The sequence below is a fragment of the Typopeltis vanoorti genome, chromosome 24 (assembly GCF_054136105.1).
Source record: "Typopeltis vanoorti isolate ZY-2024b chromosome 24, IOZ_Tvanoo_1.0, whole genome shotgun sequence".
Taxonomy (NCBI): Eukaryota; Metazoa; Arthropoda; class Arachnida; order Uropygi; family Thelyphonidae; genus Typopeltis; species Typopeltis vanoorti.
In genome coordinates this window covers 24,664,612-24,773,935 of record NC_143572.1, presented here as the reverse complement: position 1 = coordinate 24,773,935, position 109,324 = coordinate 24,664,612, and the positions used below count along the sequence as shown (strand labels likewise).

The window sequence follows — 109,324 nt, the reverse complement described above, 5'->3', positions numbered from 1 at the left end:
TGTGTGTGTGTGTGTGTGTGTGTGTGGTCTTCCCTCCCTCTCGACGGAAGTTGTTATATAATTTCCCAGGTTTACTGTCGGACAGCGACTCATTCGTAATAAATGCGAAAGTGTGACCTTAAATGAAAGAAAGGATGCATGTGTTTAGTATTTCGGCGAACGGCGAATGTCATTCTCCAGTTAATCGGACTGAGTGAAGAGGTGAAATGTCCGATTTTCATTTAGAGGTCAAGGGCTGAGTTAACCGTAAGAAAATACTGAGGAATGAATATACTTTAAAAAATAATAATAAATGAAGATAGAAAATAAAATAAGTATTTAATACAGAAAATAGTTTTTTTCTTATGCATATAAACAGGAAAATATAAGATGAAAAGGGGATATGTATTATTGTTATTTTATTTTTTTTTATTATGTGGAACCCACCCTCGAATGGTTGCAAACCCAATGTTGAGTGTCGTGGGTGGGCAAGGGTTGGATAATCCAGTTCTCTTGCAATGGAGACCAAACACGGAACTTTTTAATTCCAATTCAGGTCTCCATTAAGCAGACGATTTTCTCAACGATCGTTCCTCCTCCCCTTATTTATGACTTTCGTTTATCCATCTCTTCAATGTAATTCGCACTACCACTTGTTGGTTAGACAGCACACTATCATCTCGGCAAACCTAGATGGCAGAAACTAATTAAAAGAAACAATTAATTTTAAAAATAAAAATAAAAAATAAAAAAAACACAAAAACGCGTTACAAAATCGCCACATGAAATACTAACTAATACTGATCAAAGATTACTTCTCTCTCTTGTATACGTATAGCATGTAGTATATATTTCGTTTGTATACACACACACGCACACACACCTAGAGTTGAGGACGCTCTGGTATTCGCTCTAGTCGGCTGATTAGAAATAAAATACAGTTCACTGCAGTCTATTTCGTATTCCTTTTGTTTACTTCCGCCTATTAATAAGTCAATAACATTAAATAATATTGGTTAAGTTTTTCTATAAATGGAACAAAGGCAAATAAATTTCATGTTTTGGCTCTGTATTTAGTTTGTAAATGACGTGACTTTTTGGGATTAAAAATATACTACTTGGAATGACACTGTTTTATAAACCATTAACAGATAATAGCAGTACTATTAAATTTGCCACGAGAGGGAGTCTTTCTGTTTTAATTACCCGGTAGCTTTTATTCGATCAAGGAAATATATTGGATCAAGAATCTGACAGGATATCGAAAGAGGTTGATGACTACATTTATGACAGAAAAAAAAAAAAAACACTTCCGTGTGTATCTTAGAACTTAAAAATCAATATATCAGTTTTCTTTTAAACACCGAATCGTTTTAAAATTTTCTATAATATACGAGTTGCCTTTCGCGATTGCGTCCAAGCACTCCATGGAAGCGTCAGTTATTAATAATAAGAACACAAATCAGTGACAGAATTCATATACCAAACTAATCAAAGAAATTCATGAAACTTGATAAAAATGAAGTTGTCAAAAAAAGGGGGGGAAGCTGTTTGAAGGGAAGCAATCAATTAAAATATTTCTTACTAGCGTTTGTCTTATTATAGAATGTTAATAATGAACATTCAAAATTTTGATTATTTAGTAGTTTAAAAATATCCATTCTTCTCAACCAAAACGGTTGAGAAGAATTGTGGAAGAAAAGCTTGGTGAAGAACAAGCTGGATTCAGGTCAAATAAAGGCTGTCAGGATCAGATCTTCACTTTACGACAAATAGTGGAGAAATCATGGGAATATAAGAAAGATCTGTATTTAAGTTTTGTCGATTTGTAAAAGACATATGACAAGGTGCCAAGAGAGAAGCTATTCAATACGCTACAATTATATGCTGTCAATGGGGCATTATATCAAACAATACTTAGTCTTTATTTGAGTTGTAAGTCAGCAGTTAGAATTGAAGGAAGTACAGGAAGATGGTTTAATTTAAATCTGGTGTGAGACAAGGATGTACATTATCCCCTTTGTTATTCATTATCTATATGGATCACATTATGAAGGAAAGTGGTATTAAACATGATATCAGAATTGGAGATGTTAATGTCAGCTCTTTACTTTATGCGGATCATGTTATACTTCTAAATAAATCTGCTATAAGTCTGCAAGATTCTCTGACTCAATTGAATAACTGTTATAATAGATATGGTATGACAGTCAGCAATAAAAAGACAAAGACAATGAAAATAGGTAGAATCATTGAAAATGTCAACTGTGTTGTGAATGGAGAATCTGTGGAACAAGTGAAACATTTCGGCTACTTAGGCACGATTTTTAGTGAAGATGGTAAATTAAATATGGAAATAGACAACAGAATCAACAAAGCTGGTATGATAGGAAGTCAATTGAATAAATTCATATGGAATTAGAGAGAAATTAGTCGGAGCACTAAATTAACTGTATACAAGACAGTGTTCAAACCAGTTTTAACTTATGGATCTGAGAGCTGAGTCAGAAGTAAAACACTTGACCAAAGACTAGAGACCGCAGATATGAGAGTCCTGAGAAAGATTAGAGGCGTCAACAGATGGCATCAATGTCAATATCATACTAAAAATGAGAATATTAGGAAAGAACTTGACATTGTCGGCATCCAGGAATGCGTTAGCAGAGCTAATCTCAGGTGGTATGGTCACTTAATCAGAATGGGCGAGGAAAGATTAGCAAAACAAGTATTCTCTGCCAAGTTGACAGGAAAACGACCCAGAGGAAGATATAGATATAGGTGGATTGATATGGTAAAAAGTGCTTTAAAAGATAGAAATATAAGATCTGATAATGTTGGATTCTTGACAGGTAACAGATTGGTTTGGAGGAAAATTGTAGATAGGAAGTTAGTAATGATGTAAATTTTTCATGTAGTACTATCATATCCTGTACACCCCTTGAGGGTACATCAGGAATTTGATGATGATGGTGATGATGAAAAATATCCATTTAAATGCATTTTTAAATTACTGAATAAATAAATAAAGTAAATTAATCATGTAATTTTTTTTCCTTTTTAATTTTATAACATTAACGTTCATGTGAACTGTAGACATTCACATTTGATTAATGATTAATTTATTGGAAGTGAACCGATTCTTTTACACGAATACAAACTATTCGCAATTAACAGTGGCTATGAATTTGCATACTATTTCTCCCTTATTTTATGATATGATATTATTTGCTTTAAAAAAAAATACGTTAAGAAAAGAATGTAATAAAAAGAAAATATTTTTCTAAAACTCTAGAAATATCTTCATAATGAAACACTCCTCAATCAAAGAGGAGAGATGGGACATCTAATTTTGGATTCTCTCTCTCTCTCTCTCACCTTCTCCTGCTTCCTTGAAAAGAACGTAGTAAGAAAATACTGCAATGATCAGAATGCTCGACAGATATTCAAAAAAAAAATTGACCTAAAATCCATCAGGCCAAATTTTATCACGTCCTCTATTCAACCAGGCTTCATTGTTGTGGACTATTCTCTTGATCGAAATGCCATCCTATTCCTAACTGTATGGGAGGGCATTTAGTTGAAGTATTATAGAATCCAAAACCTGCGTTCACACGCACAGGATATTATTTCATCCACACCTCTTTCGATGACCGTGACCTCAAGTACTGGTTGCCGTGGAAACATCAAACGTCGGCAAAATAAAACTTCCACAATAGTTCGACATGGATAAGCAAGCATCCGGAGTTCCATCCCTCCACCGTCGGTTGTAATTCTATAAAATTTACAGCTTCAATCGTTTAATGGGAGTGTTATGTATTTATGTGGTGTTCAGGAACTATCGTGGATAAATGAACTGTGCGATGAACGATGTCTGAAAACTGTTCGTTCTTTCTTTTCTGGATATTGCCTTTCCTGGAGAAACCGCTCTTACAAAAATAGGCAACTACTGCTGGGGGTGGGGAAATACACATTCCTTACAAAGAAAACGTTCCGTCATTACCCTCAAAAATTTAGTTGCTATTCTGAATATTTCACTTGCGAATATTACTGGTTATAATTAAATAGAGAAACAAATACTTCTTGTTAAAAATGCACCCATTGTTCGATGTTAACTTAAATTACGCTTATTCATTTTAATTTATTTATTCCCCCCCCCTCACATTTACGATTGGGACCTACTCTGCTTTGTTTGAATTTCCATTATCAAAAATATCTCGATTGCTCAATTTATTCTCGTTCATAACAACAAACCCATCATCACTGTCATTTACTCTATCCTTCCTCTCGATTCAAGCTACACTTCTGCAGCCAGATAAAAAATTTTTAAAAAAATAAAAATCCTACGTCTCAGATATTTCAATAATGACAAATGGAATTAAATTTAATATACGTTCAAACTCATGTGATTTGTTACATTTAAGCCATATCGATGAAAATAAACATCATATCACTATATCTTGTTTACATTTAACATGACGGGTTAATAACTTACAATACTTGCTATTCGTTTTAAATTACATGTTGTTATGTTGCTTTCTCCCTTTTACTGTTATTATTATTATTCTCCCATCTACATGTTAGGCCTACTGACCTGTTACAGAGCTATCTTAAGCCCTTATAAGTCGTATCCACCTCGAGGATAAGGTGACTAGCCCCATGCATCCCGGTATGTGAGCGTGTTCAGGGGAAGCCTATTTGCGGCAAGAAGAAAACCCAGATAAACTGAGGAGAAAAACCCTGCTGTCCAGCCCAATACATATTTCTCAGACATAGCAAACTTGGCTATGTCTGAGAAAGATCCTTAAGCTCCTCAATGTCAGGAATCGAACCCAGGACACTCCTTTCCCAGGGATATGGTTGCGAAGCGCATAGCCGTTAGGCTAACCGCGCGGATATTATTATTTGATGTTTACTGAATAAATAAAATAATGTATATAACGATGGATAATAACGCTTCCTGGATGATTTTTTTTTTTTTTTTTTGGTTAATACATTTTGGTGAATTATATTATTCGAATCATTATCTTGTTGTATTATATATAAATTCCCTGTCGTAGTCGGCTGAAAAGAGAGCGTCTTCGCTCTCTTTTCAGCGAAGACCAAGCGGACTGTGAGTTCGAATCAACCCACTTTGAGCAAAGGTTCTTTGCGAATCTTTAGGTGGAGTGTGGATTTCATCGTCTGGTGTACGACTACCATCCTGCTTACTGGAGACTTGAAAATTTTCATGTTAGAAATTCTGCGTAATCTTTATTCCATCCAAGATGCTAGTGCACTATGGACAGAACAACCTTTCGTATATGGTATCACAACAACAGCAATAATAATACGATTAATGATCTATATATTTACTACCTTTAGCGGGTGAGATTTACATGTATTTGTGATTTCAGGCCGTTTATACATGCGATCTTCACATCTCTATATCTGAATTATAAAAAGATAGTCCATATATCCAGTTTCAAATATTTTGCTAAAATATTTGGATAACTAAAATAAATAGACAAAAATAAAAAACTGCATATTTTTTCCCGATTTATTTTAAACACAACATGGATATTTTATAGATCAAACGAATTCAGGGATCTGCTCTTATATTTTCTAGATCAATATTTACACAAGTTACCTCTTGAAATGAAAACTTTATTTGGATTATATTAAACAAAGGCATACTTGGATAGAAAAGTTCTTGAATTAAAGAGAAAGTACATTAAAGTGTAATGTACGTTGCCCAGCTTCGAGTTTAGAGTAGCTTGTCTAAACACGATAAATACATTTCCACTAAAACGTCCTCCGGAAATTAACCCTAGATGTCAGAGCCTACTGCCGTCATAAAAAAACAAGCCATCTTTCTTTCTTTCTTTTTTTTTTTTTTTTACGATTTCATACGTGTTTAGACCGACTCCTCTGACTTCTAGCTTCCAGACATTATTATCTGAAATGAATCTGTAGCGCCATCTATTGAACATTCAAAAAAAAAATAAACAATGGCACCTTGCATTACTAATTTACTTTAATAATAATAATAATAATAATAATAATAATAATAATAATAATAATAATAATAATAATAATAATAATAATAATAATAATAATAAGTAAATGGTTTTTAAATTAATCAACAATACCATTTCTTGTTCAACTTTCTTTTGATGCATGAAATATTTATAAAATTTGTGATCCGAATGCTTATAATAAATTGTACTATATTTATTGAAATTCAAAAATAAAATACGTATAGCGACAACACCCTCTGATGGTTTCTACGAAATCAAGTTTTGGCACAGAGCGACAGCATTCAAGTACTGTACTTCTTAATTCAAGACATTTACGTGCTACTTCATAGTTTTATATATAAATAAAATGCTATGGCTTTGAATTGTGAGATGGATGTTTGTGAAAGTTTAGGTGACAGATTTTCAATATCCAGTGTGACACAACTACCACCATTCTTAATGGAAGCCTCAAGTAGTTTGAAAAGGAACAATGTTTGATCCCTAATGTGAGATACAGGATTATCTGGCCTATTGCCCACCTGCATAACAAAATGCACGTCAGGTTTAAAATTTTGGGGTGCGTTCATTTGAAAATAATAAAACCAATTAGAAATAAATAAAATATGCTTTCTTGTTTTTACTTTAAAATTTATATCTAGGAATTATCAACGTTTATTATTATTCGACATCCGTCCTCTATATACGAAGCACCAATATTATAAAACTACAACAATCACAAAAGTCGATATAATACTTCAAACTTCACTTCGATGTTCATCTTAACTGGAATAGCCATATAAACTATATGCAGAACAAACTCCGGATAATGGCAAGCAAAACTGTATAGATTAAATGACAATAGTTTCCACATACATAGAAACACTAAACTATAAAACATTATGCGAAACTTTCTTCAGATTCGCAATTACAACATACGCATTCTGCGCAGACTACAAACTAAACACATCACAGTCATTGCAATATAAAATACTAAAACTAATTCACTGGCAACAAAGAGAAGACATCACATTCATATTCACAAAGACAGAACACCAAACATTTAAGATAAAAGCAGGGCCATCGCAAACATACTAAGCAACATCAGCCTGTTTGGGCGGTGGATAGCATACCCGCTCCCCAAAATTGTATCTTAGCCATAAATACACCGCTTATTTTATTTTATTTTATTTTATTTTATTTTATTGTACATATTTTCTTAGATTTAGACGCGGCAAAATGGAGCTTGCCTGGAACAGTATATGCCCTAATAACGGTCCTGGGTATACACCATTTATGCTACTATACAGTCGTGAAACACTACTTTAATCCTAAGTATAGAATAACCAGACCAGCATATCAGATAGTAAGAATGCAATCAATAAATTCCATAACGCATGTATGTTATTATTTTATTTTATTTTTTTATACAGGTAACTCCACGCAGTCAGAAGACTTATTGCGGAAGACCCATTATTCAAAATACTTATCATACCTCTCCTTAAACTCATTCGCTAACGAAGCATTTACCATCACTTCTTTTAACCTATTCCACCCATTCACCACCCTCCAAGCAAAAAATCTAGTCCTAACATCCTTGCTGACCACATTCTTATACCTTTTCCACGGGTGAGCCCACGTTCACTCTCTTCCTACCATGAAAAGTTTCCAGTTTCAATCCTATAATACTTCTATAATAACTTATGTTTCTATGGTCACTTATTTTTCTCCCATCAGCTAGTTTTTGAAGCCCCCACAGACCTTCAATCTATTCACACAGGACGCATTCCATAGACCTGCCACAATCGTTGTCACTCTGGATCCTCTCCACCACCTCTTCATACCGGGGAATCCAGGTGAACATATCGGTGTGCAGTAGTCCAGATGTGGCCTTATTAAAGCCTTATAAAGTGTAACAGTAACCTCCCTATCCATGCTCATCAGTAGATTCTTCAACAACCACGTAATCTGATGTGCTACTTTGGATAGCTTTGCAATATGCCCTCTAAACTTCAACTTCATCCCCCCAGCCACCCCTCATCAGTTTCCTGCAGCTCAGTTCTATCAGTTTAATAAACATATGGTAATATTTTCTTCCCAAAGTGCTTCACCTCACACTCGACCATGTTAAACTGACAGCTTGCCTTTGCCCATAATGCCAGTCTATTTAAGTCATCTGGCAGGATCTCTACTTCAACTTTATTTACTGTCTCTCCTTCTAGTTTTGCATAATAATCAAGCAACATTATTTCTCGTCAAATTATTCCTGTATCACTGATATACACATTAAACAACAGAGGACCAAGTATTGAACCCTGTGGTACATTATTAGTCGCTGGCCTTAATTCCTAAACTACTCTTTGATATCTGCCCATCGCCATCTTGGAAACCAAATCACCAGATATCTGGAGCAGATTTCTATGTGGATCCTGTCAAATGCCTTTGCTAATCCAAACAGTATCATCGACTAGACATTTTCTTTATGCAACTCCATTTTCACTTTATTATAAAAAGTAAGCAGACTACCAAGGCAAGACCCCTTCACAAAACCATGTTGTCCCTTATTAAGTATCACATTCCTATCCATTCATTTCTGAATTCTGTCTTTCAGCAATTTTTCCAAGATCTTAACAACCACTCCTGAGGCAATGATTAGTTTATAATTTGCTACCTCTCTCTCTTGAGAACTCTTTTATGCAGTGGGGCTATTTTGTCCTTTTCCCCACTCCATCGGTACCTTCCCAGAACCAAGACTAAATTGAACACTTTGGCCTCGGGCATTACGCATTCTCGTAATACCCGAGCCGATACGCAGCTAATAGCATGGCTGTGTTCGCATTAAGATTCTGCAACATCCTAAGCACCTTCAATTCTTCAGTCTGTTCTCCCATCAGTCAGTGTCACATCTGACATTACAATATCATCACCTCGATGGTACACCCTTGCGATCACTCAGCAACTCAACTATTTAGTTTGCTTCTGTTACCTCCCTACCATCAGCATTTTTAAAGTCATTCTTCCACATTCATTCCTCCTCTTACTGCCACACCTTACGATTTCTTTTGGCCTCATCAGCTAGCTTTCTCTCAAAATTAGCTTGGGCCTTCGTTACCATAGAGGTCATGCTTTTTGCCTGTGCCTTGTACTGCTCATGGACATGCTGATCACCTTTTCCTTTACATTTTTTTCACAACTTTTTATTTTTCTGAAACTCCTGCTTAATGATGCTATGCATCCATTTAACTCCTACCCGATCTTTCCTTCTGACTCTGGATATACAGTCTAATACTGTTTTCGTCAAATGTATTTATTGACTTCGGACTTCTCCTTCTTGAAATGGTTCTGGCACAAAAGATTGTTTCTCCAAACGATACAGCGCCTCCACTAATATGGTGGTGTTGTACCGTTCATGGAATTTGGTGGAACTCCTTGGAACTTATTGAGACATATTATTAAAAAAAAATTGGGAGAAGGGAGGCCTTGGGCGACTGGAGGTTTTGAGTACATTTTTGTCGTGACGAGTAGGATTTTGCATGATTTGTCGAGCCCTGGTCACAATACACTAGCTTCCTAGACTCAGTTGCTTCGGTCATAATTCTGAAATTGCCCAACTTTAAATTTATTCTTAACGAAGGAATAATAAGCTTGACGTGTGCCATAGGTAGTTATTTACATTAACATCTTTATTTATATTCCTCATCAGGAATGTCGGGTAACAGACGATAAGGATGTTATCGTTGGTTTGTTTTTTCTCTCTGTAAATTTGGCTCATAGAGAAAAAAATAGTGGAAAACAGATTTCTAAATACAGGTTATATAAATTCTTTTATAGAAAAAATATATGAAAAGTTGAATCTTTCACACTTTCTGTCTTTAAACTGTATAGAAATATTTTCCATGCATAACTTTATCTCCAGGCGTATTTATTTATGAGTAGTTCATTTAATAGTGATAATAACAGAATTACGTTCAGAGCTACAATTATATAATAGTATCCCTTCCATATGACTTCGCATCTAATAAGTTATTATTCTCAACTGTGTTTTATAAAATGCCTAATACGTGATATACATTGCAAGATATGATATACTTATTTCTTGTATAAGGTCTGCAAAAAAGAGAGAGAGAAAAAAGAGCAAGAAAATTATCCAAATATGATCCTAATAAACGTTACTGAAATTATGATTTGTGTTGTTGAAAAATACCACGCACTGTAGTTTAATTGTGTATTTTTCTCTGAGTTCCAAATAAAATTGAAAATTTGAATCTCTGAAAATTCAATCTATGAAAATTGCATCTGAAATCATTAATTTAGGATCTTCACCTTTTAGCCAACTTGAGTAACCTAGTGGATGGTATTTCTACTTTGCAAACCAATTTACTGTGGGTTTGAAAACAACTTTGGTATGGATGTTCTTGACAGTTTTTAGGTAGTAGATGATTATCATTGCTCAGTGAAAGATTATCACACTACTAAAGGTCTAAGAGGCTTAGGGAAAAAAATAGCATCTGATGCTAATTTATGTGATCCTTAGCTCACCCCAAGACTTATAGAATAAAAAAATTGAAAACTAGAATTTTAAACACAAGTCGATCTAAATTCGTTTATATAGAAAATTATGTAAAAACTGAAGAAAATATTTCACAACTTTCTGTCTTAAAACTACACAAAAATATTTTCGTGTATGATTTTATATATCTCCAAAGAGACATCAGGAGGTTGATGACTTAATCGTAGTGAAATATATTGAAAGATCAATATATTTCCATGTTTTTCATGTGCTTTGTGGCGTCAGTGCTCGACTTCGTTTTCGATAAATTTATTAGTGAAACAGAAAGAATCTGATGAATATTTAATGCAACATTTCTATTGCATCATATCATAGTATTAATAAATGAAGGAGGCGGGGGGGGGAAATATTTAACCAAAAAAGGTGCATTAGTTGTTAAATATTAATGGATGCAGTTTTAAATTGTAGAATTGGAATCTACGCCAGCGAAGTTAACAGATTTTAACCGTTATACGAAAACAGTTATAATTGTGCCAAATCGTTTGTGTCAGAACAAATGAATCGGATGTACTGGGAGGAAAGAGAAATTACAATTTTATTATATTAATAAAAGGCGCTCTCAAAGGTTGAAATGTTTTGATAACTTAACGGAGGATTGAAGTGTTGTCTCCAATTTTGGATAAGGCTGAAATTAAAATAGCTTCGCCTGTTCCCTATAGGAAATAAAAGGCGTTAGCTGATTTATTATTTATAACAGAAAATTGGGGTTTGCTATAAGATGATACGATATTTTGTTCTACAACGAAGATACAGAGTATGGAAATTACGTTAAATGTCAAATCAAATAAGCAAACTGGGATTCTCTTGCATTTTCAACTGACCTTGATAATTTGAAGGTCTGTCACCTTCGAAAGATTCGTTGGCATCGTTTATTCACAGTGCACTTTTCTGTCATCATTTCATTCAAAAGATTTTGACAGTCCTATTGGCATTCACTCTGTGAAGGTCACTATTTCTATGAGTTTCCCCCGGATATTCCCAATGGGATACTTAGTAACTAGGGTAACTGCAGTGGTTTCAAAATGCCATGCATCACTTCCATTATAAACCTAATTAGGGCTAGCTTCAAAAGTGACTTACTCAGCAAAGCAAGCAAATTGAAACATTGGAAAGGATACGCAAAGTCGTTCAGGTTATTTACTCTGCGCGACACTGCCAACGCCGCATATTGTATTTTAGTATGATCATATGCGCTCACTGGCACATATATCCGCCCACTCTCGCTTTGAAGTTATTGCTCCAGTTACGACTGGAGAAATGCAGTCAGTTTTAACGGAAATCGTTTCTTCAGTAAGTGGAAATTTCTATTCGCAGACAGGCAGATAGTTACGTGCCTGAACTTAACTGATAAAAGAATTATATTCCCGAAATTGTTAGCTTTTTTTTTCTTTGTTTGGTACAACGAATATTCATAATAAAATCATCATAATATTACTGATTACGTAAAATAAATTAACAATCATTTTAATTAAAAGATTGAAATAATAATAATACAAAGGTAAATTCTTTGTCTTCGGGTTGGCATAAAAATTAAACATACATTTTTTAAAATTATTTATATGAACTCAAATTAGAAGAGAAAAGTTAATAAGACTAAGAATTTACACAGATGAAACTAATTACTTTTGCTCTACATTACTATTTGGAACAGAAGAATATTAAACAAACTAGATGGCGCGTAGAACAACAATCTGTCAGACGACATTACTTCCTTCGCTAGGTGAAAATGATGTAAATATGTTTTTTCTCTATGAAAAAAAGATATTTAAGTTGACAAATATCTTTATCCTTGATTTTCCAAACTAAAAATGTACAGATTAAAGCAACATAAACAAACATAATTATTTTGGGCAGATTTTATAAAACACAATTAATGGAAATTATTGTTTTATAAATTCATCCGCTTGCACTCAGGTAGATAATATTTAATGCTTTAGATATTTAATAAAACAACGGTAATACATTGCTCTTTTCAACATTATTAAAATGTATTAATTTATTAATACATTTGGATAAGAATTCCCAAAAATGTTTAGCAAAAAAAGAGAGCACAATGGAAAATGTTTCTAAGCCTATATATAACTACCTCATATCAGAAACGTACCGCCTTTCATGAATCTAACAGTATTTGTTTCATCGATATACGTCTGCTTGCATCGATTCCGTAGACCTCGATCTACGTGTTCACGTGAAAAATTCACTAGTTTTCCACTTTTAGGTCCGCCACGAAAGGTAAACGCCGAAAAATGGGCTAAACTGTTCCTGCTAGTTCTAATTCTCATCAACGAATCCAACATTTACCTGAATTTAATTTCTTTATAAAACAACTTAATTTAAATGAAAGAGCCCGAAAGGCATATTTGGCACTTATAATTAAGTGTTATTTTAGAAAAATAATTTTATGTCGTGAATTTATATTTGAAATACAAAAGCGCCACCTTGTTTTTAACTATATAACTACAAACAAACACCGAATGATAGGAAGAACTATTTAAATACGCTTCACATAATAAAAACTGTTCACATAACAAAAACTGTTTTTCAAAAGTTTTTCAAACTATACTTTATATAAGACATGAAATTATTTTCTTATTTTAATCATCATTTATCAAACAAATTTATCAAATAAATTTTTGTTTCCTCGTGAATTATCTTCAAGACTAGACTACTTATATGAAGAATCTGTTTACATCACATCCATTGCCTCAGTATCATATAATGCACAACACACGTCCTTTCGGATGTTCAATCTTGCTATAAATTATGGAAAAGGACCACTATTTGCAGTGACATTTATTATGATCTCATAAGTGGGAGCTAAACTTTAATCGTAACCAGTGGTGGCTCGTGGCTTGAAATTGTGGGGGTGCTGCAACTTTCGAAATATACAGTACATACACACTACAGTGTAGAGTGTATATGTGTTTGGATAAAATATTAAAATTATGGTAAAAATTAAACATGAAAAATATTGTTTATTATCGATAAAACGTTTTGAATTATACAGTTTGGTATAACTCAAGATTACTTAAAAATAAAATATATTCTTCTCGTTTTGTTTCATGAAAATATATTGTTTATTATCAATTTAGATAAGGCTGAAAAAAATGGCGCAAACTGCATATAAACAACAGTGGAACTGCGCGACGGACAGTGTCGCATTACACCAATAGCTCGTATCTCACTATGACGTGCATATGCTTGCGAACGTAGCAATATGACTCTGTGGTAAACACAGTGCTGCTAGCGTCCTTCGTCCTCTTAAGTGCTACAAGATGAATTTTTATTATTTTTTATACAAAATAAGAGAATTGTATAGGATTGTTCATGATAAAATTAAATATTACAAGCAAATATAAATAAATTAATAAATATATTTATATATCGAGAAAAATTGGAGGTGCTGCAGTTCCGCAATGCCTATGCACGAGCCGCCCCCGATCGTAACAGGTATGTATTATGTCTAAAGTATTGTGAAATACTGGCGACTAAAAGCGAACTTATTAGTCTTTCTTCGGGATGGCTAGCGATATAGAAACAAACGTCATTTCCACAGAGCTACTGTTGGCATTTCCAAGTTTAAATATAAATAATTTTCTTATAAGAATAAAGAAAATGAAATGGGAAAAAATGGAGAGAACACTTTGAATAGAATATCATTCTATCACGTCTGATATTCTATTCAGATGTGAATAGAATCATCCTTACCATTCTTTCAAAACTCTTGGTATTTGTTGAACCAGTTCTCCTTCCAAGGAAAACTGGTTAAACAAAGGTCAAGTATATCATAGATGGCAGATATCATAGTTTGAGATAACTCAAACCACGACATTGTCCACATTTCATTTCTACAGAACACCCTTCCATCAACTACTCCTGGTTCGCGTTTTCTGATATTACAATAGTGACAAACATGTTCACATCCATAATACCCTCGTCCTTTCATGGTCTGACTATTATTTTAATTCTCCTGATTTAAACACGTCCTTTGATTAACTGTAATAATTCTTGATGAAAACGAACACTATCTTTTTGTGTTCTACTAAAAATCCCTGTCCGGTGTTCAGTTGTTGGTTTTCCAACAAGTATGGTAACCGAAATCTAAACGAAAGGTTGAAGAGAGAAATTCCAGCTTCGCATTCTGCTTTCCCAACAGCGTTAAACTAAAAATAATCATTAACAAATCCACATCCGACTTTTAAGATGAAAAAATACAGAAAATTTTTCCGCCTGTTCAAATGGCATCCGTGCCTTTTAGTCACTAATCGAAAGTGTAATGGATGTAACTTCCACCCTTCTGTTTCTCACATCCACACGATATCATCGTAATATCACTCAAAGGCAAAACTGACTTCCTGTCATCATTGTCCAACTCCTGCATAAATCAATGAGTCTAATGACGTCCCACTGTTTCAGAAACAGTTAAATTTCTTGTGGTCTTTCTCTATACTTAAACTTACAATGTTTCAGACATTAACATGAATTAGGATCACGAGATAGCAGTGGTTATCTGTGGTACTCTCGTTACAACAAAAAAAAAAAAAAAAAAAAAAAAGTACAGATCGCCGTTAGCCATGAATTGCTAGAGACCTTCCTACATTTCTTTTTTCTACCCGACCTTCTAGAAAAAAAAAAAAAAATCTAGAAAAGGATTATTTTAGAATTCCATACACTCCTTTTCACATTTTATATTTTATTCTTTTGAAGATATATCAATATACAGTATAGACAATTATGCAAAATCCTACTCTCCACTAAATATATGTACTCTCCAAGATCATTCACCCCCCCCCCCCATTTCTTTAACGCTATGTCCAATGAGTCAATAAGAATTCCTGTTGAGAGAGTATTTGGATTATGTGAGAATCATTCCAACAAGAAGTCAATAAATAAATGCCACTTTATATTACGCATATTCTTCGGTATTTTCTTAAAGTTAAAAAAAATGTTTACATGTTATTATTTTTTTTTTATTAAATAAAGTGTATTCGGTTTTGTTTAATGTGCAGCTATTCGCCAGGTGGCAAAATCTAGTTGCCTCGGAGTGTAGGTGAACGTATTTGTCGACCTCTGTTAATGTAATTAGCAGCTATTGCAGTGATAGAGACCTCAAAGGAGCTCATCGAGGGGGCGCAACATTCTGCACTCGCAACCAGTGGCACACCCGGGGGGAGGGGAGGGAAAAGGCCCATCCTCCCCAAAAGAAAAAGGAAAAAACATAAAGACATATTCTGCGTAGATATATATACTTATTTTAATAAAATATACTTATTTTTCAACCTTTTAACTTTTTAATTGGATTCATAATTTCAGTGTACTTCTTGGATTAAGTCTTACAATGGGCTGGTTGGTCAGTTAGGTATTATATGTTATCTCTCATATCTTTTGCTACCCTTACGTATTCCATTACGGGTGATGAGACAGAATAACTCCGGTTAGAAACGCATCATCTAATGCAACATAATTTCATCATCATTATCAAACAATAAAAAATATTTCTTTATAATGCATTTCTCTGATGAAGTACTTTAACTTGCTATAATTTTAAAAGTGTTTTAAAAATAAATTAAACCATTTGGAAACACTTCTCCCAAACCGAAGAATGTTAGAAACTCTAAATTAAAAATCTTAAAACAAAAAATTACGAAAACATAAAACTAACATTCAAACTTAGTTTCATGCAGGACAAGCGCATTTGATTTAAATATACATAAAACTGTGCACTAGCTTTATTTTTGAAAATATCACAAGTATATTTTGTTGTTCGTTTGTTTGAAAATTGTTTTAAGCTTTTAACTTGATCCTGTACTTATTTTTTTATGTAGAAAGATGAAATTTGATGTCCACAGAAATTTTGTGAAGTCCGTGACTCAGACTCCCCACGCCCATACAATTATCGATTATTACTGTTGTACGCTGCATGCTATTCTGCGAATGAGTCATATGTGAATTACAAGAAATGCGTAATGGGGAAATCCCACTAAAAGTATTCATTTGTGTTCTAAGTAGATTCAACTGTACTTTTCAGTAGAGATTGCAATATCGGTAAACCGGTTTACTAATAAATGGAGCAAAAATTTACCGGTAATTCGGTATTTTCTACCAATATTTCAATAAATCTTAAACATTTTTATGAATGTTGTAATAGTTTCAATGATGACTAATTTTGTAAAGTATAATTTCTTGTTTGAATAAACTGCTCGGAACTTAATGAGTCCCATTACTGTATAGCTAGAAGCCTATGTTAGCAGTTGGATGCTTGAGTTATTATCTCATATATTTGGTGATTAATTTAACTTGAGTACTAGTAACTCGATAAGTTAACACGTTCACTTCAGACTGTCTTGCATGAGTTGCATGTCACGCTAGAACTCGCTTGACCGTACATCATATCCCTACGTCATCTGGCGGGTACATTTTTACCAATTATTAAATATATATGGATGCCAGTTTCAATTCAGTAGACTTATTTCTAAAAATAGTATTTGGGAACCATCTTAATAGTACAGAACATCCCAAGACGTAAATCTATTTTCTGTATTTAGTGAAATATATATTGAATGAAAAATTGCCGTTGTCAATTACTTTGAAATAGGTTGTTAGGACATTGTACTTAATTGAGTGCTACAATAAAACTGCTTTGTTTGGCTTGCGTCCGTGTAATATGGCGACTGTGAGGGAAGGATAATTTTCGACTATGCAGGGCCATAAATGTCTGTTACCTCTAATTACATTAAATATAGAAATAAACCAATTATAGAAAAAAGAATAGAGTTTAACCTGCCAACATATATGGCCCTCCTAGATTATGAGAAAGCATATGATCAAATCAACAGGACAAAATTAATCAATATACTGCATGAATTGAAAGATCCACCTCAAACCACAAAAGCAATAGCAAATATAATGGAAGAAAGCTATATTAAAATTAAAATTAATAATGAAACAACCGAAAAAAAAAATTAAAACCAATAGAGGTCTCATTCAGTGAAGTGGATTATCACCAGTACTCTTCAATATATGTATATGGCAAACATTTCAAGAGAATGAAGGAAAAACAAAATCATAGGAATTAAAATAGAAAATAAAGAATTAACCAGACTTTTGTATGCTGACGATCAAGTTATTTTTGCTGAAAATGAAGACCAATTACAGAAATAACTACACGTATTGAACAAAATAATAGAACAGTGTGACGTGAAAAACTCAATAAATAAAACGAAATCAACAGCATTTCAAGGTAAAGAAGTTAAAAGATGCAAAGTGGTCATCCACAGCAAAGTAATAGAACAAGTGAACAAATTTAAATATGTAGGAAATTACATAATCCCCAATGGAGAAATCGACATTGCATATAAAAAGCAAAAATTCCTAGCAGTCACTGGAACTTTGAATAGACACTTCAATAAACAGATGTCTAGAACAACCCAAATAAAACTAATATAAAATAATAGCTAAACCAATTCTGAAATATGGCAGTGAAACATGGACTTGGGGAGAACGAGAAAAAAGACAAGTGGAAGTTGCAGAAATGAAGATCCTAAGATCGCTCGGGCTATAAAAGAATAGACAAGATAAGAAATGAAGAAATAAGAAAACAGTTATCCATAATTAGCATAACAGAAGACATCACAAACTATAGAAAGAACTGGAAAAACCACCTAGAAAGAATGAATAAGGACAGATGGGCAAATATTGCTTGGACATATAAACTAAAGGGAGACCGATCAAGAGGAAGACCCAAGAGGAGATGGGCAGAAGACTTTTTAAACGTTAAAGGCAAACAATTGCCTAATATGGGAAGCCAAGGAGAAGAAGTATTAGCGACAAAACTATATAGCTTCTGAGAGTTTTTGCTCTCTTAGGTTTCTACCTAGTCTCTAACGAAAACCAATGCGTTTGAAACAGCTGTCAGACTAGTGAAACCTTATACAATGAACCAATAGGAGGCGAATATACGGGTGCTCTGAGCGTTCGTCACCTCTTATAAGGTTCGGCTAGGGCAACTCGTAGTATGGCGGCGGTATATTCCCGCAAGTTCTCTGGTCAATTTTCGCACGAAACTTTTATAGTTTCTTTATTCGGCTTTGAAATGATGTTGGATTTAATATCCACTTAATTTATATAATTTTGCATCGACGAAATGAAGCCTTTTGGCTCTTTATTTTAGTAAATGATATAGATTCTGTGTTCTGATTAACCGATGAGAGAGAGAGAGAGAGAGCAATGAGTAGTGTCGATTGTTTACATATTGTGTTTCAGTTCTCAAGAAGAAGGGAAAAAAAATAACAGAAAAATATTTTAAAATGGCTTTTGATTGCCTGATGCCAGTCGATCAACAACTGTAAAATATGAGAGAGTCCCTTTTCCACTGTTGGATTAATTTGTACAAAAAGAGGACCACATCCATGATAAGTTATATTTTTATCAGATCATCTTAATAAAAAGGAGAAATTTAAAAAAAAAAAAACTTGATGAAAAAACTGGTCTTAACTTGATGAAATGCCTGTTAGGAACTCACGTTTGACTAATAAATTTGCCTACCACAGTTTCAGTTACAAACATCTTATTGAATCACTTTCAGCTACCAAAACATCTCCGATGTTTGTGCAGTCTTGATTTATTATCAGGGCGTCAGTAAAATTTAAACAGTCCAGAGAGCTGTGTGAATAAACAATTAAATTTGTTTGTTTGCTCGCCTGCTTGCTTAATCCAGTTCAATTCCTTTTGGGAAAACCCAGAAATAGGAAGTCCGGATTAAGATACTTGCCTATTTTAATACATTTTGATATTTAAATTCTTAAGTATAATGTTCGATTTTTAGCATCCACTTCGTGACTAAAAAGCGGAATTGTGCAACAGGAAAAAGATCAAGAGATTATGTCGTTTCGTAACTGGATTACCAGTATGTATTGTAGATAACGATTTGAAATGTGAAAATTTTTTCTATGTTCAGATTAAAGTCTTTGTGAATGACAATAGCAGAGAACTTCCGCATTTTCAACCGGAAGCATTGACCTCTAAGTACACCAAATTCACTTTTGCTATCTTTTAGATATTCAATGATTCATTTGGAAATACAATGTTACATTTTATTTACCATTTATATATTTTTATTGATCTAATCCGCATGTGCTGTTTACATTAGAATTACTTTGTTGCATTCTTTTCAATATGCGTAAAAAAATAAAATAAAATATAAAAAGTTTGTACACAGAAGAGTATTCAAGTATTTTTTTTTTTTTTTAACAGAGGCTTAATTACTTAAGGCAATTCCTAAATAATGTTTACTAAACCCTTTGCAGAAATAACGAAATATAAAATATGTTACATTTTTATATTTGTTTTAAAATTGTTGTGCAACAATTTTTCATTCCCGATAATAAACAAAAAAAAGTGAAAATCCCTCCATGGAGAACGAGTACCGAAGATTTAATTCGGTATGAATAAAAGAAAAGAGTATTATTAAAATGGAGGATATTATGGATCCAGGCATATTTTATAACTAAATATAAAAATAAACTTAAGATAAGTTTCGAAAATTTATCCAAGAGCTTATGAGCAGATAATCTTCGACGTTGTTGAAGTTGCCTTTGTTTGCACTACTTCAAAAAGTCACAAGCTCCGCCTAGGATCTCGTATGTTCAACTTTTATTAGTGCTTAAAATTAGGTTTCATTGACCTGACAGCTGTTTCGAATTGTTGGTTCACACCAGAAACCAGGAAGAACTTAGATAGCAAACTCTTTCAATATACGAGGGACGTCCAGAAAGTAAGTTCCGTTTTTAAATATTTTCACTGCAGCGCTGCGACAGCAATGGTGTGCAGGCGTGCTGAATTTGTTGAATCGTTAGCAAGGCGTTGGTGCCATTTTAAGATATTCTCGCAATGCGTACGCTTCTTGGTGTGTGTTTATAATGTCTGAGAAAATTGAATCGAATGAAGAAAGGACAGGTATGCACGATGATGAATGGAGCGGTCGACCATCTTTAGTAAATGACGATTTGGTGCGTTCAGTTGAAGAGAAGATTCGACAGAACAGGGGATGACAACAACAACTTCTCGCCACCTTCGGCTGGGAACAATTCCATCCCCCCCGTATAGTCCTCACCTCGCACCAAGCGACTTTCACCTGTTCAAACATCTGAAATCTTGCCGAAATAATGCTCTCGTTTCGCTACAACAGAACTTAAAGTACCATAGAAAAGGAAACGTTAAAATTGACTTCCTTCTCGTTATAGACAGTCCTCGTTACATTCTTTTCGGCCATTGTTGGTCCCTTCCCTCCCTCCCCCTACTTTGTTAATACAGTATTTCTCGTAAGTTTTTTTTTTTTTTTTTTTTTTGTATGTGTGTGTGTGCCACATTTTCCCTCACTCCCTAGGATTGTGACATCATTTAACGTCAAAAATTTAGTAACTCCATCTCGTTCTGTATTTCTTAAGATTAAAAAAAAAATTAATAAATAAATAAAATAAAAAATCATTTGTTTAAAGGAGAACATGACATTTAATAATCCTATTTAATAATTAATAATCCTATCCCTTATATTTCGAAAAGTGGCATTACGTTTATAAATGTATTAAGTATAAAGGTATTAAAATTCTAATTTATTTCTTATATAATTATTATTTTCTAATTCACCTGAGATTATGTAATGTTCACAGAATTCTACGATAAATATATTACACGTAAACACGCGCGAGCGCGCGAAGGTGATTCTTCTGAACAAATATTTTACAGTTATTTTACTATTATGATATTGTACGTTTAAATACAGCTGCAAGTGGGAGGGGAAAAAATCAATCTTTATGATCAAATAAATATCAATGCAAATATTCTTTTGTGATGTTGGTCGGCTAATAAGATGACGTCACAAAATTTGTTTTGTTGTTGTCAAAGGTTTTTCTCTAGCATTACAATTTTAAAATATTAAAATTTTATCGCTTTAGTTTCCAGTTATGATCGATGTAGGATTTTTATTTATTGAATAAAAACAATATAAATCGAAATAAGTGAATTGACTTCCAATATGATTAATAATATTTTTCTCAAAAACATGCGAATTAACCTTTCGCCCTATCTTCTGCTTTAGTTAAATATAATTCTCATTTCACTGCAGAATGTTACAGCACAGAATTTTATGACTCCCCCCCCCTCTCTCTCTCTCTCTCTCTCTCTCTCTCTCACACACACACACACACACACACACACACAAAAAAAAACCTAGCCATTCATTGACAGTTATTGCATGAATATTTTCGTGTTCAAACGGTTTGTCATTTATCCTCAGGCTAACCGTAAACCAATTCAAAAAATAAATAAGTAAATAAATAATAAAAAAAAAAAAATCTTTGTAATGTCACTCTTTCCGTTGTAGCTACGAAGTTCAAACTTCCATTTGGTCTAAATACCAGAGTGTTTGATTATTGTAATACTCTGAGTCACCACACCATTTATCAAAACCTTGCTCTAGAACCGGTATTCACACACAGGAGAGATACGGTCTTCTCCGGTTTTGTCTGATTCAACAAAATTGCTTCCTCTTCGTCCGTGAGTGCCAACCTTGCTTGGAAAGCAACCATTTCCGGTCTTTACGATTTGTTTTTTACGGGGGCATCGCACTTCCTCTCTCTCAGGTTACTGAGTTTGCAGGTGTGATTTAGAAAAACAATAATTTTAGTAATAAATATAATAATGAATAGGAATATCTGTCATGCAGATTAGACATTAAAAATAGTCTTTCTATATTTCTGTGTTTTCATAATAGAATTTATGTTAAGGAACTTTATAAGGATATGTTGACTAGAACCTTTAGTATTGCTTTAATGAAGTGATAACAGCAATTTAGCTGATGAATGAAGCTATTGCACTTTAAAGAATGAATTTTATGAAAAGGATACGTGTAACATGCACAATTTCTTTGGATATCCGTCCGGGGTTGACTGCGTCATATATTACACATGAAAACAAAACGTCAAGCTAGTACTGGAGAGATTGCACTGAAAAATCGATGACATCTCTTTCAGGAACAAATATATATACTTGTTGGCACCTGTACTGTTGCTCGGCGTTGCGATGTATTTTGAATAGTGCTTGATACAAATTGATCGTTTGGTATTTCCACAGTCAAGTTCCTAGTCTGTTCCTTCTCTTTCAATTGCAATACTGTATATACCGAAGAACTACTTTCACGAAAATACTTTCTGTTTGAATAACAAACAATCTCTTAAAAAAACGTGTGTATATATATATATATATATATTTTATGAAAAAAATTGAATGACTAGAACCGAGATTTAATTAAAAAGGTTTTAATATAAACACACTACTAGCTTCGGCCTGTAACAGCCTTCTTCAAATGACATTATAAAAGAAAAAACACTAAACATTGACGGTTAAAAGACTATGAACAACATAGACAGTTCTTTATACATAATCAGCATTAAAACGTTGTAGTTGTATTTGAAGCTGTTCTTTCATTGTTGCATTGTTGGGAGAGTGCGTGCTTGCTGCATCACGTGAACGCCAGTACATGATTACAGCTGAATGACTATCCGGGAGGTTGTAGCTTAAGTTGTTATTTAGATGAACAGGATTGAAGATGATTTCTCTCGATTCCACAATTTTTCTCTCTATTTCGTCACTGCAACGGAAGATGTTTGTAGATTTTTCCCAGCAGACTTTGTGACTTTGGTTATCATCATTAGGATTAGCCGAGAAGAGGATATGACTTGATAATGCACTTGCTCGCTGTCTCTTGTAAGTAATGTCTCTCATGTGTTCTTCCATACGCATTTCGACAGATTTGTCTGTCTGCCCGAAATAAGGAATATCGCAGTCACATAATATTTTATATACGCCAGGGTATTTGAGTTGATGATGACAAGGTTTTGGGTGGCTAATTAAGGAACGGATCTTTGGAAGTGGAGTGAATAAGGTTCTGATATTGTATTTTTTTGAATTTAATTAAAAAGGTTTTAATATAAACACACTACTAGTTTCGGCCTGTAACAGCCTTCTTCAGGTGACATTATAAAAGAAAAAACACTAAACAGTGAATGACTAACCTTGTTCACTCCACTTCCAAAGATCTGTTCCTTAATTAGCCACCCAAAACCTTGTCATCATCAATTCAAATACCCTGGCGTATATAAAATATTATGTGACTGCGATATTCCTTATTTCGGGCAGACAGACAAATCTGTCGAATTGCGTATGGAAGAACACATGAGGGACATTACTTACAAGAGACAGCGAGCCAGTGCATTATCAAGTCATATCCTCTTCTCGGCTAATCCTAATGATGATAACCAAAGTCACAAAGTCTGCTGGGAAAAATCTACAAACATCTTCCGTTGCAGTGACGAAATAGAGAGAAAAATTGTGGAATCGAGAGAAATCATCTTCAATCCTGTTCATCTAAATAACTACTTAAGCTACAACCTCCTGGATAGTCATTCAGCTGTAATCACGTACTGGCGTTCACGTGATGCAGCAAGCACGCACTCTCCCAACAATGCAACAAATGAAAGAACAGCTTCAAATACAACTACAACGTTTTAATGCTAATTATGTATAAAGACTGTCTATGTTGTTCATAGTCTTTTAACCCTCAATGTTTAGTGTTTTTTCTTTTATAATGTCACCTGAAGAAGGCTGTTACAGGCCGAAACTAGTAGTGTGTTTATATTAAAACCTTTTTAATTAAATCTGGGTTCTAGTCATTCAATTTTTTTCATAAAACTATGTATGTTAACCGAGTCAATAATCATTCTGTCATATATATATATATATGTAGGCTAGGCTATATATGTATATGTATATGTATATGTATATATATATATATATATATATATGTATATATATGTATATATATATATATATGTGTATATATATATATATATATATATATATATATATATATATGTGTGTGTGTGTGTGTGTGTGTGTGTGTGTGTGTGTGTGCAAATTTTTTTATCTTTGCAGGTTGTCTGCAAAGATAAAAAAATCAGAACTCCCTGGTGGACATAGGAAGTTAAAAAGGCAGTGAAGGAAAAGAAGAAAGCATATCAAAAGTTCCTGGCAAATAAGTCAGCTTTTGCTCTTAGAAAATACAGGCACAAATATAAGAAAGCTAAACACTGTGTAAAACTAGCTAAACAAACGTTATGGCAGGACTTTGGCAAGAACATAGAAAATAAATATCAAGAAGGTGGAAAGATATTCTGGAGGTTGTTGAAGAAGCTTAGAAATGAAGGAAAGAGTGCTGTAAAAGGAATTAGAGATGATAAAGGTGACATGAAATCGGGAGAAAAAGATATCTTTGAAGTATGGAATAATTACTTCGAAAAATTGCTAAATGAAACAACCAGTGATAGCATAGTGGTAAAAAACACTCAACAAGCATACAGTCAGGAATACATATCCATACTTGAAGTAGAAAAAGCCATCAAAGATTTGAAATATGGAAAGGCAGCAGGAATAGATGATATTCGACCTGAAATGCTGAAGTATGGTGGTATAAAAGTCTTACAGTGGCTGCACTGCATAGTTCAGAGAGCCTGGACAGAGGGACAAATTTCCGATGATTGGAGTAGAACTCTAATAGTAACCATATATAAAAAGGGAAATAAAATTGAACGTGAGAATTACAGAGGTATTTCTCTACTGAGTGTTCCTGGCAAGATCTATGCATGTATACTTGAGAAATGGTTGAGAAGAATTTTGGAAGAAAAGCTTGGTGAAAAACAAGCTGGATTCAGGCCAATAGCGGCTGATCTTCACTTTATGACAAATAGTCCAGAAAGCATGGGAATATAACAGAGATTTGGATCTGGATCTGAATCTGGATAACAGGACCACGAGATGGCGGCACTTGTTGAGCCGTCTCTCTTTGCTGTGTGCTGCTTAATTAGTGATAGCCTTGGGCCAGCTATCTCTGATTGGTACCAGTGGAGATTGAACTGCCCACTCAGTCTCCAAAAGTTAGATAGGGCTAAACGGCCTCGCCTACTCCCTATATACGGGAATAAAAAGGCGTTAGCTGATTTTTATATATATATACACAAATAAAATACAAATAAAAATACATTTGGGATTACTGATGAAGGTGAACAAGTATGTTTTATTGTTTTATCGTTCTGTTGCCTGCATATCTATTTTTGTTTTATTGTGTAATACGTTTTGTCATTGTTTAGCCATATTTTAATTATTATTTATTTTACCTGTAAGAATGTTTAATAGAACCTCTGAATTTAAATTATCTGGAAGCCATTATTAGAGATGCAATTAAAAACATCAGCCAAGAAATCTTGCTGTGGTGTTAGCGTGCCTTTTAAAACAGGCATGCTAAAGCCAGATCCTATACTACAACGGATTATTTTCAGATTTCGTGCATTATCCGTAACATTCTTGTGATATGCAGGGGGAAAGAAGAAATTCAACCTTTAAACCATTTTGCTCACTTGCATAACCTCTCTCTCTCTCTCTCTCTCTCTCACACACACACAAATTATCAAAAAAAAAAAAATTAGCTAACGCCTTTTTGTTCCCTTCATAGGGAGTAGGCGAGGCCGTTTACTCTATCTAATTTTGGAGCCTGAGTGGACAGTTCAATCTCCACTGGCAGCTAATTAGAGATAGCTGGTCCAAGCTATCACTAATTAAGTGGCGCGCAGTGAAGAGAGACGGCACAAGTGCCGCCATCTCGTGGTCCCTAACCATAACACAATATATTTAATGTCTGAAATAATGTGGGTTCTACGGTCGATTTTCTTGAGTTTACGGGACGAAAAACCCGAGTTTCTGGGAGAAAAAACCCGCTTGCTCATGCCAGAGATCGGCTAACTCGGGAACCGGTCGAAAAAAGCTTAGAAAAATTTCCTCAATTGTCGACTAGACTCGAAACAGTCTTTCTTCGTGCGATTAAGCGCCGTGGTGTGCAAATGCCACATCCACTGAGCTACACAGGCTATTACACACAAATTATTTGAAATATAAAAGGAATTAATTTTATACGAGAGTATCTGAAAAGTTCTCAATCTCGACCATAGATGGCAACACTATCGACAAGATGTTTTGTTTCTAAGTTGGTACATCTGTCATAAACATCCATGTGAAACTGCAAGTCATGCTATCAAGTAGTTTGTATTATACAGCTGTCTGGATCAAAAGTGTTGTCTGTATCCCTTGAAATGGATAAAATTGAGTATCGTGTGGTTATAAAATGCTTTGTAAAAGAAGGTTTAACGCCAAAAGAAATTTATTCGAAGTTGATAAAAGTTTATGGCACTCTTCTCCTTCGTTTTCGACAATTAAGAAATGGGTTGCCGAGTTTAAACTTGGTCGTACCAGCCTTGATGATGATCCATGTGAAGGACTTCCAAAAAGTGTAACAACGTCAGATATCATTGGTCAAGTGCAATATATGGTATTGGATGACCGGCAAGTCAAAGTGCGTGAAATTGCTGGGACTGTGTAGTCATTTTGCATGAAGAATTGCAAATGAAAAAGCTTTGCACAAGATGGGTGTCGCGCTGATCAAAAACTCAGGTGCATGAAAATCTCTGAACAGTGCTTAGTGCGTTTTAACAAGAATAAAACTGATTTTGTGCATCGATTTATTACTATGGATGAGACTTGGATTCACCATTACACACCAGAATCCAAACAGCAGTCAAAACAGTGGGCGCAAGCCGGTTGTTCCACGTCAAAGAAGAAAAGGTCATGGCATCGGTGTTTTGGGATGCTAAAGGTATTTTGTTTATTAATTATCTTGAAAAGGGTAAAATAATACCTGAGGAATATTATTCCGATCTTTAACCAGACTCTTTTGTCACGAATTTTTTTGTCACAAAAAAATTAGTGACAAAAGACCCAGTTTGCAGAAGAAAAAAAATCATCTTCCATCAGAACTTTGTGCAACTATCCACAAAGGTGCTTTGCCAAAGGGAAATTAAGGGATCTGCACTATGAATTGTTGGAACATCCACCCTATTCTCCAGATTTGGCTCCCTCTGACTTCTATCTATTCACTAAAACTCTTTCTCGCTAGTCAGCGTTTTTCTTCGAATCAAGAGGTGATTGCAGCTGTAGAGGGGTATTTTGCTGATCTTACTGAGAACCACTATAGGTACGGGATAATGGCGCTGGAGCATCGCTGGAATAATCTCCCTTAAGATTTAGTCTTAAGGGAGATTATGTTGAAAAATAAAAATATTTTTGAAATTATAGATTTGTTTTTTCATTGTTAGGCCGAGAACTTTTCAGACCACATTCATACATTACTGTTATATTTTAAATTTTATGCATTAATCTCATATTTATATTTTTTTCATAAAACATTAGTCCTAAAACGTATTAATTTATTCAAAGAAAGGAGAAAGTGACCGAATTTTTACGAGAATACTGCTTTCGAAGTGATGATTTCGAAGTGACAATCTTGGTATTGTATTACTTAAAAGATAATGAATTGACTCTCCGAATTTGTATATCTTGACTTTGGATAAATTTTCCTTGCCTGACAATTATTCCCCCCTTTTCCCCACCCATGAAAGGTTATTTGCAAACCTTTTTTTTTTTTTTCATTTATATTCAGCTTTATATATTTTCTTGTATTTTAAATTTATTTTTACATGGTCTGGACACCCTGCTCTAGAGACCAAACATGGAACTTTTTCAAGCCACTTCTGGCCTCCAATAAGCTGGACGGTGGTCACATACCAGGTGATGAAATTCATCTCCACCTAAAGAAACATCAATACCTATGGCGTGATTCAAACAGCAGCCTGTTGGTTGGAGAATGGGAATGCTAACCCTCTGCCAACCAGTCAGAAAAACCAGACCATTGTTGATTTTCTGAACTGTTTTGAACATAAGACTAAGTTACAGGAATGTTTCTTGCTTAATAAACCAGACAAATAGAAATATGAGTTGTAACAACAATCAGTTGTCAAAAGCATCTAGTAAATCACTAAAATATTTTTTTGTACTGTATAAACTTTGAAAACGAAAAACTCTGTGACTGTACTTTCTCTGAGCAAATGGGATTGGAAGATCGGCTCCAGAACAGTTCAGATTTATTCTCAAGACATTCAAAAAAATAAAATAAAAATTCATCGTTGCATTAAATAAGGACTTTATCACGATTGGTATATTCTATTAGAATCATTCTGCAATTTTCTTACGAACGTACTATAAATGGTATTTTATCTCATTACTTAACAAAACATACGACCTATGTCTCTAGAACGAAATGGGATAAATTGTCGTATAAAACTTCATGTAAAGTTTAAAGAAGAAAGAAGAAATGTTCAACTGTTTCCATGCAGTTGCGTGCACACTGCACAATGGTAGATTATCCATTTGCACACAGAAAAATCCGTACAGGGCCCCTTAAGCTATGTTACTTAAAATTAAATCTTCTAACACCTTTTCATCCCCCAAAAGGAGTAGTCAGAACTCCTTTAGTCTGAATTTATGGAAATCGATTGTCATTAGGAATTATGGCCAAAGTACACAAGACTATGAGGCCATTTACTTATTGTATTTGTTCTCTGGCCTGATTATTTTTATTGTAATTTTATTTTAATATTTACCTGAATAATGAAACAGGAGTTTTTGATGGAGGAGAACCTATCACTCCACACGAGATCAGCCAACTCACCTTCAACTGAAATTCCGTTACAAAGGTTCTTCGTGTTCTGGAGAGGATAAAAATTCTGTCCTTTCCAACCAAAGTGCATTACCAATAATGACTTGTTAACTGAGGCTCATTGGAAATTTGTAGACACCGTGTGCGTTCATCGTCATCATTAATTGAGTTCATTTATAGGGTTGATTTGTACACTTATGAGTGATGAGAATAAGTGAAACACAGCTCCCACTCCCACTCCCACTCCCATGTTACTGCCATTAGTGTATATGAAGTGTGTTCATATACACTAATTCAGTTTTTTCTGAGTTGCAGGGATTAAAACCAGAGTCATTATTAGGAAAAACCCTTCTTACATGTGACAAAAATCAGCTAACCTGTTGAAAAAGACTAGGAAAAAAAGTTTCATTATTTGATGACCAAAATAGAACTCATAATAGTCTGTTTCTGCCCATCTACTGTCGTAGACGTTCCACAAGGCTACAATGGCGCTACTTTTGCTTTCATCTGAATTTGTAAAGAGTATCAATCTCTGTTCCTTCCTAATGCTGGAAATCTGTGGTTAAAAATCTTGTGGATAATATTCCTTCAATATCCTTTTAAGGGCGAACTAATGAAGAAAAGACTGACGTTCATGCCCCTTTTATCTTCCCTTCATCTTTTTAAAGAGAAATTGCTTGTTCTTTGGTTGTGAATTATGCCTGTTTTAGAAGGGAAGGTCAAGAGATGAAACACCAAGACTCTGGTATGGTGGGCTTAAAGGAAAATTTTGAGATTAGAACACCAAAAAAATGTAGATTGCCAGCACCTCTAAAATTCTAATGTAAATCGAATTTTTTATACGAATCAAGAGAATAAAGAATGTTGTTTGAACTTAAATATAACGTTTCCAAACTACAAAGATATCGTCAGCATATTTCTTGATACTTCCGAGTCCAAGGATTTATTGTGGGAGAACACACCACTCTACTATGAGCAACTTACCATCTTTGCTGCTTAATCGTCCAACCTACATAGACACTACTACCATGAACACACAACTCAATCTACTGCCTACCATCACAAATAGTATTTTGCCTGTAAATTGTATATTCTCTTGTCCGATTTACCTTTATGTGGGATGAAAACTAAGTTTGAAGGAGAAAAAACCCTGTTGCCGCCATTATGAATTCTATTCTGGTCATCGAATAATGAAATCTTTTCCTAGACTTTTGTAAAAGGTTAGCTGATTTTTATCACATGTAAGAAGGATTTTTCCTAATAATGACTAGGATTTTAATCCCCACAACTCAGAAAACAATTGACTTAGAATAGGCCATTTCAAGACATTTCAGACCATTTCAGGAAAAATGGCCCGAAAATAAATCCTACAAAAACTCGCTCTAGTGGGGGAATGACACAGACTAAACTTTTCTACAGGAATTAACATTCTATGTTGAATCATCAAAATTCTGCGTGTTTGCTTTCTAGTGGCACTTTCCAAAGAATATAAGAAGGTTAATGAGAATACAGTTGCCAGAAAAGAAACAAGAACAGCTGACGCTCAGAACAAAAAACATCACATCACAATTGATGTATATAATAACAGTAATTTCAAAGAGAGATGTGGAAAAAGTCTCTGTACCTCAGCCGGTAGAAGCCTTTGGTTGTAAAGACGAATGTTCGAATCCTGTCTAGGATGCAAAGTTAGCCGGTCTCATCCGAAGTGAGTTTTTCTTCCAGAAACTCGTGATTTTCGTTCCCAAAACAGGAATACCAGCTACAAGAACATATAATTTACAGCTATACTAAACTAAAATTATGATAGGGTAGTTAACAAATAAGTTAACTACCCTATCATAAGCAGTCTCAGGTTTTAAGAAGACAAATTACTTATCCATGATTGCCAGGCCATTGAGCAGGAAACTGGAACAGGAAACCTTGAACAGGAAACTGGGAAATGGGATGAGATGAAAATAAAATATATTACTTTCAATTGATATGGATATAGGATATGCATAAGGTAAAACAGCCTGGAGCCTGTGTAGCTCAGTGGATGTGGCGTTTCCACACCTTAGCACTTGATTGCACGAAGGAAGACTTTGTTTCGAATCTAGTCGACGACTAGAAGAAATTTTACTAAGCCTTTTTTCGACAGGTTCCTGAGTTAGTCGATCTCTGGCACGGGAAAGCGGATTTTTTCTCCCGGAAACTCGGGTTTTCCTTAAACTGAAGAAAATTGACCGTAGAACCCACACTAATTTCAGACATTAAATATATTGTGTTAGAGTTAGGGACCACGAGATGGCGGCACTCGTTGAGTCGTCTCTCTCACACTGCGTGCCACTAAATTAGTGATAACCTTGGACCAGCTTTCTGATTGGGTACCAGTGGCGATTGAACTGCCCACTCAGTCTCCAAAAGTTAGATATGACTAAACGGCCTGGGCTACTCCGTATACGGGAATAAAAGGCGTTAGCTGCTGATTTTTTAAGATAAAACAAAGAGATGTATCTTCTTAAGGAGGGGTCATGGCATCCTTAATTAATTAATTGATTAATGAATACTAGCAATAATAATTGTGTTATGATTATTGTTGTTATTTAGAGACGACATAATAAGGTGCCTGTGTAGCACCTTATTATGGTGCTGTTGATAGGGGAGAACTCCATTATTTCGTATGGAGTTCTCTATCCTTTAGGATGGGTTGAGCCCTCCTAATGAGGGATGACGTATGTATTTTATGACTGCAGATCCGTGTGTATTCAAGGGGAAGTTTTCCTGTTCTGAGGGACGAAAAACCCGAGTTTCCAGGTGAAAAAACCCTCAACCTCGATATGACACAGCTAACTAATCTTTAGTCTGAAGATACCCGATAAAGGTTCCTCACGTCATGGACGAGAATCGAACGCAGGTTTTTCTGACCAAAGGCTTTGTCTATACCGACTGAGCTATGGAGGCTCGTGTAGCTCAGTGTAAGTGGCTTATGCTGCCCAGAGCACAAGACCACATAAAGAAAGAGAGTCGTAAGTTCAAGTCGCTGACTAAAGGAACTTTTACTAAGTCTTTTATTCGACAGTTTCCCGAGTTAGTTGATCTCTGGCACAGAAAAGCAGAGTTTTATCCTGGAAACTTGGGATTTTCGTCCGGTAAACTCTAGAAAATCGACTGTAGAACCCACATTATTTTCACACTGTAAACATGGTGTTAGGATTAAGAACTACGAGATGGCGACACTTGTCAGCTGCCTCACTTCACCGGATGCCATGTATAATTAGTGAATAGTCTTGGGCCAGCTATCTCTGGAAACTGAATTGATCCCTTATTCTTCAAAAGTTAGATATGAGCAAAACGGCATCGCCTACTCCTATAAGGGAATAAAAGGCTGATTATCTGATTTTTTGATAATAATAATAATAATAATAATAATAATAATAATAATCCTCTAACTCCTTTTATTCCCGAAAGAGAGGTAGACTACTCTACTTTAGTCCGGACTAACATTTTAAAAAACTGGTTAACAGTTAATCTCCATCCTACCATTCATTGATAGCAATTCCGAACTATCAATAAATCAAATTATATATATATATATGTGGAAGATATTGGCAAGCAGGGTTCTATCATTAGTTATCATTGATAGATAACTCCAAGGCCACAGATGACTTTATAGGCATCACAGGAAAGAATACGGCAGACAACTGCCATCACATCCTGGTCTTAAATCCTAATAAGTATGCATTATTGTTCAATATAGGGTGTGCATTCTACGGGTGGAATTTTTTTTTTTATTTTGCAAGGTGAAAAACTAAAGTTTTTGGGAGAAAAAAAACCTTCCTTTACCATGCCAAAGATCGACTAACCCAGGAATAACTAAAAAACATCCGGATAATTTCTCTAGTTTGTGACTTCAATCCAGTGCGCACCCAAAGGGGGAGGGACAGGGGTACGGGCATCCCCAAAGAAAAAGAGGAAAAAAAGAAACACTAGAAAATTTTCCAAAAATCTTATCCAAATTAAAATTCATTTTTTTATTTATGTTGTATCGTGTCTTCTATTTCTATACTACTTATGAATTACCGGTCACATAAGGTGGGAATACTCTATAGTTCTCGGGAATCACGGCTGCTGTGAACAGAAGGCGAACGAAGTGCTCAGGCGGACCTAGCGCTACTCCGTTTGCTCGAGCCGGACCAGAGGTGATCACGGGTATCATGTATTGGGGATCATTGCAGATGCTCAGTCATAGGTCGTATGCGATGCGTAGTAGTATGTGTATTCTCAAATCGTCTACTCAACTCGTCCCCCCTTCCCCAAGATTAAATCCTGAGTGCACCACTGCTTCAATCAAACCTGTAACAGCTTTTTTTTTCTTGCGGTCTAGCACTATAATGGATTATCCTAGAAAATACAAAAACAGGCATTCAAATTCAAAAGAAGCTCAGTAAAAGAAATCGATTAATGCGCCTCCAATTAGTACGTTTTCGATTAGCGCATAATTTTTTTTCTATACCCAAATTCGATTAGTGCGTCTATATTCATCTTAAAAATAAATGTTACAGATTTTAAAATTTTTCTATCTGTACAATTTTATGGCTATTTTAAAAAATCACTCACCCAGGAATAAAATAATTTGGTTACCGATTTAAAACATTTTACAAAGTTAATTTTTAATGGCATACTACACTATATCCATGTACACTATGTTTCAAATTTACTGCCAAAATTTATGTCGTCTGCTGAAGAAGCATTCGAAAAAAGTTTAGCTTCCAAGAAGCAAAAGAAAATCAGTGACTTTTTCACAAAGAAATAAAAACACTTTTTTTGTGTGTTTTGTACAAGAAAGTGATATTTTTTACGCAAATTAAATTATGTACTGAAGTATGCAATTTTTTAAGTCAGAATCCTAAACAATACAGGTACATACAAACTAATTTTTTTACTAAAATAAACTCTGAACTATATTATTTTTTGAGTTTTACATTTATTTACAGAATTAAATTGATGTACCATCAGAATCAGATTAGTTTTATCTTAAAGGCTAGTTATTATTGTCTCTTGTGGGAAAATTCTCAAATCCGAACAAGCATGATTTTTATTAGTTCGGATTAGCGAGATACCACTGTATTATAATGATTGAATTAGAGAGACTTCTTTCTACGTGGATCGAAGATTGTAACCAAAAACGGATCCCGCTAAGTACTGACCTTATTAATTCAAAAGCATTAAGTCTCTTTGCAACCTTGAAAGAAAGAGCTATCAATGGTGAAAAAAAAAGAAAGAAAAGAAAAAGAAGTCCAAGTGCAGGATGGTTTGCGCATTTCAAAAAAGAGAAATAGCCTACATAATGTTGTAAGGCGAAGCTGCAAGTGCAGATAAGGAGGTGGCCGCAAATTATCCAGAGATTTTAAAGAAAATTGTGTAAGAAGGGCGCTATTGTGACCAACAAATTTTCAATGTCGATGAAACCGGTCTTTTTTGAAAGCGAACGCCTTCCAAGACTTTACTGGCCAAATCAGAGAAATCTCAGCCTGGTTATAAAGTCGCAAAGTCGAATGAAATTACTGCTAGCAATATGCAAGCCGTTTGGAAGCAGATTCTTCCACATTGTGCAAATGATTTTAAAGGCTTTTCAAATTAATCTAAGTTAATTAAATCTCATTCTGAGAAATTGAGTGATTCCGACCTGCTAAATTTAGATGCACAGTCGGAAGACCCTGAAGAATATGAAGAAAATTTAATCACTAACAAACCCAAAGAGAATTCACAGAAACAATTTTTCCAACAATCGAAGTTTTTAAGCAGCAATGCTTAGAGGCTGACCCTGATGAAGAGAGAAGCAGTAAAATATGCAGAAGTATTAGAAGAGGCAATAGGGCCATACCCTGCCAAACTACTTTAGCTCAATTGTTTGTTAAGAAGACATAGAATAATAAATTTATATTCTGAATATATTTTATTGTCTTTCAGCTTCATGGCTTTCCTTTAACTAGGCCATGAGATATACCCTAATTCTTTTATAAAATAATTAAGGGGCAAAAAAGAAAATTAAAGATACCAAGAAATTTTATAAACTTGGTTTTAATCCTTTTTCCCCCAAGTAAACAAACTAAGATTGCACCTGAAGGATTTTCGGGTCTGAGGCAACTCGTGGTAAAGGTGGCATAAGCTCTGATCGCTTGCCTAAGTCTCCCATAATACATAGCATATATCCTTACGGACATGTATCATGCTAAGTATTAAGGGAAGGGTAACTACCCAGAGCGGTTTCGACTTTTATTGAGGTTCGTCAGTGGGAGCCAGATCCAGAGGTGGTGATACCAAGGTTGAAGTAATGCAGAACTTATATTTACCTATACGAGTTGCCAGAAGGTGCCTTTACCTTATTAAATAAAAATCTTCGGATGAGAGAAAGATGTAGAAGGTCAAAGCACCTTGTGGCAACTTGTATAGGTAAATATAAGTCTACATTACTTCAACCTTGGTATCACCACCTCTGGGTCTGTCACCCATTGACGAGACCTCGATAAAGGTTGAAACCACTCTGGGTAATTACCCTTTCCATAATACATAGCATGATACATGTTTGTAAGGATATGTGCTTTGTATTATGTGAGACTTAGGCAAGCGATCACAGCTTAAGCCACCTTTACCACGAGTTCCCTCAGACCTGAAAATACTTCAGGAGCAAACTTAGTTTGCTTACTCAGGAGAAAAGGATTAAAACCAACTTTAAAAATTTTCTTGGTATCTTTAACGTATAGCACACTAGAGATAAAAAACTTTCTAGGTCAAAAAAGAAATTTGATGAACCAATTATCCTTTTTCCCATAGGTTATTATATTCGTTTAGTGCGTTTTCGATTAATTCGATTAAAGAATGCATTAGGCGCACTAATCGAGGGATTGCTGTACTATGAGTTTCTTTATGTAAATTTTACTCATAAATAGCTGGAACCCTACTATATTAACATCATGTTTGGATTAAAGGTCAGATCATCCAGGAATCCAGCAATTGTTTCACGTCCTCGACTGAATTCGAACTGAAGGCTTTCTGACCAAAGAGCCTCAGACTGAGCAACAGTGGCTTCTAAGGCTATTAGATGGAAATAAAGGTCACTGAAAATTTCCTCATCTGGAAAACATTTCTTTTGTGTAAAAAAAGTGTTTTCCAAATTTCTTGCCGCGTGATTCCTCTTCTTCAGGAACCTTTCCTGCATGCTCCTTTATTTCCATAATTAATAATTTTTACAAATGCCAGGTATTGGAATTATTTGAGCAGTAGGCTATATAGCCATAAAAATAATAATTAGTATTTGAGCAGTATTTTATCACATTCTCGACAACAAAATTCCAATAATTATTTTATTTATATTTTGTATACAATAACACTAGAGGGCAGTACTAGTTGAGTACTGTTGTCGAAAGTGTTAGAAAACATTAGTCTTGTTTTTGTTTTTTTTTCGCAATTCAGTGCAGAATGACAGTAATGGAATTTTTTGGTTGTAGTATGATTGCTTTTGGTCCACCAATAGCCATGTTTTTAATTACGGTTGCTAGGGACCCAATCAGAATAATTATACTCATTTCAGCGTAAGTGTAATGTTGTAATCATTATTACCACGTAGGTGTTATATTTCGATAAATGATACTTGAATAACCATTAAAGCCTAACAGTAAGTGTATGTGTCTGTTTACTTGATGTAATTATTCTTGTCCACAATGATGAGCAGTAGTTCGGGGGACTATTCGCGTTGTTTTATTGGTGTCAGTAATAAGCATGTGTTATGGTAGAACACTTATCTTAGTTGGTCTGTATAAACATGGTAGTTTGCTTTTTGGATATGTTATCTGAAGCTCACCATTTTCTTTTTAACTTTGGGTTACTTTAGTTGCTCAACTGGTAAGGGATGTAGTATAGTATTATTACACGACTCATTGTTTCAAGTTCACACTGTGCTCTATAGATTCATTCGTCGTCCATATGCTGAATGTCATCTTTGGGCAACATTACGCTTGCAAGTCGTTAAATCTCGATAAATGTAGGAGTATTTCCAAAAATGTAAAGAGAAGGTTCAACAAATATATGTGTTCGATAAATATGATTGTCTCCTGTATGATTGCCTGCCTCTTTATAAGTCTGCCCTCAAAACACTGTAAGACAAATTAATACATCATCATATGCTTATAAAGGGTCCGTTAACTTACCTTTCATAAACGTATTTTATTTTTCCATAAGTAGAGTGATTTAATGCTATTCCCCGCCCCGCCTGTGTTACGTTCGCTGGAAAGATCTTAGTTGAAATCAGGGCTCAACAAATACGCTCACCTATGTGGAGGAAATTTTGTCAGCTGATGAGTGAGTAGCTGCAGACGGGAGAGAATGTAATATTTTTTTATTTAATAAAAAATAATTTTCTAAACAATTTTTTTAACTTTAAGAAAACAGAAGGATATGTGTAACATAAAATTATATTTTCTAAAAGATCAATGTTGATTTTACTATTCGTCCTATTATTATTTATTAACATTCTCCTTCTTGGAATGTTTCTTACATAATGGAAATGTTCTCCAAACAACAATATAGCACCACTCTTGACTTGTGTGGGATATATCATTTAAAAAAAGGAGTGTGTGGGTGGGGTCTTGGATGAGTACATTTTTTTTCCTTGTGGTGAGTAAGATTTTGTATAATTTGTACAGCCCTAAGTTGTAATCCTGTCTATTGTTCAAAGAACTTATAAGAGCTTTTCAACTAAAAAGTTACCTGTTGCTGTAATGAGGTGGCAAGGTTTTTCATCCTACAAAAAAATTAGCTGGCCCACTGAAAAACACACGTTTAACAGATATAGTGCAGTTGGCTATGTGGCCTTAGTTTGTCCATAATCCACACCAAACAAGCAAGTTTTCTTTCATGTCATCTCAGCCTAAGGCCATTGAACTTAGTCTGTTCTTGCAGCACTTGTAGAAAGGTAAATGGTGCCTAATTTCTATAGAAATATACATAAATGTTTTTAAAAACAGTGAATAGAATTTTTTTTTTGCAAACAAATTAAAACATTTTTAAAATTTTAGATCTTGCAAAAATTAGCTGGCCTGGTTGGCTGAGTGGTAAATGTATCCACTCTCCAGCCAAAAGACTGCGAATCCCATGGATGTTTGTGAATGTCTGTGAAAACAGTGATGGTGTAGATGATGCAGTTTGCTGTAGTTGGTGGATTTGAGTGGTGGAGACAGAGTTGTAGAGTAGGTACCCTCCCTTGATGAGTCTTTGGACTCCTTGGAGGTGTCACATAATGATATGAAATGATTCAGGTATATTTAACTTTTCGTAGAGGTGATATGAATAATACTAGTGTACTGTATTACTGGATTTTAAACTTGGGCAGAGTTGCCATATGACAGCAAAATTTGTTGTAAGGCATTATATTCATTTGTCATCCATATGCTGAACGTCATTTTTGGGCTACATTATGCCCATTGGTGAAATAGCTGTTTTATATGTTGGCAGTTCCCCCTTATAAGTTAAATACCATATAATATTTATATTAGATATCTTATAAATTATTCTCGACTTAACTATATTTTATCTAAAAGTTCTGTGTCATTTTTGGTTTCTTTGGATTCTTTGGCCTACTAAACTAGAATTGCTTTTTTTATTATAGCTTGTAAGCAATAAAATAGATACAAAGTAAAAAATTTGATAAAATGTGGCTAATTTTTTAAAATATTTATCTCATACATAAGAGGCAGAAGACCCTTTAACATATCCCTACTTGTGTGTGGCATGCAGGTGAGGATTGAGAAAGAAGAAATCTGTTGACATTTTTCTTAAAGAGTGGAGTTGATAATTGTTGGGTAGCACCTCGTGAGGAAGGCTGCTCCAGTGGACAAAGGTAGATGGAATAAATGAGAGGCACGTTTGGTATTTTGCAGCTGCACTGAAAAGGATGCTAGGTAATAACTGCTGCCTTTGTTTTAAAAGTCCTAGCATAAAGTGAAGGAATAATAGTTGTTACTTCATGGGAACAGTGACCATAGAAAGTACCTTTTTTTATATTTATCCCATACACACAAGAGGTACACGAACCCATAGCACATCAGTGCCGTGTTTGAAGTGTAAATGGGGGTTGAGAAAGAAGAGACTTATTGGCATTCTTCTTAAAGAGCTGTAGGTTGAAATTGTTTGGAAACACATGAGGAAGGCTGTTCTAAAGGACAGAGATGGATGGAATAAATGAGGAAGAAGAAAAATAAGTTCAGTGAGTTTGCAGTTGTATTGTAAAGTGATGTTGAACAGCAGCCGCTCTTGTTTTAACAGGCCTAACAGCAAGTGGAGGAATGATGTTTGCCAATTCACTGGAGCAGTGACCAAGAAAGTGATCACTGCTCTAGTGGTCACTTTAGGACAGAGCTGAAACATTGCATCTGTGAGATAGAGGAAGTGAGCCTGTGAGGGAAGGGTCATCTATGAGCCAAATTACTCTCCTTTGGACAGTATGAAGAATTTTTAAGGAGGTTTTTAGGTGCATTACCCCAAATATGTGTACAGTATTCTAAGTATGGGTGGATTTGGGATTTATATAGGATTAGTAGCTGGGTAAAATAGCTTCTTGAGCAGAAAAGAATGGCTAGTTTTTTAGAAGCTCAGGAAGCTATTGATGTGATGTGGTGTGATGTATTTGTGCCAAGAGTTGAAGGTAAATGTCAGGCCAGAGAAAGTTCATCCTGTTTGATGATGATGAAAAGGGAAGGTGAGCTGAGATCCCTTTTGCGAGAGAAAAGTCAGGACTGCATTTTTGAGGCATTGAAGGTGATTAAGTTATCCATATCCCACTGAAGGATGGTATGGTGATCAGCGTTTAAGGCATTGGTTACAGATGATCTTGATGTATGGGATGCCTGAGAACTAAAGGTTTAACAGGAGGATAAGTGAAGAATGCTATTGTTAGCAAAGTTATAGATAGGATTTGTAGTGATTGAGAATAGATCATTTATGTATAAGAGAAAGAGAGGTGAGAGAACAAAGCCCTGTGGTACTCCTGCATTGGTGGCAAAGCTCGATGAGAGGGTGCTGTTCGCCATGACATGCAGTGAACAATCAGAGAGAAAGTTGGTTATCCAGTTACAGAGGATGCCAGTACTTATGGAAGACAGTTTGCAAAGCAGGCCTTGATGGCAAACACGTTTGAGAGCCCTAAAAATGTCAAGGGCAACAGCACATATTTATCTGAACCTTTCCATGGCATGCGTCCAGTGGTGAGTGATATAGGCCAGAATATCAGCCAAGAATCTTGATTGGCAGAATCCATACTGGTGGTTGCTTATTAACTGTTGAGCTTCTAGGTAGTGAGGTTGCCCATTTATAACTTTCTTCATTATTTTGGAGAGGATTGAGGTGATGGCAATTGGATGGTAGTTGGACAGTTGTTTTTGTCTCCCTTTTTTTGGAATGGTTTGGATATACAGGGTGTTCGGGATAAATTTGACAGTTTCGTAAGGAAAAAGAAAATCTTTGTATCTATTAAATTTAATGAATTGACAAAAAAACATTACAGGCAGAGTTAATTACAATACTATCAACAAGATTTACTCAAAATAACCACCATTAGCATCGATCACAGCTTCAATTCTGCTTCGGAACCTCGAACAAGCTGATGCTACAGTCTCCCTGGGAAGGGCCGCAAAAACTGTTTTAATTTTATCCATTAACTGGGCTTTTGTATTACTGGAAGTGCGATTGGTGTCTTTTTCAACTGCGCCCCATACAAAATAATCCATGGGGTTAAGGTCTGGGGAGTTTGGAGGCCAAACATTTGGACTGGTGAAGTCGTAGAAATTTTCAGACAACCATTTTTGACTTTTCCCAGAGGTGTGGCAAGGGGCCGAATCCTGCTGCCATACATACGGCCTACCATTGCCTACCCTTGTTATCCAGGGCTTGACTACAGTTAGCAACTCCACGAACAAAGCCCGAATTCCAATGCCAGGGTTCTTCAACACCTGTTCCTGCAGATTTGCGAGGAATTCTGCTGTACGAACGCAATCAGATCGTCTGCTAGGGATCTTTCTTCTTGCTACATCCTCGTAGTCACCATTGCAAGTCTCTAGTTCATGCCTGATTGTTTTTACTGTATTCAGGGAGCATTGGGCAGCAGTCGTAATATCCTTATTTTGATGGCGGGCACGAATCATCATGATACAAGTTATTCTCTTCCATGATTCAGGTGGGTTCCAGCTATCCATCCTTTCTGACATCTTGTATGTGAATGAAGAAGGGTCCAAACTTTTAAATGAAGAGAAGTGTGTGTTAATACATGTAACTTACGGAAAAATATAATTAATTATAAATATGTCAAATTTATCCCGAACACCCTGTATGTAAGTTTCCACTTCGTCTTTGGGATAGGTGCCAGCTGAGTATAGAAGATTGAAGAGACAGACAATAGGAATTAGCTCTGGAGTACAATGTTTGAGTATAGGAGAGATGCCATTGGGACTAGATGACTCTGTAGTGTTCAGGTTGTTTAATATTCTTCTTATGTTTTTCTGCCATTCAGGAGTAGAGTCCAAAAGAAGGCCTATGACTACTGGTGTGCCACATGGTTCTGTTTTTGGACCTAATTTGTTCATTAATGATATAGAAAAGGATCTGAGAGGAACTGCTTAGTTATTTGCCAATGATGCAAAGTTGGGTAGAGTAATAGTGAATACACATGATGTCAGAATTTTGCAGGATGATTTGGATAGATTGGCAGACTGGGCCAGGGAGAATGGATGTTAGTTCAATGTGGCAAAGTGTAAGGTTATGCATTTTGGGGTGAAAAGATTATCAGCAATATACCACATTGGTGGAACCATACTCCAGGAAATTGATGAAGCCAGAAACTTGGGAGTGTTAGTGGATAGTGAATTAAAGTTTAGACAGCACATAGCTAAAGTGGCTAAAGCAGCTCATCAGATCACTCAGTTACTGAAGAATACTTTGACGAGCTGAGACAAGCAGGTTAATTTTCCTCTTTATAGAGCCTTGATAAGACCCCATCTTGACTACTGTGTGCAAATCTTGGTGCCAGGGTTTCTTGGTGATTGGGAGGAGGTAGAGAAGATCCAGAGGCGAGTGACCAAGATGGTAGCTGATTTATGGAATGAACCTTATGAGAACAGGTTGAAGATTTGTGAATTACCGAAACTGGTTGTTAGGCGGAAAAGGGGTAATATGATTGAGACATTCAAATTACCAAAGGGTTTTTACAGGATTAATTCAGAGGAAATTTTTCAGAATAGGTGTGGTGGTGGGAGAATTAGGGATCATCCGTGGAAACTGAGCAAGGGTTTTAGAAATAGGTTTTTTTACTTGGAGAGTGGTGAATGAGTGGAATAAGCTGCCAAGTCTGTTGTGGGTGCCGTGACTGTGAATGAGTTCAAAGCAAAGTGTGATGGATACTGTGTGAATGCTGAATAGTTCTTGACATGATGTTTAGGACCTCCCTTGGTGAGTCCAAGGACTCCTTGGAGTTGCCCGTAATCATAATAATACAGGCAAATCAGCCACAGATTTCACAAAATTTACAAAGAAAAAATATCTTGGTTGGCAGTAGATGGTGTTCTGTGTATCAGGTCACTTGCTAATCAAGTATATATTCTCCATTTGAATCAATAATGCTCTTTCAATGTTGTGAAAGCTTCATAATGCCATTTCTATAGAATTCAGGTTTGGAGGCAAAGAAATCGCATAGGGTCGATTTCAGTGCCTGTAATGTATTATGTTGTGTTTGCAACATTTCATTAATGAAATGTTTCAAACTTCGAAATAAGTGGTAATCTGAAGGTTCAAGATCAGGAGAATATGGAGGATGTGGAAGCTTTTCCCAGCCGAGTTCCTCAATCTTTTTACAGGTGATTCTTGCACTATTAGAGCATGCGTTATGATGAGAAAAACACCCTTTCGATTGACCAGAGAACACCTCTTTTCTTTCAGTTTTTCATCCCGTCAATTGAGTTGTTCACAGTATACCTCAGCTGCGATTGTTTGGTTTTCGAGGGGGAAGAGTTCAAAAGTGTAATACCAGCCATATCCCACCAAATGCTTAACAAAACCTTTAGCGGGTGAAGATCTTGTTTTGGCTGAGGTTTAGCCTGTTCCCCTCAATGAACCCACTACCTTTTGGTGATTGACATTCTTGTGAAGTATCCACTTTTCATCACTGATGACTACACAACTTAAAAATGAAGATTGAACCTCTCGAGAATGAAGAGCAGTGCAGATGTTGATGCCCTCCCTTCAGTTTGTGATGAACCCACTTGTCGAGCTTAGGCACTATTCCAAGTTCTTGCAAATAGAGATGGACGGTCGATGACAATGAATTGGAATCTTTTGCTAAATCTTCAACAGTTGCATTGACATTTCTTGCAATAGCAGCTTCCAGCATATCATTATCGAGAGAGACTGGGCACCCAGAGTGAGGGGAGTCTTTCAAGCTTAAGTCCCCTTGTCGAAATTTTTGGAACATTGCTGGCACTCTCGCACATTCAAAACATTATCGCCATACACTTCTTGCACATTTTTTTACGGTGTTAGCAACATTTGCCTTTTTTGAACTCATAAAGCATGATGTGCCTAATTTGCTCTTCAGTGACCTCCATAGTAATAAGGATTATTTAAATAATATCTTATAAATGATGTTCTTGCAAAGTGGAATTCCTTAGAATGAGACTGCCTCAGCTTAGCAATAGTTATAAAGCTTTAAACATTCCTGTTTAGACAAGCTGAGACACATTTGAACAAGTACAGTATAAAAAATGACATTACTTTTGGGATTACCTGATGATTCAAGAATTAAGCAGCAGCGATGGTAGGTTGTTTAGGGTATCACATAATAATAATAATAAAAATCTAGGCTTCGTGCCTAGCCAACTGTTATGCAATATTCAGGGGTGATTCCTTGGTTTTTTTTCCTCTCTCTTTTCTCAATTCACCTATTGAAAAATTTCTATACTTCTTGGATTGGATTCTGCATCAGTTCTATAAAAACCTTTAATAGATATATTTCTATAATTTCTTCTCTTTTCTGTTTATCAGCCAAATTTTGTAACTCACAAATGTTTATTTCTTATGACTTCCTCATCTCTGAGATTACAATAGACTAGATCTGTCAGATAACTGTCCTATACTATCTGTATAGTAAACAGGTTCACAACAGTGATAAATTCTGCTATTTTGGCAGAGACCATCAGAAATAAGTATATCTGTTAACAGTTTATTTAAAAATATTCAAGTAGTAGTAGTAGTAGTTGTGTGTGTAAATAGGTAATCAGACATATGCAAACTTTAGGCTTCTTCAAACCCATGTGTGGTTTGTTAGCATGAATCAGATAATCCTATATTTCACAAGTATGAACTTTTTTGCTATAAGGTCACAGAAATGAGGTTTCTTTATATCATTTTCATATCCTTATAAAGATATAATGAGAGATGATATTCAGTTATTAACACACATCCTATAGATGTCATTAATGGAATGTCAGGATTTCAGACCGATAGGGTACATAGAATGGACCAATTTCTTTCCATTTCCTGCTCTCTTGATATAACTCTATACATTTCTTACTGTGAGGTTATGTGAATAACATGTTTAAGATTAGATCGTAAATTTTTCTTTTATAGTTCACCGACTTTAGGTTGGATAACATACTTCTGTAGGTATTATTATTATGTGACACCTCCAGGGAGTCCAAAGACTCATCGAGGGAGAATGTGCCAACACCATCGAACGATTGGATTCCTTCTAACTACTAACCGTGCTCAAACCTGCTTAACTTTTTGTGAGCCATTAGTAGCAGAGACTCTACCAATCGATCAACCTTTGCTGGCAATGAGATGACAATATTCATTGTAAAAAAAATGATTATGCTCACATGGAACAGGAGTGTGGGGAAAGGGAGAATAGTTGAGTTTGGAAGAAAATATGGAGCATCAGTTGATATTGGCATTGCCTTTTGGTTAGAAAGATCTGGTTTAATTCACATCTAGGCTGCAAAGAACCTTCATTGGGACTTTTCAACTGAGGGTGAGTTAACTGGTCTTATATGGAGGTTGCAGGTTTTCCCTCCCAGAAAGGCAAACCAGCCAAAGAAACATACAGTTGATAACCATAATAAACTATATGCAGAGAGGATGAACCACCCTATTATAATCAGTAAGTTTCAGAGAAGCCAAGTTACTTGATTGTGATAAGCCTTTGAGTCTTAAATTGGGGAGGGGAGGAGGAGAAGATGGGTGATAAAGGTGAGTAGCTCAAGTGGGTATGGACAGATCACAGCTGAGATGTAGCATGAGTAGGATGTATAGACCAAAAAAATGAATTCCTGTGTTTACAAGGAGTATCAGAAATAAAGGAAATAAAATTGTTGCAGTGATTAATTAATTTGTTCAAAAGTTGTGGGAATATGTAAAATGCCATTGAATGAGTATGGTATCCTGACAGGAATAGGAATAGAAAGATATCAATTTTTTTTTTGTGTGTGTGGATAAAAAGGTTAAGAAGGAAGTGCTGCCCCAGTCAAAGTGAATATATAGTGGTTGTAGTTTTAAGGCAGAATGGTGTGAGGTGAAAGAAGATAGAATGAGTTTTAGTCAGATGTTGTTATAGGTTAGCAAATGGATAAGAGATATCATTATAGGTGATTTCACTTAAGGTAATATAGGTTGGAATAAAGAGATTTGAGTTTTTGAGGGGCAACTATCTTAGGTAATATGTTACACACAAGGATTAAGAGTCTTGGATATGATCTTATCATCAGTGGATGTGATTGTGAATTGGGTGTTAAATCTCTCTAGTGTAAATGAAGTGACCATGAGGTTCTCATCTGGGTGGTGGTCATCCATGTGACTGCTGCTGTGAGGAATGGATATATATATATATATATGAAACTACAAGGCTGCTGATTATGAACATCTTAGAGCTTGACATTATAGCCTGGAATGAGAAGTTAGAAAAGTGATATTAATGCTGTTTCTAATGCTTGTCCACAGATCAAGAGGTGTTTTAACAGCAGCAGTGTCTGAATTTAATCCAAAGGTCTTGAAGTTAGTGATTCAGCATGCAATCTAGAAGAAGGCATTATCAAGACAGCATGAAGCAAATAGTAATAATCAGTTGCATGAGGACTATAAAGAACAGGCTAGGAAGGGAAGGTTATTTGGTTGGTAAGAATAGCCAAAGTTCAGTATGAGTGACAGTTGGTCTATTAGGTCATGAAACATCCTAAAGAGTTATTTTGATATGTGGAAACTAAAAGAATGAATGATTGTTGAGGGATAGTGTTGGTGGATGAAAATAGAAGATTATAATCGCTACAGGAAACATGATTGAGCTGTTCAATGAGCAATTCAGTGAAATATGTTTCATCTTCATAAGTTGGCATCATGAGGAGCATGTAAGATGGAATGATTGAAGAGGGACTAATGTTGAGTGAACAGAGGAGGTATTTGAGGAGTTAATTTTAATAACAGGTTTATTACTACTTTTTAGTGTGTTATTTATAGACTGAAAAACACTTTCACACATGGATAAGATATGACTTAATTAAACTACTGAATTACAGTATGTATTAGCATCTTTTTTTTCTATTTTTGTGTCAAGTAGTTTTTGACAAAAAAAAAATGTTGAAAGGTTCATAGAATATGATATAAAGCTTGTCATGGTTTTTATAACTTTAACAGGCATTAAATTTTGATTTTAAAATTTATATCAGTACTTTGAATCAAAATATTATTATTATTATTATTTTGACACCTCCAGGGAGTCCAAAGACTCATCGAGGGAGAGTGTGCCGACAGCATCGAACGATTGGCCCCTTCCAACTACTAACCGCGCTCAAACTTACTTAACTGAGCCATTAGTAGCAGAGGCTCTACCAATCGACCAACCTTTGCGGGCTCTAGAACACTAATAGATTATAAAAATTGTCGAGTCAAGTGACACATTTTTTAGTATGTTTGCCAGGTTTTTTTGTTGGCACTCCTGATATCTTCAAATCTGATCTGATAATCATGCAAAATATCGTTTATTTTTTATAGCCCTGCAAGTGTTTATTAAAACATTGCAACTTTCAAAAATATAACTAATTACCATCACAGTAGGTTTTATCTTTTATGCACTTCAGCTCTGTTAGTATTTCATGGTGCTTGAATTAGCAAACATATCCATATTCTTTCTGAATTGTTAACTGAAAATGGTATTCTGATGTGGAAGCCCTGGGTTAGCATGGTATTGTCACCATCCTATCCTGTTTGAGCAGAATAAAGTCAATGTGTCAGATATGAAAAATAAAATGAATTGTTAAGAATTTAGATTTATAAACATGAAAAGAATGTAGAATTTTGAACTAAATAACAAACACCTTTGCAGTAGTAATTTTTTGATTAGTTTTGTAATTAAATACATCTGTAAATGTCAACTGATTCTCTAAAAGAAAAATCTTTCACCAAAAAAAAAAAAAACTTGCATCAAGGGTAGCCATTCTATGCATGCTGAACATATGGGAGAAATTATCTATGGAGTGTGAAAAGAAAAAAAAAAAAAAAATAGAAATTCCTGTTTTTATACATTGTACTTCAAATGAAAATAATTCTGAATTTTGACCAAAAAAAAAAATCATTTTAACCTTTCAGGAATAACTTTGACAAGTGTTTACCCCCAATAGCATATGGTTGTAAGTTGTTTATATCTATATTTCTCAAATTTCATATATTAACTATGAATTTTTTATATATTACAGGGCTTTTTTTTGGCTTTTATCTTTATTATTGTCATCACTGCTTTGGTATGTAGTTGTTCCACTGAGAAAAGAGCTAGCATTTGGTGTAGTGTTTTCTGTTATATTTCAAGAAACATTTCGATATCTCTTCTATAAAGTGCTTAGGTAAGCATGTCCACTCTTGATATGAAAATTAAATTTATGTAGTCAAGTTTTTTCTTTCCTCCCTATGATGCTTGAAATTGTACTCTTATTCATGTGCTTAGAAATAACAAATACAAAAACTCAATCATAAATCTCAAATTAAAAAATTTGGTTTACTGTTTATTTTTTTTATTATACAGTAAAGAAAAATGTCAAAAGTTTACATAATTTTCAATATTGCTGTGATTTGTGGAGGGCCTCATAGCCTTAGTTGTCACAGTCATTTCAAACAAAGTTTTATGTGATGTACAAATGATCAAGAGTAATCAGTCTTTATTTTTTATTTTAAATTACTACATGTCTTTCAGGCACCAATTAGTCATAAATTGCAAAAATATGTCTATTTAGATATGTTTTGCAAGATACTTGTTTATCTGCTTATCTATATAAATTATTATGGAACTCTGGCTGGGTAGATTTTTATGAAAATTTGTTGAGTCATGTATTTTTTCTCCAATCATGCCATTTGTAGAACACAAAGAGACAGATGTATAATTTTATATATTAATAACTCTTTCTCTGGCTGAATGAAAATTTTTATTATCACCTCTAGGAATCCAAAGACTCATTGAAGGAGGTATAACTCTCCATCTCCGTCACTTAATGCATCAACTACAGCAAACCACTGCTACTCTCATCACCAACACCATCTACTGCCCACCATCGACAGTGTATATATATTTAAAAAAAAAATTTTTTTTGTCTGTAAATTGCATGTATTCTCAAGTCCAATTTTCTGTATGCAAGATGAAAAACCCCAGTTTCTGGGATTTAGGGTGAACATATGGTTCAGTTTTTGTTTTAATCAGATAATTTTCTATTGGCATATGCAAAATGATTCAAGCTGATATCAATAATTCTGAACTGGAAGTCAGGCCAAGGTCAGCAGTTATCCAAATTAGTAATACATACACATGAACTGTAGCTTATATCTGTTTGTATGTACAACTGTCAACAGATGATGACATATGGTAATACAGGCTATTCTGAAAGTTACTCCTTATATTTCTCCAAGAGGAAAACAGTTTCACAAATGGCATTTCTACCTGGTTCATTAAAATAGATGTAGGATAGGCACCTGTCACCATGTTGTTATTGACAGGGTGCCTTTTAACTGCATGAAGCACGAAGAAGAAGGGATTAATGGCACAGCTGTTTCTTGGTGTATTATGCTTTTCTTTATACATCTTTAAAATCAGCATTACTTTCTTTTGAACATTGTTAGTATCATCTTTGGATTTTTAAGAGCCTGCCAGTGATGATGAGAAATCATTCAGAGCTAAGTCTTAATAATAAACAGTAAGGTGCAATTTACCTATCTGCACCTTACTGTGTTTTCATCTAAATTTAGCTGTTATTAATCAAGTAATGGTATCTATCTTATTGAACCATATATCTTGTTTCATATTTTCATTGGTCATCTTGTTGAATGTTGGATGACTGCTTCTGTCATTATTATGAACATTCTTTAGCAGTCAGAAGTGCTTGTGATAGTACTTTATTTGCACAGGCCTTTAACATTTCAGGCATCTCACTTGAAATTTCTTGACCATCACACAAAATGTAATGTTAATTCATTGTTTTGAATAAAGATTACTCAACTTTATAACAATGCTGCAGATGACACCTAACTTTTTTTTGTTGTTGTTCTGGCTGCTAGTGGTAATAAATAATGAATTAATGCAAGTTGCAACATGCCTTGGCATGCCAGTTGACACCTAACCAGTTGACACCTGCAGATGACACCTAACTTTTTTTTGTTGTTGTTCTGGCTGCTAGTGGTAATAAATAATGAATTAATGCAAGTTGCAACATGCCTTGGCATGCCAGTTCCCTTGCATATCATATACTCAGTATAAAATTAGTTTGATTACACATGATGATAACATGATTTCTTCATATTAATCCCAATTACTAAAACTGAGAACATATAACCTGTTATTGTAGGTGATCCAAGGTTTGATATACTGGAGAAAAATTCAAAATTCTTTCAAATTAAAGAATGTAGTTGCTTGGAAACAGAATAGATGAATTAACAGGAGTGGCTAACAGATGTTCAAAGCTGGAGTGAATGGATAATGTTTTGATTCTTGAATTTTCACAAGTTCTGACAAGAATGGTAATACTTGTAGTATAGATGCAAGATGAGATAATCAGTGCCTCTGGGCTGTGGAGTCAAAAATAAGAGTTGGTAAGATTGAGTCAGTAATCAGCATGATTATTCTCAGTTAAAGAGGTTTTTTTTTTTTTTTTTTAAGGCTTTAGAAAAACCTGAGAACTGGGAGTATTATTCCGATGCTAGCTGGATCTGGGATTTGTGGAAGTAATCCTACTTTATAAATTCTCATTTTTAAATATTGGTATTATTCAGTAATGAAGCAAATTTCTAACAGTTTTTATAGCAGAACATTAATGCTGTATGTACAAAATATGTTATCAAATTGTGTATGAGAAATTGTGTACATAAGAAAAATTTATTTTACAAACTAAAAACATTTTTGGTTGCAGTCATTTTCATCGAATGTGTAAAACAAACAAGCTAACTTTGATTTCAAATGCTAAATTTTTTCAGCAGTCATCTATTTTAGAAAGAAATTTGTTACAAGACAGCAATAGCAATCAACTATTTCACTTACAATGGAAACATAGCTTCTGTATATATTGTTGATTTAAAAAGCTTCAATTTACTTTTAAAGCCATTCAAATGACCATATAAGTTGGCAATATTCTGTTGTTTGTCCTGCAAAAGTTCAGCTCATTCAAATGGTTGGTCATATCTGTTATAAATGCAAGATTTCATAAAAATATGGGATCTTGCATTTGATTTTCAAGTTCTGTTGCATCAGACTTCACATCATTTTTAAGAAATATGGGTATTTCTTTCCGAATATCAAAAAAGTGTTCCAGACATTTTCCAGCACTCAACCAGTGAATATCAGAATGAAGGAGCAAATCTCCATATGCAGCATTCATTTTGCTCAAGAAATCACGAAACTTACAATGAGTCAGAGATCTATTACTGCCTTGTATAATATTAGTTATTTTAATAGCTACTTTCTTGGCATTGACTTGACATAGAAATTTTCCACAGAGTGCTTCTTGGCGAATTATGCAATGCGTTGTAGGGCAGTTAAAATTATTTTTTTTCATAGTCCACAAAAGCTGCTTCCAGTCCCCATCATAGCTTTGGTCCCATCTGTTATGATGCAGGAACATTTATCGAATCCCCCATAGTTCATAACAGAGTTTTGAACTGCTTCGAAAATATCAGTACCTTTAGTAGTCCCATGTAAAAAGTCCTCTTGAATAGTTCAAACAAAAATTAAAAGTTGACTTACATCTGCTTGATCAGTGCTTTCATCCACACACAATGAAAAATACATTTTGCTATTAAATCAGACAGCTTTTGTGATACATGTTGATCCATGTGTTGTACGCATCTTGCAACAGTCTGTCAAGATGATGCCACTGTTCGAACTTCTCAGCTAATTTCGGCTCATTAAATTGTTTTGCCATTTCAGTTGCACATTTCTTCACAAACACACCATCACTAAAAAGCTTTTTTGCTTTCACTAACTCCAATGCTACTTTGCACAAAGCAGCAAGACTTGAACTTTGTTAGTGCTATGTTTTGCAAAATAACTCATTTAGTGCATCAATTTCTTATATTCTGTAATAATGGTGCTTCTTGATTCTTCAATATACATCTCAAATGTTTTACTGCGTAATGTAAAACATTTGAGGAGTAAAACATTTCAAGGCAAGGTATGATAGATACTGTGTCAATGTAGAATAGTTGTTCTTGACATGATGTTAGGGCCTCCCTCGATGAGTCTGTCGACTCCTTGGAGTTGCCCGGAACAACAACAATAATAATGTAGTGTAGTGTCATTTCACATTATACTCTTTAGGCACTGATAAAACTTGCATGCAAACAAGAAATTGAATTTTATTCTTGTTGTTTGTAATCAAATAGTCTGATTCCCGTCAGCTTTGATACACTCGCTTTTCATCTTCAATTTTCTTTTCTTATTAGGCATGGTTGATTGATAAGTTGTAATAAAATTTATTAAGTAGAAGTAGATTACTAAAGATAACATGGAAATAAATCACAATGTGTATCTAGTAATTTGGTGAGCAACAGTGACACAACCTCAGTAACTTGCTCATGTTCCCTGTGAGCACTGGAGCATGTGCTTTGGAACAAAACATTGTAAGAACGCTTCTTTGGCACATCTAATTTTTCAAAAACATGTGATTATATAATGATGTAAAAACACCAAATAAAATTACCAACATCGAGATTATCAATTAGTGAGAGAATAAAAGTATCTAATACTTATTCCATTAAAATTGGTATTTTATTTTTTCACTCATGAAAATCAAAACCCACAGGTGGGCTGCACAAAACCCACAGGTCATGTTTTGGACTGCCCTTCTCTAGTTCATCAGACAGACATTCGGTAGGATTGAGATCAGGGCTCTGTGGAGGCCAGTCAAGTGTAGTGACATCATGTCCACAAATCACACAGTTACAGCCTTATGATGCGGTGCATTGTCTTAAAGAGACAATGGTCAGTTTTGTAGAAACAACACAAAGCAGGAAGCTTTGCATTGCCCAGAATGTTCAGATACCTCTCGCAGTTCAGTATTCGTGGCACCACAAACAGAGGTCCGAGACGCCAGGAAATTATATTCTTCGTTTAATCCTTTATTTATTAGAATATAATTTCATGCATCTTTAATGTATAGTATAACCAATTGAAAAAACCTTCAACATCTAACTCTAATCCAGAGTATTTTGATAATAATGTTTGACACCTTTTGGCTACTTGTATATGGAAATATGACTTCTGCATTACTTCAACATTGGTATCACTTTAGAATCTGGTTTCAACTGATGAGAACTCAATAAAGGTCGAATTTTGTTTCATAACTTGATGAAATTCCAAGTGTACCCTAACAGGAGAGATCTTGCTTGGAGAATTGCATATGGCCACCTTCCAGTCACTACCATCAAATAGAGCTACTTTAACATCGGAGATCCAATCTGTGACATCTGTTACTGAATAGGAACATGCATTCAACAGTTGTCTTCTTGCCATGTGTAATGTGTTGGGCATTCCATTACTTACAACAGAACAGGTTATTTTTTTACAATACCTACCACCTCTCAGCAATGGGAAGAGAATTTTGATTTTTATAATTAATGAATTAAAATACCATTTATGGAAGGTTAGAAAGAAACATGGATTTGAAAACCAGCAATATGACATCCAGATGCTTTATAATATTGTATTGAGGAAATTTTATTGTTCAGTTAGACGATTTTGTATTCAGAAAGAAGCATTCTAGAAGATATCAAATTTATGACTAGATGGTGTAGACAACCCACATTATGCAATATTCACCAGGGGGAGATAAAATTCTGTTTATTCTTGCTATGAGAAGTTTTTTAAATAGTCCCATTCTGTTAATTCAATGTGGTCTTATAGTCAATTGCAGGGATCTGGAGAGTAATACCAGACAGAGAAAGCCAACTCAAGGCAGTTAACCCAGATGGGGCTAACCACCTGGGTATTAGTCATCTTTGCGCTTTAGTTTCAATTGGTCTTTTGGTTGTTCATCTATATGACATTGGTGATAAAAGAAAACTGATCGCTCTTGGCTATATGATGATATAAAAGAGCTGAGGCCTTTTCTCCATCTCTCATGCTATTTATCTGTCTTTCTTTCTCCTAATACTATCAGGCTCTCTTGCACCCCTATACTAACTACTCTAGGCCTATGATGAGCAACCCTTTACTTTTTCACCTCAATAAAGGTCGAAACTGGTCTGGGTACTGACCCTTTCCATAATACATATCATTATACATGTCTGAAAGGATATGTGCTCTGCATTATGGGATACTAAGGCAAGTGATGTGAAGTCCTTTTTCACCAATGCCTCTATATACGAGTTGCCTAGTCCTGAAGATGCTTCAGGTGCAAACTTTGTTTGCTTACACTTGGATAAAGGATTGAACGAATAATATAATTTCACATCACCAAATTCCTGCCATGTACCCTCAAGAAGTGTACAGAATGTGATAGTACTACATGAAAAATTGGCATCATTACTTCTTAATTTCCTATCTACAATTTTCCTCCAAATCAGTCTGTTACTTGTCAAGACTCCAACATTATCAGATCTTATATTTCTATCTTCTAAAGCACTTTTTACCATATCAATCCACCTATATCTTGGTCTTCCTCTGGGTCTTTTTCCTGCCAACCTGGCAGAGAACCCTTGTTTTGCTAATCTTTCTTCTCCCATTCTGTTTAGGTGACCATACCACCTGAGATTAGCTCTGCTAACACATTCCTGGATACTGACAATGTCAAGTTCTTTCCTAATATCCTCATTTTTAATATTATGTTGCCATTGATGCCATCTGTTCATGCCTCTAATCTTTCTCATGACTCTCATATCTGCAGTCTCTAGTCTTTGGTCAAGTGTTTTACTTCTGACCCAGCTCTTAGATCCCTCAGTTAAAATTGGTTTGAACACTGTCTTTTATAGAGATAATTTAGTGTTTTGACTAATTTCTCTTAATTCCATATAAAAATTCACTTGACTTCCTACCATACCAGCTTTGTTGATTCTGTTGTCTATTTCCATATTTAATTTACCATCTTCACTAAAAATCGTGCCTAAGTGGCTGAAATGTTTTACTTGTTCTGTGTAGTTCTCCATTCAAGATGAAGTTGATATTTTCAGTGCATCTGCCTATTTTCATTGTCTTTGTCTTGTTATTGCTGACCTTCATACCATATCTATTACAACAGTTATTCAATTTGTTGAAAGTTTATTTTTCACTTGGTCAGAGTATAATAAATTTAGTTTAATCCTTTATCCAAGTGTGGGCAAACTGGGTTTGCACCTGAAAGTATCTTCAGGACTGGGGTAAGGTGGTACAACACTAGGGAAACTCCTTGCAAAGGTGGAACAAGTTACCAACACTCCTGTCTCAGTATCTCCCATAATGCAAAACACATCTCCTTGCGGATATGCCTAATGTTATGCATTAAGGGAAGGCCCACAACCCAGACTAGTTTCGACCTTTATTGAGGTCTCTTTAGTGGGAGCCAGGCCCAAGTGGAGATACCAGGAAGAAGCATTAGCAGGTCATCTCTACCTATAGGATTTGCCAAATGGTGTGCCACCCTTTTTTTAATAAATTACTCTGGATTTAGAGAAAGATGTTGAAAGTTTATTTTTCACTTGGTTAGAGTATAAGTGTTGTACCACCTTACCCCAGTCCTGAAGATACTTTCAGGCGCAAACCCTGTTTGCTCACACTTGGATAAAGGATTAAACTAAATTTATTATACTCTAACCAAGTGAAAAATAAACTTTCAACATCTTTCTCTAAATCCAGAGTAATTTATTAAAAAAGGGTGGCACACCATTTGGCAAATCCTATAGGTTGAGATGACCTGCTAATGCTTCTGCCTGGTATTTCCACTTGGGCCTGGCTCCCACTGAAGAGACCTCAATAAAAGTCGAAACTAGTCTGGGTTGTGGCCCTTCCCTTAATGCATAATATTAGGCATATCCGCAAGGAGATGTGCTTTGCATTATGGGAGATACTGAGACAGGAGTGTTGGTAGCTTGCTCCATCTTTGAAAGGAGTTTCCCTAGTGTTGTACCACCTTACCCCAGTCCTGAAGATGCTTTCAGGCGCAAACCCTGTTTGCTCACACTTGGATAAAGGATTAAACTAAATTTATTATAGTTATTTAATTTATTCAGGGAATCTTACAGACTTCTAACAGATTTATTTAGAAGTATAACATCGTCTGCATAAAGCAAAGAGCTGACATTAACATCTCCAATTTTGATATCATGTTTAATACCACTTTCCTTCATAATGTGATCCATATAGATAATGAATAACAGAGAGGATAATGTACATCCTTGTCTCACACCAGATTTAACATTAAACCATCTTACTGTACTTCCTTCAATTCTAACTGCTGACTTACAACTCAAATAAAGACTAAGTATTGCTTGATATAATGTCTCACTGACACCATATAACTGCGTATTGAATAGCTTCTCTCTCTTGGTACCTTGTCATATGCCTTTTCCAGATCTACAAAACTTAAATACAGATCTTTGTTATATTCCCATGATTTCTCAACTATTTGTCGTAAAGTGAAAATGCTGACAGCCTCTATTTGGCATGAATCTAGCTTGTTCTTCACTAAGCTTCCTCTTTCACAATCCCTTCTCAACCGTTTCACAGGTATCTATCTATCCTTCTCATCCGTCCTAGGATGGGTTGAATCCCCTCCTAACGAGGGGGTTACTGTTGTATTAATGCAACTGGTTCGCCACTCCTGTGCTGCATACCCTTAGGGTGATATTCGTGACTCTAATCTGTGTGTGTTCACTGGACCGGTTTGCCTGCTTGTGGGACGAAAAACCTCAGATAAATGGGGGGAGGAGAACCCTGCTGTCCACGTCCAAGACTAGCTAAGTTGGTTATGGCTGAGGAAAATCCTTAATCTTCTCATGTCGTCGACAGGAATCGAACCTGGGACACTCCTTCCCCAGGCATACAGTTGCGAAGTGCATAGCCACTAGGCTAACTCCGTGGACTTCCCAAGTATATTTGCATAAATCTTACCAGGAACACCAGTAGAGAAATACCTCAGTAATTCTCACATTCAGTTTTATTCCCCTTTTTATATATGAGTTCTGTGAGAGCTCTACTCCAATCATCTGGAATTTGTCTCTCTGTCCAGGCCATCTGAACTATGCAGTGCAGCCACTGTAAGACTTTTATACCTCCATACTTGATTCTGTGAAATATCATCTACTTCAGCTGCCTTTCCATGTTTCAAGACTTTTGATGGCTTTTTTTACTTCAAGTGTGGATACGTATTCCTGATTGCATGCCTGGTCAGTGTTTTTTTACCACTGTGCTGCCACTGATTGTTTCATTTAGCAATTTTTCAAAGTAATTACTTCATACTTCAAGGATATCTTGACTACAATTTTTGTGTCACCTTTATCATCTCTAATTCCTTTTACAACACACTTTCCTCCATTTCTGAGCTTCAACAACATCAGAATATCTTTTCACCTTCTTGATATTTATTTTCTGTGTTCTTACCAAAGTCTTCCCATGACTTTGTTTTGCTAGTTTTACACAGTGTTTAGCTTTCTTACATTTGTCTCTGTATTTTCTAAGAGCACAAGCTGACTTATTTGCCAGGAAACTTTGATATGCTTTGCTCTTTCCTTCGCTGCCTCCTTAATTTCCTGTGTCCACCATGGAGTTCTGATTTTTCTATCCTTGCAGACAACCTCACCACATGCCTCTCTGGCTGAATCAATCAGTGTTTTCTTCAAGGCTTGCTGCTGAATCTCCAAGATTTGGTTCCTGTTCTCAAACTCTTTCATTTTTTCTTCAATAAACTTTGTGTATTTTAGTCTACAGTTCACATCTGAGAGCTGTTCAACTTTTATTTGCTTTAAAACTTTCTTATATGTTCTTCTTTTCAATATGAAATTCAGTTTTATTCTCTCAAGACTAAATGGTGATCACTTCCAATTTCAAATCCTCTGTACACTCTGGTGTTCTGCACCAGGGAGAAATTTCTTGGCATCTTTAATTTTTCCTATCACAATGCCTCTCTTAAACTCCATCAGTTCCATTCTTGCATCCATTTCGCTTGTTCACAGTTACACTGTCTTGTAAGGATCATATTCCTCCCATTTAAGCCGGCTACAAACACGACTCATTATATGGCATGATGCACTTTGCCTACAAGACTTATGAACAAGAGTGTCCGTTGACTTCTTACCAAGCATTGTATAATACCCTTGATATTCCAATGAAATACAATTGATATGAAGTTTAAGATGATTGATATATTTCATCCACATGCATGTTTAGAGGTTAAATGTGATCTATATTAATGCCATTTGTTCTGAAGTCTCTGAATGAAGTAGTCATTGGATGAAATAAAGGTATTAGCATTTCTGCTTAACACGTTCGCTGCCAACTACGAGTATACTCGTAGTTCGTTATGAGCTTCACAAGCCAACTACAAGTATACTCGTATGTCGATTTACCAATCTTCTATACCAAACACGAGTTAACCCTTAGTATAATTACCTTAATTTGGACCCTTGGATTCTGAATAAAACAGAGAGCACGTCTGGGGGCTTGGTAGAAGGGAAATAATTTCAACTAAAATATAGTATATTATATATGTGCCCAGAAGCCAACTACGAATATACTCGATTACCAACCTCCTATGCCAAGTGCGAGTTAATCCGTAGTATAACACGTAATTTGTAAATCAATTTAAAACTAATAAAATCAATAAAAATAAAAACCAATCAATAAAATAAAAAAAAATTTATTCAAATTAAGAATGGTACATTTTAAAACAATTTTCCACGCACAATGGTGGTTTTTCCTGGCAAACAGGACAATAATAACGTGTTTCGTGTACACACACACACACACGACATGGCTTTGTCGGGTGATTCTTTTTTTCTGTTGGTGGTAAAATTTCCAAATAATGAAAATCCCGATTCCTCCTGATATTCTCTGATGCTGTAAGCTCATCCATTCCAACAAAAACTGAGATAAATTGATCTCTAAATTTTAACGCAGTCATTGCATTTCCAGTAATCATGTTATAAAATTTATGCGCATTTTGAATGTATACCTCAGAAATGCGTATTGCCAATTTCTTTGGCCATCTAATTGTCTTTCGTAAGGTGGAATAGTAAGAAAGCATTTGATCAGAAAGATTGGTGCCTGACATACCCAAATTATAATCCCTAACGATATTTGGCTTTAATTGAAATTTACCATTCCGATTTCGCGCTTCAACCATTTCAAATTTGTGCATATTTGAAATGGAAAGAACTTCCTTCTTATCCTTCCATTTGCTGACTACAACAGGACCTCTTCTTTGCCAGACAAATTCCCCTTTCTTTAGTTTCTTCTGAATAACATCTGGTGGATTGTTTTTCCTATTATTTCTCAGCGTTCCACACACACGTACGTTTTTCTGTCGGTAAGCGATTCTGTCAGAGCTACAGAATTATAAAAATTGTCCATATGCAATACATAACCCCTGTCTAAATATTCTTCCATCAAGTGGAATACAATATCATATGCGTGACCCATTTTCGCTAAAGAGGATTCAAATTTATCTGTATAAATTTTTATTTTTATCACCAATCCATTCGATTCACGTAGTTCATAGAATTTCACGCCATATTTATGTTTTTTATTTTTTATGTATTGCCGGAACGCCAGTCTACCGTGCCACAACACCATTGACTCATCAATACATAAGTTTCTGTCTGGTGTGTAGCTATTTCGCATTACACTATTAAAATGATCTAGGACTGGTCTTAATTTGTGCAATCTATCATTAGCTGCTTGGGAATTATCTGCGAAATGCAAATGATGCAATAAATTTGAAATCGATTTCGGCTCATTTTAGAGCTCCAAATGGCAAATTGTAAAGCTGATTTGTACTCCAATAATGCTCAATAGACGATAAATTACAAGGACCCATATGAAGTAAAAGTCCAAGAAATAATTTCATTTCAGATGTGTCTGTTGCTTTCCAGTTTGAAATTCTCTGACTTTTTTTGATCTGCACTCGATTTTGCTCAATATTTTGTAAAGCATATAAATTGGTGTGTTCTATTAAAATTGTGAGAAAATCTTCAGAAAAGAAAAGTTCAACTAACCTTTTGATACTGAAATTTCCAGTGTCAGTCTTAAAACCTACAGTTTCAACAAAGTCAAATTGTGGGGGCTTTTGTTCTGAATTTTCCCAATAAGTAGATGTTGATGTATTTGGCTGGATGCTAACTTCATCTTCAAAAGTTTCTTCATCATCTGAGTTACTGCTAGACTTATTTGTAGGATCATCTTTGGAATCGGAACCAAATATTTCATGAAATTCATCATCGCTCACATTAGCATAAGCTTCTACATCAGTAAGTTTTCTTTTACTGGCCATGGCGAAATTGAAGGTTCTTAGAGACTAGAAACTAAAACTAGACTAGACGCAATAAACACCGTCATCAGCGCATGTAATATATAGGTGGAAGTGATATGAGATTACTCATAGTTGGCCTATGAAACAAAATTCTGTCTGATAAGCAGGCTATGAGATTACTCATAGTGACCTTGAAGATGAGGGTGATACGAGATTACTTGTAGTTGGCATATGAAACAAAATTCTGTCTGATAAGCCAGCTACGAGATTACTCGTAGTGACCTTGAAGACGCAAAAGCACTTGGCATGTAGGAACAAACTATGCTTGAGGAGCGTGGCAGAGAACGTGTTAAGGACCATGATGTGTTGGCAGTTTCCAAAGAGATTGCTTATAATTATAAAATTTATACTGTATTTCAAAGACTAGTGGGAGGTGCAGGTTTTGTGTGTACTGTTGTGAGGATGTCACAATGTGTTTCCTTTGGTTAGAAAGACTCATGTTTTTGAATCCTCATGGATGAGGAACTGTTATAAAGGACTTTTCAACTCCTCCGTACATTCTGGTGTCCTGCACCAGGGAGAAAACATCACTATCAACAATAACATAGTCAATGAGACTTTTCTTATTCCTTGCTTCTTCTCTCCATGTGAATTTATGCACATTTTTATGTTGGAACATGGTGTTAGTAATAACCAGTCCATGTCCTGAGCAGAAATCCAACAGGTATTTGCCATTATTATTAGCTTTGCTCTTTTCTCCATTGTCATGCAAATTGTCATACAAAATTGTGTAAAATAATCTTTATATGTGTTATTTTTATTATTTTTTAATTTTTTAAAAAGTTTTTTTTGTTCAGTTATATTTTAATTCACTTCTATAACACATTACACAAGCATATTGAGATTCCATTGTAATCATGCGCCCTAACTGTATGTTATTCCTAGCATTGTTTGAATTACTGTACTGATGATGTCCCAAGATACTTGGGATGAAATATTTACGTATTAAAATTTATCACTGTGGTTAGTACGTGTGTTTTTAGTGATGAATTCACCAAAAAGGTTTCTTTATATAAAAACTCCCTAGTAAATCTGAGCATTCCTTCTCTAGTATACGTGCATACATTTATACACACATTCTTATAGAGTAATGTTTTCCAATCTTTTTCGAGTGATTATTCCCTTTTATAATAGTCAAATAATCTGCAACCCCCACCATATTTGCATAAAAAGGCATTTTTAATAGGGTAAAGAAAACACATTAAAAATAGATTTTTCAGAATATAATTCTGGCCTAATATTTAATTAACCTAACATTTAATGTGATGATTCTGGTTGCAACCTTAAGTCAACGTTCAGTCTGTTTCTTGCCTTTGATATGAAGAAATGTTGAAAATCCACTCTTGTAGAGATATGTGGAGGCAAATCAAAGTAAAACTCATAAAGTCAAGCATGGTGACATTTGGATATGACTGATACATAGCACACCAGAACTGAGTCAGCAGTTTTTCATAAAATAAATTATGTGCTGAGGAATCATTCCACAGATCCAAGAATTCATCCTGTACTTCATCAGTAATGCTGGTTACATTCAAGAGAGCAGAGAACGGGTTTCGTACCAGTTTAGCAGCAGCTTCTGTGAGCTCAGGAAGTACCTCTGAAATTCCTTTTCAAGGGATTCAAGATGCCCAGTAATCTTCTCTTCCAGATTCCTCTACCACACTGCATAGTTTTTCACACATGGTCTTTCCAAGATTTACTTTCCGACACCAGTTTTGCTGCTTGGATTCAAATGCCTGAAGATTTTCTTGAAATTGGATAATGTGTGTTTCCTTTCCATGAAGTTTCAGGTTCAGCTTATTTAGTTGAACCTGAAATGCAAATATGACAGAATTCTTTGGAACCGTTAACACCTGTCTGTTTAGATTTGATGTAATTCACAATTTCGATCAGAGAATCAAGTACTTCTTGCAGAAGAGCTGGAAGATTCTTGCTGGCCAGAGCATATCAGCGAATCATGCAGTGAATGCACTTTTGCTTTGGGAGCAAGTTCTTTCACTTTTGTCTGAAAGCCCAACTTTCACCCTAGCATAGCTGATGCTCCATCTGCACAAACCCCACAGATGTTTTTCCACTGTAATCCTCCAGTTTCAGAAATAAAGTATTTATCTTCTCCATAATATCTTCACCTTTTGTAGTAGTTTCAAGTACACTACAAAACAGGAACTCTTCTTTGATATCATTTGAATGAGTATATTTCATGAAGACAAGCAACTGAGAACATGAACTTATGTCCGTTGATTCATCATGTAAAGAAAACAATGGAGAAACTAATTTCATTCAAAACCTGCTCTTTCATATCTACAGACATCTGAAATGTGCCTCTGAATAGTATTATTGGACAGAGATATTTGTCGCATCTTTATCTCACTGGCTTCCCCAAGAATTAACTTCACTATGCAGGATTTGATGAATGTTTCTCCAATCATGTAAGATTTTATTTATTTTTAATTATATTTCATTTTTTGGGAGTGAATCAAGGTCCACTGCAGCAGAAATTTGAAAAGATATTAAAGACCCATCATAGCATATAATTAAAATAATATGAAATGTTTAATATGTATGAACACGGCAAGCCGTTTTCATACATATTAAACATTTCATACATATTATATTATATTAAGAATTTCATAGAGACTAGAGGCATCCTTTATCAGACAGAATCTGGGCATGAGCTAAGGATGTACAACAGATCTTAGTATTGTTTATGAATAGCATGGAAAAATCTGTTTGCACTTGCAGTTCTGAATTACTGATACTACATTCAACAACATGCAAGTACTTGCTCTTAAGATTGTATGCATATGTGGTTCAAATTTTGTAGGTTCTCAGGCCCACTGATTATCCAGTACATTATAAATTTGTTACAGATATTTTGAAACAATTAGATTCCTAAAATGTGGTATTTACAGATGAAGTAAACTGCCATGTCTCAGTAGAGTTACTCACTACAACGTTAGGATCTGAAGCTCTGAAAAACTTGTGCAAAAAATGGAACATGATAGGTCAAAAATATCTTACATTTGCAGGTTCATGTTTAGCTTTTCTTCAACTTTCTTTAACTTTTCTTCAGTTTTCTTCAACAACAAATCATCAACAAAACTAATTAACCATAGAAGTTGTAAATTTTCCTAACCTCACTTGAGTGATTTTTCAGCAAGACAATATTTCACTACATTGGGAAAGGGCTTTGTGGTTACCTTAATGTAAATTTTACTGTTGCTAAATCTGTAGGGGATGGCCAATTCCACCTCCCTGTTCTCTTAACATAACCCACTAGACTTTGGTTTTTAGGGGTACCGCAGGACATTTATGTCAGAGGAAGATAAACAAAATAGAGAAACTTTACCAGAAGATTATGGATGCTGCTGCAACAGAAGATGCGAGCATGTTGAAGAGAATATGGATTTGATATCCTCAAAGTGACAAGGAGCTCATGACATGGAAGTTGGATAATTTCATCTAAAAATAAACTTTGAACATGTTTTATTCAATAATGTGAACTCTCATTCTATATTTTTGTTCTGTCCCACCCCTCTTTTGCTTGCATGTAGTGTTGGTGGTGGCCTTGCTCTCCACACTAAGTATTTAACCAGAGAGCTGATGCCTCCTCCATTTGAGGGTTAAATCAGTTTCTACAGGCTAGCTCTCAAGATAGTACATGGGACTGAACTTGCTGATAACAACTACTGTGTACTCTCTGGGTTGTGCAGGGGATGGTCTCAAGGCCATGCTTGGATTGGGGGTTATCAATATTATTGTATATAATATATAATAATATTGATTTTTCATGTTAAGTGAAATTTCATGTTAGTATAATATCAATATTATACTAACATGAAAGTCCAATGTATAGTGTTATGCATTAGAAAAAATGCCCACACACATGGTGCTGTCATGCTATAAGTTTTGAGACCTCTTGCAGTTTTGAAAAAATTTATTATGATTCAAAGATATAAATTTTGTGTGGATACTTTGTATTTTCTCATCTGCAGTTTTTTTTAAATGTTAATTTATTGCATACTGTTGTACGTTAAGAGGAGTTATTTCATAGCCAAATCATGTAAAGAAAAAATAATTGCTGCCTGATTAAAAAAAAAAAAAATTGAACATGAGCAAGAGGTGATATTCTGTATTTATAAAACTATATTAGTTTTATAAATACAGAATTTCACCTTTTTAAAAAAAAAATTGAATTCATACTCTGTATAATTTCTTTTGTTGTTGTTGTTATTAGAAAAGCAGAAGTGGGACTGAAAAAAGTTGAAGAAGTTGGAGCTGATGGCACTGCTGTCTCTAGTAATAGAAATACACTTGCATATGGTAGGTTGAAAACTTATTTTTGTATTATTTAATTTTAATTTATTTAGTTTTGATGTAATTTTTTCCATTCTAATATTGGCTATCAGTGTGCAAAAACAGTTCAAACATCTATTGATAAATATTATCTCATAGGCCAACTATGCATGGAAACTCACAAGGCAGTATTTGACAAAAGCAGTGTATGACTGCATACCAAGGGTTAAGAGAGTAAATAGAATAGGAGTGAAATGGATGAACAGTGAAATTAAGGAAGCTGTGCTGGAAAAGAAAATGTTATGGAGGAGGTACAAGGCAGTTGGTGGTGATTGGACCCATGAAAAGTATAAAGTGCAGGCTAGAAAGGTGACGAGCATGGTAAAGGAAGAAAAGGTGCAGTATGAGACGAGATTGGCTGGTCATGCCAAGGTTAACTCAAGGGAATTTTTCTGCTACGTGAAAAGCAAGAGGATGAATAATTATAGCAGATTAACATTGGTGGATTGTTGTGGCAGCAGACTAACAGCTGCAAAGGATAGTGGAATTACTGAATGAGCACTTTATCAGTGTATATCATACTGGTGTAAATGATGCAGTGGAATATATAGAAGAGAGGTAACTATTAGGAGAATTGGAAGTGAAAGAAACAGAGGTGTATCAGATGTTGGTTGGGTTAGATGTGAATAAGGCTTTGGGAATGGATGACATATCACCACGCATTCTTAAGGAATGTGCAGTGGTGATATGTCATCCATTCCCACAGCCTCATTCACATCTAACCCAACCAACATCTGATACACCTCTGTTTCTTTCACTTTCACTTCTTAAGGAGTGGAAAGAAGGCAAAATAGTGCCACTCCACAAGCATGGTTCTAAGACAGAAGTCAACTATAGACCATTCTGCGGTTGTGGTCAAGATGTTGGAGAGATTGGTAAGGAATAGAATACAGGATTGGGTTGATGGACATAGCATTCTTTATGATAGTCAGCATGGATTTGTAAAGGATAGGTCCTGTTTTAGTAATTTTCTTGCATTTTATGATAAGGTGACAAGTGTGTTAGATAAGGGAGAATCATATGCAGTGATATTCTTAGACTTTGCAAAAGCACTTGATAGATTGCCACATGATAAATTGGTGTATAAGCTGCAAAGGATGGGGATAGATAGTACAGTCATCCCTCGACTTACGTCAGGGTTCCATTCCATCAGGCAAGATGTAATTCGGTTCGGACGTAAGTTGATACATTAAATCAGCAGAGTTATAGGGATTAGGGACTTAACAGTAATAAGTATACTGTCATTTAAATTTTTAAACCTTATAGTAAAACTACTGTGCATTAGTACCACTATAAAACAGAAGAATAATCACCCAGATCTTCCTCCACAATCGTATCATTACCACAATCATTACCTTCCCTATGTGAAGGACCAGGCTGCGGCTTTTCTGGTGTAATCTTTTTTTTTTTTTTTTTTTTGATGAAAATGTCTGATGTGCTTTGCTTATTCCTCTTCTTCTTTTCATCATAAATTTGTTTATAGCAAGCAAATGCATGTATTTTCTTTTCTACTAATAAGTAGCGTTCAACATTGGGGTCTTCAACCATTTTGAGAACATTGCTAGCTGGAGAGAATGTTTCTGCAAGACCCTTCACTATGAATTGTTTACAATTCACAGTGACGTTTCTCCTTTTCCTCTTCCTTTTCTCATTCTTCCTCTTTTGCAACACGTTGTTCCTCCAGTTTGACAAATTCTTTGTTGGACAACTCATCAGCGGCACTTTCTGAGTTCAACTAGGTCGTCATCATTCACTTCGAGATTCAGGTTGTTTGCTAGGCCCACTATTTCTTCGCTCAATTTACAAAGTTCTTCATTTTTTTAGAAATTTCCAAAATCATGTGCAAACCTTTTTAATGTCTTTTTCCATATGCCACTCATACATTGAGAGGTCACTTCGTCCTAAGCCATAGCAATATTTTTAACAGCATGATAAATATTGAATGCTTTCCAGAATTGCATGAGAGTCTGGTCATTTCCTTCATTAGCAGAAATGGCTTGTGAAAAAGTTCTCCCTAAATAATAAACCTTAAACATTACTAGAACTCCCTGATCCATTGGTTGAATCAATGAAGTAATATTTAGAGGGAAAAACATGACCTTGAACTTGGTGAAGATCACCAATATAAGACGGATGACCTGGAGCATTATCTAGAATTAATAAAATTTTAACTTTTACACTTTCTTTCACACAATAGCTTTCCATTTCATTCGTGTAATAGTTGATCAATGCATCCGAAAATAATTTTTGAGTCATCCACGACTCTTACATCTCTGCTAATGAACTGGAAGAGTATGCTCCCTAATGTTTTTGAAGGTTCGAGGATTCTCACTGTGCCATATCACAAATGGTTTCAGTTTATATCCATCCACATTACCCCTAACAGAATCATAACACAGTCTTTAAGAGCTTTGAAACCAGGCATAGATTTTAGCTTTTTGTGGATGAATTGTCCACTTGGGCATTTTTTTCCGAAACAAGGAGGTCTCATCCATATTAAATATTTGCTGTGGCAAATAGTTTTCCTCCGTAATAATTATATCCAATTTCACCATGAACTCCTTGCCAGCCTTCTATCAGAAGTTGCAGATTCACCATATATTTTCACATTATGCATGCAAAAATGCTTGAATCTCATGAACCAACCAGAAGCAGTGTTGAATTTGTAGTTGTAATCAGACCCTGCTTTCTTCTTCCACATGTTGAAGAGACTTAAAGGTTATGGTCGTAGTGTTAAGAGGTATGCGCTTTTGGTTCAGGTCCTCTATGCATGATGGAAGTAGCTTTTCCAATCACTGATAGGACCTTGTCGTTGCTTCGTCGCTATTGTTGAACTTGCAACTTCATTTCAAGATCAATTGCTTGTCTCTTTTTCTGTGATTCTTCACTAGGTTTTTTGATTGGGCGTGTAGGGGCCATGATGCACAAAATATTGCAAAATATTTAACAATAAATACACAAATAACATATTTTTCAAGCACAAAATCAACAGAGGAACTGTTGAAGCCAAATGCTGACTGCCGGGGGAGGTTGCTGCTGAATGCACTGTTGCCACTACATGATTCATTGTTGCTAATTAAAAACCTTTTTACTTTATGCTCACTTGCTTCTTGTTCGAAAGTATATTCAAAAATGTTATTCATTCCATTATGGGATCACGGACGTAAGTCGAGGGATGACTGTATGTTAGTTAGATGGATCAGATATTGGCTCTCTGAATGATACCAGCAGGTGATGTATATCATGTGGACTGACTGAGGATCTTCAGTTATTTGCTGATGTTAATTCCCTTCAGGAAGATTTGAATAGACTTTTTACTTGGACAAAAGAGTTTGGGTTGTAGTTTTAATATCAGTAAGTGCAAGGTGTTGCATTTTGGAGTGCAGAAATATAAGGTTTTGTACTATATCGATGGTGCCGTATTGCAGGAATTGAATGAGATTAGAGATTTGGGAGTGGTCGTTGACAGTAAACTGAAGTTTAGAGGGTATACTGTTGCAAAGGCTGCACATCATAGTGCTGCTATGATAAGAAGTGCTCTAACATGTAAGGAACTGGTTATGCCACTGTATAAGGCATAGGGCAGACCACACTTGGACTATTGTGCTCAGATCTGGTCACCTGGTTTTCATTGTGATGTGGAGACATTGGCGAGGGTTCAGAGACAAGTGACTAAGACAATATCGGGACTTTGGAAAAATGCTGGCTTGGAGAGAGGTTGAAGAAATGTGGATTGCAGAGTTTGGTGGATAGGAGGAAGAAAGATGATATGGTAGAGACATTTATGTTAGTGAGAGGATTTTAACGGATTAATCCGGAGGGGATTATAACATGAGTACATGGTGAGAGAGGAAGAACCAGAGGTCTTTCCTGGAAGTTGTGTAAAAGTGTGGTGAGGAGCAGAATTTTTACATCGAGAATTGTCAGTGAATGGAATGCATTACCAGAATATGTTGTTAATTTAAGCAGTGTTAAGAATTTTAAGATTTTATACGATAAATATGTTGTCAGTTGAATGAGCCTCTCACAATGAATCTGCCAACTCCATGGAGGGTGTAACAATAATAATAATATATAGCATTGCAGTTTCTGTTTTATTGAGTAGCATTTTCATGTGAAACTACTATTTTTAAACTACTATACTTTTAGTGTGGTATAGCAAAAATCTTAAATGTTATTGATTTCAAGTCATTAAAAAAAAGAAAGAGAAAAATTACTTTTCAAAATGTTCTGCATTGTACTAAAATGGGTTGGTTTGTTTCTTGGTGATGTATATTTCATTGCCTAGCAAATTCTCATCATATTCCTCATGTGTACCCTCCAGTGAGAGCATACAGGATATTACAATAGTATACTACATGAAAAAGTTAATCATTAATTCCTTTCAACAGTTCCTCCAAATCAATCTTTATTTATCATGACACCTATATTATCTCTTATATTGCTGTCTTCTAAGACAGTTCTTAGTGTATCAATCCATCTAAACCTTGGTCTTCCTCTGGGTCTTTTCCCTATCATTCTGGTTAGCAAAACAAGCATTTTGCTAACCTTTCCTCTCACATTTTCTTTAAGTGATCATACCACCTGAAATTAGTTCTGCTAACACATTTTTGAATATTAATAACATCAAATTCTTTTCTAATATCCTCATTTTTAATATGATATTGGCATTGATATCATCATTCATTTTTCTAATTTTTCTGAACTCTCATATCCATAAGTTAAAATTGATTTGAACACTATACAGCTATTTTATATACAGCTAGTTTAGTTTAGGAGAAAAGAGTGCTGTAAAAGGAGTTAGAGATGATAAAGGTGACATGAAAATGGTAGAAAAAGATATCCTTGAAGTATGGAATAATTACTTTGAAAAACTGCTAAATGAAACAAGCAGTGATGACAGCACAGTGGTAAAAGACACTGACCAGGCATGCAGTCAGGAATACATATCCATACTTCAAGTAGAAAAAAACCATCAAAGGCTTGAAATGTGAAAAGGCAGCAGTAGTAGATGATATTCGACCAGAAATGCTGAAGTATGGTGGTATAAGAGTCTTACAGTGGCTGCACTGCATAGTTCAGAATGATTGGACAAAGGGATGAATTCCCGATGATTGGAGTAGAGCTCTCATAGTACCCATATATAAAAAGGGGAAAAAAAAACTGAATGTGAGAATTACAGAGGTATTTCCCTACTGAGTGTTCCTAGTAAGATATATGCAAGTATACTTGAGAAACAGTTCAGAAGAATTGTGGAAGAAAAGCTTGGTGAAGCACAAGCTGGATTCAGGTCAAATAGAGGCTGTCAGGATCAGATCTTCACTTTACGACAAATAGTGGAGAAATCATAGGAATATAACAAAGATCTGTATTTAAGTTTTGTCGATTTGGAAAAGGCATATTACAAGGTGCCAAGAGAGAAGCTATTCAATATACTACAGTTATATGCTGTCAATGGGGCGTTATATCAAGCAATACTTAGTCTTTATTTGAGTTGTAAGTCAGCAGTAGAATTGAAGGAAGTACAGGAAGATGGTTTAATGATAAATTTGGTGTGAGACAAGGATGTACATTATCCCCTCTGTTATTCATTATCTACATGGATCACATTATGAAGGAAAGTGGTATACATGATATCAAAATTGGAGATGTTAATGTCTGCTCTTTGCTTTATGCAGGTGATGTTATACATCTAAATAAATCCACTACAAGTCTGAAATATGCACTGACTTAATTGAATAACTGTTGTAATAGATATGGTATGAAGGTCAGCAATAAAAAGACAAAGACAATGAAAATAGGCAGAATCATTGAAAATGTCAAGTGCATTGTGAATGGAGAACCTGTGGAACAAGTAAAACATTTCAGCTACTTAGGCACGATTTTTAGCTAAGATGGTAATTTAAATATGGAAATAGACAACAGAATCAACAAAGCTGATATGGTAGGAAGTCAATTGAATAAATTCATATGGAATAAGAGAGAAATTAGTTGGAACACTAAATTAGCTGTATACAAGACAGTGTTCAAATCAGTTTTTACTTATGGATCTGAGACCTGGGTCAGAAGTAAAACACTTGACCAAAGACTAGAGGCCACAGATATGTGAGTCTTGAGAAAGATTAGAGGCGTGAACAGATGGTATCAATGGCAATATCATATTAAAAACGAGGATATTAGGAAAGGACTTGACATTGTCAGCATCCAGGAATGCGTTAGCAGAGCTAATCTCAGGTGGTATGGTCACTTAAACAGAATGGGCGAAGAAAGATTAGCAAAACAAGTGTTCTCTGCCAGGTTGGCAGGAAAACGACAGAGGAAGACCAAGATATAGGTGGATTGATACGGTACAAAGCGTCTTAGACGATAGAAATATAAGATCTGATAATGTTGGAGTCTTGACAAGTAACAGACTGATTTGGGGGAAAATTGTAGATAGGAAGTTAGTAATGATGTAATTTTTCATTTAGTACTATCATATCCTGTACACCCCCTTGAGGATACATGGCAGGAATTTGATGATTATGAGCTAGTTTAGTGTTTTGATCTATCTGTAATCTATAGTATTTTGGTAATAAGGTGTAAGTAATACCTTTGGCTGCTTGTATATGGAAATATGACTTCTGCATTACTTCAACCTTGGTATCACTTCAGGGTCTGGCTCCTACTGATGAGACCTCATTAAAGGTTGAAACCAGTCTGGGTAGTGACCCTTCCCATAATGAATAGCATTATACATGTCTGAAAGGATGTGCTTTGCGTTATGGAATACTAAGGCAAGTGAAGTCATTAGCCTCTATATACGAATTGCCCAGTCCTGAAGATAATTCAGGTGCAAACTTTGCTTACACTTGGATAGAGGATTAAACCAAGAATATAATTTCTTGGCATCTTTAATTTATAGTATAACCAAGGTTCACATAAATAAAGTGCATCTTGGTTAGAATTAAAGTTCCTTAGAATACTGAAATATTAGTGAGCATGGAGACTTTGACAATTTAGATTAATTTATTGATCAGATTAATTTATGAAAGTTGTTGGTAGGAAGCTGGTTATAACATATACTTAATCATGTAGTACTGTCACAGTATTCTGCATACCCCCCTCCCACCCCTTTCCATGAAAGTATGTATCAGATACATATCTATTCCTATCACAGCCAGTGCATTTAACTTTTCTTTATCATTTAATGATAATTTTGATTATGTATATATTATTTTTTTCACCTTTAAATATATTCGTCTGATGTCCTGTCCTATAATAATTTGCAAGATTAGTGTCATTTGTTGATTTTGAAGGTTTGATTAGAGAGTTAAATGTTGGTAATTTATCTTCTGAGTTTTTTAAGAAGTGAAGAACTACGTGAATTTTCCTCATCAGCTTTATTTACAATTTAGCTAAATTGCAAAACGATTGCTCATTTATTTGAAGTCAATTAAAAAAATTGTCTTGTTCTCTAGTGGCAGGCTTAGGTTTTGGAGTCATGAGTGGAGCATTTTCTCTTGTAAATGTGCTAGCTGATGCTGTAGGACCAGGAACAGTAGGGTTAAAAGGAGATTCACAATATTTCTTTCTTACTTCAGGTATGCATAATTTGAATTACTCACTCTTCAGTATATGAACTTCTCAATTTATAAACTTTTGCTGTAATGGTTTGTGTGTTATTGTCATTATAGTTGGCTCTTACTGTAGCATATACTGCTATAACAAACTCATCCACTATACCTGTTGAAAAATTGATCAAAGCCTCGTGGGGGGGATAAAAATTCCCATATATCAAACTATGCACTTTAACCTCACTACAGCAAACTTGTGGTTCCTACAAGTTTACTGTAGTGAGAGACGACTGTATTTCAATTTCCAGAAGAAATTGTTTTGCAGACAAAATTTTGATCGTCTAGACTATTCATAACTGAATGCAGTGAAATACATGTAAATGAAGAACAGCTTCATATTATCTATTCAGTTATCTATTAGAATGGTGCTTGAAATACTGTAATATCACTTAAAAAGAAAAATAGCTCATGAGTTCGTTTACTTTTATAAGATTATAGCCATGTCCTTTTATGAATAAATGCCATATTAATTAAAGAATGTGAGTATAACATTTTTTTATTTTCCTGTATTATGCAGACATGGAAGAAATTTCTTAAGAAATAATGAGAAATGAGGACTCATTTCTTTGATAATTTCAAAGATTTTTTTTTCTCCCTAATCAGTCCTTATAGTGTAGAGTAATCTTTGGAAAAACTGGAGGAAGGAAATTTTTCCCAAAGAATAGAGGGTATGAATGAAGAGAAAAAAATCTATTTAAAAACATTCAAGAATTCCTGTGTGATCTTTAATTAAATTATTTTAACTAATTATTAATGATCCTCTTTTTTGTAACTAGAACTGAGAGAGACATGCTCAGTTTATATATTAATCATTTGCATATTTAGATGAAGCAGCTACTACAAGTTGAAAATCTTATCCTTTGTTATATTATACAGGATGTTTCATAAAGACAGATTACAAATGCTTATGTGTAATGCTATTTCAGAAGTAATAACACATATCTAAGGATGAAGAGAGGTGTCAGGTTTCTTGCAAAATAAGCAGTTCTTTTTCCAATCAGAGAGTTTGGTACTGCATATACAAATTAAGCAACTATTTGAATAAAATTCAAAAACAACAATGAACACTTTTTCTCAAGAAAAAGTGTTCATTGTTGTTTTTGGTATGATGCTGCAGAATCTGTAATGCCATTGCAAAGGCAGTATCAAACCAAGTTGCATTTTATCACTACCAAGAAACTTAATGAACTGAAAGGATATAGTCATTATGTTAGTAAATGTGCATATGTTACATAGGCCATCAGGATTTTTGCAGCTTTATTAGAAGTGAAACATGTAGAATCCTTGTAATTGGTATAAAAACTTAATACTTATTTATCCCTGCCAAATAGGTTATTTAATAAGTGGTTATTTATTAGAGACCTCCAGGGAGTCAAGGACTCATTTAGGTAGGCCATTCATCACATACACCAGCTGTCATATCTTCTCTTAAACTGATTTGCATTAGATGCATTTGCTACTTTAACAGAAAAATTGTTTCACTCATTCATTGCTCTGTGAGAGAAAAATATAAATTTTCACCCCCTTCTTAACAGCACACAAACTGAACTTCCTTAGTCCATCACCCTGTCTTCATTCCATATACAAGCATGCTCTGGTCATACAACACATTAGGTTCCAGACCACCCTTGTATAATGAATTTTGTCGTTTAGCTGGTCACTAGCCCCCCCCCCCCCACTTGTATATGCATATAATGTTTTTTTTAAGCAGTCGTATATGTATGTAAATGATGTCTATAAAGCATTTATTTACATCAGATACCCAAACAATTTGGAATAATTTTTCAAACATTCTGAATAGTTTGGCTTAAGGGAACACAGTAACTACTCAAGGGAACACAGTCATCAATCTACACAATTAGAAGGATTTTTTTTCCCATTTTGGCAATGACATTGTCATATTTATGGATAATGGTAGTATTTACTGGTGTAGTACTTTTCACTAGGGTGCTTAAGGGTCAAAGCTGTATAACTGGGAGGGGAGACTTCCGTGTAGCCTTTTAAGGAATGCAGAGAACTGACTGGGCCTCCTGACTTAATGTCCAATCTTGTGGTTCACCCTGTTAGTTATCTACCTGGATGTTGAACAAACAGGGATGGGCATGCAATTTGGGATTTAACCAACCAAATTGTATTCTTAGTGGCTGATTAAACCACTATGTAAAATGATGGTACAACATGACAGAATTTCATGCCAGCTGGGAGCGTCACTCAGTTAAACAAGGCACCCTTTGTTTTCATCCCAGAACACGTTCCAACTCAACAGAGTTCAAGATTGGTACTATTAACATAAGAAGCATCAATGGAAAGAAAATGGAACTAGTAAAAGAATTGGATAAGTACCAAATTGTGACATAATAGGCATGACTGAAACAAAGAAGACAAAAACAGGTGAGATCTTTCTAAGCGAGAAATACAAAATGTCATATTCAGCAATGACAATCAGGAAAAAGAGGGAGTAGGTATAGTATTCTACACTAAATATGAGAATATTCTTGAATGGCAGGCAATATCAAGTAGAGTGATGTGGGCAAATATCAGAATGAGGAACTGGACAATGAGAATTATTTATGCTTATGGTCTCCATAGAAGGTTCTACCAAGGAATAAAGGGAGAAAGTTTTTGAGGCATTAGAGAGGGCAGCTGGCTCAATGGAAAAGGAAATGATTACCAGACATAGAAAGGTTTTGGGGAAAATTTGGAAAATAATGCAAAGCTAATAATAATGGTAAATGCCTACTGGATTTCTGTTCAAGACATGGATTAGTTATTACTAACACCATTTTCCAACATAAAATTATGCACAAATTCACATGGAGAGAAGATGCAAGAAATAAAAGTCCTTCATTCAGTGTTTCATAGATGATAGCAATGTTTTCACACTTGTTCAGGAGAATTTGAAAGAGAAGTGATGGGATCACTATTTAGTTTTGAGCATATAGGAAGTTCTTATCAAGTAAATCAGCTTGTGCTCTTGGGGAATACAGAGAAAAATGTAAGAAAGCAAATCAAAGCATTGTGTAAAACTAGCTAAAATCATGGGAAGGTAAGAACATAGAAAATAAATATCAGGAAGGCAGAAAATATTCTGAAGCTATTGAAAAAGCTTAAAAATGGAGGAAAAGTACTGTAAAAAGGAATCAGAGATGATAAATGTGATATTAAAACTTAAGATATTCTAGATGTCTGGAGTAATTACTTGAAAGACTGCTTAATGAAACAAGTATTCTCAGCATGATGGTAGAAAATTCCCAACAGGAATGAAGTCAGGAATACATATCCATACTTGAAGTAGAAAAAGTCATCAAAAACCTGAAATGTGGAAAGGCAGCTGGAGTAGATGAAATTTGGCCAGAAATGCTTAAATATGGAGCTTTAAAAGTTTTACAGTGGCTGCATTGCATAATTCAAAAGGCCTGGTCAGATAATCGACCTCAAAGTCTCTATTTAGCTATAAGTCAGCAGATAGAACTGAAGAAGATACAGGAAGATGATTTGATGTTAAATCAAGTGTACGACAAGGGTGCACATCTCCACTTTATCTATATGGATCACATTATGAAGGAAAGTGATATTAAATCTGACATCAAAATTGGCAAAATTAATCTTAGCTCTTTACTTTATTCAGATGATATACTTCTGAATAAATCCAGTAAAAGTCTGTAAGAATTCCTGAGTGAACTGAATAACTGTTGTAATAAATTTGGTATAAAAATCAGCAATAAAAAGACAAAGACAATGAAAATAGGCAGAAACATTGAAAACATCAACTTTCATTTTAAAATTTTTATGAAATTTACAACCGTGTTAAAAAAAACTTTTTTTATTTATTTATTTATTTAAAAAAAAAAGTTTTTTAACATGGTTGTAAATTCCATAAAATTTTTAAAATGAATGCTGATCACTGTGTAACCTAAAAGAAAGGAAAACATCAACTGTATCCTAAATGGTGAACCTATAGAAAAAGTAAAACATTTCAGCTATTTATAAAGCTGGTATGGTAGAGAGTCAGCTGAATAAATTTATATGGAATAAGAAAGAAATTAGTCAAAACACTAAATTAGCTATATAAAAGACAGTGTTTCAAACCAATTTAACTTGTCGATCCAAGAGCTGGTTTAGAAATAAAACACTTGATCAAAGACTAGAGAGTTCTGATAAAGATTTAGTGGAGTGAAGTATCACATCAAAAATGAGGATATTAGGAAAGAACTTGCAATTGTTAGCATTCAGGAATGGGTTAGTAGAGCTAATCTCAGGTGATATGGTCACTTAAAGAGAATGGGAGAGGAAAGATTAGCAAAACCAGTGTTCTTTGCCAGGCTGGTAGGAAAAAGACCCAGAGGAAGACAAATATGTAGATGGATTGATATGATAAAAAGCACCTTAAAAGACAAATGTAAGATCTGATAATATTGGAGTCTTAATAGATAACAGATTAATTTGGAGGAAAATTATTGATTGGAAGTTGGTTATGGTGTAACTTTTTCATAGTACTATCATAATTATCCTGTACACTCCCGAGGATACACATCAGGAATTTGATGACAGTGATGTACTTTTCACTTCACTAAGAACCTGATCCTCTGAGTTGTATTTGAAATTTTTGCTATGTGATCTCTTCAACTTTATATCCACTATAACTTTGAGATCTCTAGCCTCATCAGTTTCTCCAAGCATAATCCCACCAGCATATTCTGCTGTTGGAAATCTAATCACATCATAGTGTGTAATTTTACACTTCGCATTGAATTGATTATTATCATTTGCCCACAGTTCCAGCCTGTTCAAATCATTTTGTAAGTGCTGTATATCAGTAGCATCCTTGATTGCTCTGCATCTTTGCATTATCAGCAAGCATTTGAACATTTCATGTCAGGCAGGTTCTTTCTGTTATCATTAATGTATAGATTGAACAACAGTGGTCCAAAGACTGATCATGGGAATACACTCCTGGTTGCTGATCCCTCATATTCCACTTATTGATACATATCCATCAGTCACCTGTTTATCAAAGTCATTAGTTTATATTCTGATCTTGTATCCTCCAGTTTATGCAACAGCTTTACAGCTTTAGCATGTTAGATACCTTAGCTTCACAATCTATCCATTCCCTTATCCAGCTCAGTCATAACATTATTATAAAATAATAGCACTTTTCTCATGCACGACCTCTCTTTAAATCCATGCTGTTCCTTGCTGATCTTATGTTTTTATCTTCCTCTGTGTCTTTTTCCTGCTATCCTCACATCAAACATCTGCTTTGCTTATCTTATATTTTCCCATTCTATTTAAGTGACCATGTTTTGCGCACGTTTTCCTGAACTTGACTATAGTCTGCCCACAGTTGAGAGAACCATAGTTGGCAGAGTGACAAGAAGAGTCAGTTCATGTTGAAGGGAAGAAAAGAGTAAGGGATGTGCGAATTTGTCACCAACAGGTGAAATCGCATGCTTTATATATAATATTTTCCAACTGTTATAGAAGCAAAATAATTACCACTTTAAAAACTAGAATGTTCATAAAAGAAAAGCTAATTTTCCAATATGTAATAATGAACACTCATCCCTCGAAATGGATTGATTATCCTATTATTGGAATGGATTCACCTTCTGCCATGCACAGAAGTGTTGAAAGGTTGTCTCATCTGTGGTCAAACTATAACAATGTCAAGTTCCTTCCTGTATATTTTTATTTTTAATATGATTTTACTATTGTTGCTATCTTGTTAAACATTCTGTATTTCTACTATCTCTGCTTCATCTTTGTGTTCTTTACTTAAACTTCGTGAATTCTTGTGAATGGTTGACTCTGCCAATTCTTTATTTCTACTGTATCTTATGTTCTCACACTCTATAGCCTAACAAATTTATTTGTTTTTTGACTGCTACAGTTAAAGCAGGTATCGTTTGCATTCCCTGCTTATTTTAATCTTTACATTTAATTAGTCATGGCTTGATTATTGATCACTTAAATTTAATCTTATGTGGGTTCGAATTTTTTGGAATAGTGCATTGGCAGAATCAGTCCAATGTGTTGTTCACAAACCATTTAATTAAATCAAAAAAGCTTATTTACAAAGTCTGATCCATAATTAACATATCTGCATGCAATTGCATTACAATTCTTTCTTAATTGCAACATATATAAGCACATACAATTCTCTTTCAGTACTACCTTTTACATGAATCTTTTGTCCACATGAAAGTGCTCTTGTCCTACCGCTAAATTTCTTCTTTGTTCAAGTCGTTGATTATTCTATGCCCTCTAGCACCGTTGACATGGCAGCAATGTCTTTCTTAGCGAGACATTCCGACGATTGATACAATACTTCTCATGGCAGTGGATCCAAGAGAAGATTTGAGAGCCCTCAGACCTATGACACTTCTCTTTCGATTACTGACAACAGACCTCACATGGCAGTGGACCCATGTAAGAGAAGATTGAGAAACCCAAGAACTACGACGCTTCTCTTTCGATTACCAATAACAGACCTCACATGGCAGCAGACCCAGGTAAGAGAAGATTGAGAAACCCAAGACAAAATCCTTCTCGACAATTTGGCTTATAAAGGCCCAGACTTCGGTTGTATGAATGCGTGCATTTCTCGAAACTTCCATATATGGTCATGTGTTGACATCCAAACATGATAACATCATACCTCACACATCTTTTGAAATGTCCATATATGGACATGAGTTAACATTACATAATAATGTCATGTGCCACTTTATTTTAACAAGGCCTATGATTAAGTTATTACAAAATACAAAATTATTAGAGAAAATTGACATTTAAGTGCAATTCCCTTAGAAAAACATGTAAAACTGAACATGATAAATTACTTTTCATGAGAGATTTTACAATCTGCTTACGCTCCTAATTTTTCTCAGAACCTTCATCCAGTCTTTGATCAGTTGTTTTTCTTCTAACCTAGTTCTCATATCCATAAGTTAAAATTGGTGAACACTGTCTTGAATACTGCTAGCTTAGTGTTTTGACTGATTTCTCTCTTATTCCATTATAAATTTATTCAGTTGAATAAATCTATGATTTTTATAGCATATATAAAAATAATAGAACTTTAGAGCAGTTTTGATCATGCTGCTCTTCTTTATTCATGTGTGGTTGACACATTCTCATTGTTGAATCTTTGTTATGCTAGTTGTGCTTGTTTAATTTTGAATTCATGCTGAAGATGTCCTGTATACTTGGGCAAAATTTTCATGCTGTTTTTCTTCCTTTTTTTAATTTTGCATTATTTATTTTCTAACACTATGGTTTTAAGATACTTAAACCAAAATATCCCATGTAATTAATTGTAATTTATTAAACATTTTTACTGTGCATACATGTTTTTTCATTATACTTTTATTGATGCCACACAGTTATCTTGTTATCAGAGAACTGTTAAACTTTGCAATCAATATACCTTAGCTTGTCATCATGGGAACAAGTCACCAATTTGGTCAGTTGCCTCTGAATCTTCTCCAATTCCACATCCTAAAGTAATTATATTGTGTATATAAGTGAATGATTTAGCAAGGACAATGTAAAATTTATCACAATTATTGCTTTATAAAATAAAATTAATAATCTGTTAGGTTTGCTTTTAATTTTATCATGCCAGTATTAAGGACATGATTGACCAGAAGTGATTTCGAGCATAGAGTTAACTTATTGACATTCTGATATGGAAATACTTAATTTTGTCGGTTACTTCTGGATCTTTCATTCTTTTCAATTCAGGCATCCCAAGTTTGAAAGCTCATCTTTTAAAACTGAAAAAATAAAACAATCAAGAATTTGTATTCACATCTTTTAAATATATGTTTATATTTACATAAATTGAACAAGTTTTATCATTGTAGCTTTTACCACACTGGCTTTCATTCTTCTCCACACATTTTGGGGAGTAATCTTCTTTCATGCTTGGGACAGTCATAGCTATCATCAGGTAGCGTATGTTTGTGGATCTCACCTACTAGTATCTTGTCTGGTAAGTATTCAAGTATTATGCATCTTAAAATAGTTTGGAATTACAAAAAATTAATTATACTTTTTTAAGATTAATTATACTGAGTAAAGACCCCCCCCCCAACCAGCCATGATGTCTATAGACGTCCAGCTAAATCTGGATATGATTCTGTAATAACACCTATTGAATAACATGGATAAGAAGTGCAATTTGGTCTCACTATTTCATCCATCTCAGTCAGTAGGGAGGTTAATTCCAACATGCTGAATTTGAGTATTAGTCTAAAATTGCTCTTCACCTTCTGTTTTTCATCATCTTTGGTACTATATCCATCACTGAGTTATGGCCACTTCAAGAAGATTCTACTTGGTCTAGTCCAGTGCACCTATTCTCCTAGATTACTTGCTTTGCTTTTCACACTATTGACCCACCTAAGTCTTGTCTTTTCCACTCATTTGCATCTTTCTAGTTGTGCAAGGAATATATTACTATCTCCCATCTGAATAACATATCTTATCCACCTCAATCATATCAGTTTTGTACACCCCGGAATATCTGGATCCCTAAAAGCAAGTAAAACTCTTTATTTTCTCAGGACTTTTTTTCAAACAATTCAAATTCTTTCTCATCTATTTTAGCTGTAGTCCATATTTTGGCATTATACTAGTTGTATCAGCATCTTATCTTTAGCCCTTGACAGTACTTGTAAAATGTCTTTCTTGACAGTCCATAATCACCCTTATTGGCAAATGATATCTTCTCTCTTATTTCTGAACTGATATTATCTTTTACCTGAGACCCAAAATATAGGAAGTGCTCCACTTTCTCAATAATCTCCTTGGAAACTGGAATGTCACTGTGACAAGGTTGAGGGCAAGTAGCAAATTCATTATGAAATTGTTGAAAAGATGTTGATTTTACTAACCATAGAAATATGCATGTAGGGTAGGCAGTATTTGTAGTAGTCTCAAAGGATCCACTTATACAAAACAGTGGGTCTTTGTAATGAGATTATCCCAGAAAATGGTAAAATATATAAAGAATCCATAGTAGAAAAATTTCATAAGTTCTTGTTTTCTCAGAAAATGTTATCAGTTTCCTGATATATATACCCTCAAGTTACCTACAGGATATACTACAGTACTACAGGATTAAGTTTACAATCTCCTGTCAACAATTTTTATTCAAATTAGTCTATCACTTGTCAGTATGATTTTTAAATCATGTTTGACTGTTATTTTAGAAGAATACAACTTGCCAGACCATCTTCAAACCTCATGATTTGAAGTGTTTCATGAACTACTGAGTCATGCTTGGGTGCTTTTTTGCTAAATGCTTAAGCACTTCTTTGATTTAGTACCCAGTAAACTATCAGTATATGAATATGGATGTTCTGCAGTATTTTTATTTAATGTAAACTTATTCAACAAAATATTTTCTATTTTAAATAACCAGTTTCTGATGTTAGTGTTTATATTGTATAGAAATGCACAATCAATTGTTTTTGCTTATAGATATAATCGTGCATTGTTAATATATCGTGTTTACATGTAGCATTAATTTTGAACAAAGTGAATTTTCTGGTAAGTTAGTGTATCAAAAATAAGGGTTGCAATTTAATGTTTGTGTTTGTTTAAAATACATAAGCTAAAAAAGACTTACTTCACTGAAAGTGAGATTATACCACCTTCAAGCAGAATGCCATGAAGATAACACATAATGGTGACGACTTCCCTCACTTCATGAGCCAAGTGAGGAACGAGAAGTATAATGCATAAATGGAAAGAATACAGTAACTAGTGAACAGTCAAGGTGAGAGTTGTGGTAAGAGAGATACAGATATTTTAGAGATAGGGAAGAATTTTTGGAATAAGTTAAAGGAAAGTTCCACTTGTCTTTCATTTAAAAAAAAAAATATATATATATATGATTTAAAAGATTTTAGCAGTTATGTTGCAAAGATAACTGGAATAGTAGTTGTAAAAGAAATCAAAATAACTTTGGAACTTGATAAATGAAGTTTCTCGTATAAAAGAGAAATCATCATCATGCGTATCAAGGATTGAGGCCTAGCATGGCCTGTTCCAGCCTTAGAAGTCATCGTTTAAGAGGATGTCCTGGTTTTCTTTTTCCTAATGGCTTGTACTTTAAGACTTGTTTTGGTAATCTTTCTGTTTTCATTCTTTGAACGTGTTCCATCCATTTATGTTTATATTTTTTAATTTCTGTTACTGGTTCTTGGTTTAATTCTTTCATAATTTCTTCATTTCTTTTATGATCAAATAGAGTATACTTTGCAGTTTTTCTCATAAACTTCATTTCTGCTGTTATTAATCTTTGTTTGTCTTTCTGTTTTATTGTCCAGATTTTGTTTCCATGAATAAAAGAGAAATATTTATATTTATCAGATATTGAAATGTTCTATTTGGCCGTTTGCAAAATAGATACAGCAAGTAGATTTTTAAGTACTGCATCATTTTCCTTGGAAATCTTTGAAATAATAAGAAATAAGTTGCAATCCTTGAAGGAGAAAGAAGGATAGTAAGAGGTATGAAAAGTTCAGACTTTTCTTATCCTCATTTTGAACACTATCTAGCATTCCTTCTTTAATTAATTTGTTTAGAAGGCATTTAAAGAAGGAATGCTAGATAGTGTTCAAAATGAGGATAAGAAAAGACTGAACTTTTCATACCTCTTACTATGCATAGGAAATTATCATTATTATTACATGACACCTCCAAGGAATGTACAATTATTTTATTTTCAAGACTTATAAAAGAAAAGTAGTTTTCTTAAGGAACTGTTTCTTTCAAGAGAGGTCCAGATTCTTTTTAGCTGACATATTTTTGGCTCCAGATAAGATGGTTTTTTTTCTAGTTTCTGCTATAGTTAAAGTTTAGAATAGTGTATATTTCTTTTAATGTATCTTTGTAGTTTTTTATTTTTGCATATAGAAGTTTGAAGACTCAATTCACTTAATTATTTTTGAAGTTAAGATTGATAATTAAAAATAGGATAGAGTTTATCATAGCAATATGCATAAATCTAGAATCTTACTTTCGTGCTTAGATTTCAGTATAGAAATCTGATTGCAGCCTATTTTTAAAATTAGTACAAATGGTTGATGGGATTTAACAAACTAATTTCTGAATTGGAAACTAAAGTGTAAAATTTCTGAAAAAAATCACGATACTCCTAACATTGTTTAAAAGGAAAGAAAAAGCTAAGCTATTTTTGGATATATTCAAATTACATAATTGTCTTTGCCACAAGCAATAAATTACAAAATTTACTAAAACATAGAACCACAATAAATCAGGGGCTGACATGCTTCTATGCCATAAGGATGCAATGACTGTTATATTGGTTCTACCATTCATTCTTTATGTCTTGCTTAATTAAGCATTATTGAGATTGTAATATTCCTATACCTGATTATTTACTTTCTATCACAAAGAAAAAACACAAAAACATACCAGCAGCAACAAAAATCACACAACTGAGATATTGTTGCATGCAATACAATCTAAACATACCCCTGAAATCGAAAAGCTCATCATTATTGATTTCAAATTATGTCAGTGATAGAACCCAAATTATGGTGTTCTGAATCAGTAGCAATGCAACAAGAACTGTCCAATTGCCATAAACACAAAACACCTTATTTACTGTCTCCATAGAAATTAAGCAATATAAATTACTCCCCTGCACTCTCAAACCAACCTAACTCACCTCCTGAATACTCTTGAACCAACCAAACTCCTAACTCATTTCACAAACAATCATGCAGCTGACTCACAGTTTTCAGCTATCCACATCTGATGGCATTTTAATGAAAGGGTCACACCTATCATACCATCTTTATCTTCAAAATTTTTACATAGCTATGTAAATTAATATCCTTTAGTTAAAATGTCATTTAATTTTAACCTTTTTTCTAGCATACTTGTTAAAAACGGACTGCTCCTTTGCCAGAAATAGCTTAGTGTTTACTTTCCTATCTTAACTAAACTTTTATATACCACCCAAACGTTTGTTTGTTTAGGGATGTTCATTCTTCCCCTTTTATATTTTGGTTTGTGCTGACTGGTATGGAAAACAATATATTATTAGATCAATGACTTCGAGTTGACTTTTAATCCAATATTCAGTTTTACTGACAATAGTATGCTCTCAAGCTTTGAATCACCAATCTTCCAGAACATCTGCAGTCTTAAATTCTGATCTCCAAACTGTTCCTCAATGGGGCTCTGGGATAATCTTGTTAATTTTATTGTTATAAAATTCAGTTCTATTTTTTTTTTCCTCACAAAAAAGAACCCCTTTCAAAACATACATCATTAAATTCCTGACATGTACCCTCAAGGGGTGTACAGGATATGATTTCCTATCTACAATTTTCCTCCAAATCAGTCTGTTACTTGTCAAGACTCCAACATTATCAGATCTTATATTTCTATCGTCTAAGGCACTTTGTACCATATCAATCCACCTATATCTTTGTCTTACTCTGTGTCGTTTTCCTGCCAACCTGACAGAGAACACTTGTTTTGCTAATCTTTCCTCACCCATTCTGTTTAAGTGACCTTATACCACCTGAGATTAGCTCTGCTAACGCATTCCTGGATGCTGACAATGTCAAGTGCTTTCCTAATATCTTCGTTTATAATATGATATTGCCATTGATGCCATCTATTCACGCCTCTAATCTTTCTCAGGACTCTCATATCTGCGGTCTCTCGTCTTTGGTCAAGTGTTTTACTTCTGACCCAGGTCTCAGATCCATAAGTAAAAACTGGTTTGAACACTGTCTTGTATATAGCTAATTGAGTGTTCCGACTAATTTTTCTCTTATTCCATATGAATTTATTCAATTGACTTCCTACCATACCAGCTTTGTTGATTCTGTTGTCTATTTCCATATTTAATTTACCATCTTCAGTAAAAATCGTGTGCCTAAGTAGCTGAAATGTTTTACTTGTTCCACAGGTTCCCCATACTTGACATTTTCAACAATTCTGCCTATTTTCATTGTCTTTGTCTTTTTAATGCTGACCTTCATACCATATCTATTACAACAGTTATTCAATTTAGTCAAGGAATCTTGCAAACTTGTAGCGGATTTATTTAGAAGTATAACATCGTCCGCATAAAGCAAAGAGCTGACATTAACATCTCCAATTTCGATGTCATGTTTAATACCACTTTCCTTCATAATGTGATCCATATAGATAATGTACATCCTTGTCTCACACCAGATTTAACATTAAACCATCTTCCTGTACTTCCTTCAATTTTAACTGCTGACTTACAGCTCAAATAAAGACTAAGTATTGCTTGATATAATGCCCCATTGACACCATATAACTGTAGCGTATTGAATAGCTTCTCTCTTGGCACCTTTTCATATGCCTTTTCCAAATCGACAAAACTTAAATACAGATCTTTGTTATATTCCCATGCTTTCTCGACTATTTGTCATAAAGTGAAGATCTGATCCTGACAGCCTCTATTTGGCCTGAATCCAACTTGTTCTTCACCAAGCTTTTCTTCCACGATTCTTCTCAACCGTTTCTCAAGTATACTGGCATAAATCTTGCCAGGAACACTCAGTAGGGAAATACCTCTGTAATTCTCACATTCAGTTTTGTTTCCCTTTTTATATATAGGTACTATGTGAGCTCTACTCCAATCATTGGGAATTTGTCCCGCTCTCCACGCCTTCTGAACTATGCAGTGCAGCCCCTGTAAGACTTTTATACCACCATACTTCAGCATTTCTGGTCAAATATCATCTACTCCTGCTGTCTTTCCACGTTTCAAGCCTTTAATGGCTTTTTCTACTTCAAGTATGGATATGTATTCCTGACTGCATGCATGGTCAGTGTTTTTTACCACTGTGCTATCATCACTGCTTGTTTCTTTTAGCAGTTTTTCAAAGTAATTACTCCATACTTCAAGGATATCTTTTTTTCCTGTTTTCATGTCACCTTTATCATCTCTAACTCCTTTTACAGCACTCTTTCCTCCTTCTAAGCTTCTTCAACAACCTCCAGAATATCTTACCACCTTCTTGATATTTATTTTCTATGTTCTTGCCAAAGTCCTCCCATGACTTTTGTTTAGCTAGTTTTACACATGATATGCTTTCTTCTTTTCCTTCACGCCTCTTTAACTTCCTGTGTCCACCATGGAGTTCTGATTTTTCTATCCTTGCAGACAACCTCACCACATGCCTCTCTGGCTGAATCAATCAGGGTTTTTAACCAATATAGAAAATGTTGGTACAACGTGACAAATTCAAAACATACTTGGCATCCAAATCTGTAATTGAAATTTCTCTTCTTATTCACCAATCTTCGAGAACATCTGCAGTCTTAAATTCTGATCTCCAAACTGTTCCTCAATGGGGCTCTGGGATAATCTTGTTAATTTTAATGTTATAAAACTCAGTTCTATTTTTTTTTTCTCACAAAAAAGAACCCCTTTCAAAACATACTTGGCATCCAAATCTGTAGATAAAATTTCTCTTCTTGAGATTATTCTTACCACTTCAAATCTCACTTAGCATAAGGATATTATAACTACATCCTCAGCATACAAAAAATTAAGTTTTCTCTTTTGCTTCAAGCATTTACTTTACTTGTGAAAAGTTATTAACTCTATATAAATCGTAAATTTGTCCAAATATTGAATACTCTTCTCACATTTGTGATGGTTACCTGAAGAGCTCTCTTAAAATACTTGACTCAGTATAGAAAAGAGCAATTAATCATCCATTTCTGACTAAATCACTTCTTGCTCTTTCCCACAGACATTAGTTTCTGCTGTTTGCATTTTATACAAATATTTTTATGGATACTGCTTAATTGAAATGGCATCAATAATTTGCCAACTTTTCAAAAATCTATTAAAATGCATGTTCATTTGGAACAGTCTTCCTTGTTATGCATTTCCTAAAGAATGATCTACAGGTCTTCAAATCCAATGTTAACAAGTTTATTCTTCTTTCTTCTCACCATTCTGCCAATTCATGGTAGTACTAATGTACTCTCGTGAATGGAATTACCATAAGAAAAAGTGGTTTGCAAGGATAAATGTATGAAGAGCTTCAATGGTAGATTCTAGATGTACTCCTTGAATGCAGTCCTGAGTGGATTAAGATGAATGCACTCAAGAATACATATCACTTGCCAAAAACACATCCAAAACCTGAAATGTTGAATAGGAATTCAACATTTCAGAAGATTTTAACAATTAAGTTAATTTGTTTTCTCAGTATCAAAAGAAGAATTTCAACTCATTAAAATTTGTTTGCATTGAAAAATGAATTATATCATTAATTTGTTATCAGAGTGCATTATCAGCTGTTGAAATGGTTGGACAATGTTAAACCAATACTCTCAATAAGAACAGTTTTTAAAAATGTTATGCTTTGAATAACAGGTTATAAGTTATCATAAATGCAAACCAAATATGAACACAGTAAACAAAAACTAGAAATGACTCTTCCTCTTAAGTATTCTTACCATAATATGCTAGCATTTACAAGCTTTCACCACTCTCAGATGTGTTTACTTATGCTTAATTTTTTAAGTTTGCTCTTTGCTAGTTCTTTATTGGTTATATTATGTTCTGTGAGATATCAGGGATCAGCTACTCACTTCTGTTTATTAATGTTCACACCAAAATGTGTAAATTCTGATATATTAGTCATCATTGCTGTGTGACAAAAGATATAAAGCATGCTATTACAAACAGAAATAGTGAAAATTAAATAAAGGAATAAAAAAAATACTTTTGCAACTAGACATTTTGAAGAAATATGTAGTAGACATTAAATTGTCAATAATTGTTAACACATATAGAGAATAATAGAATTTATTATCTCTTATATATTTCTTCCTTGTTACATGGACATCATCATCAGGAAGAAAAGAGAAAATCTTGATAACATTTAAAACATTAATCATGTAGCATGTGTTTACTTGTGTCTCAGTCACAGCTGAGTAAGCAGAAGAGTACATGGTTAGCATTCAAGGGAAATAGTGGTTAGTTATTGTAATTCAAACAGTGTTACATAGCTCATTTATTATTTTAAAACAAATAATAATAAATAATATAAACAGTTAATATGATGACTTCCTAAAACTTTATAGGTAATGCAATCAGAACAGTTCAGATTTGGATGGTCATAAAGTTTCTCAAAGTTTCAAGAAACAAATTTAAATTGGCTGGAGTGCAGAATATTGATTTGATTCCAATTGTAATTACTTCCCAAAGTTTGGGAAATAATTACAATTAATTGTTCATATTTTTTTTTAACAATGAATGAATATAATATATGAAAAAAATACTTTCTCCCTCAATATATCTATAATATTGTATTTATTGAAAAATGCTTATTTTCTCAGATATTCATGAGTATTTATTAAAATTAAATTTCTGTTTCTTCAGACGCTTCTAAATCCTCAGCGACTCTATGTTGCATCCTTGGTTCCTGCATATATTATCACTACAGTTAGTGGTATTCTAGCATACCGGGCTGCGGGAGGTTCCCTGAATAATCTGCGTGCCTTCTCTTCTTCCAAGATTTCCAACTGATAATACTGAGGTCTTGTATAGTGTAGAAATAAAATGCTTACCACTCCTAGTTTGTCTGTTGAAGAGCAGCTAATAGCTGCAAACTATAGAAGTGACTTTCAAACATGTATAATTCACTTGCCTGATTCCAGCCTTGTGTGGAGAAGTGCTGCAAAGTGTATCAAATGAACTATACTAGACACCTCCTTGGTTACCAGCCATGTTTTAACAAATTTTTTTATGGGGCTGTGCCAAAATGCATTAATCATTATAACATTCAGGCATTTTGTTAACGTAAATGTTTTCATATATGAGTGCTTTAATTACTTTATTTTTTATTATTCTTTTATAATCGAAAATTTCTAAACAGTTTCTTCTACAGAATTCTGAGAGGTCAGTTTAATTTAATTGGCAACAGTAGCTATATTTCAGAACATGTCTAAGGCATTTTAACTCTTATTTTGATGAACAATTAGGAATTTGTGTATGTATACTTTTTTATTGGCTATTTTTATAGCCATCAATTCAGATTGTAAATAAAATGAGAAATAGGTTTGTAGAAATTTATAGAGATATTTAAAGTGATGTAATTCTTAAATTATTTAGTAAACTACTGCACTAATTGACAATATTTTGCCACAAATATCTTTCTCATACTACATACAAATCAGTTTACAGAAATGAATAGTTTGTAGTATGTATGGGATACTGAGGAGTCAGATGTGATGTCAATTACTGTAATTTACAGAGATCTAAATTGCGAAAATGGAAATACAGTGATCTCTCAATTATATAACCCTTAGATTTTCAATTAACTGATCCTTGAAATGGGTTTGTGTGTCACCCAACTTCTGAGACAGTGCATAGTAAATTTAATCAGCCTTTCAGTTATCCAACCAGCAAACTGATTTCCCCCTTGCTATTGGAAAACTGAGGGATTATTGGGTTTTAAAACTGCTCTTGAACATTACATTGCACTCCTTACGAAGGTGTGCTAAAAAAAAGTCGTGATCACCATGAAGGAATTGAGGTAGAACCATGTTCTAGGTGTTTATCAAAACTTTTCAGCCTCCCCTCCCCCTCATAGTATTATGAATGTTGTAAAATTTGATATTTTATGTACCCCCCCCTTCATAACTGCTTATATATTTTCAAAATCTTTAAGAATATTGCTTAATTCATTGGAATTTCTAAACCATTAACAAAAGAGAGGTTTATATTTTACATGTTAAACCCATTTGCTTAATGCAAATTCATTTCTTAAATGATTATACATGCCAGGCATATACATTAATGTACTTCAAAATATCTATTCATAATTATTTGATTTGCAATTTGTGATTGTGTTATTTCCAAATGAAAGTAGATAATTCTTTTGTAATATACACTATAATTATAATTGATTTACAGTTACTACTATTTAGTAGCAAGAAAATGAATTTTAAGTAGTAAAAATTTAAATATTTAATGGCATTCAGTACTATCTACCAGATTTAATTGCTTGATAAAAAGTTAAACCTTATATTATAATTATTCATAGTATCTTAATAATTTTACATTTCTCACTGAGAGCATAAAAGTTTTTTCCTTATTACATGCTGATGTGATGCACCTTTGTGTTTGTTCGTATGTTTTGTATGTATATACACATACAAAACCCTTCTGTTATCCTGCATCCTACCCTATAATTGTATAAGTTTATTGTATGCACAAATTTATAGTTGATTGCATGTAACTATAGTACATATTATAATGTGTTGCGGTTGAACTTCACCTTTCAGACTGCTTTATTGCAGAGCTGTTCTCTTACAGAGAAATCATGTTTGATGTTTGCTCTTGTTAATGATTTGAGCAACATAGAAGCAGATGTGAGAAACACTTTGTTTGTTCATTGTTACCAACAATATCAGTAAACAAACTGTCACAAAAGAGTAAACTTGCAGTTTTAGAGCTGCATTACTTTCAGAATTTGAACTTATGATGCCACTTAGATTATAATGTATAGTACAAATAAGACATTAAGAAATAGCATTAAAATTGTCATTCGTTTTTAAGATGAAAACTAATACACATTAATATCTACTGCAAACTTTTCCAAAATGTAGGAATTTGTGATGGAAAAATCTGTGGTAGGAAAAAAGTATTCTTTTTATAAGCAACCTCGATTCAGTGTGGCTGAATAAGTAATTTAATTTTAAAAGCTGAAGGTAAAATAGTTGTCTAACATCTCTGGCTTGCAAACTTCAGATTACAAAAATTTTTAAATCAGTGGAATATATAAAATTTTTGACATTGCAGGGGAAGGGGAAAAAACAGCAACATTCTTTTGTATTATCTGAATGTAGCCTTGGAATTTCATGTTTTTCTTAAGTTTCCCCCTCCCTACACACACACACACACACTATACTTTCCATATATATAATCAGGGCTTGAAAGATTTTGCACTGTCTTGCCAGTCAGACAAATATCTCGCTTGTTAGATGCTAACCTGGGTGTACTCTACCACAATTGTCTGTCATATCATGTCATATCATAGTCGCATGTTTATGCTGGATCTGATCAGTTTATAAGTTTTTGTTATTGCCGTGGCTAATTTTTACCATGTATAACTACCATTGTTGAAGCAAATATGTTAACTACTTATGTATTAGTGTTTTTATCAGCCTATAGAGAGGGGGGAGGGGATTTGTGCATCTTATAAATAATACATGACCATTTATTCACTATTATTTTATATTTATGCTTTAACACTTATGTCTTGAATTGCTTTTATGGAAAAATGCAAACAGTTTCTTCACTGCCATTATAAACCATAAACATTCAGTATCATAAAAAATCTCAATAAAATAAACCCCTAGGTACACTTAACTACAGTAGTACCTTTGCAAATTCTGATTAGCTCCAAACATTCAGATGAAAAGGTCCAGTAATGCCATATCATAAGGCAGCAACTGAGAAAAACAATAAAAAAACATTTAGGTTAGAATCAATATGATGAAATAGTTTCAGAAAATAAATACTTTCCGAGTTTTAATATCCACTAATTAATGGTTAGATTCTGAATATTCCATTGCTAGCTAAGAAAGAAGCTAGTTACTGCCATCCACTGTGTATCTATTATAGGATGCCATGCCACAGTTAACTGGCTACCTTGTGGTGTACTCTCTGAAGATTAAATGATGCATGCATATCCTATTCCTCTCATTGATCATGTTCCATTACAACAAAATCAGTGATAATCGACAAAACTGGTGTTTGTAATGACAAGCATTCCTCACTAGATGGGCTCCTTGGAGATATCATGTAATAATAATAATAGATGCAGTAAGTAAAGTAAACATACAGAAAACTATTTACAACATGAAACAGAATCACCATTACATAAATAAAACTGATGATTAAACTTGATACTTATGTTTATATATATATATATATATATATACACACATATTTTTTTTATATATACTCATCAACTAAAAATTCTCAACACTCATCACTGATGAGCAGACAAGTGCATTTTTCAAGCCCTGTATATGTTTATAAATATGTTTAAATTTATTGGATGCATCAACTAGAGTTTCTTCTATTATAACAATCAAGATTCTTATTTTTTGCTTGGATATGTGATATTGAAATCTAGTTAGTTGTATATATTACTCAAAGTCCTAAATTTAATATCTGTTTTATTCCACTAAACATCAACATGAGTAAGCTTTAAATAATTATTTTTGAACATTTGCCCTTTTTTTATTTTTGTTTATTGTTTTATATGCAAGTTGTTTATAAATACATCTGTGCTGTGATAAATACATGGACTGAAAATTAGATAATCTACAAACCTTGTTCTAGAGTGCAAACGTATACTTCAGACCTCTACTAAGCAGGGTGGTAATTTCACACTAGGTGATTAAAAGAAATCGCCTTCCACCTAAAGATGTACACAGATATTCATGCTAAGAATTTACACCCATACTCTGTTGGTTGAGAATCTATTTGGCCAGCTTTCCTTAAAGCTAAATGTTAAGGACTTAAATGAAATCATTAAGTACTTTTTTCCTTTAAATAGGATGTTGACATTTATGATGTTTCATCAAGTCCAAATTATAATCAAAAAATCTGTCTTTGAAATAAGGATTATTGCTTAGTTCCTCATCCTAACAGGCCTACCACTGTGTATTTGATGAAAATGCTAGATGTTGTTTTTCGCTGGATATTGATAGTACATTATACTTGATAAGAAATTATGCTCTTGTTTTCATCCATATTTTATCCTAATATAAGAAAGCACATACAGGTTTTATAGACAGTATCTCCCACGGCTAGCTATTCACATTAATTAGAGCACTTGAATTCATTACAAAATGAGTCTGTCTCTTCACAGACCACTTTTGAGCTTTACTGAGATCTCTCATAATTTGAAGCTAGTGGAGATTCTGGAGAATCACATTTCTCACAAGTAGCAAAATGGCATATTGCCATATTTTTTTCTATATAGGCTTGAGATTTCAGATACTTTCTTACTTGCATGGATAGCGTATTATAATTGACAAAAAATTATATTTAATCCATCTGGGCAAATGTGGAATGAAATCATGATTACAATTTGTCAGTTATACTATACAATTCTCAACCCAATAAGAAAGTATTTGAAATTCATGGTATAGTCAAAATATGGTAATACAGCATTTATTTGGCTATTTATATATGAGAAATATGACTTCTGCTGTTCAGGTAAGGATAAAGTGTTGTGTTTGGTGAATCAGTACAGAAGAAATTGTTCTTTTCTTCCCTATTATAATTTAACTAGTATTGAAACATTCAGCAGTTATTTTGCAACAGGGAATACATACACAACACTTTATCCTTACCTGGCAGCAATATTGTTAATTATAATTAAAACCGACTTATCTCAATTACTGTATATTTAACTCAAATGTGTAGAAAACTAATTTGGTTATATCTGATAAGAAATTATATTGTTACAGTTTCATAGTGTCCTAAGATATGCAAATATGCACATCCTAGGGCACATTGCCCTAGGATGTGCATATCTAAATATACATATAAACAGCTTCTTATAGTCTCTTTGTCACAAAAAAAACTTTATTATAATGTTGGGCTTTCATTTAATGGTGAATTAGTCAGACCCATACAGATGTGGCAAGGGTTTTCCTCTTGGAATTTCAGGTTTTTCAATTTGCATGCGTCAGTCAAAAACACATGCAATTTACTTGCCTTAGTCTTAGTTTTTCTTTGTTGTTTTACTGTTTTGTTTTAATTTGCTACAGTTGCAATGTTGTTGCCATTTTAATTTAAAATGGTAAATTTTAATAACGTATAAATTTTATTAATCAACATAAAAACAAATGATTAATTGCAAGTGATAGGATTTTTTTCTCATTCTATGACTCAAGAAAGACTATTCTAAAAAGACAATCATGTGCCTCAATAGAAATGTATTGTATGAGTGACTTCTCAGAATTTTTATCCAGGAGGAGAAATTAAGTAAAAAGAAAAGTAAAATTGTAAACATCCAGCATTGGTGGACTGATGTTTAGATCATTGTCCTTAGGGGATGTCAATTTGGAGGTGGAGATCTGTTGGGGGCAGAGGGGAACACAAAGTAAAGAGTTATTTTTAATTAATATTGTTTTTTTATTATTAACTGTTAATACTCATTACGGTGATATAATGTTGGTAATAATTAGCAACTTTTTTCAATTTAGCTAAATAAAATAAGTACTTAGGATGAAAAATTTTTTAAATGTGGATAACTGTTTATATAAATTTACAAACAATTCATTTAGACACAAGATGCATTGCTCTGACCTGACTTATTCATTCCACTTAAGGCAGAAAATAAATGGGGTGTTGGCATTACAGATTGTTTATCAATTATGTCCATATGATATAATGAATTTAAAATAAGAGTTGTTTCCCATTCCATTTATCATGATCAGATTCTTTGGTGTTTTTTTCCTTTTAGTTTTTCTTTATTAGTCTAAAATACTGTGCATTTCATGTAATGAAGATATTGAAAACATTTTAAATTTCATTTCAGTTCCTTAAATTTACTGTTGAAAAACAATAACTTTAGTAGTTACAGTGCAAGTTATAATTAGTTTTTATTGCAGTGTATTCAGCTTCTTTGTTTCATAAAATAAGTTTTTATCATATCTGTTCCAGTTGCTTTCTCTGACTCTCCTGTGTTTTGTTCTGCCTGTGTCAGCGTGTTTTGAAAAATAAATATAGCTCCTTGCTAAATTGATTTCTTTAAAGGAACTGTTACCACATAACCATCTGTTTCATCAAAATGGGATATTCCATACATCTTTCTTTTTTGAATTGTATATAACGTATATACCTAAAAATAAATAAATCTACAAAGAATTATTACTTTTATTTTATTCTAGTATGGGAATTGTCTTATTCTTGAATCCAATCATAATCCAGTGACATTCAGCTGTTTTATTACTGTAATGTTCTCATTTTATCAGACTTGAGTAAAATATCTGATGTATAAAAATAATTGTGGAACACTTCCCTATAACTGTTTGGTAATTTGACATTTTCTTGCAAATTGCACTGATATCCATTTGCATTGTTAAGGAAAACATGGCATATCCATTTTTTTTGCCATTTCCTCAACATTAGGATATATGTTTATATATATCATAGCTACTAGCAATAAAGATTAGTTACATTCTGTAATAATGAATCATGCTCTTAGTGTTTTTTCTCAACCTTTAATATTGTAGAACAGCTAAAAGGTATTATTTTAGATGGAACATTCGATGACAATTTTCTCAATAATAAAAAAATAAAAAATGTATACAGGCAGTCCCTGATTTATATAAAAGTTATGCTCTGCAAACTCTGTATAACTCAAATTTTACATGTCAGAGATAATCCCTTCACCCATTAATCACATTATTGCTTACCTATTTATAGTAGGTGTATGATAGTGCATTAACATGTTTTAAAGGTTATTTTTGTTAGTTTCAGTCACAGAATTCACACATGAATTGAATTTTAATATGCAATTATTAATTAAAGTAATATAATACAATCTAGATAATATGAGAAAATTAATTTTTTTATGCTTAATTAGTCCATTCAACCTTTCTCATGAAATTATCAAAAGGGACTGAACAGTGGCTTATTTCTTTTCATAAATCTCAATAACAGGATAATGGGACATCTGTTTCTCTTTGGACTTTTAAGAAACATGATCCATGCAAATACTAATATTATATAGCATATCTCTGAAAGAGACTGAGGAAAACCTTGCAGAAGACCACTGTTAGATGGCATGCGAATAACAAGCAGATTAAATAAAATTTTTATAATTCATAGTTTTTCTACTCTTGTACAATAATTTGCATTAGTCAGGAACTGCCTGTATGCTGTTTTGGCATTTTAGCAGTAAGGGTATCAGTTTTATTCTAAAACATGTAAGGTATGCTATAACTCATATTTAATGGGAATTGTAAGCATACATATTTGAACAGAGTTCATCTACTCAAGAGTGAGTTTTATTAGGTCTTACCAGTGAAGTTGTATGTTCATACAACTTCAGTGTTTCATGTTTGTTTCACTAGTCATTCAAAATCCTCTTTCACATAAGTATGTTGACAAAAAAGAAAATAACCTTAAAACCTTCCTGTTTCAACTGTGAGTGAATGGTTTTTTTTTTTTTTTCACTTTTAAATGTTTCAAGAGAGCAGTTTTTCTCTTTTTGGTAGTGAAAGGATTTTAGCAGTATTCATAAATGCCCTCTTGCTGATTTGCTTAAGTTTTCTGCAATGTAAATTAATTTTTTGATGTGTTTTGTTTCTGAATATTTTTTTAATATTCTAATCATAGCATTTCTAAGATTTCTGAGCAAACCACTACACTATAGACAGTTCTGTTGAATCATGGGACTGTATGTAACATAGTTTATAGAACATGTAGTGCTTTCTGCTTCTTTTCTTCAGAGTTGAGCCATGGTGTTGATTCCCCCCCCACACACACTTGACAATATTGCATCTTTCCCAACATTTATTTTTTCATTAAAAAGATTAATTTACTTTGTTTACTCATTTCACTCAGATGGTAACCAAGATGTTGCAAGTCACACACACAAATTCCAGTTTTGCATCAAAATTTACTGAAACTCAAAGCTGATTATATCTGAATTACAGATACTATACTACTTGAATGATAAATGATGTGCTGAAGTTGCAGAAGAACATTTCATGCTCTTCTACAATACACGCTACAGTATACAATTATTGTTTAATTTTTATTAGTAGTTTAATTTTTTAAAATTTAATCTGTTTAGTTTACTTATTACTATTAGTTTAATTTTTGATAAGTGATCATCAGACCATTGATCTGGATACCAGATAGCAGACAATGCCATGTAAATGACATTGTCCTTTCTGTTGGAATAAACTACTTGAAAGCTTATTGTTTCTTAGATTTAGGATAGTCAACAACAGTATTGTCAGAACAGCATACCAAAATAGGAGATAGTATTCAATAAACTTGAAGTCTAACAACTATGACAATCGTTTTTCACTCAGCACGTCAAAACAGTTATGTCAGAAATTCATCTTAATATATATTAAAATTATGTATCTTTAGCAATAAGCTTAGTTTATAAAAATAACTCATGACTTTAATTTATCTCTATATTTACTGTGCAAAGTGTACATATCCCAGGTAGTATTGTTACTGATAACACTAAATGTTTTTTTTCCTTCATTAAATAATTTTAAATAAATAATAGCATATCAAGAGAGCAGTCATGTTAGACACATTTAATAAAAAGAAATGATGCAATATAGAAATATCTGCTATTAATCAAGTATGTTAGCAGATACTTTCATGCATGCACACACATCAATGCAGCATAAGATTATTTCCTAACAGACCATGTTCAAGCATAGTTAGTTATTGTGAAATAATTTCTGTGTGGTATTTTTCACATCATAACATATAGGTTTTTTTTAATCAGACCAACAGTTCTTTACTAGGAAAGCAGAATTCTTCTCTACCATGGTCATATATATATATATTAAGTGAGCATTATTAATCTCTTTAAGAAATTGCATGTATAGAACCAAATAATAATAAAAAAAAAGTAATTATCTTAATGAATTTATATTTTTTCCTTATGCTTTTTATTATTATTGAAAGCTGAGCCACATTGTCTGGAAACAAGTGTGGCTCTTTGATAAGTTTTCTGTTAATATGCTTAGTTCATTTTGCATTGTCAAAATGCATGTGCTGTTCACTACATATGTTGCATACATTGTATTCATTTTTTGTCTCACTCCAGATAACATTATTTTTATTTTTATTTTTTTTTTGTATTACGGAACATTAATCCTGGCTTTGAGACCCACCCCCCAATTTCTGATGTCCTTATATAGCAATCCAGCCTATGTAGCAAATGCCATGTGTGATAAATTTCATACATACTTGGGTCTTTCATTGGTGTGTGGTGGATTTCATTGATCTAAGAATGAAAAAAAAAAAATTTTTTTTTAAGGATATGAAGATCATTTAAAATATGTGACTGACAAGTTAGCACAAGTTTTATATGTGGGAGAGTCACTACACCTTTGTCTTGCTTAACACCAGTTCACTATAAAAAGAACATCGTGTTTATGTTTTTTTTTTTTAATATTTGTAATTATTTATCACAGTTTGATGTGAAAAATGCTGTCAGATGTTATTTAAGCATAAATAACTACAGGAGTTGGAAAACAATAGTTAAAAATTGTGCCAGGAAATTATGAGATGACATGTTTCTATAGTAAATACGTTTATGTAGATAATGTATATTTCAGAATGTGTATTATTTCATTCATATCATAAACAAAGGGAACCAAGTTTGAATACCATGCAACAGTCATCTAGCATTTCCATGTCATGGATCCTGTGTTAAAACAACATTACATAACTATAAGAAACCTTTTAGAAGAATATCAGCATCCTATGGAGAAGGGGGGAATTATGTACTTCTTGATGGTAATTTCACATACCTTCAGAATGCTTAACCTATCATAATGATTGAGACTCGTATAGTGCATAAGCACTTCTGAACTCTCCTTGAATGTGTGCAGATTGAATTTGTATGGTAACTAAAGTTTTACTGTTATAATATTTGGTACCTCCCTCAAGGGTATATATACCAGATCATGAAGTTTGCCATCAAACTTTCAACTATTGTCCTTAACTTTTCAGTAGTCTGAGAGCTAACTGGATTGCAGATAATTCCATGTTCAACTAGCAAAACTGCATGTCACCATGATTCCCACTGATGAGGCTTTGAAGCTACATTGAATATTAACTTTCCACAACTCATGACATGAGAAAGAATATTGAAGTTATGGAAGTTGCTTAGTTGGGAAGATATTTCATATACAAACTTTTGTTTACTCACAATTGATACAAATAAATGCTAAGACAAGAATATAATTTCTTGTCAAGTATAATTTACTTCCCCGTGGGGAAAAATTTCGTCAGTTTGGTTCACAAAATTTGATATCAAACTTGCATAATTATATAACAGTAACTGAATATCATGCACTTTATTTGATAGTAAAGTGTACTGTATTGTTTAAAGGAAAATTATATACAAATTGAAGTCTTGTTCTGAATCTTAATTTAAATACATTTAAAAATATACATACAAGATTATGTTTGGGCAGATGCTGTTTTTTTTAAAAGGTGAAAAATGGTTTTGGTTGATATACTGAATTTTTTTTTTTTTATAAAAGTGCATATATTTTCTCTATGGCTCTATGATATATGTTATATAATTCACAACTTAAATTGAGAAATAATATAAAGTATTTCAGAAGTATTAAATTGAAGAAAATAACCATATTGTTATTTAAAATGTAAATTATATGTATTTTGTCTAGCTGTGTGTTTTATGTAGTAATTTTCTTTACATTGTATGAATTTGTGAAGAAGACATTTGTTGTACATATTTGTGATACTGAGATGTATTACTCATCTGGATTCACATTTCATACTGCCACAGGAAACTTGGCAAAAAGTGTGTTCTTGCATCTCAATTCAAGGACTAATTGATTACTACAAGATTTTTTAATTATCTGTGATTTACTGACATTAATGTACAGAATAACACTATCACAGTAATAATAAAAACTTGTTTATATAATCTGTGTTCATTTGGCTAATATATATTTTCCGACTGTGAGAATGAGATACAGATAACCTTCTTGTGAAATAAACAGTCTGCAGTCAATAAATGGCTTTTATGTACTGACCAAAATGATATCAGCCTTGACATTTGTTATGTGTTTTGGGCTTCTTCAGGATTAATAATTTTATGTACAGAACTCTTTATAAGAGTTCCCTTCTGATTGTATCACAGTGCAGTCAATCAAGATTGGATTTGAACCATTCCAGCCAAAAGTCATTTCTTGACTTGTTACTTTTTTTTTTCAGTTCTTGCATTGTGTCTAATATGCTCCTACAATTCTAAACATGCAATAAGTAATGTCTTTTTTGAAAGAGATCAGAATAATTTTGAACTGGATAACAAAAGTCATTGTTTTGGTGACATTCCTCTAATTGTTCTGAAGGTTTGAGATCCAAAGTTGATTTCAGCCGTGTTACTATTCTCCTATTTCATTGCTGTCTATACTGTAACTTGAAAATTAGCCCATATTCAATTCATTCCTAAGAAGCTCAACAAATCTTTCCCATCAAATTGCTGTCCAGCTTTTCTCATTTTGGTTCTTTCTAAAGTAATTTAGAAATAAGTTAGCTTGTACACTTCCTGGAACCTTTCACATGATAAATGATTGCCAGTATGAGTTTTGTCACTTTATTCGGACATAAAGGAATCTTTATGTATATCATCCACTTTTAGACAAATGCCATGGAAAAGTTTTGGGACTCAAAGTGGTTGCTCTTGATATCTCTAAGGCATTTGATCATGTTTGGCACAAAGGCATATGGATAAACCTTGCACTGCAAATCAACAGAACCTTCAAAATAATTCTACACCCCTAAAATTTGATCTTCAAACATTCTTTAATAAGGTTCTGATGACCTAATTAATTTCAAAATCCTGTCTTTATTAGTTGTTATGCTACTTTAAACAACTGTTAACTCTATATCACAAATCCGTGCAACCATTAATTACTATTTTTCATATTTGGAGTGCTACCTCTAAGAGCTTCCTAAATATATTTGACTCAGTACAGAAGAAAGGAGTTGAATTGATTAATGATCTATCTGTTGCTAATTCACTATTTCAGTTTATGTTCCTTCTACAAATATTTCCATGATCACCGTTCATAAGGATTGTCAATGGTAAATAACTTCCCTCCCCCAATTCTACTCTAAATCTATTACACATGCAACAGCTGTTCAGCATCACTTCACAGTTCAATTTCAAATTTGCAGAATAAATTTTTCTTCCCCTTCATCAATCACTCTCTACTGCATCTTGGAACAGTATACTTCTCTTGTGTATTTCCTAAAGAATGCAGTCTACAGATCTTCAAATGCAACGTTAACAAGATTCTTTATTGGTCAACTTTCTGCTTATCCACAGTACTGATGCACTATAGACCGAACATCATCTCATTTATGGGAGCACTATATTAATATAACACTTTCAATGTTGCTTGAACAGTAACGACAGCCGAGAGAGTGTAAGTGCATCCTTGAGGAGTGGAAAATGTTGCCATTACATAATGGGGAATCCAAAATCAACCAGTTTGTGTTTCATGGATAATAGTAGTGTTGGAGAGGTTGTTTAGGATTGGTAAAATAAAATAGGAATCTACAAAGGCACTATATTTTAATATGTATACTGTTACTCCCCAAAAGTGTTTGTAGGCATGACTATAAACAGAGGACACCTCCAGCGAATTTTCATGTAACTGTTCTATATGCTATTTCTGGACATTTATGATTGCTTTATCATTTTCTACAATGCAAAGAAAATGAACCATATGCCCTTTCAGACCTAAAAGTATCAAAATATAAAGTAATGAAAAAGAAAGTATCCAAGAGGAAATGGGAAAACATGAATCAGTTATTTTATGCGAATGGAAGTGTTTCATTTCATAATATGTGTGATACACATCAAAAATATTTATGCGCTAGTTGGCAACATCATTGAGTCCCCGGATGCACTGCATAGAAGCCACAGATGTATGATGTGTTTTTAATTTAATTAACAGTGTTCTCTAGCCAGGTTATCTGTTTCATGGGGGGTTAAAACCAAAGTTTCTAGGGGGGGGGAATATCCTGTTGCCTCTATTTGAAACTGGCTAACTTACTATTGAAAACATCTACAAAAAGCCTAACATCAGTGAACTCAAGTCCTTGCTAACCGAAGGTTTCATACATCATTTTATCAACTGCACTGTGAAGGAGCTGACAAAAAGCTGGATTATTTTTTTGTATGTTTACAAAATATTTTTTGTAATGAAATTTTGGAATTTAAATAGAAGTAAATAAGTGACATTTTATTTCATAATAATATGAAGTGCTGTAGTTAAAATTTTTAAAAACAAATAAAATATTTATATAAATACGAATTTAATATTATTTAATATATATGTGTGATTAATGCCTAATCATGACCACGCTGCACTGAATTTTTCGATGTGGCCATATTCAAAAATGAACTTATTTTTATGGAACTAAGAAAATTGAGATTTGAATATTCTAGTGCTGTGTTGGTAGATGAATGGGGATATCAGCTTAGGGTTGCAAAGTATGGAGTTTTGCACTTTCACCAGAAATGGAGTGCAGTGTACTACATTGTTGGAACTGTCTTCCTGGAGGCAGAGGAAGCCGGAAATCTAGAGTTAATTGTAAAGTTTAGATGCGTTTCAACAGTTGAAAGCTAGAGAGATGAGATGATTGCTATCATATTGAAAAGGATATTGCAACTCAGGATAAGAATGTAATTATGTTTATAAAGTATTGATCATATCTTAATGAAATTACTATGTGTGGCACTAGTTTCTTAATTATCCAGGAGATAGTAAATGAATGGGTTTTAGATGTGAGTATAAGATTGTATCTGGACTGTGGTATATTGAATATGAGGATGGATTGGGGTAATATGGTTTGCAGAGCTAGGCAAATATAATTGAAACTGAAGTTGATAAAGAGGAATTTATGAGATGGAAATAGGGAAGATAAAGCCAGAACAGGAGATGGGAGAACATGAGAATAATCATCTCTGAAAACTAAGGATACTGTGAACATGGGAGTGAGTAGATTCTTTGCACCTAGGGTAGTGGATGAGGTGAGTGCCACTATTGAAATAATTCATACTGAGGTATGATATTGACTTTCTGCAACAAAACTGGCCATTCCATGGAGGTCTAGAGATAATATACACTGATATAAGAATGTTTATTCAAATTAAGTGGATATTGAATCCAACATTATTTCTTAGCCGAATAAGAAACTCAAAAGATAGAAAATCTAAGAGTTTCATGCCGAATATAGAACATATATAAAAATGGATATAAGAATGAATTATGACTGTCCTTATCCACAATAGATACATCCAGTATACCATTCTTATACCATAGTATAAGAATTCACATAGCATAGCGTAGTTGGGTACATGGTTGTGCAAACCAGATTTTTCAAGTTGCATTCATAGGAAAAGATATGGAATTGGAGATTCAAGGAAAATCTTGTCCATAAAAGTCATTTCCTAATGGAAACTCCCCATAAAGTTGTGAAGTCTTACCTATATGAAGCAACTTGAGAATGGATGAGCCAATTTTGAAGCTTAATATTTGCAATTCAGAGAAAAAATTACTGAGCAAAATCAATCATCACTACCATTTTTATATTAACTGCTTTAGTGTGTAGTTCGCGAAGTTATTTTTGTTAATCATTTCTCATTTTGCTAGTAGTTAGCATGAAACCTACTGACAAGATTATGAATGTACCTAATTTATTTTTATAACTAAAAGTTGCTACATACAATGATCCCACATGCAGGACAATAAGAAGCATAAGTCCTCAACAATATCCTGTGCTAACTCCAGACCTTGGAAATCGAGAAATCATTCTCTGGTAAATATTCCATGCCTACAGTAAGGCATGCAAAAAGAGTATGTTGAAATCATACCAAGATAGTCCAAGCTTAAGAAGTCTATATAACTTTACTGACACCATACATTTAAAGGACACAGTTGAGGTAAATTTTGATATGATATGGTGTTCAAGTGGATGCCATGCTTTGATTTTCAGCATAGTAGGTAACCTTTTCATAATGGAGAGTAGTGAGTGGTCACCCAGTGCCAACAGCTTCTAAATCGAAAACGACAAATTCATTTCCTCTTTATTACAAGGTTAGGTTTCGATCCAATGTTAGTCCTATAATGGGGTTCTACTGTTGTAGTACAAGGGTAGTCTGAAAACTTCTCGACCATAGAAGGCAACATAATCGGCAAGTTTGTTTTTTTGTCAAGTTGGTACATCTGTCATAAGTATCCATGTGAAATTGCAAGTCATTCTATCAAACAGTTTGTTTTATACTGTCTGAAGCAAAAGTTGTCTGTATCCCTTGATACAGACAACTTTTGTTCATTATCCATGAACAACTGTATCCGTTGTTCATGGATAATGAACAACTTCCTCGCTGGTCAGCATTTTTCTTCGAATCAAGACGTGATTGCAGTTGTAGAGGGGGGTATTGTGCAGATCTTACTGAGAACCACTAAAGGGACGGGAAAGTGGCGCTGGAATAAATGTATTAGTCTGAAGGGAGAGTGTGTTGAAAAATAAATATAATTTTGTAATTATATAAATTCGTTTTTTCATTGTTAGGCCGAGAACTTTTCAGACCACCTTCGTACATTAGTCGAGCGAAGAGTTAGGTAATTAGTAAACCTGTTCTATAGATCAAATGTGGAACTTTCTTTTTCAAGCAACTTAGATTTCAATTAAGCAGAGAAGTTGTCTTGCACTTTAGTGATTAAATTCATCTAACACCTAAAGAAATGCCCAAACTCATTATACACCGGAATTATTAACAGATCATTGGATGAAGGATATGCTATTCAATTAGCTTGGCTAACAGACACATTTGTAACATATACAGTACATTAGTAGTAATAATGATTACTGAATTAATTCTACAGCAGTCTAGCAGCCTGCTTTTAATGATAAAGGAGTTGCTGTTCTTTTAATGTTATTCTACATCAATCATATCATTTTATTCTATTGAACATAATAGACACTTAAATTACAAAGAAGCATTTAATAGTATTGAGCCAACTGATGACGAGCTAAGGAAGGAGATGGCTGCCTTTCAGTTTACAAATGTTATGGCATGGCTAAATGTCCTCACTTACTCCTTTTGCATAATAAAAGGCATTAGGGGATTTATTTATATTTACATATAAAATATTTAGTAGGTGAGGCCATTTAGCCCTGTCTAACTTTTGGAGACTGAGTGGGCAGTTCAGTCTCCACTGGTACCAATCAGAGATAGATGGCCCAAGGCTATCACTAATTAAGCGGTTCGCAGTGAAGAGAGGCGGCTCAAATGTGCCGCCATCTCGTGGTCCCTAACAATATATTTCATGTCTGAAATAATGTGGGTTCTACGGTCGATTTTCTTGAGTTTACGGGACGAAAAACCCGAGTTTCCGGGAGGAAAAACCCTCTTGCCCGTGCCAGAGATCGACTAACTCGGGAACTGGTCGAAAAAAGGCTTAGAAAAATTTCCTCTAGTCGCCGACTAGACTCGAAACCAAGTCTTCCTTCGTGCGGCCAAGCGCGGTGGTGCGTGAACGCCACATCCACTGAGGTACACAGGCTCTGCTCGCCTACTCCCCGTATACGGGAATAAAAAGGCGTTAGATGATTTTTTTTTAAATAAAATATTTATATATATATATATATATATATATTTCGTAATGAGTATTTTATCGCATCACTAGAGCAAGTGCACAAAAGGAACAGAGAGGCAGAGACAACTTCCCCAATGACAAGGAACCCTGTCATTGGTAAAGTTGGTGAGGGAGCTAATGTCAGAAAGGTGCCAGTGATGGAATATTTTACGTTACGAAATTGTTACAGTAAAAAAAAAAGGTAGAAAGCTACTAATTTGCTAAGGGTGGCAAAAACCTGGCTGCTTGTCAGAACAGGTACATGAAGAATGGAATGACGGATGTTACAGTGTGCTCACTTTGTACTGCTCTTCAGTCTGTCATATGATACTCTCAGGGACCTGTGAAGTCGTTAACACAGTAATGAACAAATTTGAACAAGTGACAGCTCATTACGGGGTTGCAAAGCAAAGAGGCAGTAAATTCGAAAACGAATTTAGCATATTAAAATTAATCAAAATGAAAAATCAAATAAAATTATATCATCTGCCATTGGTTTTGCAAGAGCAGTGGCATAGTTTGGGAGAGGGGGGTCTACCCCGGTGGCACTTTGAACCTTACCCTATATACGTCGTTTTGACTTTTCGTGGTATTTTTGGTGTGTGTTGAGATGGGCGGCAAACTTAGGGACCATCTCAGGTGGCAAAAGCTATAGCAAAGCCGCTGTACAAGAGGACTGGAATTCACTGACTGAGTGGGCAAATGATTGGAGTTTCAATTCAATATTGTGAAGTATAAGATGGAAATATCTTTGAGGAGATAAGAGATTTGGGAGTGAATGTTGATGCTTGGTTCTCTGATTTTCCCCTTCCAGTCGTTTCCGACCGTAGGTAACTTTGTAGGCATTGCCCACAAAGTATTCCTGCTGAGATTTTTACAGGATAGTTCACCATTGCTTTCCCCAACCTCTCCCATCCAATTTTATCTGGGCTTGGGAGGACTAGCATATGGCTGGGACGTATTCATGACTGTAATCCATGTGTGTTAAGGATCTAAAATTTCAGGAACGTTGCTAAATGTGTGAGGATAGCGCAGCAGATTATGGGAATGATGCAGATGGCACTGAATTTTAGAAGTAAGGATTTATGGTATGGGTTCCTTGTATAAAGCTTTAATCAAATGAAAACCAAATGACCAAATCTGCACAATGTGCAGATTTGGTCACTTGGTTTTCAAAAAGATTAAGATATATTGCAAAGGTTCCAGAATCGATTAAGGTTTCTGGTCTGTGGAATGTTGAGTATGAAAACACTAAGAAAAAATGCAATTTGCAGAAACTGGTGGATAAGAGGAGGGGGGGTTATATAATGAGATATAAGTTCTTAAAGGATTATTACCAGATTAATGTGGTGGAAGTTTTGCATGGAATGGGTGAAGACAAGAAAGGAACACGAGGCCATTCCTGGAAGCTGTATAAGGCAAGTGGGTGAGGAGCAGGTTTTTTTTTTTTTGCATGGAGAATGGTAAGAGATTGGAATGCATTTCCCAAGAGTGGAGAGTGCAGAAATGATGAACATATTTAAGGCATGATATAATATAATAAACTGTGGGTGCAGTAGTTGAACTCCCACATGTTTTTTTCTAATGGAACCTGTAAAATTTTACAGGATTTTTTTTATCCTGTAAACTCAAGAAAATCGACCATAAGACATTATTTCAGATAATAACACATAATGTATTATTGCCTTAAGATGGTAGCAGTTGTCTCTTGTACTTTCCTTTTTGGGTGCCAATTAAAACCACTAATATTCTTAGACCAGTTCTTCCACGATTTGCTAAGAGTGAAAGCTGTAAGCCAAAGTTGGTTAATTAGGGCTAAATGACAGCAAATTATTTTCAGAGAATAAAAAGCATCACTGGATATATACACTGAGTGACAACTTTATTAGGAACAGCATTTAATAACGAGTGGGACTCCCCTTTTGCCTTAAGGATGGCCCATATTCTCTGTGGCATTGATTCAACTGTCAAAAACGTTCCTCTGATGTGTTTATCTATGCTCTCAAAATGGCATCATCCATTTTTTCAAACTGAACAGCAGCACATTGCTGCTGTGAACTACTCATTCCACTTTATCCCATAGATGAGCTATTGGGTTGAGGTCTGATCACTGAAGTAAAGAAAATGGGCAATCCTATTCCTTGAACCACTTCAACACACTACAAGCTTTTTGTGGCATGATGCATTGTCTTGCTGGAAGTATCTTCCATTTGACAATAGGTGAATATGATCAGCGACAATTTTAAGATAGGCTGTGGAATTCGGGCAGTGTTCAACTGGTATTAGGGGACTTATGTGCGCCAAGAAAACATTCCTCACACCATTATACCCTGGCAACCAGCCTGAGCTGTTACTACTTTGAAGAAAGTATCCATGGTTTGATGTTGCTTCCATTTTGTGATTTTCTGCCACCAGCATGATACAGCACAAATCGGGACTCGTCAAACCAGGTGACATTTTTCCAGCTGTTCAGTGTTCGTGATCATGGCCCACTGAAGCCACATCTTCCTGTTCTTAGCCGTGGAACCCGCGATGGTTGTCTACTTTTCTACCTCACCTCCTGGTAACGTACGACGAGCTGTGTGCTCCGAGATAATATTCTGACCAACAGAACATCATCTTGCATTCTTTGATTTCTTGCATCAATGAACTATTTCCATCTACAGAACTGCCATTAGAAGTTATTTGGTTACTACACCCATGCACAACAGTGTTTAGTTCCTAAATACTGTTGTGTGTAAAAATCCGATCATTATCTTGGCATCAATGATCAAACCACACTCGAATTCACTTTAGTCACGTCTTTTGCCTATTCTGATGCATCAAAAATAAAATAAAATAAATAAATAAAAATCGGATGCTTGTATGCCTGATTTATATAGCAAACTGCAGCCACTCATTCGGCTTCAAGAATGGTTTACTAAATGGGGGGGGGGGTGTTCCTATTAAAGTGGCCACTCAGAGTATACACACACATACACTGGTAAGTTAAGTGATTAAGAGTTACTGGCGTGAGCTCGTAAAGAGGGAATTTATTTCCAGTAGACTTAATGTTAAAAACAAGAGGTTATATTCCCAACAATGAAACTAGACCATAGTGATTACACAGTCCAACACAATTTTTGCTGACTTTTATATGAGACTTGTTTTTTACTAATTTGGGTGCGTTGATTTCAAATATCAAACCCATTTTTCTCTATCACGTCAGGTTTTTCCTCTATGGCATTTTCTTTTTGCAAATTTGTAAGTTTTTGATAGTTTTAAGGAGGCAGTACTATTTAGAGGATCAAAAAAATCGATTTTTTAATATTATTTCCTGAAAGTATGTACTTTTAAAAATCTGTTCCTAACTTTTTATCAAGAAATTCGAAAAATTCCCGAAGATATAGCCTATTATTCAAAGAAGTGCGCAGATCAGAATCGGAGCGCTCACCGCTCTTGCTTGTTAGTAAATGAATAAATGCGTAAGAACCTGCAACGGGACATACTGGCGCTTTGAATGCGAGAGAGGCCGATAATTAGATACATAACTACTTAACAATATTCATTAAAAATTACAAGAATATTTATAAAAAAAATAATTTTACTTACACGTGAGTTTCAGGGAATAAATTTTTGTTTGTAGCAATTTCTGCTGTGTGTTC

The 109,324-nt window shown here is 34.3% G+C and overlaps 1 protein-coding gene across 1 annotated transcript; it reads left to right on the top strand.

The window, feature by feature from the left end:
- The first annotated feature begins 36,613 nt into the window (after nt 1-36,613).
- On the top strand, nt 36,614-99,949 carry aph-1 (gamma-secretase subunit Aph-1). Its single transcript, XM_090413986.1, has 6 exons — nt 36,614-36,768; nt 47,959-48,102; nt 64,469-64,554; nt 72,048-72,170; nt 80,075-80,202; nt 88,639-99,949. Exons 1-6 carry the CDS (start codon nt 36,656-36,658, stop codon nt 88,783-88,785), a joined length of 741 nt encoding a protein of 246 aa, XP_090270112.1. The 5' UTR covers nt 36,614-36,655; the 3' UTR covers nt 88,786-99,949.
- The last annotated feature ends 9,375 nt before the right edge of the window (nt 99,950-109,324 follow it).

Bases quoted from the DNA above. Each gene is read 5' to 3' on its own strand.
- aph-1 (XM_090413986.1), top strand. From the start codon at position 36,656: ATGACAGTAATGGAATTTTTTGGTTGTAGTATGATTGCTTTTGGTCCA. The intron at 48,103-64,468 runs GTAAGCATGTCC...TGTTGTTATTAG, and splicing joins CTCTTCTATAAAGTGCTTAG to AAAAGCAGAAGTGGGACTGA. The intron at 64,555-72,047 runs GTAGGTTGAAAA...CTTGTTCTCTAG, and splicing joins TAGAAATACACTTGCATATG to TGGCAGGCTTAGGTTTTGGA.